Below are 144,179 nucleotides of genomic sequence, written 5' to 3' on the forward strand. Positions count from 1 at the left end.
TTTAGGGGGTTTAGGGTAACTTTACATTGCAACTTACAATTAGCAAGATGCAAAAAGTATGAACCTTGGAAATTCATCAAACACCATTACATTCTCCATTGAAATCAAAGCACTATACTACTTCTACTCTAAGTGAGGAAGGTGAAACCATGCAAGTTTTGAAAAATAACTTAAGTGGACACCATCAGAGAACAATGTTTCACTATTATTATTTCAAAAAACTTATAGCAACAATTTCATACAAATCTACCTCCTTTTTACAAATGAGGGGGGTCACCCCTTTAAATAGGCCTCGGGCCATGATTACATGCAAAACCCTAATTAGGGTTTCACCTTAGAAGATTCCCCACTCAAGATGCAACAAGGTGGGAATGAGCAATAAATAACCCATCATGCCCATATACAATTAATTACAATCCTGCCAAAAATGGCACCCATAAAGCATTAATTAACCATTACATTCAAAAGTGCTCACTATGCAATGAATGTACCCTCATGCAAAAATCGCCCATGATGCCATAAATGCACCATCATCTCCTGAACGTGACGACTGCATGCAAAGAGATGCTTCATTAATTAAACGTGCGTTGACTTAGCTACCACTTGAAGAGAAAACCTTGGAGAGAGAAAACTTCAGGAGAGAAGAATTTGATCCATGAAGAATTTTCTTGAAGTTTCTCGAACTTTCCTTGCCCTGGAGGAGATTTTTAATGATTTTCCACCATCTCCTTTTTTTTAGGAGTTTTCCAAAAATTAGGGCTTCAAGTCCAGGAGGGAGAGAATTCTCCTACGATCCAAATCTATGAAAATTTTGAAATTTGGATGTGATTTGATGCCCGAGAATGGATTTTTAAAAACTTTTCCTGGGGTAAATTTCTTGTTCAATTCATCCCTGATTCCTTCCTTGCCAAGAAATTGTTTTTCCACCTTCAATTCATCCCGACGTGCAACTCATGTTGTGAAGGAATTCTCCTTTGAAAAGAAATTTGTTCCTCACCCCTGAGGAAGGAAATTCTTCATACCTTAGCTAATTTTCATGATATCCAATAACTATGTCATGAAGGAAGGAATTTCCATCACCTAGGCAAAAAAAAATTTCAGAATTTCTTCTCCTTGGACACAATTCTTTCTCGAGGAAGGAATTTTTTTGTGCTCTTTCAATTCATCACATTTGTAGGGAGCTTTTTGACCGATTTGCCACATCTCCCATTTTTTAGGAATTTTCCTAAAATTTAGGACCCGGGTCCAGGAGATAGAGAATTATCTCACGAGTCCAAATCTATAAAATTTTCCACATTCTGACAAGATTCGGTGTCTAAAAATAAAAATTTCAAAAATTTGCCTGAGGAAATTTCTTGCATTTCCATTCCTCCTTGACCCTCGAAATTCTCCTTTGCCTTGGAAATTTCCATCCCAGACTTTCACACTTAGGCGTGGAACGTGGAAATCAGCTTGGTGAAGGAATTTCATTATTTCCATGCCTTTGAAAATTTCCAACTTCCTAACTGGGCCTGGAATTTTGACTTTGACTTTGATAGAGGAAGAGGTTGCTTTGCATCGACCTCTAGAGGAAACATCATTGATAATCATTTTTTGCAAATAACACTAAATCAAATAAAAATAAATGTTTAATGCAATTTTTAAAAATAGAGCTCGTTCAATGCTTTCATTCACTGACGACAAAGTTGTTTGACCCACATCATCTCTCGCCATCGGAATTCCGATGACAACTAGTGAAACATCAAACAAGGATGTTGTATATCTGACGTCACTTCCATGTCGCACGGTCGTTGAGGAGCAATCATAGCATCCGTCGAAAATCCGATGGAAATCCGCTGAAATTTGTGGCCAGGGGTGCAAATATAGCCATCGTCAGAGGAGTTCATAACATCGTCAGACAATCGAAGCAAATGGCATCGCCAGGAAGCCCGACGACGAGTTTTCGACGGTAAAGTTGGTCAAAAGTCCGACATTTGGTCGTTGCAAATCCGACAATTAACCGTTGGAAATTAGGCCCAAATGTACTAGTGGCACACCCCCGTTATTTGGTGTTGTGTTCCATGCTTTCTTATGGAACCCTTGGTTATTATTGTTATTTTGAAAACCATGATTGTTATTTTGATGTCCGGTACCATGTCCTTGATAGTTTTCATGATGATTTGAAGGGTTATTCTGATACCCTCTATTGCCTCCTTGGTATGACTGATAATTTCTCTACATGCTTTGCATCTGGTTATTCTGAGTTCTAAGGTAAGTCACCTCAGTAGACAACATTTTCACTTGTTCTATTAGTTCCTTCATCTCGTCCCTTTCTTCTTGAGTTCTGGATGGAGTGGTTGTGTTTTGTAGATAGATTGGCTGCGATGGCGGAGCTTGTGTCATTGGGGCCCTTGGATGAGGCACTAATTGATTCGCTGGAGTAGGAACTGGATTGATAGCAGGGAGATAACTCGTTACGTCACCTTGTGGATTATAAGGCATTGTTCCTTCAACAGTCACAGGTGATCGTAGGCCAATCTTGAAAGTTTCATCATAGGCTGCCTTTAGATCATTTGGGTTGGTTTGTTGGACAAACATAGAAGTGAAACAGTCTAGGGCTGTATAGTATATATTTCTAGCTGCTTCATCATTCACATTGTATGGCGAGCGCAGCCTGGAATAAGCTCTCTGGAATCTGTTGTTAAAGGTGCCAATTGCCTCCCGCTATTATCTTCTCACTTCAATGAATTGTCGATACACTTCTGTTGGGGAAACAGGCAACCTGAATTTTGCCAAGAATGTGTCTTTCATCTGTTGCCAAGTTCCAATGGAGTCCACAAGCAGATTAATGTACCAATAGAATGCCTCTTCGCCCAATGAATACGGAAATAGCCGACAGGCGACATCCTCATGTTGGATATCTCTATTTTGGAGAGTATCCTCAAATACTTTAATATGCTCCTCAGTAGTACGATTGACATCATTAACGTAGAACTTGGTGCAGAAATGCTCCGGATTCTTTGGCATGTCATGATACATAGTAAAATATGCGAGCGGTGAAGCATTTACAGGACGCCAAACCACTCCCAAGGCTTGTCGTTGTTGTTGTTGTTGTTGCTGTTGTTGCTGGTGTGCCATTGCAGGTGCCGGTTGTTGCTGAACGACTGGTGGTGTTGGTACTTGAACGAGTCCTTGCTGAATACTCGCACCAGCTACTCTTGGTATCGGCCACTGTGGTGGAGTCTGAAACAAACGAGTAAGATCTTCAACACTTGGTGAACCTTGACTTGTGGAGGCGGTTTCCTTCTTCCCACATTTTGGCTTGAATGCAAACTCTTGGAATTCCTTTGCTCCTGGAGTAGATCGTAGAATCCTTTGATGTCTTTCTGGTGAGAATGAATTAATATGCTCTAGCTTCTTGGATCACCAGACGCACGGAGCACGTGGAGCAAGTGGAAACCTCTAGTTGAGCAAAATCTTTCAATTTCAACAACAATCTCAACGGCCTTCTCTCGTTCTCCTCATAATACTAGTTGAATTTCGTTGTACTGTTCTTCGCTTGTGCTTATTTTCTTAGCAAAATCAGCTATATCAACAATGATATCCTCCCGATGATCACGGAATCCCAAACCACGCTGCAAAACAAGAGGTGAACTTCTAGTGCCAGACAACACCATCTTGAGTCATAACTTCTTCCTTGAGCAATAAAATTTCTCCTTCAATGAAATTATGCCCTCCTCCTAGCGCCAATTTTGTTGGCTGCGGAGGAGGGTAAAAAAATGGCTTGAGATAACCTCCGCAAATTTGAAATGAGAGAATTTGGAGCTCACGTATTCAACCCTCCTTCTAGCGCCAATTCTGTTGACGTGTTTTTTATGACTACGTCGAACACAGAATGAAGTTGCCTAACGGTCACTTCACTCTCTTTTGATCAAAGTGCGATTGCATGCTAAGATTGCAAGAAGTTCAAATAATCGACTCCAAGATTCCTTTATGCTACGGGCGTGACTCAGTTCGTTGATGTGATTGTTGATAATCCAAGGGGCCTTATGTTTGCATCGTTCTTTCACTTCTTTGTTGTGGCTGGAACTCCATCATCAGATATGGCAATTCTACGATGTTGTTGCGTCAAACGGACTAAAATGAACAAAAAATAAAGGGGAAAAGGGGTTTAGAAGGATCTAAATCTACTCCTAAGGGCAGTGATATCAACAGTTAATGCTCTGGTGGACAAATTCCAAATAAACCAAGCTCTGCTTCACCAAGATCAACTACAACTCCGCAAGAACCAGTGCAATCTTCTGGGGATGCTAGAGGATTTTCAAATCGAGAAAGTACATTTGAATACCCAAAAATGATGCAATCCAAATGACCATCCACAATCGAACTTAGCACAAATTTAGGGGGTTCAGGCTAACTTTACACTGCAACTTACAATCAACAAGATGCAAAAAAGTATGAACCTTGGAAATTCATCAAACACCATTACATTCTTCATTGAAATCAAATCACTATACTACTTCTACTCTAAGTGAGGAAGGTGAAACCATGCAAGTTTTGAAAAATAACTTAAGTGGACACCATCAGAGAACAATGTTTCACTGTTATTATTTCAAAAAACTTATCACAACGATTTCATACAAATCTCCCTCTTTTTACAAATTAGGGGGGGTCACCCCTTTAAATAGGCCTCAGGCCGCAATTACATGCAAAACCCTAATTAGGGTTTCACCCTAGAAGATTCTCCACTCAAGATGCAACAAGGTGGGAGTCAACAATAAATAACCCATCATGCCCATATACAATTAATTACAATCCTGCCAAAAATGACACCCATAAAGCATTAATTAACCATTACATTCAAAAGTGCCCACTATGCAATGAATGTACCCTCATGCAAAAATCGCCCATGATGCCATAAATGCACCATCATCTCCTGAATGTGACGACTGCATGCAAAGAGATGCTTCATTAATTCAGCATGCGTTGACTCGACTGCCACTTGGCGAGAAAACCTTGGAGAGAGAAAACTTTAGGAGAGAAGAATTTGATCCATGAAGAATTTTCTTGAAGTTTCTCGAACTTTCCTTGCCCTGGAGGAGATTTTTAATGATTTTCCACCATCTCCCTTTTTTTAGGAATTTTCCACAAATTAGGGTTTCAAGTCCAAGAGGGAGAGAATTCTCCTACGAATCCAAATCTATGAAAATTTTGAAATTTGGATGTGATTTGATGCCTGAGAATGGATTTTTAAAAACTTTTCCTAGGGGAAATTTCTTGTTCAGTTCATTCCTGATTTCTTCCTTGCCAAGAAATTGTTTTTCCACCTTCAATACGTGCAACTCATGTTGTGAAGGAATTCTCCTTTGAAAAGAAATTTGTTCCTTACCCTTGAGGAAGGAAATTCTTCATGCCTTAGCCAATTTTCATGATATCCAATAACTATGTTGTGAAGGAAGGAATTTCCATCACCTAGTCAATTTTTTTTTTTCAGAATTTCTTCTCCTTGGATGCAATTCTTTGTCGAGGAAGGAATTTTTTTGTGCTCTTTCAATTTATCACATTCGCAGGGAGCTTTTTGACCGATTTGCCACATCTCCTATTTTTTAGGAATTTTCCTAAAATTTAGGACCCAGGTCCAAGAGATAGAGAATTATCTCACGAGTCCGAATCTATAAAATTTTCCACATTTTGACAAGATTCGGTGTCTAAATATAGAAATTTCAAAAATTTGCCCGAGGGAATTTCTTGCATTTCCATTCCTCTTTGACCCTCGAAATTTTCCTTTGCCTTGGAAATTTCCATCCCAGACTTTCAAACTTAGGCATGGAACGTGGAAATCAGCTTGGTGAAGGAATTTCATTATTTCCATGCCTTTGAAAATTTTCAACTTCCTAACTGGGCCTTGAATTTTGACTTTGATAGAGGAAATTTATCCTTCCCATGTCCTTCCTTGATACCTGGATTTTCGCATGCCTCAGACAAATTTTTCAGTTTTCCAACTTAGGCGTGGAATTCACTCTTCATGGTGGAATTCATCATTTCATCCTTGATTTATTTTTTTCTTGACTTAGCCATTTCAACATCCTTTCCTTGGCCAAGGCGTTGATCCCTCCATTCCCTGGAATCTTGAATTTTCTCCATCTTCCACGCCTTGTGTGTTTTGGCGCCTATCCTTCATCTTGGACAGAATTTTGCAGTGGCGGATGATTCAATGAAATTTGTGAATCCTCCATGCCTCCTTGATTTTGGCGCATGTCCTTCATTTTGGGCGGAATTTTGCACTGACGGAGGATTCAATGAAATTTGTGAATCCTCCATGCCTCCTTGATTTTAGTGCCTGTCCTTCATCTTGGGCAGAATTTTGCACCGGCGGAGGATTCAATGAAATTTGTGAATCCTCCATGCCTCCTTGATTTTGGAGCCTGTCTTTCATCTTGGGCGGAATTTTGCACTGGCGGAGGATTCAATGAAATTTGTGAATCCTCCATGCCTCCTTGATTTTGGCGCCTGTCCTTCATCTTGGGCAGAATTTTGCATTGGCGGAGGATTCAATGAAATTTGTGAATCCTACCTCCTTGATTTTGGCGCCCAGCTAGAGAGTACGGCGGAATTTTGACTTGGTGGAGGATTCAATGAATTTTGTGAATCCTCCATGCCTCCTTGGTTTTGGTGCCTATCCTTCATCTTGGGGGGAATTTTGACTTGGTGGAGGATTCAGTGAATTTTGTGAATCCTCCATGCCTTCTTGGTTTTGGCACATGTCCTTCATCTTGGGCTGAATTTTGACTTGGTGGAGGATTCAGTGAATTTTGTGAATCCTCCATGGCTCCTTGGTTTTGGCGCATGTCCTTCATCTTGGGCGGAATTTTGACTTGGTGGAGGATTCAGTGAATTTTGTGAATCCTCCATGGCTCCTTGGTTTTGGCGCATGTCCTTCATCTTGGGCGGAATTTTGACTTGGTGGAGGATTCAATGAATTTTGTGAATCCTCCATGCCTCCTTGGTTTTGGCGCCATGTAAGAATTTGGAATGATTTTTCTAGATAGAGAGAATTTTCCCGAGCTTTCCATTTCAGGAGTGGGCTTCCAGCACTCAACCATCTTCTAGATTTCTCTGTCTTCTTTCTGACTTTTCGGAATTAAAAATAGTTGTAAATGTCTGATCTTTGTCACCTTGCCTGAATGGCACTGTCAGAACAAACTTTCCAAAAATAGAAACCTTTGAAGTGTCAATGTTAGACCCCTAGATAGGACACATGAATGACTTACTATAAAAAGAAACTTACTAAAAATAGTAAGTTTGATTTTTGGCAAGATGACGACATTCCGGGACTAAGTAAAATCCCTAAAAAATAGAAAGTTGCTCCGTTTTGGCTCAAATTTTACTGGGAGTTTCCTTGAAGGGTCTTGATTCCAATTGTATGTTCAAATTTTCCAAAACACTAACAAAAACTCCCTAAAATCTAGGACAAAAGCAGAAACCCTAAAAAAGGACAAAACAGGCCCTAGACTTCACCAAACTCGCTCAAACAAAAAGCAGATTAACTCCAAATGACCCTAGAACACCTGCAAAGCGGAGAGACTGACAAGACTGCCACCAGAACCCACAAAAACCAAGACCAAACGGCCAAAAAGGCCTAAAAGTTAGGGGGTCCCTATCTGGGATGGGGTGATGTGTGATTAGGTCACAACACATCCAACATAGAAACCCAATCTTGAATTAAATTAATCAACAAAACCCAATCACACAATATATCGGCAAAACCCAATGACTTCTTTCCTTCAGATTTACCTATTTCCGTAGCCATAGTGAAGCAATGGATGGATCCAAAATCCAATTCTCAAACCTAGAATCCTTACATAATAATCTACTATCAAATTTTGCAATACAACATTATTTCTTGTTGAGCTACAACTCATTTCGACCAGCTAGGACTTGAACCTAGGACCTTCCATTTGCTGCTGGAGTGCTCTGCCAACTGAGCTGCTAGCCCTCTTGGCCAGCCATCGTTGGTCCAAGTGTGGCTTATTTCCAACACCCCCACCCCCTTAAGCCACACTGTAGGTGCTTGGGGCACCTAGCCTAGCTTTGATACCACATGTTGAGCTACAGCTCATTTGGACCAGCTAGGACTCGAACCTAGGACCTTCCATTTGCTGCTGGAGTGCTCTACCAATTGAGCTATTCACCCTCTTGGCCAGCCCATCATCGGTCTGGGTGTGGCTTATTTCCAACATTTCCATTTTTCTATAATTATAAAATATTGCAGCATCAAATTGGTATGTTACATTCGCTGGCTAGATTTTACATTTACACCCCAAAAATGTATGCATATGAAACAATTAATTTCTCAACTTAACAGTTTTGTTGAAATGCATCATGAACAGAGCATTCCCTATTCTAATATTTTTTCTCGCTAAACAAATTAAGAGAATGGTAATGACTGATTAAATCTGCACTCCATCAGGATGCTATTCATTGTTAATGTATATTACATAAGTCAACAAAATTTTTATGTATTCTTAGCATCCACCGTACTTAGGTTAAGGAAATTGCATATTGTGGCAGTAAAAATACATTTACGTCAAAAATAACACAAAAATCAAAAGATGAGCTCTTTAATTGCCACTGACATTAACTCACAATTATGTACAAACAACTTGAGAATGCTTAGATTTACAAGTCTTAAACCTTGGAAATAAACTAAGGTCCTGTTCTTCTGTATAATTAAATGTAGAGAATATTGTTTACATGACATAACAATTGGATCAATTCATTCAAAAATTTGAATAGATCTACATGATGGAGAATTGACAAGCTTAAAAGGGGCATCCAAAACTACCTAAGCTTTTCAAATACTCCGAACTATATGGTGCTCAAATAGATCTACATTAATACTCTTTCACAAGTAAACAAATTCAATTGTCATTGCATTACATTTCAACCAAGTAGGGTTACATCATCCCAAATAAAGATAAATGGATTAAACCTCCTCATAATAAAATTACACAAAAAGAAATAGATTGTATATCTGTTGTATTGTCTCTGGGTTACATGATGTCCGACTGTTAGATACATCTGAAAGTACTCAAAATGTGTCCATCTCCTAATAAAGTAGAATGGTAAGATACAATGTGTCATGGCATCTGTTCAGAATCATAGCCGCACTAACCATCAACAATAGAAATTTACACTTAGAACTACATTTGTTACCAGTTTAAACCTTAATTTTAGTATCTACAAAATGTCTACATCCATGTCATAAGCCTGTATACACATTACAACAGTAAAATGGCAAACCTTGTGACAAGGGAAAAGGTGGTTTACCACATATTCATTCTCACATTGAAAATTGTTGCATATAACATTTAACAGTGATATTCTTGGCGTAATATGATAATAAGGTTCCCTCTAAGAATATCATGAACATTTAGACATGTCTTGGTTTTTGGTTGTGGGCATATAAGGCAGAGTGGGGGACGGACTTACCATGAAAAAAAACTAAGTTTATTTACCATATGTTACATGTTATACTCTGATTGGTATCAGTGTATTAAGCCCTGAACTTAAAGACCCATTTTATCAAATCTTTGGGATTAACCGGCTTGGTTCACTTATGTCCATGGTGGAAACAAACCAGCTTGGGAAGATGGAACATTATGGTGTCCATCACGGCCATCCAATGCACTTGAAAATTCACCTTGAGATGCACTAGACAGATTCGATGCATGCAAACAAGTTGGAATTTGAATATGAGATTGAGAAGACACAAATCCCATGGAAGCAGATGCATTTGTCTCCAAGAATTGTTTAAAAAAGTCGTGGGCATGAGGAATTTGGTCTACATCATCTCTCGATAAGTTCTCTGACAATTCTTGCACAGGCAAGTCTGCAGTATGCTGGGATGGTGTAGGAGACTCAACCTGCCTTGTCAAACTTACAACCCTGCTTTGGTAGTTTGAACCAGGTGATTTTTCAACTCTAAAATGTGAGGACTGGCTAGAGAATGACACTGGCATCAGTCGCTGTTCATTATATGGCTGACTTGCCAAGTTCTCAACATCATTGTTGAATCTGCTTCTTTTCAAAGGTGGTCCAAACTCAGGACTAGCTGAATCTGCAATACCATCACTGCCCATGTATGAATAGGAGGAAGCTTGATGTTGCTCTTCCTCTCTATGGTGAATAACACCTACATCTTGATGCTTTTGAGTAATATCAACCAGAGGCATGGTAATGTTCCCATCTTTTGTTTGGATCTCATCCAATTTGCCACTCTTTCGTTGACCATCAGAATTCGGAAAAGCATTGTCTATACCTTCATCAGGTTCTTCAGAACGAGCGGAGAGTTCAGGGGAAGAGGATGATTGATTTTTGGCTCTCTCCTGCTCTTCAATGATCTTCTGTAAATATTTACCCTGAGCCTCAATTCGTAATTGTAAATGCCTTTGTACCTGCCAAAGAATGTTCATAATATGTAAGATACCTAGCCATTTGATTAGAGTTTCATATAACAGAAATCATGTAACTTGTAACTTGTAAAATATAACTTCCACAAAATAAGCACATGCTGTTCATCTTGTTGATCCAAGTGAGTTAAACTGTTCTCTTTCCATCCCCCCAACCCAATCTACATCTGAATCATTGCTGGGCTTTCATTACAAAAGCCAAAACATATAACCTCCATTAATAAAATTCTTGTTTTATTCTTTCTTCGCTTATAGTTAACAGAGAAATAGATTTATCTCTATACGACAAACTCAAGAAGTGACTTTATTGACCATATTCATGATACCATCAGGAGGATAGTTGTTTAAGGTGTCTTCCTCACCTACTTGGCTTTCATTTTTCAGTCATTTACTTCTGCAATCTATAAATTTTTCAGAACTACCGGAACTAGTATGATAGGATTTCAATCCAATAAATAGCTGGTGTAGGCTTATACATGTGGCCAAATGTATACTACTTTGTAAGAGAACTTCTCGGTCAAAGTATTTGTTTAACTTTTCAAGATTCTATTTATCATTTCTGTTCATGGCTAATTAGAAGAGGATTATCATTACTAGAATTTATCTGGTAATATTGAAAATTATGCTTAATGGGACTTCTTTTGAAATATTCTTTAGTAATTCGTTGCTTGAAAATATTTAAGGATGGGAGCTAGTTTTGAGGCCACAGAATAAATTTAGCGAATGTCAATATTTCCACTGCTACCATAACTTGATCATTATTCATCCATAATTTCCACCAAAAACAGTTAGAAACCAGGAATCAAACATGTAAACTACACTTCTACTTGAATATCGAATGGCAGTGATAATTGGTTGGAATTAAAGAGCTGCTATCAAAAAAATGAAGTTCTGAAATGTGAAGATGCAGCACAAACACAAAGATTTATCCTGGGGAAACCCGGTGGGAGTTGAAAACCTAGTTGGTAGAGGCAGTTGTTCTCTACCAGAGTGTATTTCTTGAAATAGACAAGTACAAAGTGTGTTACAACCTCTATCAAGCCTATTAGAACTTCAATTTTCTATATGATACAACAATTCAATTATCCTCCTCCAATGATGAACATCATGCTCTACACCTCTTTATACTATATAGTTGTTGGGAAACTTCCCCTCATGTTCTATAAAGATTCAAATGGAATTGGAAGTGGAAAAGTTGATTGTCCATTTCAAATTTCTTTGTTTTTACAATCACCTTTTGCAGGTGATCGTTACAAAACCACCCCCTTGAAGAACTGGTGACTTTGAAATTGGCCCTAAACAAAACCAGCAATTTTGTAAAATGGGTTTTGTGGATGGTTTCGTAACCTGAACATTTTGCTAAAGCATTTTCCTTTGAGGATGAGCTTTACTCCTAGGTCCAATACAGATAAATTGTGGTTAGGAGTTATAAGTATTTTCTTTTTTCGTTAGGTTACAAGTGAAGGCATAACATTATTTCCGAAGGTATTGTCTTTGCTTCATTTAGTGGACACTGATCAGAAGTTAAACATTTGTATATCTTAATAGCACATAATTAATAATAACTCTTCGTTGAAAATGAATCATCCTATGCTCAAAATGTTACCTTTTTCCACCTTAACAAGATATTGCTTGAGTGATTTAGTAGATTGATCTTATTTGCAACTGCTTGCATTTGCATGATATGAAGGTTTTATTGTATCCATAATAGCAAATATAAGAGTTAAAAGACTTGAAATTCTCAATCCATGAATTTCAGTAAACAATCTTATGGAAACAACTATGTGGAAGATTTTTAATCATTGTTTTAGATAACCTCCTTTTTCATTGTGATAATAGACCATAGAGTGTATTCCAAAATGTTGATTCAAACTCTTCTACTCATTTTTTTCACAACAGCTTGTTTTTTCATCAATATAGGAGTTTTAATAGACCTTTTCTCAAGGGCGTAGAACAATTGTTTCTGTAAAAGATTTTTCCAATCAAATCCCTTAGTTTTTTTAAGTACTGGCTTCTTCTAGAAAATTTAGATAAGAATCTACTCTAGAACCACTCTAGACCTAAAAGATTGGATTTCATGAACATGAGTTGGCTTTATCCAATCTTAAATGACTTTAATTTTCTTAGTTTCAATAAATATTTCCTATCTATATGACACATTGTATCCTCAATATTTAGTTTCCTTTTCGACAAAGGCGTACATATACACAAATTATGATTATCATGCCCTGTACGAATTTTTAGGAATATTTCTAGATACTCCTTGTATTTCTATATTTCTTACTAAAAATTAGTTGTCGAGGAACATTATATTTTTTTTTAGGCAGGGACAGAACATATCATTCATCATTCTACACCTTGCGTTCCAATCTCACATCCTTGGCGAAATTGGAAAAGATGTTGTAGTACCTTGTAAAACTTTGAAATTTCTATTAAAAAGTAATTAGGCATAACATCCTTCAAATACAGGATCTCAAGTGACATCAAAGCGTATCAAATATGCAGCATAGAAACACAAAACTTGAGTCCAAAAATTAACAAAGAAGAATAAAAGAGTTGATTCAGTTCCTTTCAGTGAGAGGCACTTGGATCTTGATAGGAATCAAATCATTTGATAGATGTTTGACTGTCTTTGAAAATACCAAGAACCTTGATGAATAAGAAGCTATTCAGAGGAAACATAACCAAGTATTCCAAAGTCTCCATTAATCTCCCCAATATAGGGATCAGAGGCCATCACCACATGTGATACTGATGCATTTGAATGTGCTCGTCTTTTAAAAGGCACAATCCCAACTTAAAAAGAGAAGGAATTTAATTATGCACCATTTTACCAAGGTATCAAGGAAATTGTGAAGCGGTATGGTACCATACTATGTGTCACATTAGACACTAAAAGCTCAAAATACAAGGTAAATGTAGGTGTTTGTAAAATCCATGAATTAAATAATACACTTGTATATAGTTCAACTACTCGCCAACTTGCAAAAATTTCAGCTGGCTGAGGTTTTGCAGTTTCAACACACCCGTTTTTGCAGCTGAGTATTCATTAGTTTCAGCGCAGAACTCATCTTGGGTACTCATAAGTACTTGGCAAGTCTGATGCTAAGACTTAGCAGACACAATCCATGTATAGTAACATGGATTTTACACTAAAAGAGCAAAAGTTTTTCCTTTTTAAGCTTAAACATTCACACATCTTCTTCTCATAGCGTTTGAGCATCTCCTGAGCAGATTGGAGTGATTTTATAGCAGATACGAAGAGTAGATTTAGGAATTTTGGGTTTCCATATTAGCTGTTTTTTTCTCTTTTCTTTTTTTTCCAAGCATGTGAATTCTTCCTATAGTGTTCATATTAGGTTTCTAGACATTAGTTACAGTCATACATGCATTGAATTCAATTTTTGTAACTTTTATTGTTGATTTATTCTATTTTTTATGAATGAAATTGCTGGGTTTTGCCATTGTAGGGTTTATGATTTAGGGACAAAAAACCCTTTTTTTGGTTAATTTAATTAATGCCCTTCAATTATGTTTGAAATGCATTTTATGTGAATTTTATTTCACAACTTGCTAGAAACTATGACATTGCTTGTGACTATGCTATAATTGGACCAGTCTAGGGGAGTGTGATTTGCCTCTCCCACAAGAAGAATCTTAATGGAGGCGTCAATCACAAATACCGTATTGCAAGCATTCCTTCTTGTGACAGCAAGCTATGTAAAAATAACTGCGGAAAAAGCAAAATAAGAGATGTGGGGAGCCCTCGTATTGCTAGAATGAGAAGAAACAAAAGAGGGAAAGAACACAAACACCCACAGTAGAAGCCATTAGTCCTAACTCGGTAATAGAAACAGAGATAGATATGGCAGACACTATAAGCTTTAGTCATCATCCATGCATATGAGGCATATCCCTTCCATTCAATTTGGTCAAAGCTCGATTACAAAACTTTTGTGTGTTAAGAAAGGAGTCTTGACTTTTCTCCTATTGTTAAGAATATAAAAATGCAATTTTAGAGCAATAAAACAAAATCAAAATCATCTTTTGGGCTATAGAGGTCATTTTTGGCCAAAATAAATATTCTTGACTGTTCTACATTAGTTTTGAGATGACTAGCACATGATATTTTCAAGCTCTACAATTTTAAAAAGAGAGGTCCAATCAACCTCCCAAATCAAACGTTGGGCCTCCCACATTGAGAATATAAGAACATTTATGACTTATAATTGTTGGCCAACTTATGGCACATGTTGTGAGATGTCATAAGTCCTCATTGAATGGAGATAATGGAGCCAAAATGAAGTGCCCAAGTTGGTGAGTGCATTTTGGCAAACTTATGGCAAGTGGAAGGATTTTGTTATGTTTAGCCTATGGACTCATCTTGGGATTTAGGTCTTGGACTTCTAACTAGGGGTATGGGTGCCACAATTTGGGTGGTTTTACCTCATGGTGCTGTAATTACTATTTGATGATTTCATGTACTTCTTCTCCTATCTAGAGGGTGCTTGAGATGGAGGTTTTGATAATGAGGTTTGCAGGTATTGTTGGGCTACCATAATTGGTCCAAATCTTTGGTTAGTAATACTCTTGTAAAAGTTTAGACTTTAGAACTTAGAAGTGCATAGTAACCTTTGATTACTAAATAATACATTAAGTTGCAAGAATATGATCCTAGGTAGACCTATAACTGTGACTAAATTCATTGTAATATTCAATTGCTTGAAATAACTATATTTTATAAATAAAGTGCAACCAATATTTTATTATAAAACTTAAAAAGCTTCTCAAGGTGATATTTAATACTGACTCTGAGTTCAAAGTGGCAACTAAAGTGCGAAAAGAAACAGTAAAATAAAGGAAAAAGGGAAATTATTTTAGTTGCCCTAAAAGTGTCTTAAAAAGGAGTTTTGGGGAAGAGAGGGAACTCTGAACAATTTATCAAACTCTATTTTTTGGGAGATTGAGTGGTTCAGTCAAAGGACAAAAAACCTTTTGGCAGTCAGTTTTGTGGATGAAAACTGACCTAGGTGATCGAGTGATTTCACTCAAAAATCACCATTTATGCTATATTTCATTTGTGTGAAGTTTTCAAGATTTTTGTGTTGGGAGATTGGTATTGAAAAGTGAAAATAACTTTAAGTTCATCATTTTGATTTGCAAAAGATTCCAAGATTGGGTTTTAGGGATAAATCATTTACAAGCAAATAATATAAATTTTTGGTATGTGTTGAAAAGACAGATGATTCTATTACTTCCAGATTTCCATTAATATTATTATAAGGATTCTTGAAATCAACAAAAACTTGATTTGGTCTCGAATATGAGAAAATTATATTTCAGAGGTTTGTGGATCCCAAATACCCAGCTGCATATCTGAAATTACTATCATAAGATGAAGGAAGCACTAGAATAATGTTATTTCTGCCCTTTATGTCAGTAAAGAGGCTTATGAATAATAAAGGAGCATTTGTGGAGTCTTAAGAACTGTGGACTTTTAATGTCAATTAGTCGCCTCCATCCAAGTCTTCCATTTCACAATAGAAGGAATCCCCTCATTTTTGAATGGTTTACAAAGGCATTATGCTAGCCGCAATTAATCTGCTGCCAATCATGAAAGATTGTTTTTTATTAAGGGAAAAACAGGTTTTGAGGGGACCTGAAACCCCTTACAACAGGTTTTGAGGGGACTTGAAACCCCTTACAACAGGTTTTGAAGGGACCCGAAACCCTCGGATTTTACAAGGATCCGGAACCCACAAAACAACACTACCAAATGATACAACATAGAAAGCCAGCAGCCCAACCTCAGCCTAATCATCATGGATAAAACATTGAAGAGTCAGCTGAAAAGAAAAGTAGGCCAAAGCCCTACTTAGACAAAATTTCGAAGGGTTTTATCAAGGCTCCCTTAACCTTTAACAAATACTAGGGGTTTTTCCACGCACCCATAACCTGAAGCTTAGCAAACAAGGATCCCAATCCCATAACAGCCAGATCAAAGAAGAGAAGCATTACAGAATAATCTCGAACTAAAGGGTTTTGAAAGGCTCCCCAAACTTTTAGGCTGGGTTTTGAAATGGCTCCCAAAACCATCAAATTGAAACCAGCAAAGATAATCCATCTAAAAGTCAGCAACCTTCCAGCATCGCTCCTCTCCACCTCAATAGGACAAGGATCCACCTCAATAGAAACTGAAAAGACACAGACCACCATCTGAAAAATCCAAGCACCGTTCAACAACACAAAATCCATCGGCAAAGGAACAAGACCACACCAATAAGCAGGACTAATGGGTTTTAGAAAGGTTCCCAAAACCTTAAACAAGAGGAGGCAAAAACTATTCAAGCTCCAAACAAGAAGGCTCCACCAAAGTCTCCACCTCCATAGGAGACAAGTGACAGGGACCCAACAACCTAGAGATGATAGCATTCAGACGACTAGCCTCAACAAGCTGGGTATGTAATATCCCCACGATTTTATTTTTATTTTTAACACAACAAGATCCCGTTAAGGTTAGAATAATCAAACTTACGCAGAAAAGAAATGCTGAAAGTAACCCTTTCACTTTCTAATCACCGAGAGCCCAATATGGGAGGGTGAGAGCATAGGGTGTCAAGGGGATCGTTAACTCAAATAACTGCAGGAAAAGAACTCTCAAATACAATACTAGGCGGCAAGCCAACCCCTTCCACTTTCCAGCGGGATAATGAGAATACTGAAAGATCACTTGGCAGTAAACCAGTCAAGGACAAGCCAAGAAACTGAAGAAGCAATCACTCAACTACTTATCCAACAGGAGGACTTGAAATGAAATTACAATCAACTCTACCGCTTATGCAGCAGGAGGATAGTATTACAATATTCAAAATAGGCAGCAAAGCCAGCCTCTTCCACTTATGCAGTGGGACTAAGAGCAATAATCCAATTAGATAGCTGTTAGTACTACTAACTAGCTTTACAATACACAATATGGATTACAATTTTAGGGAAATCACTTCTCCAAAGATAGGCGGCAAGGCCAGCCTCTTCCACTTATGCAGTGGGACAAGAAAGAACAATAGAAACTACTATTAGTACTACTATCAGCATTACAATATGAATCATAGCATATAAGAGTGATGAACCAAGTGCAATAACATGACCAACAGCTGCAAATGAAACCAAATCCTTTCTCTTCACACCAATGAACTCACACACCCCAAAACCAACTCCAAACACCAAAAACTCTAATTCTGATATACTCCTAGCACGCTGAAAACACACAGACCAGCAACACCAAATCCCACTAAAACACTCACAACTCACCCAATTCTTAACCAAATGACACGAAACTGAAAGCAAATGATCACTAGGAGGTAGGTGATCATTCTTAGGACAACAAAACATGGAAAAACGACCCCAATAATTTATGCACGCATTCCAAAGTGCTCAGCCACATGGTACAGCCAGCTAAGGTACAATTTTGCAAAAATAAAATCCAAAACACCATTTTAAGCTCTATAAACTTGCAAAATGAATTGCCTAAACCATAAAGAAAGATAGATGAAATACCCAGAATGAGGAAAATGACACACTGAGACCTGCGACCAAAAATCCACTTAAGCACACACTGCAACCAGCAACATGAACACTCAAGAAAACACACCAAAACATCTGAAACTGACACAAATTCTGCAACATTGTTCTTCAATCCAGTCCTCTGAATCATAGTTTTAAAACTCGTGGACTCGCCACGGACTCGCGAGTCCATGGGAGCCACGAGTCGACTCGCCAGGACTCGCCGAGGCGAGTCCTAGCGAGTCCATCTGAAAGACTCGCGAGTCTTTTGCAAGGACTCGCGCGAGTCTTTTGCATGGACTCGCGAGTCTTTCAGATGGACTCGTGCGACCCAGAGAAAATGTCATGCAAGCTTTAAAATTGAGTTTAACATGTGAAAAAATTAGGTCTCTCCGTCAGGATTCACTTATACTTTAAGTTATATTCCATATATACTGTCAGGATGTTTGAGAGTGGTTTCGGACCTCCAGGAGTTATAATGCAAAATCTAGTTTTTGGAGGATTCTTCAATTTCCAGACTTAGTCAGATTTCAGGATCAGGAAGACATTCCAGACTTAGCCAAATTTCAGGGCATTTGAAGATCAAGATGACATTCCAGACTTTAAGTTATATTCCATATATATTGTCAGGATGTTTGAGAGTGGTTTCGAACCTCCAGGAGTTATAATACAAAATCTAGTTTTTGGAGGATTCTTCAATTTTCCAGACTTAGTCAAATTTTAGGATCTTTCGGCGATGCCCCTTGACCCCAACTTGGGGGCATTGCTCCAAAACCCCCGTCGAAAAATATGGGGGGAAATTGTGCCGATGGAAGTAGGGAAAATTTAACCTCCGAGTCTGATTAGGCTCCATATAAAAGCATAATTAGCATTGAAGAAATCTTGGTATTATACATTTTAGAGTTGAAAGTTTGAAACTATGAGTATGTGACATGTGTAATGTTTCAATTATGGCTCTTATGTTCTCTAAATGCATTAATTTCTTTATGTTTTTTTGTAAAACTACGGTTTTTTTTTTTGCCGAGTCCTTGCCGAGTCTTTCACGAGTCTTTCACGAGTCCGAGTCCGAGTCCAAATTTTTGGTTTGCCGAGTCCGTGGCGAGTCCGAGTTTTTCAACTATGCTCTGAATGAAGAGCAATCTCTAGCTCGACTAGTTGTTGTATTGCAAGCAAGAAATCAAGCTATGGCTAGGAGGTAAGCGTTCCCCGAAGCTTTCACTCTGCATTTCGATAACATTTCATTATAAAAAATTCTTGGATACCAAAAACAAGAGCCCAACACTCTTATTTATAGACTTTGTGTCTCCAAATTCAAATTCACATTCCCTCCAAATGAACACGAAACCCAAATGCACATTCACTTCACATTATTTTGAAATTACATTTCATTTCTCCTTTCTCCAAATCGACCTTCTCATAGGAGAAAATATACTTTATAAAAATGACAATAAAATCATAATGTGGCATCCAAGGTAGATAAGTGAAATATATTATAAAATTAACTTATTTCTCCATAAGGCATCCATCTTGCCTTATTAATATTTCACTTTATAAAGTATTTTTCCTTAACAATAAATCGCCCAATATATAATTAAGGAAATGACTTAGATATCAATATAACTTAAGCAATCCCTTTAAAATAAATCGTCCAACCTTTGCCTTAAGTTATAATTTAATTTAAAACACCATTTTTCATCAAATAGGGATGCCAGAAAACCATCAATTATTGTTGGACCATAACAAGTAGTAACTAGAGCAATTATTTTCGAAGCATCATTTATCAAAAAGACGGGGGTCTGAACTTGCCAAAACAAGCTCCAAGGATATGGGGAAACAAGCTGAGAGAATTGCCCTACCAGAAATAGTCAATGAATTGAGCTGAGTGGAAGAACCCTTGCCAAGAATAGCACCAAAAAATGCTTGGAAGACCAATTGCTCAAACTGACCTGTCGGAAATAGCCATCTGAATAGGCCTGCTAACATCCTACTAAAATAGAACTACTAAAAATAGTACTTACTAAAAATAGTAAGTGTTTCCAAAGTGATTTTAACCACATTCTGAGCAGTTGTCGCACTTACTAAAAATAGTAAGTCCGGAAAAAGTCACCCGATGCAGATGCATGTCGAACCATCTTGAAGCTCTCTGAAAACCCAAAAGGAATCCAGAATCCAAACTGTCAAACTCCCACATACACCCCCTAAAAACACCAAAGAATCCTCCTAATGAATAGGAAACCCTAATTTCTGCTCCCGACTAGCCTACAAGCCTCCGAAACGGCCAACTAAACTAATCACTGTGGAGAAGGGGACATTACAGGGTAATAGAGATACGCAAAAAATTCCATCCAACTTCATCCAACCAACCACTCTTCCCCTCAATAGAAGAGTTATTCACCTCTATAGAACAGGCTGAGAATAAAAGATAGATGGAAGCCATAGCCACGACATTGATCCTCTTGAGAAAAGTAGGAATAGTGAAGCACCCAGTCCACACCCCTTCAGAAAAGAAGCAGGAACAACAACCCTCAAGAGGATACCCAAAAACACAAACAAAAAGGGCCAAGCAAGCCCCCACCACAAAAACCAGAGGCCTCCGAAAGCAAAGATCTTGAGTAAAACCTCCTGCAACACCAAAGCCATTTCCTTGAGTAGAGGATCCCCAACCAAAACGCATCCTAAGGGGAGAGAAAAGCCCAAAAGCTCAAGGGAAAGCCAGAAGACAGAAACACCCTCTGGAACTTCAAGGATATCTGCATCTTTATCTCCATCCGAATCCCAAACTCCCCCAACACACGCGCACAAGATTAGTGCAAAACCACAGTCAGGAGAGTAACATTGGATCAGAAACCCATCTCAGACCACACCCAACTGGACAAACAGAATAGAGAGAAATCCGAGGAAACCCGCAGTACCATCGCAGCTCCATCTTAGCGCTCTTGAATAGCCACGAGTCAAACCAAAACACACTGAGACAGCCAAAGAGACGACACCCAAACAAAGTGTATGGGCTAGCTGTAAAGAGTAGACCCCTCCCACGAACCATTGAACTAAGGGGGTACAAACCACTCCCACCTCAGTCTTCAATCCGCCATCTTCCGTCTCCTCTACATCTTCTTCCCCTATAGAAACCCTAACCTTTGAACCACGCCTGCTCTCGCTCTCGCTCCGGCTCCCACTCATTTCAAATTTACTAATGCCAATCATGAAAGATTGTTATTAAATATCGTTTGAAAGCAATATAGGTCATTGCAATTACTTTTAAAGGGAAATCGTGAGCTTGTGTAGTCAGAGTTGTCATACATCTCCAAGAAAGGGATTGTGACTTAATTTAGAGAGTGAGGCACTTCCTCTTCCAATACTTTAAGACTCTTATTCTTCCAGCCAAAACATCAAGGTACAAGTTCTAATAGTCTGGAGGAGCGCCATTGCTGTTTGAGGGGTTGTAAGGAGGTATTTGCACCTGCAGCAGTAGTATTACTTCTCAGAAATATACAAAAGATTATACTGTCCAATAAGAATACTTTGATCTATCCAGTTATTTAGTCTGCAGCAGTGTCCCTATAATTTATGTTTTGCATTTCTTTAGTCATTAATGCAATACTTGGAATACTTGCCAATTACTTGATGAAATGTCCCTATATTCTCAACGAAAGCAAGGTGTTTGTAAAACTGTTAATGTAACTGGAAGTCAGTACAGCTGTTAAAACATTTGATACTAAGAAAAATTGAAAGGTCTCTTAGTAACGAACAGTTTGATGAAATGTCTATGAGCCAAAAAAATGAAATTGCAAGTTTATTTAAAAGTCCTTGGTGGAGACATTATACTGGTATCGGAGCCAATTCCTGCCAGCCTGTGGGTAGTCAATGTTGATTGCATGTCAACATTCAACAGTTGTATATTGGTGTTTAGTTGGGTCAGTGGCTAAAGAAAGATGAAGACGTTTCCAGAATCTATGATTGAACTATTGCAAGTATTTGGAAAAATCAGAAGGATCTAACAACAATGATATGGGAAAATGGGACTATGAACATGAGCTCGCCAAATTTCTTAATCAGTATCAAGAATTACTTGAGGAGTTCAAAGACCATGTTTCCTTTGAAAATTACTTGAAGTTACTCGGAGTGGAGCATCCAAGCAAAAGGGGCCTTATGACTACATACTATGACTACATACAAAGATCAAGAATAAATAATGGTGTTGACAAATATAACAAAAAAAAGAAGATAAGAACTCTAGTAACTTCAGATCAGATTATGAAAAGTATGAATCAATGCAAAAAGTACATATGAGTAGAATTTCATGATGCAAAACAGAAAAATATCTTAACAAAAAATGATGATGAAGTTGAAATTTCAAGAGCATCCACAAAAGAAGTGTAACACATTTTGTTTAGAGTGATGAGACAGAAATAGATGGGTGCACAAACTTCTTTCACGATAGGCAGGTTGACTTTATAGAAAATTCAGTAGAAGGCTATGTTGATTTGGAGCCTGCTAAAATTATCAATTCAGCAATAGTTGATTCATAGCTTGAGCAGAGTGCTATCATGTCATCTACTCAAAGATTTTGCAAGGAAACAATCAGAGGTAGTTGATTTTGAAAGTCATGCTGCTCCTATAAATAAAGACAATTCAAAAAACTTGTGTGGAGAGCAAATTTACTTTGTAGAAAAAAAACCAAAGCCTAAAGAAGTGCATGAATTGAAGAATCGGCTCTTGTTCGCTGAAGAGAAAGAGGTACAGATTTTAAAAAGAGTTGAAAGTACAAATAGGTATATTGAAGACCTCATTTGGAAGGCTCAAGTTGAAGAGAGCATTCAAGCATTGAGGGGGATCCCAGTCTTGCAAATGTAATGTCCCTTTTCTGATTATATCTTAGCCTAAATTCACAAATCCGAAATGAAACAGAGAGTATAATATAGTTAGAGATATACTCTTCCCTCAAGAATAAGATGAGATAAGTCTGTTTTGGAAACATGCAACCAAGTTAGATAACAATGAAGATGCAATTCATGAGACGCATCCATTTCTAGGGTTGAGAGAAAATATGTTTATAACATATAACAAATCTAAACTATTATGTGGGGGTTCAACCATAATGGGGTTTGAGATAGGAGACATGATAAAGTGCCCTAAATATCCCCTACCCTAGGCCCAAGAGCAGAAACTCTGTCCCCCTTGGCCTCATGTGGCCTTTTGCCATCTTCATGAGGTGATGTAGCTAGTGAGGCGTGCACGTCGTTCCCCTCCATCATGCCATCCTTCTTACCCTCTCATGATTGAGGATCCCCTCTAGTTCACCTCAACAATTGATCAATATAGGGTTCGTAGGGGAAACTACAATAGGGTGCCCTTAAAATGACCCTCTACTCTAGGCCCAAGAGTGGAAACTCTGTCCTTCTTGGCCCCATGTGGCCTTTCTGCCATCAAGATGGAGTGGTGTGCCTAGTGAGGGATCCGTAGCTGTTCCCCCTCCTTGCATTCCTTTCCTTACCCTATCATGACTGATTACTGCAAGTAGGAAATCATATAGTTGTTCATAGTATTATAGGTATATATCATGCAGAGTATCAAAACTCGCCGCGAGTCAGACGAGTTTCCTAGTTGGCGAGTCGAGTGAAGCTCAGCGAGTTTTGGTAGCTTGTGACTCAAACTCGGCGAGTTTTTCACATAACTCACATGACTCGCGAGTCAAGCGAGTTATGGACAAACTCGTTGAGTCCAAGCTCCAGGACTCGCGTCGCGGCAGGTCACGTTTTGACTTGCAAAAAACAAAAAAAAAAAGTTTTTTGACATGTTTTTTTTTGTATTTCTTTTTCATTTAACCCTAAAAGGTCTTCTAATTGCTAGTTGTGAGAAGAAGAGAGGAAAAGTGAGAGAGAGGAAGGAAAACAAGAGGCCATAGGTTTGCAACCAGCAGGGAAGAAAAGCATCAAGGAGACCACATATCACATTGGGGAGGCCATAGGCTTGCATTGAGAGCATGAAGGAGTCCATAGCAAGACTTCTCAACTCATTTGAAAGAGGTAAGTGTTAAACTTTGTAGAATTTGTTGGTATGTTAATGGATTTTTTCATTTGTTTGTTAAATTTTTTACTTTAACAGTTAACTTTACAAATCTTGAATGTTTTTATTTTTTTAGTTTAACTTCAATGAGAGAAGTAGAATAATAGCAAAGTGCAAACCCTACATTTTTTTAGAAAAAAAGTGTAAACATGTATTTACAATTTTTTCTTTAAAAAAATTAGGGTTTGCTGATTTTTTCTATTAGTTTATAACTTTATAAAATTTTCTTATTGCAGCAGCCTTCACATTTTAAAAACATTCATTTTTTCACAATGCCTAAAAAGGATGAAGCTTGGAAATATACTGAAAAGTTTCCTAGCAGACAAAAAATAAAACAAATTGCCATCCGTATTTTGAGTCAGCCATGTAGCGCTTCTGGATGTGAGCGCAATTGGTCCATGTTCGAGCACATCCACTCGAAGAGGCATAATAGATTGTCTGTGCAGAGGTTGAATGATCTTGTTTTTGTTCATGACAACCTCCGTCTTAGGACTAGACAGTTTTTGGACACTAACTCCTCTCCGATCACTCTAGCGGAGATCGATCCAGAGTCTGAGTGGATCGTTGAGTCTATTGATCCCGTCTTCACTGAGGAGGACCATGAGTGGGTTGACCAGGCAGACAAAGAGGTTGAGGTTGTGGCTATGTGTTGATGTGTATTTTGTACACGACCAAACACAGAATAAAATACTTAAAGGTACCTTATCCTCTCTTGATTAAAATCTCTGAATGCTGAAGATGTCGCAAAAAGGATCAATCGGGATGACTTCAAGGTTCTTTGCTGTAGGATCCCTACGTGTGGATAAGCTCTCTGTGGTATGATGTGATTTTGCTGGAATCACAAGGGTACTTACACTTGACGACCTAAACGTCTGATTTGCTGGAATCACAGGATTTCACTAGCCTAGATTTTTTGAAAAAAAGGAAAAAAGGATGAGGGCGAGGGAAGGATCTAATTCTGACACTAAGAATGTAGGAGCAATGAATGATCTTTGATGAAATTCTAACTAAGTCTTGTTTTGACATCCCAGGACCATCTCCACAAGATTAGTGCGATCTTCGAAGGAAAACTTTATGATGTTCAGATCATCGCTACAGGCATACACACCATCAGGCTGATGCATATCAATGAAGAAGCGACAATTGAAGTTAAGCTTAAGCTGAATGATTCCAGTTGACTACACAAGGCAAGTCTACAATCAACAAACTACTTGTAGTATGGATATACGAATTTCGCCATCAATCAAACACATTTCTTCCACTCATCTAATAACATGAAATCAAAACTAAGAAGTATAGAGACCATGCAAATTGTTGAATCGACCCATAGATTTCACCATTTCTTCAATGAAGTTTACAAGCCTTTTACAACAACATCTTGGCAACAATCTTTGCCTTCTCTTTCTATTCTACTTTAATTGCTATTCTATTAACTGCCTATTCACTATGTCTAACTATTCACCTTCTAACTACCAACTATTGACTAACTATCCCCCTTTACAAATGAGGAGCCAGGGCTTATATAGTGCCCTGTAAGAACCCACACCTAGTGGACTCTAACCAACCACAATTTTCAGTGTTTGGGTTTTGCTTGAGTTTTCAATGATGTTTCACCAAGGAATAAAGAAAGTGCAAATAACATATGCTGCAAACTAGAGTATGGAAATGAGAGCTACAGCCATAAGCATTTTATCGAACATTTGCCATGCAATTCCTATTATGAAATGTTGACTTTCAACTAGGGACATTAAGACAAACAGTTATCTTGCAAACTGAAATAAATACTACAAATATATCATATGCAACTCCTTTTTATTGATGTCCCAATTACCACAGATATGAAAGGGCCAAGACTCTTGGCTGACAGCTGAATATGATATGAAACAAAATACCCAGGTCTAAGTACAATGGCAGCATACAACCAACTTCGAATGTCTATTAAATACTGAAATTAAATGCAAGAGAACCTGATCCAATGAAGCGCCTACGTTGTGGGTAATGTAGCAACTCAAATACCATGTAAATTGTGAAGCAACATGTGTGGCTGCTGCTGCTATAGTACAGCCTCCAACAATTATAAATTCTGCCCAAATTCCAATGTCATGACAGCAGCAACTAATCTGGAAATGAGCAGCAATTAAAACCCTTGAAGAACCCTTGAGTAGACTCAACTAAGATGCAATAGACTGTAGCGATTTTACTATTCACGTATCACTGTAGCATTTCACTATTCACGAGTTACTGTTCATGCGCACTGTTCATGGCACTGTAGCGCACTGTTCACGGCACTGTAGCAGTGGATGAAATAACTTGCAATTTGCTCTTAAAACCTTGAATAACTTGTTGATAATCTCTCCCAACAAGAATGATATAACTCCATGTGCCAAAGAAGGATGATTCACAACCAACTATAAATGTTCTTCAACAATAAACTTCAAACCCTTGTAGAAAACTTCACCAATTTGCACAAATGAAAGAACTGAAGTATTCTTTCCCACAACTGCAATAATTCAGATGTTATTTCACACCTTCAAAATTGCTATCAATAGGAAGTTTTCGTTTCCTATGATCAAAGAAGAAAATTGCGAAAGCCCTAGGCTCCACAATAAAAATCAATCAAAATACTATTCATCAACTGGATGTCGAGAATGAACTCTTGCCTTTCCTTTTATTCTTTCCTTAAGAGAGCTCAAACACCTTCCTGGCCAATGTGGGATAAAAGATTTATTCCCACATTAAATTATTCACTTAACGCACTTTATTATATTAAAGTGACTTTATTATTATAAAGTTACTTTAGAACTTTATAATAATATTAAAATATTAAATAAATCACTTAAGTCACTTAAACTTTAATATCTCTTGATGTACTTGTCTGATTGCTAAACCGTCTGAGCCAGGAGTCGACTCTCCCCGTTCTCCATGTGATTGGATGCCTGTCTAAAAATAGAAACCCTGAATAGTGACTTACTATAAATAGTAAGTATGTGGAACTGAGTCTAGAAATAGCTGCAAAGGCCCAATCAAGGTTGACATTGCCAATAAGCTCTGCTCAGGTGTCTTTCTATTAATAGGAACCCTGACCCTCCCAAAATAGTAACTTACTATAAATAGTAAGTGTGCCAATCTGAGTCAAAAAACCTGTGCAAAGGCCAAAACCTGAATCCAGCTGAAGAGTAATGTCTCTAATCACCAAGTAACTGCCACACGAGGCCCTCTATCAATAATTGTTAGCCTACGAGGGTCAAATGATAGGCTAATTCTTACAAACTCTGATGCTCGCAAAATGGGGACATTACAGTCCGCCCTCCCTGAAATTGCTTGTCCCCAAGCAATCTCCACTGCAAAGAAACTCCAATTCTCGGGAGGCCCAAAAGGAGAATTGTGAAATGTCCCACACATCCTTAACCGACTCCTGTAGCACCAACATAAACATAGTTGCGCACAATATCCCTGGATCCCAAACCCGGAATGGAAGTCTGCCAAGCCTAATACCCTCTGACTTCCTTTGCGCTACTCTGATCTCAACTTCACCATGCCAGAAGTGGTGAAGCAAACCAATGGGACCCATCCAATACACTGTGCCAAACCTGTCGCCTCCTGGATCCCAAAACAACTGAACCCCACATCCATTCGCCATATAGAGATAAAAATATCTGGAAGCGTCTATAACACAATATCTCTCTACAGCTCTCGGTAAACTCCCATGGATGTGATAACTAACCAAACCATCATGCCCACTGACACCATAGTCATCCTGTAACCATGTACCCATAAGAAAACTTTGTGACATAGAAGTAGCAAACCCTGTTGGATACATATCAGCATGATGTATAACTGACAGCTGTCCCTGCAAGTAATCCCCCATAAACTGCTGAGTCGGGCGCTCGCAACTGCTAATCCCATCTTCTGAAGATGATGAATACCCGTCCCACAAAGGATGGCATCTCGGAGCCAATCCACATGGATGCATCATCAAGTCCTCTGTGTGTGGATCAAAAGAAAAATGATGAGCACTCCTCACTGTGTAGTCGCGGTAAAATGCTCCAACCTCTGTCAATGGCTCATCACTAACAACACTTGAATCGAGCAGCTGATCCCTTTGATTTTGAAAAACAACAAGCTGGCATCCAAAATCAGCTGCATGGGATGAAGTGACAGATTTGCTTCCAGGAGATGGAAACAAATCAACATGGCAGCCATACTCCCAACTAGATGACACTCTGCAAATGCCCTGTGAGGACGGAGTAGCGTTGTGTACTACCACACAACTCTCAAGAGAATCCACCATTGTGACACAAGAGCTACCAGTAAACTGTCCTGCATCAACTGTCACAGTACTGACCTCAGGAGAACTTGATGCAACTAGTGGTTCTCTACTGCTCTCAACCAAGGTACTCATCCCAGCTGAAACTTTCGTACCTATATCTGTGATAGATGTAACCACATCCTCACTACAACCAGTGGATATAAAATCCTCATCAACTGCCTCTGTATATAACTGTACTATATCTGCAGTTGGTGGAGACTGTGCCAAACTCAACTCCTCGGTAAGCTTCTCAACCTGTAACTGTGACTCTTGAAGAGCCAACTCGGCACTCTGCAATGAGTCCATAGTCACCTCAAGCTCATGAGTGAGCTCATCGACCTGCTCCTCCTTTCCCTTCAATGCATCATAACAAATGCAATCCCACTCGAGAAGAAAATCCCTGTCCACAAGTAGTTTTAGGTAATTTTGTTTCATCATTCCAATTGCTTCTCGAAGTGCATGTATCTCTACAAGGGAAAAACCACTATCACCATGCTCATCTGTCAAAGGAGTACTCCAACCATAGGTAGCCAACATCTGATGAGCAACATCAAAATGCTCAATGATTGTGGCAATCATATTGTCATTCACTTTTAGTTGCCCAACCAAATGATTAGGATTCTGTAGCTTATGACCCCCATACAAGTTTTCCGGTTCACAATATGCACTATGATATGAGGCTGATTCGTCATCACTCACTACATGATAAGCAGCATCATGTGTGCTTTCATCCATGCACACCTCAACATCTAAGGTACTGCTGCTTTGTACCTCAAAGGATGGCTCAACTGATAAGGTAGAAGTTGCTGGTATGACAGTATCTTCACACACCTCCACTCTCAAGGTAACTGCATGCCCATCCAAAGCACGATCTTGGGATTCCGTATCAACATATGAATCTTCTAGCTTGTTTTCAAAGGTCTGATCTGGAAAATCAGACTCACCATGACATGAATCCTCCACATACAATGCATCATTAGTACCCAATTTCTGAGTACTTTCATGTGACAATTCAATAGGATCATTTTGCACATGTGAAAAAACTGCTGTCTCATGCTCATGCAAAGTTTCATCATTGCTGTCATGAAAATCAGAAGTAGCCTCTATATTAGAGACTTCTTGAGTCACCTCTTGCAAGGATGATGTAGATAAATCATTAACCAAAGCTGTGCTAGTGTCTTCTTGAATCAAATCAGCATGTCTATCAAATTCATCATATAAATTTCTGCATACTTCATAGGAATTTGAAGATACCAAATCATTTTGATGAAGAGTTGTATCATCCTTATGTGTAGATTCTCTATCCATTTCATGTGTAAACAATTCATTAGCTATAGTGTGATATTTATTCCTTGCAAACTCTGTCTTATGGCAAAGACTCGGGTGCAAATCCATGTAACTCATGAAAGGAAGTTCCTTCTTAATTTTTTGAGGAAGAGTGCTATACTCCTTAAACATGCTAATCACTTCTTCTTCTTTGTTTTGTGGTGTTCGACCTTTGCTGGTAGGAAGTGAATTGAATCTTTTAGGCAACCCAAACTTTGAAAACGTTTGCTCTAAACGCAACAACTCTCGGTTGAGCTTGTATTGTGATTGTTCAAGTTCTTTCAATGCCTGTTTATCGCTGAACAATGTTGTCATGTAGCCCATTTTCACTACCCAACTGAAAACCAAATCAAAACTGATTTGTACACAGATGATTTTCCCACCAATTGAATGCAACCATCACCCAACAGGTTTGCAGGAAACCTGGCTCTGATACCACTGTAAGAACCCACACCTGGTGGACTCTAACCAACCACAATTTTCTGCCTTTGTTTGATTTTTCAATGTTTTCAGTGTTTGGGTTTTGCTTGAGTTTTCAATGATGTTTCACCAAGGAATAAAGAAAGTGCAAATAACATATGCTGCAAACTAGAGTATGGAAATGAGAGCTACAGCCATAAGCATTTTATCGAACATTTGCCATGCAATTCCTATTATGAAATGTTGACTTTCAGCTAGGGACATTAAGACAAACAGTTATCTTGCAAACTGAAATAAATACTACAAATATATCATATGCAACTCCTTTTTATTGATGTCCCAATTACCACAGATATGAAAGGGCCAAGACTCTTGGCTGACAGCTGAATATGATATGAAACAAAATACCCAGGTCTGAGTACAATGGCAGCATACAACCAACTTCGAATGTCTATTAAATACTGAAATTAAATGCAAGAGAACCTGATCCAATGAAGCGCCTACATTGTGGGTAATGTAGCAACTCAAATACCATGTAAATTGTGAAGCAACATGTGTGGCTGCTGCTGCTATAGTACGGCCTCCAACAATTATAAATTCTGCCCAAATTCCAATGTCATGACAGCAGCAACTAATCTGGAAATGAGCAGCAATTAAAACCCTTGAAGAACCCTTGAGTAGACTCAACTAAGATGCAATAGACTGTAGCGATTTTACTATTCACGTATCACTGTAGCATTTCACTATTCACGAGTTACTGTTCATGCGCACTGTTCACGGCACTGTAGCAGTGGATGAAATAACTTGCAATCTGCTCTTAAAACCTTGAATAACTTGTTGATAATCTCTCCCAACAAGAATGATATAACTCCATGTGCCAAAGAAGGATGATTCACAACCAACTATAAATGTTCTTCAACAATAAACTTCAAACCCTTGTAGAAAACTTCACCAATTTGCACAAATGAAAGAACTGAAGTATTCTTTCCCACAACTGCAATAATTCAGATGTTATTTCACACCTTCAAAATTGCTATCAATAGGAAGTTTTCGTTTCCTATGATCAAAGAAGAAAATTGCGAAAGCCCTAGGCTCCACAATAAAAATCAATCAAAATACTATTCATCAACTGGATGTCGAGAATGAACTCTTGCCTTTCCTTTTATTCTTTCCTTAAGAGAGCTCAAACACCTTCCTGGCCAATGTGGGATAAAAGATTTATTCCCACATTAAATTATTCACTTAACGCACTTTATTATATTAAAGTGACTTTATTATTATAAAGTTACTTTAGAACTTTATAATAATATTAAAATATTAAATAAATCACTTAAGTCACTTAAACTTTAATATCTCTTGATGTACTTGTCTGATTGCTAAACCGTCTGAGCCAGGAGTCAAAAAACATGTGAAAAGGCCAAAACCTGAATCCAGCTGAAGAGTAATGTCTCTAATCACCAAGTAACTGCCACACGAGGCTCTCTATCAATAATTGTTAGCCTACGAGGGTCAAATGATAGGCTAATTCTTACAAACTCTGATGCTCGCAAAATGGGGACATTACATGCCCTCAATACAATTCAATGGCTTAGATCAATTTGAGATCAATGGCCAAGATTTTACAATGAAACCCTAATTAGGGTTTGTTACAACAAACTCAATTCTGGCCAATGAAATAATTGCATTATTTGGACACGTCTTCTCTGGAATATTTGACCAATGGATAACGAGGGTAGGTGCCTTGGAGTTTGTGCCATCACTGGTGAGTCAGGTACATTGTATCTAAACATGCTAATGTGGAACCCTCAAATTGGTGAAGTAGTGACTAGGATGCCACCTCAATCTTGCGCTTTGTAGACTTGAGTTGATTCATCATCATGAAGGGATGTTGAGAGATATCTCTTGATACTCAACATTATTCAGTTGCTTAATGTGATGATGATGATGAGAATTATTGATATAGCTGGGCCCTTCTTCCATCCTTGCTTGCTTGCCTTAGGGTGATTGCATGATCTCTTCCTTTAGATCCTTACTCCAATCTTCCTCTAACCTGGTCCATTTGATTTCTTTCCTTGCTTCCTGCAAAACAAACAAATGGGTATCAATTTCACATGACATATAACCTTTATACACTCCCACTTTGACTTAATTTCTTATTCTACATTTGCAGGTCTGACATGTGTTTCTATAGGGGAGATTTCTCCTTTTGATAAGTGAATTCACTGTCCAGGAAGTATCCTTATTGTCTAAGGGAGGATTTGAGCTGTCTTATGATGAGATCTGTCTTCCTTGATCATCAGGTCTGCACCTTCAAAGTCTGATTTCGCCTTTGTGAGAATGATATTATCGCTTCTTTGGTAAATTCGCCTTGCTAATGATTGAATTCCTTTCGCTGACTGTTGGAGCTGTGTACAAAATTCGCTGATAGAAAAGATGCTGTTTTGTTTTGATGTTAGAATGATCTAATGAACTCCTTTATATATGTGGCCTTGGGTAGAGACATGTCTTTGGGATGCAAGGCCGACTTGATCTAGTGTAAACAAAATTGTAAATTATCCATCCTAGTGCTGGCCGACTTCTATTTAAAAATTAGAATTTGCTTTTACCGCCAAAGTGAGATTGGTTTATTAATGCATCAAATGTTTCTCGATTGACTTGCACTTAGTCTTCTCTTGATCTTTTCGGTTTATCACAAAGCACTTTACTCTCAACAAACTTCGTTCTTGTACCTTAGAGAGGGACATGGGCGAGCTAGGATATAAGTCAAATTTTCATCAATATTAGATGAAGGCAAGCTTAGTTCTCACAATTTGCATGAAGTTTAGGATGCTCGAACATTTGAAACCACCATGAAGAAGACTTGCAACACACCATCATTAGCATATTACTCATCCTCAATGCTTTTCGCTCCTGTACCTTTGGAAGGTACATGAGCGAACTAAGGGTTGATCTTAATTTTCTCATTCACATACTCAATTTTCATTATCATTAGAAGGCTCATGCTGCAACAAAGGCTTAAAGAAGGCTTGTCTTGATATTTTGATTAACAAAACACTCTTCTTCAAGAGATTTCGCTCCTGTACCTTTGGAAGGGTCAGGAGCGAATTTTATGCTTGTGCTCAAATTCTTGACTTCTCCAAATTTCTAAGTTCAAGCTTGTTTAAATTCGTCCCCAAAGGTAAGTTCAATTTGATTCCTCTCCAATCAACACTCTAAAGTGAGATTTCCATCCAAATTAGAAGCACAAAGAGAGCCTAAGAAGAATTCGCTCCTGTACCTTTGGAAGGGTCAGGAGCGAATTTGATGCTTTAGCTCAAATTCTCATCTCTTTCTTCAAATCTTCATGTCTAAACCTCATGACCTTGCTCCTCAAAGGGAAATGAATGGAATTTGTATCAAACAAAGCCTTAAAGTGAAGTCTCCGATCCAAATAGAGGGGCAAAGGGAGCCTAAAGAGAATTCGCTCTTGTACCCTTGGAAGGGGCATGAGCGAAATTTGATAATCTAGCCCAGGGTCTCCAATTTTCTCCAATATACTACGCTCAAGTCTCAGGAAAACCGGTGATTTTGTCCTCATTTACACAAGCAATTGTGCTTAATGAAATTATCTTAGATTGTGTTGAATTCACTTCTTCCTTGTAAAATTCAGGTTTCCTTTTCCCATAAATCTGTCACTTTCAGATTGATGAAATCCAACCTGAATCTAATATGGACCAGGTCTGTAGAAATAGCCCCAATCTGCTCTTCGTTATTCAAATTAAGATCCTTCTGCCTCAACCTTGAATTAAGCACAGAACTAGGCTTCAAACAAGTTGCTTTTGCTTCATCTCAAGCAGAAATTGACCTCAAATCAGGTCTGATTGTAAATTTAGTGTTGGATGATTATGATGGCTTGCATCTAATTAGGTCTGCTCCTTTTGAATCCTGCTTCCTGAATTGATTTAGGTCTGATCTGCTCTGATTTTCCTGAGTCTTTTATTTTTTCACTTGAAAGTCAAAAAAAAAAAAAAGACAATTTCAATTAAGAAGAATCAAACAAAAGTTAACAACATTATTAGCTTTATCAATCTGGAAATGAATTCTCTCTCGGTACTACTGTCTTGAAATCTAATATTCTTCACCTTCCATCAGATTGGACTCTGAAAGATGACACTTGGTGAAATTCACATCAACATGATTGAGATTACCTTCAAAATAAGTCTGATTCACCTTTCCCCCATGCTGGAAGTTAACTACCTTTATCTCTGCCTTGTTCAAATTGAGAGTTTTATGCTCTTCTGCTGTAGATCATATTCGGGCCTGCCCTGCTCTTCTTATGATTTGATTTTGAATTTAAATCCCCCCCCCAATGTTTTGTTTATGTGACACATCTTCCACTTCAGAGGCCAGCTTGTTTATTTCCTAAGTGCCACACCTTACATTGTGTTTCATCGTGGCATGTGTTGGGAATATTAGGAGCCAAATAAAATGATGAGGTGGCTGCTTTCCTTTTAAACAAATAAAAATAAAAAATATCTCAAAAACTTTTTCCTTTACCTTAGAGTTTGGTGGGGCCCAATCCAGGCTACGGTGGTAAAGGAAGTCAAAGGAAATACTATGCCTTAAAACAAGCTTTTAAAATCTCCATTTAAGATTTGTGGGGCCCAAGCAATATGTGGCATGGTAATTAAAAACACTTAAAATCCCCAGGCTAAAGTTCGGTGGGTACCAACAAGAGTCTTTAATAAAAAGTTAATTCAATTCTCCATTTTGAGTTTAAAGTGGGGCCCAAAAAGGTGATGAGAGGAATGTGAGGGAAGTGGTAAGGGAAGCTGCTACGTGGAGAAAGAGGGGAAATGAGATGTTGGAGGAAAGGGGGACATAAGGGATATAAATGATGGAAGTAGGAGAGGCGTCGGGTTAGGAGGTATAAGAGGTAGTGGATGGAGTTAGGGAAGGTTAGGGAGTAAAATGTAACGGGAGGTATGAGGGGGTAATGAAAGGGTAGAGGGGTGTAGGTTATAATGGGATGAGGTTTAGACTAGGGGAAGGAAGGTGGAATAGATGGGTAAGAAGGTTAGGGGTAGGGGTAAGGTAAGCTTAGGGAAATAAAGGAAGTGAGACTTATGGGATGTGGGTTAGAATAAGTGATTTTAGGGGAATAAAGGGGTAAAGGGGTAGGTAGTGTGGATGGTAGGCTAAAGGGAGTGTGAGATAGAAGGTATGAGGGGAAGGGAGATGTTAGAATAGAATAAGGGTAGGGGTAAAGTGGAAAGGAAGTTAGTGAAGGGAGGTGAGGGTGTAAGATGGAGGTTAAGAGGTGTAGTGGTAGGGCTAAATGTAGGTGAAGGGTAGTAGATGAATATGTTAGGTGAAGGTGATAAAAGATAAAAAGAGATAGAAGGTAAGGGATATGGAAGTGGAAAGGGTAGGGTGAAATGGTGATGGTAGGAAAGGGGAAGTGGAAAGCCGTCAAGATGGAGGGTTATGGAATGAAGAGAGAGACGAAAGGATGGAAGGGTGGAATGGTGATGGCGAAGGCAAGGAATGGAAATGAGAGTGATCGGGCTTGGGCACCCATGGGTAGTGTTGGGAGAAGTGGAAGTGATAAAATCTTGGTTGGGTAAAGTAAGTGTCGAACCTCGGTTCATCTTAAAGAGACAAACTTGATCAACTTCTGACCTCTTGACTCACTATACCTCTTCAATGCAAAGGTTCATAGCGAAAGACTCAACACTAACCTAGAACTAAGCTAAGAGGACTAATCCTAGAAAGCGAAAAGTAGGGGTCCCCATTTGCAATGGGGCGATGTGTGAAAACGTCACAACACTATGGCAGAGGAGGAGGATAGAGCACGATCCGGCACAGGCACAGCTGATGTTGATCATTGTGGCACCTCACAGGTGGAGACTATGGCTACTCAGTCATCCAAGACCTACCTTAGACGCCTTTGTAGGAGGCAAACAAACTACTCTAAGGCTGAGGATGAGCTAGAGCCTGAGCCATAGAGTTGTTTTTGTTTACAGTTACATATATGTTTGGGAATATTTGATGTCATGGATTTTATATACATTTGACAACATTTATAACTCTATATATCTATGTTTTCTATTTCCTTCAACTACAATTTACATTTCTACGCATGTGATGGATGTATGTTTATGTATGTGATCAAATTAGCTTCTATTTGATGATGTTATAGTGTCTTTAAGCTTTATTCAATAATGGGTGCATGAAACAAGTTTTAAATCGTTAAAAATCTCTAAATTTCAAGGGTTTTTTTTAATTTTGCCAAGTCATTGCCGAATCATGAGTCGAGTCGGCCTTACCCGGTCCGAGCCGAGTTGTAATGTCCCCTTCTCTGCAGTGATTAGTTTAGTTGGCCGTTAGCTTATTTCAAAGGCTCGTAGGCTAGTCGAGAGCAAAAATTAGGGTTTCCTATTTTCTACGAGGTCCTTTGGTGTTTTCAGGGGGTAAATGTGGGAGTTTGATAGTTTGGATTCTGGATTCCTTCTGGGTTTTCAGACAACTTCAAGATGGTTCGACATGCATCTACATCGGGTGACTTTTTCTGGACTTATTATTTTTAGTAAGTGCGACGACTGCTCAGAATGTGGTTAAAATCACTTTGGAAACACTTACTATTTTTAGCAGTTCTATTTTTAGCAAGATGTCAGCAGGCATGTTCAGATGGCAATTTTCGGTAGGTTAGTTTGAGCAGTTGGTCTTCCAAGCATTTTTTGGTGCTATTCTTGGCAAGGGTTCTTCAGCTCAGTTCAGTGACTATTTCTAGCAAGGCAATTCTCTTAGCTTGTTTCCCCATATCCTTGGAGCTTCTTTTGGCAGGTTCAGTATTTGATGAAAAATGGTGTTTTAAATTAAATTATAACTTAAGGCAAAGGTTGGACGATTTATTTAAAAGGGATTACTTAAGTTATATTGATATCTAAGTCATTTGCTTAATTATATGTGAGCATTTTTTGGTTTAGGAAAATATCTTATAAGTGAATTATTGTTAAGACACCTTAGGAGGAAAAATAAGACAATTTTGTGATATAATTCACTTTATTCTTTAAACGCCATAATAAACTTTATCAATGTATTTTTTTATAAAGTGTATTTGCCACCAAGTAATGGGCGATTTTGGAGAAATGAAATGAAATGCAAATTAAGGAAATTGCAATGTGGTTGTTTAATCCCATATTGGAAGGAAAAGACGTTCGACTTGAGGAGGAAGTTATAAATGTGCCTTGGCCTTCATTTGGGGGTATCCAAGAATTTTTATAATGAAATGTTGCCGAAATGCAGAGTGAAAGCTTCGGAGAACGCTTACCTCCCAGCCAGGAGGAAAAATAAGACAATTTGTGATATAATTCACTTTATTCTTTAAACGCCATAATACACTTTATCAATGTATTTTTTTATAAAGTGTATTTGCCACCAAGTAATGGGCGATTTTGGAGAAATGAAATGAAATGCAAATTAAGGAAATTGGAATGTGGTTGTTTAATCCCATATTGGAAAGAAAAGAAGTTCGACTTGGGGAGGAAGTTATAAATGTGCCTTGGCCTTCATTTGGGGGTATCCAAGAATTTTTATAATGAAATGTTGCCGAAATGCAGAGTGAAAGCTTCGGGGAACGCTTACCTCCTAGCCATAGCTTGATTTCTTGCTTGCAATACAGCAACTAGTCAAGCCAGATACTACTCTTCATTCAGAGGAGTGGATTGAAGAACAATGTTGTAGTATTTGTGTCAATTTCAGATGTTTTGGTGTGTTTTCTTGAGTGTTCATGTTGCTGGTCGTAGTGTGTGCTGAAGGTGGTTTTGCTCATGGCTCCCTGTGTGCTTGACGTGTGGTTCTGGGTATCGGCTCCATCTCTTTCTATGCCTTGGGCTATAAAGTTCACCATTTTGCGGATCTTGAAAAGCTGATTTGGATTTTATGTAGCAAGTCAAACTTCCCAGCAAAGTCGTCCCCTTTCCTTTGCTGCCTCAGGTTGCGTGCTGAATGTTTGTGGTGTTCGCGGTGCAGGTTTGAGGTTCTATTTGTGTTGTCTATGTTATATCTTTTATTTTCTTTTGGTTTGGTGCAATTCGGAGTTGATTTGGGGAAGTTGTGAGCATTTTAGTGTGTCCGTAGCTTGCTGGTCTGCGTATTTTCAGTGTGTTATTGTTAATTTCAGAATTTAAAGTTGGTTGTGTGAAGAGCTTTCTTGGTGTGCCTTGAGCTTTTAGTGTTGGGAATTGATTTTGGGGTGTGCAAGTTCATTGGTGTGGAAAGAAGGAACTTGGTTATCATTTGCAGCTGTTGGTTCTCAATTCTTATTTCTATGATCCATATTGCAATGTTGGTAGTAGTACTAACAGCAGTTCCTATTGTTCTTTCTTGTCCCACTGCATAAGTGGAAGAGGTTGGCCATGCCGCCTATCCTGGAATAGTGATTTCTCTTAGTTTGTAATCCGTATTATGCATTGTAAGCTGGTTAGTAGTACTAACAACCATCTTATTGGATTATTGCTTTAAGTCCCACTATATAAGTGGAAGAGGCTAGCTTTGCTGCCTATTTTGGATATTGTAATACTGTCCTCCTGCTACATAAGTGGTAGAGTTGATTTTAATTTCATTTCTAGTCCTCCCGCTGAACAAGCGGTTGAGTGATTGCATTCTTCAATTCTTTAGCTTGTCCTTGGCTGGTTTACTGCCAAGTGATTGCATTGTTTTCATTATCCCATTGTATGAGCGGAAGGGGTTGGCTTGCCGCTCGAAGATTGTAATCATTTTCAATTATTGGCATCTAACGATCCCCTCGACACTGTATGCTCTCACCCTCTCAGATTGGGCTCTCGGTGATAAAAAAGTGGAGGGTTACTTTCAGCAACATTTGGTTTTCATTTCCTAACCATAACAAGTGTTTGTGTTGAATGTAACTTTGTGATAAAATCGGAAAAAATTGTGGGGATATTACACGAGTCCGAGTCTGGGAACTTTGATATGATGTATTAGCACATAATAATTTATACATTCATATCTACATCTAACTGATATAGACATATACATATACAACTGATACAGATATATATACATAAACTAAATAACTATTTCTGCATACCACAAGAATAAACTGTCACTACTCAGATCGGGCCTGCTGCATATGAGAATCTCTGCTGATGTTCGATGCCTTACTGAATGGTTAGTTTGCTGCTTATATCAGGCATGTATACATTAAATCATTATTCATTGCATATCACAAAGGACAAGGATGTTACTGTCTGTAACTCTGAATTATTATGATCTGATATCCATAAATGAATTGCACTCCTCCTTATACCTACGAATGAGAGGTTGTCATACCTCTCCATTTCACAAGGGACACCTCTCTTCATAAGGTGCTGCTTGGAAATGCTTAACTAGTTTTGGTCGACGCCTTATCAAATAAGTCGCTGAAAACTAATCTTTTTTTTTATCTTGGTCGGCTTTAACACAACAAGATTTAAATTTGTTTTTAAATGCCAAACAGGTCGGTCCTTATGTAAATCCATTTGTTAAAGCTGTGATTTGTCTTGGGTCGGCCCTATTATGTGGCAATATATATTGTATTTATACTTTACTTCATTCATTCTATATTGTCTTCTCCTCCCTAGGATTGGCCCATGCATTCATTTATTCGCCTATACTTGATTATATAAAGCAGAGACTAGGGTTTTTTAAAGCTGCAACTAGGATTTTAGGATGGGGCATGACAGCAAACTTGCAAGTTGTCAAAGATACATTGGAGATAATGAAATTAGAATACCTTAAATTGAACGTAGGCAGAGCTGTTGCCATCAAATTCACAAAAAAGGAGAAAAAGGTTGATGAGCTCAACCTAGAGCTAAGTTTAGCCCACTTCTCACTGTATAAAGCCGTAAGTAATCTGTTGCAGCCATACCCAAGGAAGAAGAATTTGACACAAGAACTATGGAGTTCAAGCAGATAATTGAAGGAATTGATGAGATCCAAAAGTATTATAATTTGGAGCCAAGCTACTCTTGGTAGTCTTGGAGACGCAAAGAAGAAATCAAGGAGAATGAAACAGTGCATAATGATATCAGCATTCTTCATACCATAGAGAGTCATCATATTGATAGAATTTGGGAAGAACACCAAGAATACAATCTCATAGGGATAGAGTAGCAAATTTTTCATGATTCTTGTGACAATCACAGAATATTGGATTTACATGGAATTTCTAGACATGAAATAGTGCGTTGTGATATGGTTGAGTAACAAATCAAAGATTGCTATTAATAATAATAAGCAAATGGAAAGGGTTTTCCACCACAATCAGTTTATTTTTTCACTAGAGGTTTTTCCTTTTAAGGACAAGGGATCATATCATATAATAGGATATACAAAGCCTTGTGGTCAAGTGTGACAAGATTCTTGTTGACAATCCTCTAGGTAGGCCACCTAACAAAGAATGCATAATTAAGGTTGAAGATGAAGTTTCCACATGGAATGTGATGATACATGGAGGCTTTGTCATTCCTGAGCTTGTGAAGACACAACCATTGGATGACTCATTGAATGAGATTGAGGTATGCAATATTTTGAATCTAGGTAAGGTATATTTTCATGAGGGAGCTTGCTATATGTTGCACCAAGTTTGCATGGTGTTTAATATTCCATGTTTGACTTTTCCAAGAAGTAGGAAGCAACATTACAATTGCAAGTTAAGGAGTTGTGTTGTGTATCCTCCTACCTATGGAGTCATCATGTATATCAGAATGACAAAGTATAAGCATGGTTATGCCAATTAAATAATCAGTTTTTCATGCAAGAGGGTATCAACTAATAAGGATAGAGGTTGGCAGTGACAAGAAGAAGATTTGTGAGTAGATCTACAAAACAAAAGAAACTTCATCAATGTTGCTGCTTTCATACAAAGCAGTCACCATGAAATTTCATATGTATACTTACAAGTGACTTGACACACTTTCAAATAAGGGGTGTAGCAATTTTCAAATGGTGGTTGAATGGGATATTTTTCCAACCTCTACAGAAGCATTAATTATTGTTTTATTGCTCACATCTCCCATTCATATAGAACTAAATTTATTATTGCAGCTGCTGTCCCACTTTCAACTTGCTGATTTCAATAAAATCAGCCAATGAGTTGTTGATTCCAGACGTGAAACAATGCAAAAATAATTATTGTAAGGTCACTAAATCATGGAATCATTTTGGTGAACATTCTCAACTGAAGAAATCAAAGTTTCCAAATATGGGTCGGCTAAGTGTAATATAATAATTTATATATTGCAAAGATGGTCGGCCAGCATAGATGTACATTTAAATCTGTTTTGGGTGCCAATATTCACAGCTTTCTTCCTTTTGACAATCAACTTCTTGTGCCTTCTCTTTGTGAAGCCTTCCCTCATCTACTCGGTCATTTGCACCAAAAATAATTTGTGCAATCTCTTATCGTAACATGTGTAGGCTTTGCTCCTTGAAGAGTAACCAAGAAAAATACCTTCATTGGACCTAGAGTCAAATTTTCCCAAATCTTCCTCATTTCTTCTTATATAACATTTGCTCCCAAAGACTTTTAAGTATTTTACAGTTGCAGGCCTTCCCTTCCATAGTTCATATGGTGTTTTATTAAGATTGACTCTAATTTGTGTTAAGTTCAGAACATAGACTATTGTATTAACCGCTTTCTTTCCACAACTCCATTTTGTTGTAGAATCCTAGCAGCAGAAAGGTGTCTTCTTATGCCATGTTGTTCACAAAATTCTTCAAATTCATTGGAAGTGAACTCACATCCTCTATCCAATCACCAATGTTAGGCATTTGATTTTTAGTCCAATTTTATTCTCAACTAAGGCTTTGAATGCCTTCAACTTCTCAAAAGCTTCAGATATTTCCTTTAAAAACATGACCCAAGTTATCTTGGAATAGTCATCAATCAACGACATAAAGTAGCTCTCACCTTGCATGCTTTTTGTTTTGGCAAGCCCACATAGATCAGTATGAATAAGTTGTAAGGGTTTAGATGTAGAATATTCCTTGGTCTTGAAGCTCACCCTTGTTTGCTTCCCATATTGGCATTGCTCAAAAATGGTATTTGAAGGCTTTGAAATCCTTGGCCTGTCTCTCACAGCCTACTTATTGCTGATTTTTACAAGATTGTCAAAGTTTAAATGCCCCATCCTTTTGTGCCATAACCAACTCTCCTCTTCTTGTCCCATATAGCACTTTTCACCTTTGATTTCACTAAGAATGTAAAGGTTTTTGGCTTTTCTATTCGTATCTACAATCAATTTTCCTTCCTTCTTGATTTCACATCTCTTAGCATGAAGTTTGAGAGTGTCCTTGGTCACACATTTGACTCACACTTAGGAGATTATGCTTCAACCCTTAACCATATAGAACACTCCCAGTTTTCATTTTTCCATCATCCAAACTAAGAGTACCTTCTCATTTAATATTCTTTGTAGCATTGTCCCCAAATTTCATTGTCCCTTCATTCACTTTCTTGAAGGTGAGGAATTGGTTTTGTCACCAGTCATGTGGCTTGAGAAACCACTATCAATATAATATCGGTCTCTCACATTTTGAGCATGTATGGCAATTTGCACAAACATGGGTCTCTCCTTTTCTTGCCATACTTTTGTACTTTGCTCCTTTTGCATAGCCATAGCATCCTTCTTGTTTTGCTTGGGAGGTTCTACAAAATCACTTCTACAAAAAAGTGTAGTGTGCCCGAAATCATTGCACTTATGGCATATAACATTGTAGTCTACTAGAGGGGCAAAAGAGTTACAGTTCCTATTTGTGAACCCATAAGGACTTTTATTCTTATTCCAGCCAAAATTTCTTGCATGAGTCCTACAATCTATTTCTTTATGACAAATTGATTACATAAAAAGCAATAACCAAAGAAAGAGTGTTTGAACCTAGTCATGTGCACTTGCCTCAAAGGAAAGGACTTTCTGAATTTGTCCTTGTTAGCTTTTGAAAGAGTGCCTGATTTTTGTGGAACTTGACTCTCTTTCTTCTTGTTGCTTCCACTTTCAATGGGACTTTTGAGGACATCAACTTGGCCTTTGATTTTTCTTCATTCACCTTCTTTGGTGACTAAGTGGCTTTAAAATTCAAAGCTTATTCTTCATACCCAATACCTGTCTTAATAAATGGTCACCTTTGCTCATTTATGATATCAGTCAAGATTTTAGTACTCTTTTTAAAATTGAAACTCATATTTAACTTAGCCATTGTTTTCTCTAATTCTTTCCTCAAGGAGAAAATTTTGGATTCAAGCTTTTCACAATTTTCTTCTTTTGCCTTCGATTTTATTCTCGCCTCTTCCTCAATTTGAATTGTCACATTGACGATCATTTCTCCGACTCTTCAAGACTTTGTGACATTTTCACCTTAAATTTGGAGTCCTCTTGAAGCTGTAATTTTTGCTTCAAATTCTTATTCTTAAGTTTATTTCATTTAAAGCACAAATAAGTTCCTCTTCCAAATCTACTTCTCCATCAATTTCATCATTCTCTTCCCCTTCTATCTCCTTCTCTACTTTTTCTTTATCATCTTTTGTTTCTATTGCCATGAAAAGGACCTCCTCTATCAGAGCAACTTTCTTCAGAAGAGCTACATTCTTCCTTGGAATAGAAGCTTTTCTTGTTCTTGTAAGAGCTATTCCGTTTCTAAAATTGCCATGTTTGTGGCTTTTCTATTATGTTTGCCACATCTCTTTACATTATGCTCTTCTTCTTCTTCACTACTTTTTATTTTTGCATATGGGCATTTGGCTGCAAATTGTCCTACTTTTCCACAATTAAAGCAATTCAAAAGCTAACTTACCTTTATACCATTGTTCCACGATCGTTGGGGATGGGGAGACAGGGGGACGAGGGGACGGGGGGACGGGGGGACAAAGGGAAAAAGTTTCGAGGACGGGTTTTAGGAACGGGGGGACTTGGGCCTAGAGGGGGGAAACGCATTTCCGTGGAATACTTTCTGGATCCTTTCTTCAGCTTCCTCGCGAATTAGCTTCTTCTTTGTTAGATTCATCATTAGAACTATCACTTGGCTCGGGCTCCTTATTCTTCATTTTCTTTTGGGGCTTTAAAGGCTGTCTCTTTCTTAGATGGTTTCTCCTTTTCAGTCCTCATTTCGTAAGTTGTGGGAATCCCATGCAACTCATCCATTTTGAGTGTATAAGATCTTTCATTTATTTGTTAGTGGATACTTTGGCATCAAACCTCAAGGGATGAAACCTTAATACTTTTGCACAATTATTTCATCCTCAACCTTTTCTCCAAAGCCTTTGATAGTATTAATGATTTCATCTACACAAAGTAGATAGGCTACAATATTTTCATCATCCTTCACTTTTACGCTTCCAAATTGCCTTCTATTTGTTTGAAGCTTGGCTTTCTTTACCTTATCATCTCCTTCATAAGTCTCTTGAAGTTTGTCCCACGCTTCTTTTGTTGCCACACAATGCATCACTTTGACGAACTCTAATTCTGATAGTCTGTATAAAATTTCATTCATAGGTTTGACATTATTTTTGCTAGCCCTCTCTCTAGCTTGATCCATTGGTGGAGAATTCGGAGCAACATCCACTTACAAACGATTGCCAAATACCAAATCCAAGAGCCATTAAGTAGGTGCTCATCCTTATGCTCCAGAAAGCATAGTTGGTTCCATCAAGCAAAGGAACCTTGTTGGAGGAGAATCCTTCTTGGTAGGCCATGTGTTCTCTTAAGATCTTCCTTCTAGCGATTAAGCTATACCATGAAGGAACCCACTTTGATACCAATTGATGAGCACAAGCTTATACTAAGGGTAGGGAGGGAGGTTGGTGAATCGATATAAGACAATCCTTTTTAACTTTTTCAAATCAATAACCACAATAATAGCTTCAAAATATCAACAATTAGGAACACAAGAAGAACATATGATTTATGAGGAAACCTTTCTAGGAGAAAACCATGGTAAAAAGATTTTCTTATATATAAAAACATCTCTTACAACTTTGTAGGCACCAACCCACTAGGAGGCTCCAATCTCTTTCAACGTGATATACATATATATATATATATATTAGTACAATCTTTCAATTGCGAATCTACTTCTTTATCGTTAACTATGGATGCACTGAAAATCCACCAGTATTTTGAATCCAAAAAGCAAGTTGATCAATTCTTTTTATGTTTTTTCATGCAATCCTCTTGGACATGCTTACCCCAATTGTTATTTCTAGCCTTCTAACCATATGCCCATGCCAAAACTGTGGCCTACAAATGAAATGTTTATTCAAAATGTTCTCTCTTATGCAATCTTATATAAACTCTCTATTTTCTCCATCAATACAGTAAATGATGTTGCCATTGTGTCATATTCCTAGAATGAAACTCATGTGCCATCCTACCACGAAATTCAGACAATTGTGTATATGTAGCAACCAAATCACTAAATGACTCAACAAAACACACAAATTTGTGTTTCTTTTGCATTGCTAGTTATGTATAGATTTACTCTACAAGACCTGATGACCTACCTTAGTTGAATTCATGGGCTTAGTTGAATTCATGGGCTCCAAAAGGGAAACATTAGGCTGCACTTATCACTATAGGGATGGTTAAAATAAAGTATTTATTATTTATCTCAAATTAGTGATTGTGTTGCTCCCAAGTATGGCTAATGGTGAATAGGAAAAACGGTTGCAAAGATAAATGGATAGCATCGAAGAATGGGATAAAGTTAAACTTTGATAGGGCCTCTAAACAGAATCCAATTTAGTAGGTGCAAATTTTGTGATTAGAGATTCTCAGGGCTCTTTTTCTCGGGAGTTCTAAATTATTAGGCACAAAATTGAACAATGGACTAGAGATGGAGGCCCCCCTCGTAGGTCTTCAAGCGACATATATGAAAGGGTATTTTTCTACTGAGGTGGGCAGCAATTCACAAATATAAATGCAGTGGATAAGGAATCATGCTCCAATTGGAAAAACTAAGGGAAATGTTGGAAGAAGAGAAGAAACAAGTTTTCTTCAATTAAAGTGAGTCATTGTTAAAGAGAACAGAATGGAGTTGTGGATTACTTGGCAAATAAAGGGGTCTTTCTTAAGGATATTTCTTATTGGAAGAGCAAGATGGAGACTAATTGCCATAATCTTGCTATATTGCTAGACTTTTTTGCATTGTGCAAAAAGAAATTAAGTATGATTCAGTTCATATGGTGGCAGAGAAGAATTGAAACAGTTAAAACAAAGATCTTGATTACCTTGCATATTTGAAGTTACATAACATAAAACTTCAGATTTATATCTGTGTGATATATGTATTCTCATGGCATAAGACTTTTCAGATTGATATCTGTATGAAATATCGTATTTTTCAGATCATGGGCTATAAAATCTTCCTCGCACTATCAGGATACCAAGGCATTTGAATCAAATAGAAAAAAGTAATGATTGCGGTTGGTATTTATAAACTTTGACATACAAATTATCATTAGCTTAAAATAATATTAAGTAATTGTTAGTTGGCGGTTGTAACTGTACACAAACTACTTGGTAACCACCAACCAACTCAGTTATGAGTGGTAGGAAAACCTTTGTTATTTATGTGTGTCCATTTTCGAAGCAGAAAAAAAAGAGTGAATGCCTCAAATTGAAGAAGTAAACCTTGCATATTATTATTGTTTGAATAAGGCATTATATAAGTGAGTGATGGGGGCGTATGGGCAATACTGAAAGGGTAAAGGCCGATTGCTATATTATATTCTTAAGAAGCGAAATCACTAGTGAAAGCAACAAAATCTTTTTGAAGAAACAGTTGACTGTTGAAAACTTCTGCAACACTGGTTGCAAATCATTATTGTACAAGTAAAGGTGAAAAATTGGTTCTCTTTTGTTCAGTCTCAGACTGTCAAGTATAACTGTTAGAGACTTATAGATTTCCGTTTTTGATAGAAATTTTGAAGAGGTCAGTTGCTTATCAATGGGCTATAACAGCGACAAATTGAGAATTGGATTTTCAGATTAGTGACAAGTGACAATTGACAATGTTTTGAGAAACTATCTGTCATTGCTCACATGTACAGAAACACATTAATCATCAGCACTTCATATGGTTGTTATCAGAATTTGACAAATATACTGAGATGTTCTTCTAATCTGGTTAATCTATACTATAAGTTTCAGTTTTGATCTGCTTGTATAATCTCAGTAACAGTTGCAAAAGAATGTATTGATTTTTCCAGTTGAAGTTCCTATTCAAGTTTTTGTAACTTGGAATTGAAGAGTTGGTGCTCTTGTTGAAAGGGTTGATGCCCTTAATAGTTTGTATTCAAGAAAGAGCTTGTACTCTTAGATAGGGGTTTGGTGACTCCTTAGGGTTAGTGCCCTTAAACATTGATCGTGAGGCTGGATTAGGACAGTAGATCCTAGCAGCATTCTCACCGTGGTTTTCCCATCCTAGGTTTCCATGTAAATCTTGTGCATTGTCTTTATTGCGCATCTCTTTTCATTCCTTTCAGTTTTCAGATTGAAGCTTATTAAAAGTTTAAGTTGTTTAAGAATTAATTTGATAAGGATTGAAATTTTATTTACTACTGATTTACCCACACCCCCCCACCCTCTCAGTAGTAAACCTGTGTTCTACAGCTAGTGACCAACTCATTTATAGAGTAGAAATCTCGAGTAGTGGATAGAGTTATCGTAGGCAACAACATCTATTATAAATGCCCTATCATTCTCATAGGCTATCAATAAATATACCTACAACTTGGAGTGTGCTAAAATAATGATGCGTAGTCAAGGTTATAAGTTGGCATTGTCATGTATAGTTTTATGGGCATTGGTTGAGCTATTAACATTCTAAGATGATTTGATTAGTCTTGGGGTGGGCATGATGTTAATTTCTAGTAGGAGTGGCTCAAGAAACCTGCATCATCATGGGAGGGTGATGGATCATGGCTTGAAAAAGATATTGAATTGCAGTATAGTATAGGGAAGCCAAATGTAATAAAAGTTAACCTTGATAGTGTTGAGGAAAATATGGGGTCCACTCACATGGTTCTATCATGGATGATTTTTCAAGGAAATTAAAGGTGATGTTTATGTTTAATGCAGTGCATGAAAGTTTGTTCAATCTTTTAGTGAAATCAGTAGTGGAGATGGATACTTAGGAGGATGGGAATAGAAGTTTTGGGTTAGTCCTTTGAAGCTTGTGGATAAGCGTAAATAGATGTTGGAGGATCCGGATGTAGATATTAGAGTCATAGATGCCAAAGTCTAATTATTGGTGAACACCTAGAGCTTGGAAAAGTTTTTTCAAGATACTCATTTGGTGATAAAGCATATGGTTGTCTCACAACATATAGGGGTCATGGAGCTTACAAGTCAATTTACAATGCCACTCTTGGAGAATGATTGTTTGGTGCAAGCAATGTGGTGAGCAGAGCTGATTCTTTGGAAGCAACAATAGGTTCAATTATTCCCATTGTTGTGTTGGTCATGGTGTCACACAATGATGTTTATAGCAAGGTTATGATTGCTAGTTGGCATCTCCACCTAGGACTAGAATGGCATGGTGGGCTACATCTCAAATGTACTAGGGTGTGATGTTTGGGTTGTGTGGGTTTTCTCAAATGTTAATGATTTCCTTTTGGTTTAGGATGGTGCACTAACATCTATATGTATGCTTTTGTAGGTAGTCTGTAGTATTATTGTATGCTCGTGTCCTACTACACCTTGTAGTGTGATTAATGCAATTTTTAAGTTATGTTATGAAACGATGATAATTGTATATGGAAAAGACCCCATATATAATCTTAATAAACCTAGTGATTTAGTCAGGCTTACATTGTTGAATTTTCTACGGACCAGCTATGACTTGAACCTAGAACTTGCTATCCACATAATGGGTTCTCTTCCATTAAGCTTTTTATATGGTTTAGAAGTTGGATTGTAACAACACCCTTATCAAACCACTTTTGTGCTTGGAGCTCGTCTTGCTCTAAATGCTATGTTGATTTTGCCATGAACCAACAAAGGGAGTCATGGCAATGCCAAGTGTGAATGACATACCACAATTTCAAATATGCAAACTTAGGATACAACACAACAACATAAAAAATGGAGGTCTGTGTTGAGACATGGACCAGTTAGGACTCGAACCTAGGACCTTCCATATGCTACTGGAGTGCTCTACCACTGAGCTATTGGCCCCTCTTGGACTAGTCCATTGTCGGTCCGAGTGTGGCTTATTTCAAAAACCAACACCCCCCCTTAAGCCACACCTCTCGTGTGCTTGGGGCTCCTAGCCTGGACCTGGCTCTGATACCATGTTGAGACATGGACTAGCTAGGACTCAAACCTAGGACCTTCCATACGCTGCTGGAGTGCTCTACCACTGAGCTACTGGCCCCTCTTGGACCAGTCCATCGTCGGTCTGGGTGTGACTTATTTCCAACACCAACACCCCCCCTTAAGCCACACCTCTCGTGTGCTTGGGGCTCCTAGCCTGGACCTAGCTCTGATACCATGTTGAGACATGGGCCAGCTAGGACTCAAACCTAGGACCTTCCATACGCTGCTGGAGTGCTCTACCACTGAGCTACTGGCCCCTCTTGGACCAGTCCATCGTCGGTCCAGGTGTGGCTTATTTCCAACACCAACAATCTGAACTATAAATCAAAATAGGTAAGGATTAATAGCTAATCTACATAGTACCTCAAATTGACTTGGAATCTCAATTCCTATTGAGGGTTTTATTTTATTTCAAATAAGTTGTATACTGCTTAACCCGATGAATAGGACTAAGGTGAAAATAAGAAAAGCTAATAAAAAACCAAAATAACTAATTATAGTAAGCATGGAAGAAATCAATGAAAAAAAGCAATGATTGATACGTATTTTTGTTAGGCAATTACCTCAATTTTATCTAGGAGCAGAAAAAAGAGTTTAAATAAATACATACAAATTTAGAATGGAATATCTCACAATTATACACCAAAACAAAACTACTCTGAGAATGAACATATTATTGACATTAACTGTCACATCATAAAAACAAAAAAGAATGTCCTCATTGATGATATGGCCATAACCTTGTATGGCTTTTGATATAAAAACCTGAATCCCACTAGCATGGGAATATATGTTTTTTAGGATAGCATGTATCAACTCAATACAACACATACATATAAAAAAAGGTAAGGTGCAACAAAAGGCCACAATGCTCGAGACATTGGCTATCCTAACAACTCAAATTTTGTATAGCCTTTATATTAACCATTCTTTTATTCATGCACTTGTCTTATTATGATACATAGAATGATTAGTCAAAATTAAATCCACATATGGCTCCTCTATGTTGAGCATTTAATTCATATCATTAATGGCACCATTATTTGTCCTTGCTATCTTTAGCATAATTTTGTTGCATCGCATTATAATCTTCTTGACCAAATTGAGGGCATGCTTTCATCAATTACAAGTTGATATAGATCACCATATGCTCAAAACAATAAGTTTTATTTTCTTTGCTCTCTCCAAATGGGAGACAAATTAGCACTATATTTTAAGTACCTTATGACTTATCTAAAACAGAATCCAAGTGTGAGATTATTATTTATAAAAACTATGGAGGGTCCCTAGCTATTGGTTTTGTCTATCCCAAACCTTGGTCTTGGCCCTTTACTTAAGCTGTCAATTTTAGAGACTTCTGTCTTTAGAAGGCCCTCGATTTCAGATACTTCAATCTTTAGAAGGCCCTCCTGGGACCATTAGATCGATTAAATCCTAACATATTCAAGCCATTGGAGGTTTCAAGTGTGAACTAAATTAAGCTGGTAAAACAGAATTCAAGTGTGAGATTATTATTTATAAAAACTATGGAGGGTCCTGTTGATGTGTTTTTTATAAACATGAGAACACAGAATAAAATACCCAAAAGTATCTTATCCTCTCTTGAACAAAGCTTCTCAAATGTTGAAGATTGGCTTAAGGTTCACTTGAGATAACTCCAAGGTTCTGGTATGTCGGATCACGACGTGTGGATAAGAACAGTTGGTTGATGTGATTGTTGGTATCACAAGGGGACTTACATTGAATTGTCGAATGCTTGAATCGCTGGAACTTAGATCATCTGATGTTGCGATCTTGTGATGCTTTGTTTTATCCTAAACTAGCTTGAGTTTGAAAAAATGGCAAAAGGTGAAAGGTTGAGAGAGTTCTATTCTAAGGCCTAGAATGTAAGAAGATGAATGAATGATTAGATGGACCCCTACCGAGCGAGGTCTCACCATCAAACTGAACAATTTGACACAAGCTCAGTGCAACCTTCTAAGGACGTTTCAAAGATGTTCAAATCATTACCATCAAACATTGCTCACCATTCCAATTAACACATAAACAATGGACGCCTAACAATTTGGATTTAAGCTCATATCACTCTAGTTGACTACACAAGGCACACTTACAATCAGTAAGAGGATGGTGGTATTGACTAAACGGATTCCACACAAATGCATTCAAAAAAATTCCTCCATTCAATCTAATCAACATGAAAATAAATTGAGAAGTAAAGACCATGCAAGTTGTTGAAGTAACAAATCAGATTCACCATAACTTCAATGAAATCAATTGCTCTTTACAACAAGGCTTTGACAACAATCTTTTTCTTCTCCTAATCTAGCTTCTATTCTAATTCACTATTCTATTCACTAACTATTCACCTATTTCTCTATTGCTATTACTATTAACCTTTACAAAATGAGGAGCTTGAGCTTTTTATAACGCTCTCAATACAATTCAATGGCTCAGATCAATTTGAGATCAATGGTCGAGATTTTACAAAGGAACCCTAATTAGGGTTTGTTACAACAAACTCAATTCTGGCCAATGAAATACTTACAACACTTTGGCATGACCAATAGATAATAAGGGTAGGTGCCTTGAAGTTTGTGCCATCACGAGTGAGTCGGGTACATTGAACCAAGACATGATGTGGAATTCTTTTGATTGATAGAGATAGTGATTGGGATGATGACTAGGATTCCACCTTTAACTTGCACTTGGTAGGCTTGATAGATCATCATGAAGGAATATTTCTTGATACTCAACATTATCTAGCTTCAGCAATGATGATGATGATGATCTTCAAATCTTTGATTAACTCTTCTGAAACTATCCTCTTGAGGGCTTCAATCATGTTAGTGTAAGGTATAGATCTTGGTTTTGAAGTATCGATGTGCCTTATAATGAACTCTTGATGTCACCACTGCTTCTCTTCTTTGGAATTCTTTCTCTGTGACTCCCTAGTGTTGTGAAAGTTGAGATTCCTCTTAGGCATTTTGTGCTTGTAAATGAAGCTTTCCTCCTTGCATGGCGATGTAGATCTTACAATATTTCTCCTTTCGCTTTGCAATCAACATCCTCTCTCATCTGCAAAACAAAACAAACATGATATCAACTATATAATATATAATTTTGATATTTTTTTTAACTTGATATATCCCTTGATTTTATGTGTTTTGCAAGCTTGATAAGAGGATTTAGAGAGAATTTGCCTTCGTGAAGGAGCACTTGAAGTTGCTTTTCGCTCCTAGAGAGGAGCTCTTGAAGTTCGCTCCACCCTTGATGTTCATTAAGTTGCCCTTGTCTTTTGAGCTTGCTCTCCTTCATTTTCTTTCATCTTTAAAGTTTTTAGTCATTACTTGATGACAACATGAAGAACTACCTTTAGGAGAGGTCTCTTATAGGAATTTTTCTCTGAGAGTGCTGCTCATGAAGTTCGCCTTGACTTTGCTTCACATGAAGTGATCTTTGAGCTTCTATCTTCATCTTCTTAACTCAAAATGACTCTTTCCAAACTTCAAATCAGTTTAAGGTAGTAGTCATGTAACCAATCTTGGAACTTAGCCTTCAACTAGGAACACGTGGAGTAGAGTTCACTCACTTAAAATTCGCTCACGTGTCTTCATTTTTGAAATTCGCTCATCCCGCTTGATTCTTGAAGTTAACTTCTTACTCATCTTGCCTCATCTTATATTCTAAATTGTTCCCTCTCAAGGAAACTAAGGCATCAAATCAGCTTAAGAAAATGACTTATTAGCTGCCTTGCATCTTGTTGTGAGTAAAGGAGACAAATTCGCTCATGTATGCTGATCTTTGAAATTCACTGATTTGTGCTGATTTATGAAGTTCGCTCATGGGTATCCATTTTTTAAATTCATTCATCCTCAAAATGCAAAATTCGCTCATGTAGCTTCATTTTTTAAGTTCGCTCATCCTTTTCAATCCTTGAAGTTCGCTCTTGTAGGTCAAGTTGTGAAGTTCATTCATAACATTCAATCTTAGGTGCTTGGACATTGAATTCGCTCATCTCCCTTTAATCATGAAATTCTCTCATATACCCCAATTCTTGAAGTTCGCTGATGTGTATTAATTGTTTTGAAGTTCAATGATGTAGGTCAAGTTGTGAACTTCGCTGATGTAGGTCAAGTTGTGAAATTCGATGATGTAGGTTGATCTTTGAAGTTCACTCATCCCCCTTGATTCTCGAAGTCGCTCATCTACCTTGATTCTTGAAGTCGCTCATCTACCTTGAAATGTGAAGTCGCTCATATGCCTTGAAATGTGAAGTCACTCATCTACCTTGAAATGTGAAGTCGCTCATATGTCTTGATTCTTGAAGCTGCTCATCTACCTTGAAATGTGAAGTTGCTCATCTACCTTGAAATGTGAAGTCGCTCATATGCCTTGACATGTGAAGTCGCTCATATGCCTTGACAATGAAGTCGCTCATCTACCTTGAAATGTGAAGTCGCTCATCTGTCTTGATTCTTGAAGTTGCTCATATGCATCAAATCTTGAAGTTCACTTATCTACCTCCATTCTTGAAGTTTGCTCATGGGGTTCAATCCTTGAAGTTCGCTCGTATAGATCAAATCATGAAGTTCAACATGAAATTCGCTCATGTGGTGGAGTTGAAGAAGTTTGCTCATGTGTATCAAATCTTGAAGTTCGTTCATGTACTCCATTTTGTGAAGTTCGCTCTTATACCCCAATTTGTGAAGTTCGCTGATGTAGCTTGATCTTTGAAGTTCGCCCATATAGCTTGATTTGAGAAGTTCGTTCATCTACCTTGAAACATGAAGTTTGCTCATATATCTTGATTCTTGAAGTCGCTCATCTACCTTGAAATGTGAAGTCGCTCATCTACCTTGATTCTTAAAGTCGCTCATATTCTTGAAGTCGCTCATATGCATCAAATCTTGAAGTTCGCTCAGGGGGTCCAATTTGTGAAGTTCGCTCACTTAGGCTCAAACATGAAGTAAACCTCATGAGGACTTGGAGATGAAGTAGATTTGCAAAATGAGCTTATCTCCAATCATTATGTTGCATATTGAAACACTCAAACTCATACTCAAACATACACTCAATCAAGGCACTCAAGGGAAATTCGCCCTCCTATCTCTCAACATGAAGTTCGCTCATACAGCCTAATTCTTGAAGTTCGCCTCCTTATAGATAAACCTGAAGTGTGCTCTCTTAGGCTTGAACATGAAGTTAAGGTTTTGGGGCTTGGAGAATGAAGTGAATTTGAAATCAAATATTGCCTATTTGCTCATCACCTTGCTTCATTTTCTCCATTCAAACTTACAAGATACGGTTCCTTGAAACAACTTCGGTTGAGCTCACGATTGACCCACATGACATTTAGACCTTATGAACTTACTCACTTCACACTCAGACAAGGCTTTTAGGGGGATTTGCTCCAAGGGTGATGGTCATGAAGTACGTTCCTAAGGGTATGCACATGAAGCAAAGGTTCTAACTCACTCATTTCACACCTCACACAAGGTTATCCACCTAACTCCTGACTTTTGACCACCTATACCCCTCTGATGCAAAGGCTAATAGCCAAGGACTCAAAACGCTATCCTAGAAAGCAGGAAAAAAGTGGGGGTCCCCATTTGCAATAGGGCGATGTGTGAATACCTCACAACAGGTCCCTAGCTATTGGTTTTGTCTATCCCAAACATTGGTCTTGGCCCTTTACTTAAGCTGTCAATTTCAGAGACTTCTGTCTTTAGAAGGCCCTCAATTTCAGATACTTCAGTCTTTAGAAGGCCCTCCTAGGACCATTAGATCAATTAAATCCTAACACATTCAAGCCATTGGAGGTTTCAAGTTTGAACTAAATTAAGCTGGTAATCCAGGGAACAATACATTAGTTAAGTAACTTAATGCATTATAAGCAGCAATTGAACAAAACTCAAACAAAATAAGATTGAAAATCACTGACTAGCTGAACTAAGTAGATTTTTATTTCAGTTGAAATCTTATTAAAAAAAAAACAGGCAAACACTCTAGGACAGATATATGCCTTTACTCTACTTGCATGTTTCTTAGCTAGTCATTGTATTGCTTTTCAGACAAGAATTAAAGGAAGGGAAAGAGCTTGACTCTTCATAATCTGTATTCTCCTAGAATACACTTAGCAAATATGAAGTGAATGAACTTTCACCTTCCATCTCATGTGCACACCAAAAACAAATAAAAATTGTTTTATGCACAAAACAGACCTCTTATAAACTAAAAAATGAGGTAAATTGACTTTTCACCTCCCACCTCATAAGCACACAAGACGAACAAAAATTTATTATATGTGAATAAACCTGTTATACTTTTCATCAATAAATACTAACATACCACTTCTGTATTCCAAGTCTATATGTTGTTTCTTCTTCACTTTTGCTTCACTCCAAAACTGCTCTGCATTTCTAGACTTGATCCAAAGGCATTGTGAACATGTCTTTTATTAGTTCACTTGTGGAAGCGATATATAGGATTAACTATCTTCTGTTTACTTAACACACTCAAAAAGTGATATGTCATATCTGTGTGTTTTGTCTTCATATGAAGGACAAAATTCTTTGCAATTTTGATGGGACTCTGATTATCAATATTCAATGCTGTAGGACCATTTTTACCATTCTACTACTCTCCAAGAATCCTACAAAGATGTAATAAATCTCTTGAACATAACATACTGCAATGTATTCTGATTAAGTTGCCATGTTAGCCCCTGTATCCTATTTCTTGCAACACCAACCTACTAAACCTATCCCTAAGATGTCTTCTGAACCTAAAACTTCCCATACAGATGGTGATAAATATATGAGACATCACAATCCTTGGTGAAGTCGATCAAGAACACTCAATCATCTTACCCTTACACTAAGTTGGGATTAACTACTTTCAAGATGAAGGTTCAGTGACTCACCCTATTTTACCACCCAAACTACAGGGTAGATGCACATTGCCCTTTTTCTCTCTGCTTCTGTTGAGTTATTAAAGGTGAATGTTAGCTAATTAAGGTTCTCTTGCTTCCTCTCTTATGGTTCATTCAAACAATGAACCATCTTACCCCAAGACAGTCCCCTTAGGGCATCATCAAGCTCTATATTGGCCCTCTCACTTTCATTGTTGAGGATGTTGCTCCTTCGCCTATTGCAGATTATGATGTAGATGTGGACTAGAGCTTTTATCTCCATTACACCTACTCCATGTTTACTGAGGGCCATCTTTCCATAGAATTGTTTGTCCCATGTGCTTTGTTTACATGATTTATTTACTTTTACCCACTTTAGGTTTAATCCTTTCTTATATGGTTCTTTTGATGTTTTAATTTTCAATACATTTTTGTTTATTAGAGTTTGTTTTCACACTCGTAATTGCTACTATGGTTTGCACCATTTTTTATTACCATTGATTTTTAAGGCCATTTGTGGGCATCAATATAATATGTTTTGCATTTTCACAAGATAATACTCTATAGTTTTCAATGTAGACCAGTATTTCAAGCTGACAATTGATCTTGATCTTTTATATTTGGAGGTTCATTTCATGAACACTCTTCCATTTTGTACAAAGGAATAAATATGTCAAAATCTTTATTTCATACAAATTTGCAAATCAATACTTGTCTCAAAACCTAAACCAAATCAACAGGCTCAAAAAAACTCACCTCAAGTTGTTCATGCAATCGTTTTTGAACCTCCATCTGCATCTGAAGAGCTTCTGTGATTTGAGTTCCCCTATGGACAAAAAAAGGGCATAACAGTAAGGGATAGCAGTAGATCTCTAAAAAATCGCATTTGAAAGTTATACTAAAAAATTTGCATATAATAAGTCAGGTTTTAGGAATTTCACAAAGTGACTTTGAGATTGTAGATGCTTAGATTTATAAATTTTATATCTTCAATTCATATGTTTTATGTGAATTTCTATTTCCAGAGTTAGTGTGTTTTTGCTAGTTTCACAAAAGCATTTACACCCATATGATTGGAGAAAGTGGATTTTCAAAGACATACTGCACCATAACGTTTCATTGGATCGTTCAAGTTTAGTGGTTAGGTTTTAAAAAGTATAACTTTTAGTTTCTTGTCCTTGCATTATGAACCAAGGATGATTGGCAAGATGGCAATAACTTGTGGTCTAAATGTCATTAAAATTCATCAGCATTGTTGTTGACATCGTCATAATCTTGAAAACACTATTTAATCTATTTCTGTTGTATAAGTTTTGATTGTATTAGCATTCCCAATTTCACCAGCACTCTTTAATTTAACTTTATACATTCCAAATAACTATAATCTATAACCTTTTCATTATTCATAAACTATTGCAGGGGGGCATCCACTGGGAGCTCATTTGTGTCGTCCTTTTTCAGCTAGAGGAATGTCGTCGTACATCAACGATCAAACTATGGATGGTGTTTCACAATATCCCTAAGCATTTCTTTCATATATTTGCTCCAATGCTATGTTACTCAACTTTCTATTAAATCAAAGGATTTAAACAACTTACAACACTGTTTAACTAATTGGTGGTCTATATCCACTACTTATGTGAAGTCACATAAATTATGTTGTTCGCTCTCCCAACTATCATTGAAGAGCGTAAATGTTGTTGAAAGGTTTGTAAATTTTGGAAAATTATTATTAAAAAGTCAATCATGTATGTTTTCAGTGTCTTGGCTCCTTACGTTTTTTATTTTATAGTTTGTACAATATACTACATTCCTAGGTTATACTTGTACATGAGTGTCATACTAGGAAGATCATTTTCCTCATTTCCAAAAAATGTTTCACATTATCTTTAGCATGTTTTAAATTTAAAAGACATTTATATATTTAGCAGGTGGTCAGACGACTTGTGAAGGTTCATGAGGCACATGGTAATCTGTAATATCCCACTAATTTTTTTTTTGTTTTTTCAGGCCAATAGCAATTCATCCACAACAATTACCCGTTAAGGTTAGAGTAATAAGCAAAACAACTAAAAGGGAACCCTTCCACCTTTTGTTCACCGAGAGCCCAGACTGGGAGGGTGAGAGCATACGGTGTTCCGGGGATCGTCAGCATCAATAAACAAACTGAACATTACAACTGCATGGGCGGCAAGCCATCCCCTTCTGCTTATCCAGCAGGATAGAAACTAAACTTCTTGGCGGTGAACCGACCAAGGGAAAGATTACAAGAAATAGAAGTTCAATCACTCTACCACGTATTTCAGCGGGAGGACATTACATTAACAATCACTCTACCGCATATTTCAACGGGAGGACCAAAACATTGAACTTATCACTCGACCACTTATTCAGCGGGAGGACATTACATTAAAACATCACTCTACCGCATATTTCAGCGGGAGGACTATTTATCAAAGAAAACTAAATTACAAAACTGAGAAGGCGGCAAGCCAGCCTCTTCCACTTATGCAGTGGGAATTACAAATAAAAGCAGATAGAATGGGATGCTCAGTACTACTGAAACAATCCTTACAATATGGAGATGAGATGAGAAGATTAACTGCAGATTTCTACACAATACTGTAATTTTCTGTTACACTGCTCTGCAGGCTGAAAGTACAGTTCCAGCAGCCCATGAAAACATGAAAATACTCATAACTCACTCAATTTTTACCCGAATTGATTCAAATCAAGCCCAATCCCACCGTACATCCAATACAATGACAACCAATCACAGCCACACCCCAAACAACCCTTTTTTTATTTTGCACGCATCCCAATGCAACCCAAAAAACCCACGCCTAGACTAGGAATTTCGATTTTGCATAATTAAATCAATACTCAAACAAATGTGCTAAAAACTTACAAACTTATTTGCCAGTGCTGGGAAGGAAGATAGGAATAATACCCATAACTATCAGACGCTCTAGCAGAGAGATGTGAGCAAAAATGTGTTTCAGCCACAGGCAAAACCAGCAAGTCCAGAATCGTTGCAACACCAAGATGACTATGGCAAAGCTCTAAAAACGATAGAAGAATACAAGGCACAGCTAGGTACTGTATTTCAAGTACGAAACCGGGTAGCACTAGGGAGACGCACTCCGAAGCCTCAAGTTCTGTCGCCAATCCGGCAGCATAACATTACAGATTTTCAAGATGATACAAATGGGAACCCAAGCCTCATATTTATAACTTCATTCATCAAACTCAAATGACATCCCTCCAAATTTCACGCTTGCATTTGAATTTCATTTCCACTCACATGTGGACCCAAGTGTAGCGCCCATTCTCCTAAGTCAAAACTCACGCCCAAGAAGGGGGAGGAACCACGTTGGACACTTAGGCACAAAATGGCGATGTAAAGTGAAATAATATCCCTTTTAAAAATATTTCACATCCCATAAAACAATTGAATTTCGCTCAAATTTAGGATTAAACAGGCATTAATCCCAAATTTAATAAACCAGTAGCCAATAAATAGATTAATTAAATATTAACCTTAGGAAAGGAAATAATATTTAATTATGTTGCAAATGTCTCCCGTACTGATCATTATCACCTCCAAGATGAAACTGAGCCCAGACGACCACAAACTGTTGCAGAATTCAGACCCCTGTCTACTGCCAAAAATAGAAATGTGCCACCCAGCCACTTACTAAAAATAGTAAGTCAAGAATTAATGCTCAGAAAAATATGATCATCGCGTCCAGAGGCAAAGCAAGGAGTGCTCGGTCGGACAATGGCACCAGAATGGTCATCCCCTGACTTACTAAAAATAGTAAGTCCTCGTTTCATCGATGCTAGACCCTGATTACTCATTCCACCTAGCCTACGGGTCTCAGGAATAGGCTAATGGACCTCTGAAAGAACATCAGTGAGAAGGGGACATTACAGTCCGCCCTCCCCAAAATTGCTTGTCCTCAAGCAACTGTAAGGCTGGATGCAATAGAATCTCCTCATTCTCCCACGTAGCATCCTCTGCTGGTAGATTCTTCCATTTGATCAAGTATTCCCTGATCACTCTTCTCCTCAAAGTTCGCTCCCTGAATTCAAGGACAGTTTCTGGAACCAAAACCAACTCTCCCTCCTCGTCAAGTGGAGGTAGCTCAACTGAAGCAACTACATTATGTCCCAAAGCCTTCTTAAGGCGAGACACATGAAACACATTATGGATCCTGCTGCTTGCCGGTAATTCCAACTCATAAGCCACTTCTCCAACCTTTCTACTGACTCTGAAAGGCCCATAGAATCGAGGTTTCAATTTCTCAACCCCACTCTTCTTGAGAGTAGACTGCCTGTAAGGCTGGAGCCTCAAATAAACCATGTCGCCCACCTCAAAGGTGCGCTCAATACGCTGCCGATCAGCATACAACTTCTGCTGATTCTGTGCATGTTGTAGATTGTCCCTCAAGATTCTCAAAATATCTTGACTTTGCTGCATCATATCTTTCGCCTGAGGGGTTCTGCTATCACCAAATACCAAGTCTGCGAAGCTAGGAGCTTCATAACCATATAGTGCCATGAATGGTGACATCCGGATGGACATGTGATAGGAAGAATTGTAACAATACTCCCCTAGGTGAAGCCACCTCACCCAAGTATTCTGCTATTCCGAGACATAGTTTCTGAGATAACCTTCCACCCACTTATTTACTATCTCGGTCTGTCCATCAGTTTGGGGGTGATAACTGGTGCTTGGAGTGAGCACAGTACCACACAATCTGAAAATTTCCTGCCAAAAGGCACTTAGGAACTTGCTGTCCCTATCACTCACAACGTTCTTCGGTAAACCATGCAGTCTGAATACCTCTCGGAAGAACACTTCAGCAACTTGTGCTGCTGTAAAAGAGCTGGTAATGGCGAAGAAATGAGCAAACTTTGTAAGTCTGTCCACCACTACATAAATACTATCTTTTCCTTGAGCCCGAGGCAACCCCGTGATGAAATCCATGGAAATACTTTCCCATTTTTGACCAGGAATAGGCAAGGGTTGTAACAAACCAGCAGGTAGAGTGTGCTCATCCTTGTTCTTCTGACATGTATGACACTCTTTAATGTACTTCAAAACATCATTTTTAAGCCCCTTCCAAGAGAATGTCTCCCGGATCTGCCTGTATGTCTTGAAATAACCTTGGTGACTAGCAAGGGGAATGTCATGGAAGGTCTGCAAAATCTTCTCTTTTAACTTAGATTCAGGTACTATGAAGATTCTTCCCTTGTACAGTATCAATCCTTCAACCAATTTGTACCTTTCATCATGAAAAGTACCCTCTACAAGACTGATTGCAAACTGATTTTTGGCATAATCAGCAAGCAATAACTCTTTCCAACCAGCAGTAAGCTCGCAGAGTGAGCTCAAATGGGGCCTCCGTGATAGGGCATCTACTACCACATTGTTTTTCCCTTTTACATACTCAATATCGAAGTCGTAAGCTTGTAGCTTACTCACCCATTTCTATTGTCTCTCATTCAGATCCTTCTGGTGCATGAAGTGCTTAAGACTGTTGTGATCAGTCTTGACAATGAACTTACTTCCCACCAAATATTGTTTGAATTTTGCAAGTGCATGCATTATGGCAAGCATTTCCTTGTCATAAATGGAGTATAGTCTCTCAAGACCTCTCAACTTTCTGCTCTCAAAAACTATAGGGTGCTTATCCTGCATGAGGACCGCACCAACACCTTCTCCAGACGCATCACATTGTAGTTCAAATGGCCTGGTAAAATCGGGTAGTGCTAACACTGGGCAGGAGCTCATGATCCTCTTAAACTGCTCAAATGTTGTCTGTGCCTTCTCGGACCACTCAAAGGCCCCTTTCTTGGTAAGATCTGTAAGGGGGGCAGCCAACTGAGAATATCCCTTTACAAATCTCCGATAGAATCCACACAATCCCCAAAATCCTCTCAGATGTGTTATGTTTTCTGGAGTAGGCCAATCGATGATAGCCCTAATCTTTTCAGGGTCTACCTTCACACCACCTGCACTGATGATGTGACCCAGGTAGAGCAACTCTTCCATCCCAAATTCACACTTGGATTCCTTGGCGAATAGGGATTCAGATTCTAGTATGCCCAACACTTCATCCAACTGCTGAAGATGCTCTTTCCATGATCTGCTGAAAATCAGGATGTCATCAAAAAATATCAACACAAACTTCCTCAATTGTTCGTGGAAGATCCTATTCATGCATGACTGGAATGTAGCAGGAGCAGTCGTCAAACCAAAGGGCATGACTAAGAACTCAAAGTGCCCAAAGTGGCACCTGAGAGCAGTCTTCTCCACATCTGAAGCTCTCATCCTAATCTGATGGTACCCCGATCTGAGGTCAATTTTGGAAAAGAACACGGCCCCATGCAGCTCATCAATGAGCTCATCAATCCTCGGAATAGGATACCGATTCTTGATGGTCTTCTGATTCAGCGATCTATAATCCACAGACATGCGCATGGTCCCATCCTTCTTTCTCACCAGAACAACGGCCGAAGCAAAGGGACTTTTGCTAAGCCGAATGTAACCCATGTCAAGCAATTCCTGAATTGCTTTCTCGATCTCATCTTTCTGCTTCTTGGGGTATCGGTAAGGAGTAGTCATGACTGGCTTAGCTCCTTCCTCAAGCTCAATAATGTGTTCAGCACCTCTTTCAGGAGGTCTGCCAGGAGGTGGCTTTTCGAACACCTTGCTTCTCTTGGTTATCAAAGCTTGAATGTCTTCAGGATACTTTCTGTGCTCTTGTTGTGGTTCTGAAGGTATCACCACAATATTGCTCTTATCTTTGACCATTGCTGAAATGTCTGAGGACTAATTGCCCTTATCCACCAATGGATTGGAAGGCATTATCAAACACTCCGCTGCCCACTCCACCTGATTATGGCGGATCAGCCTTTCCATTCTTTTCAAGGATACAACCTTAAGTCCCCCATGCGACATTCCTCTCAAAACTACCTTTTTCCCTTCAAACATGAATTTCAGCTCTATGGTTTGTAGGTTTAGTGTGATCTCACCAAGAGATCTCAACCATTGAATCCCGAGGACTGCATCATCAGTCCCTCCAATGCTTACCACAAAGAAATCATCTCTGATTTCATGATTTCCCAACTTCAGAGACATGTTGGAAATCATTCTATTACAGGATATAGTGGAGCCATCGGCTACCATGACTTTGAAGCCCTCAACTTCCTCTGCCACTAGTCCCTTTTTTGCAACAATTCTTTCATCAATGAAGTTGTGTGTTGCACCTGTGTCAATGAGAGCTATGACACGATGCTCTCCAATCACACCCCGAACTCTGAAAGACTCATTCTTGTGAATGCTCGAGAGTTGAGCAACCACTCCTCTATCTTCTGACCCAAATTCGGGCCCTTCAGGAGCCTCTTCATACTCGCTGTCCTCAACTTCAGTCTGCTGTTCTGAAATTTCAGAATCTGATCCATCTCCAGAATAGCCTTCCATTTGATGTAAATTCCCCTTTCCATGGCACCTATGCCCGGGAACCCAAGGTTCTCTGCAAGAATAGCATAGATTCTTTCTCCGGAGCTCTTGACGGAGCCCATCATCCATTCGCGGAGGGAACCTCTTGGTCTGATTAGTGAACTTCTTCTTATCCTTTCTGAAAGGGAAAGGCTTGGACTGAATTTTACTCTTAGGGGCAGCCAACTCCATACTTCTGGATTTTTTTATAGCTTCTGCCAATGTGGGCGGATCAAAAGCTTTGACCCATCCTCTCAATGGTTCTTCAAGTCCTTCAGTGAAAAGGACAACCAATCGCTTCTCTGAGATGCTACTCACCATGACTGACAGGTTTTGGAATTCAGTCACGTAAGTGTCCAAGGAACCTTGCTGCCTCAGTTGTGCAAGTTCTCTAAACTTCACCTCTGGATCCCTGGTGTCAAATCTCTCAATTAGCTTGTTGGTGAAATCAGCGTATGTGGTGACTAAGTTGTGACCAAGGGTGACCAACCCATGGTACCACCATTCGTGGGCCACTCCATCCAAGTGCAAGGTAGCAAACTTGATGGCATCCTCCTCCGGCATCGGTCTCAAGGACAAGTAATTGTCCAACTTCTGTACCCATGCTCTAGCAGTACCCTTAGCGCTCCCATCAAAGTGTGCTAAGGTCACTCTTCCAAGAGCTTGCTGGAAATCTCTTGGGGCAGCAAACTTGTAGTCATTCCTCCATCCTCTTTTCATTTTCTGATTCATGAATTGATCCAGAGTTGGATATCTCGGATCTCACCAGGAAGGGAAGCATACTCCATGTAGCTATTTCTTATCTCATTAGCTGTGGGTATCTCTGTTTCAGCTTGTTGTACTTCTTTGGGCAAAAAGACAGGTTGTAAAGGCCTTGGGGCTGAACCTCCATTGTTACTCCCGTTATTGCTCCCATTTCCATTGCTTACAGGAATGTTAGAAGTGTTGGCTTCCGGTCCATTGTTGGGCTGATTAGGGATCCCAACAACGTTCTGGTTGAGCTTTGACAGCAGTAAAGACATCATGTCCATCATGGCATTGAATTGCCTCTCTGCCTTCTTGTCGAGTGCCTCATTTGTTTCTGTAGTCTTATCTGCCATTGCATCCACTGAATCTGAGGTATCTAAATTCTTCCCTCGGTTTCTCAGTACTTCTGAAAATGTGTCCTCTTCGGGCACATTAGGAATCTGAAACTGTTGTCTCTTCTGTTCTCTGTTGTAGTGTCTGACGTCTCTGTCACTCATGGAGACTTCTGAAACCCACTGACTCTCACAGGCTGGCAGGAAAACCAGCTCTGATACCACTGTAATATCCCACTAATTTTTTTTTTCTTTTTTCAGGCCAATAGCAATTCATCCACAACAATTACCCGTTAAGGTTAGAGTAATAAGCAAAACAACTAAAAGGGAACCCTTCCACCTTTTGTTCACCGAGAGCCCAGACTAGGAGGGTGAGAGCATACGGTGTTCTGGGGATCGTCAGCATCAATAAACAAACTGAACATTACAACTGCATGGGCGGCAAGCCATCCCCTTCTGCTTATCCAGCAGGATAGAAACTAAACTTCTTGGCGGTGAACCGACCAAGGGAAAGATTACAAGAAATAGAAGTTCAATCACTCTACCGCGTATTTCAGCGGGAGGACATTACATTAACAATCACTCTACCGCATATTTCAACGGGAGGACCAAAACATTGAACTTATCACTCGACCACTTATTCAGCGGGAGGACATTACATTAAAACATCACTCTACCGCATATTTCAGCGGGAGGACTATTTATCAAAGAAAACTGAATTACAAAACTGAGAAGGCGGCAAGCCAGCCTCTTCCACTTATGCAGTGGGAATTACAAATAAAAGCAGATAGAATGGGATGCTCAGTACTACTGAAACAATCCTTACAATATGGAGATGAGATGAGAAGATTAACTGCAGATTTCTACACAATACTGTAATTTTCTGTTACACTGCTCTGCAGGCTGAAAGCACAGTTCTAGCAGCCCATGAAAACATGAAAATACTCATAACTCACTCAATTTTTACTCGAATTGATTCAAATCAAGCCCAATCCCACCGTACATCCAATACAATGACAACCAATCACAGCCACACCCCAAACAACCCTTTTTTTATTTTGCACGCATCCCAATGCAACCCAAAAAACCCACGCCTAGATTAGAATTTCGATTTTGCATAATTAAATCAATACTCAAACAAATGTGCTAAAAACTTACAAACTTATTTGCCAGTGCTGGGAAGGAAGATAGGAATAATACCCATAACTATCAGACGCTCCAGCAGAGAGATGTGAGCAAAAATGTGTTTCAGCCATAGGCAAAACCAGCAAGTCCAGAATTGTTGCAACACCAAGATGACTATGGCAAAGCTCTAAAAACGATAGAAGAATACAAGGCACAACTAGGTACTGTATTTCAAGTACGAAACCGGGTAGCACTAGGGAGACGCACTCCGAAGCCTCAAGTTCTGTCGCCAATCCGGCAGCATAACATTACAGATTTTCAAGATGATACAAATGGGAACCCAAGCCTCATATTTATAACTTCATTCATCAAACTCAAATGACATCCCTCCAAATTTCATGCTTGCATTTGAATTTCATTTCCACTCACATGTGGACCCAAGTGTAGCGCCCATTCTCCTAAGTCAAAACTCACACCCAAGAAGGGGGAGGAACCACGTTGGACACTTAGGCACAAAATGGCGATGTAAAGTGAAATAATATCCCTTTTAAAAATATTTCACATCCCATAAAACAATTGAATTTCGCTCAAATTTAGGATTAAACAGGCATTAATCCCAAATTTAATAAACCAGTAGCCAATAAATAGATTAATTAAATATTAACCTTAGGAAAGGAAATAATATTTAATTATGTTGCAAATGTCTCCCGTACTGATCATTATCACCTCCAAGATGAAACTGAGCCCAGACGACCACAAACTGCTGCAGAATTCAAACCCCTGTCTACTGCCAAAAATAGAAATGTGCCACCCAGCCACTTACTAAAAATAGTAAGTCAAGAATTAATGCTCAGAAAAATATGATCATCGTGTCCAGAGGCAAAGCAAGGAGTGCTCGGTCGGACAATGGCACCAGAATGGTCATCCCCTGACTTACTAAAAATAGTAAGTCCTCGTTTCATCGATGCTAGACCCTGATTACTCATTCCACCTAGCCTACGGGTCTCAGGAATAGGCTAATGGACCTCTGAATGAACATCAGTGAGAAGGGGACATTACATAATCAGTCCAAATTGGTCCATATGGAGACAATCTAGTAAAACAAGGGCAGCAAAGGTTAAGCAAATGATCCTAGATGACATATGGTGGGAAATTGTCGATTATCTCCTTAGTTTCATTGAGCCCATATTGAGCATGTTACGTTATACCAACAGATATGCCTTGTTTGGTTGAGGTATATGATAGCATCTACTAGATGATTGCAAAGATGAAAGTCATCATAAATGCAAAAGAGCAAGATCCTGAAGAAAAATTCTTCAAAGTGTTGATTGTAATTAGGGATGGCGGATTCCAATTGCCTTGGGCAACATTGGAATCTGCCTAAGGGGCCAGCCCCTTCTCCAACGTATAGGACTGGGCCCTATACCTCACGACACATCCTTAAGAACCCCCACGCTACTCCACGCCACATGCAAAGGTCCAACCCTATAATCATTATATTTCGGATTAAAGGAAAACAATGTAAATTAAAGGATAAGCCGACATATTTGAACAATGCACCATATAAATAAAGATGCTTCTCACCTCAATCATATACATTTTCATCCTTCATTTATTCCATGCAAAACATATGTCTACCATTGCGAGTTAAAGGAGGAATATTATATCTGCCATTACAGCGAAATACCTTAGTTATATCAGCGAACTACTTCTGCCAGTAAAAGTGTGAAATTCATTCATGTGAAGAGCGAACTGATGTTGGAGGAGAGCAAACTAAAGTTGCAGTCCATCAAAGAGCAGATTTCATACATTACTAACCTAGGGTTTGGACCTGATTGCTGTTGGAAGGGTTAAAGGTGCAGATGTGACTACTTGATGCTTGTGAAAGTGCAGTCTTGTGGAAGACACTATCAGTCTTGAGTACAAACACCTTCAAGTACTTGAGATAAGTGTTGTAACCCTCATATGAACATAATTCATAATCTGATCTGAGAATCTTTTCTGGCTGGGTTTTTCTTCCTAGGAGGTTTTCCCAGGGTAACCGTGTCTTGTTCTTATTTTGTTCATTTCTTGGTTATGCTTAATTCTGAAAAACTATAAATCTTTCATCTAATCAATTTAATTAGTAATTAAATTCTGATTTTCTGAGTTTACAGTAATCTAAAAGTGTTAAAATCGATATGGTATCAGAGCCAAGTTGTAATCAGATCTAGCATCCTGTAGCCTAGATCTTGCACCTTCTTGTTGTCGTATAATTGATGACAGGTTCCAGGATTGAGGAAAGATTGAAAAGGTTTTGTGATCAAAGGTTTAGCATGGTCACATCTTGGTCCAGCATGCTTGAAGATCTTACTCTTCAGCGTCATTCAAGCTGAGTATTTTTGAGTCATTGCATTCTTGATTGCAAGATATTATACTCAGCTTATCCAAAGGACTGAAGTATTATTGTTTGGCTGACCGAGTTCTAGGTCGTATTGATTTTATGATTCTAATTGCCTTAGTTGGTAGACTATCTAATATAGAACATTATTTAGATATCATCATGATTTGCATATTTTTTTTTAGAACTTAGAAGGTATTCTAAATTTCTATTTGAGTATTGCAAGGTATTATAGATCGATTCTTCGTTAAACTTTGATTGGAATTAGGAATGTCTTGGACTCATCATCCATAGTTGTCATCTATATAACTATGATCTAAATACTTGTTATGTTCTCTGCACATGTAATTTAGATATTGTTATTATGTTAAATAACATGGACTGGTTCTATTATTGACTTTTGATCTAAAAGTTCTAAGTAGTCTTGTGATGAATACTTATATGCATTCTAAGTGAGTAGCTATGCTTGGTTGAGTTATGATCTTCACTCATAACATTTTTATTGACTTGAATTCTACTTATAGAGATGTGTACAGTCATGAGGAGCCAATGACTCTTCGGCTTGGCATCATTGATATAAGTATACTGATTGAGATGTAGGAATTTTATGTTCTATTAATTATGGAGATGAACTCTTAATGGACAGATCGAGATCACCTTGACTTAATATTTTGGCCTATGTGTAAATTTACTAATAGGTGTTCCTGATAGAAAAGTTTAGTTGAAAGATGATCTGCAATCATGTTCGTAGTATGCAAGGGTTAATGCTAGACGAAGAAACTTATTTCTCCTATCTATTACACAGCCTTGTAGTTCGTATAATATAGATCTTCTTCATGTGCTTCTTCTACTATCATAAACTACCTTGAGATCTGTTTGATTTTGATCAAGTATAAAATTGTGCTTGGTGGTTAACAAAGAGTATAACTAATGAGTATTTTATTAATATCATTTTGCAGAATGATGTTGCTATTAGATGAATTTTATCAATGCTTGCTCGTCTTGATTTACTTCTAATTACTTCCTCTGGACTGAACTGCAGATAGATGAACTAATGGATATTATGGCTGGATTCAGTCTTTGGTCCTTTCCATGTTCTTTCTTCTGATTTGAGTGAACTATTACTTTCGTTTATTGTTACACCAATAAGTTGTTCCAGTATTCTTTGAGATGTTCTCAACCTTCAAATCTGACCATTGATGTGAAGAATGAGATCTACTATAAATGTTTTATGAAGAGGTTATGTTCTGTAATACCAAAGATAATGATCAACTGTGAACCTTAATGGAATCTTGAGTTTTGATAATTGTAGATTCATCACTTCTCCTATAAGAGGTTGATGGGGCGCGGTTGGATGATTTGTGAGGTTTTCTTTATTGTGCTTACTCCATCGTCTGTTCCAAGAGATTGAATTTATATCTTGTCTTACTAACATTGCATAATGTTGCTATTCATTGGCTGAAACTATTTTCTGCAAATCTGTGATTCTATTTGTGATTCCTCCTTGAAAGACTTCGCAATTGATCTCTTAGGATTTTTGTTTTCTTTGATTGGCAATCTTGTTGTGTAATCTCTTGATGGAATTTATCCTCATCTTATCTCAACAATTGTGCTATGGGTCCACCTTATTGAAAGATAGATGGACAGGATCCTTGAGATTAACATAAAAGATTGATTGTGCAGAAGTTAAGGGGGAGCGCCTCCTTCTGAGTTTGGTATACTCTAACCTATGTTGGTTTATTACTTTTTATTATGAGTACTAGCATGTAATTCTTTTCTTGGGTCAAGCATTTTTAATTTCATTATGATTGAACTGACTTGATGCTTAAGTGTATGATTTCCGATCCTGGAGTACAGGAAATTGATTGGATCTTTCAGTGGCTTGGAATGCTTCTGAAACAGGGCATACTAATACTTCAAGGGAAATTATTGGGATGGGCATACACTCGAAGGAAGTTCAAGTGCTTTGGAAGCTGTGATTGGACACAGCTGCTGCTGAGAGGGAGTTCCAGCTATTTTGGTATATCTTAAAGGGTTATGAGATTCAGGTGTGCAGATTGAAGAAAGCTATGTATGGTGTCAAACAAGCCTCTCGTGCTTGGTATGAAATAATTGATAAATACTTGTTAAGTTTAGGATTTTGTAAAATGATGCTGACTCTAACATCTACTTTAAGTCATCCAATGAGGAAATGCTAATTATAGTTCGATATGTGGATGATTTATTTCTACTGGTAAAGATGAACTTATCATTAGATGTAAGAAAGAACTAGCTTCAAAATTTGAAATGAAGGACTTAGTTAATGCATTATTTCCTAGGTCTAGAAGTATGGCAAAGGTCTAACGAAATTTTTTCTAAGTCAAGGAAAGTATACCATTGATATTTTGAAAAGATTTAGAATGATGGATTGTAAACCTATGTCTACTCCTATGGAATCTAACTTAAAGAAGTTAAGTGTTTCTGCAGCTAATTCTGATTTTGCAGATCCATCAGAGTACAGGCAGTTGATTGGATCACTGATGTATCTAGTTAACACTAGACCAGTCATATGCTTTGCAGTGAATACTCTCAGCCAGTTCATAAGCTTGCCCAAACATGTTCATCTTGTTGCAGCCAAGCACATCCTCAGATACTTGCGAGGCACAGTTGATTATGGGTTGAAGCTGCTTAGGTTCAGATTGGTCAAGAAGTGTTATGGACAAGGAAGACACTTCAAGCATTCACCCGTTGTGATCTCTTGGACATACAAGGAGAGTCCTTAGTTGCATTAAGTATTACTGTAGCTAAATACACTGTTGCAAGTGTTGCATCAAGAGAAGCAGTGTGGTTTCTCAAAATTCTTGTTATGTTGTTTTGATTTATTATCAGGATTGTATAGTGATACCTGACAATTCAATGTTTTATGGCAGGACAATCCCGTGTTGCAGATGTTCTCACCAAGTCTCTTGAAGCTTGAGATAGACTTCGTGCTGTGGAGAACATTGCCTTGGTTGAGAGGGAGTCTCAACCTCTGTGATACATTGTGTTGTATCAACCACCCTCTGCGGGCAATGTAAAGTGGTAGTGTAATCTTCTCAGGGAGAAGTGTAATTGTCAACCATCCTTTGCGGGCAATGTAAGATGGTATTGTAATCTTCTCAGGGGGAGAAGTGTAATTGTTAACCATCCTCTGCGGGCAATGTAAGATGGTATTGTAATCTTCTCAGAGAGAAGTGTAATTGTTAACCATCCTCTGCGGGCAATGTAAGATGGTAGAAAAGATCTTCTCCACCCTCTGCAGGCAATGTAAGGTGGATCCAGTCTATGCTTGTGTGTGAGATGGAAGACTATGTTATGTAGTTCTATTCTATGCTTGTGTGCAAGATGGAAGACTACAATATTCTAATCACGTCTATTCCATTTCTTGCTTGTGTGCAAGATGGAGGATTATGTTTATAGATTCCATTCTATGCTTGTGTGCAAGATGGAGGACTATGTTTTCATTCAATGCTTATGGAGAGCAATGATTATGTATCTCCACTCTATGCTTGGGTGCAAGATGGAAGATTATGATGTTACATTCTTCTTTGGGAGAAGACTGAGATAAAGACAATGTATGATGGATATACGTGATCGATAGCATGGAAAGACTCCATGATGTGCATGAATAATTGTGTATGTATTCATGACTTGCAAGTGTGCATGTTAAAGTTTGAAGTCATCCTCCACAGGCAGTACAAGATGGATACTATGGGATACTTGTTGTGATACTCTCTCAGGAGTATTTGAAGTTGACAGCTAAGATCGGATTACAATTTAAACATTGTATGTATTACTTAGGGCTGTGCCCTAATCTTGTAACCTGGTTGTAAGATTATCTTTCTCCCTAATTAAGAGGGAGTGTTGATTGTAATTAGGGATGGCGGATTCCAATTGCCTTGGGCAACATTGGAATCCGCCTAAGGGGCCAGCCCCTTCTCCAACATATAGGGCTGGGCCCTATACCTCATGACACATCCTTAAGAACCCCCACGCTACTCCATGCCACATGCAAAGGTACAACCCTATAATCAATACATTTCGGATTAAAGGAAAACAATGTAAATTAAAGGATAAGCCGACATATATGAACAATGCACCATATAAATAAAGATGCTTCTCACCTCAATCATATACATTTTCATCCTTCATTTATTCCATGCGAAACATATGTCTGCCATTGCGAGTTAAAGGAGGAATATTATATCTGCCATTACAACGAAATACCTCAGTTATATCAGCGAACTACTTCTGCCAGTAAAAGTGTGAAATTCATTCATGTGAAGAGCGAACTGATGTTGAGGAGAGCAAACTAAAGTTGCAGTCCATCAAAGAGCAGACTTCATACATTACTAACCTAGGGTTTGGACCTGATTGTTGTTGGAAGGGTTAAAGGTGCAGATGTGACTACTTGATACTTGTGAAAGTGCAGTCTTGTGGAAGACACTATCAGTCCTAAGTACAAACACCTTCAAGTACTTGAGATAAGTGTTGTAACCCTCATATGAACATAATTCATAGTCTGATCTGAGGATCTTTTCTAGCTGGGTTTTTCCTCCTAGGAGGTTTTCCTAGGGTAACCATGTCTTGTTCTTATTTTGTTCATTTCTTGGTTATGCTTAATTCTGAAAAACTATAAATCTTTCATCTAATCAATTTAGTTAGTAATTAAATTCTGATTTTCTGAGTTTACAGTAATCTGAAAGTGTTAAAATCAACGCAAAGAACTACACCAAATCATTGTTGAGAGATGGAACAAAATGACCACTCTGTGGCATCTTCTTGTCTTTGCATTGAGTCCCAAATATTATAGTTCTCAGCTCTTTTCTACTGCCACAAAAGTTGCCCCATATAGAGATCCTAATGTTGCTTAAGGGTACATAGCAGCACTTTGCAGACTCTTCGCTCATTGTGACATGCAAGATGTAGTGAGGGTTGCATTTGTGGGTTTTGCAAGCTCCAATGACTATGGTCTTGATGCTCTTCAAGACAAGTATATGGTCGATGCTCGTAGTTGGTGGTACTTCCATGGCGAAACATACACGCACCTACAACCTCTTGCAATCAAAATTTTGTACAAAGTTTTATTAAAAAAGTTCTTTTAGCTTTTGAGTTTTATTTATATTTTTAGTTTTTTAATTTTCTAACTCTTAACACTCTAAGTTTGTCTTAATATGTTGCTAGTCCATCTGCACCTGAGAGGATTGGAGCACATGCTCAATACACTCAATAAAGCACAATAGACTACACTCAAAAAAGGCAAAGGACTTGGTGTATGTGTATTCAAACTTGCGGCTCTTTACATACAAACAAAGTGGCTACAAAGAAGGGGAGACAAAGAAGTGGGATATCAAGCCAGAGAGTAAAGACTTGGATGCTTCCACAAACCACTTTGCTGCTCTTGATGTTGATGATGACTATAAGCCACCTAGTGAGCTTGAGATTGCCAGTGTCAATGCTAGTGCTGGTGCCAGTGCCAGTGACACTATTTGTGGTTCTTCTAATTTACCACAACATAAATCATCTAATATGGATGATGATAACGATATTTTTGATGACCCATATGATATTTGATCAATGATAGCTGATTGTAGACACTTGACATTATTATTTTTTAACTTTAAAGTTCAATATATATCACAACATTCGAGTTTGACTAATATTTGACTATTAATATGGTGGTGTATTTGGAAATTAATTACTGCTGCAAATATGTATATATTTCTGATTTTTATATATTTTTGTATGGACGAACCCAACCCCAAAGAAATTTTGACCGAACCTTTAAACCCAATCTCAAACCGGTGACTTAGAATGAAATCACCATTTTTAGAGGTTTGGCTGCTTTGTGTGGGTGGTAGGAGGGGTGCTATCTTATTAATATGGTCTGCCTACTACCGCCTATTAATATGACCAGCAAAAATTGATGGATACAATATTTTAAATTTGGGATATCTTAGGCAAAGGCATTAAATAGTGCACTGGTGCTTGTTAGTATAGGTTTTTATTTTTACTTATGTTAGTAGGGAATACTTATTTTTCCTACACATTATTAAGCTTGCTTAGGTTATATTAGAATGGTTAGAATGAGGACAAGTAGCATAATCCTTCAATCACGTGTTATTTACACCCATATTTGGGTAGTTGAATGTCACACTCTCTTTTGGATTTATTAGCCACCTCCCCATAACCATTTGTTTGTCTTTACCTAAGTTGGCATAACCATGTATTTGGCATTTACCAAGTAGGTAAAACTCCCATCTATTTTGGGCTGTTGGGAGTTATTATTCCTCTTGGAATTATATGCCCATATTTTCTTATATAATCAGCCTCACCTCTCCCTGTAATGGGGAGAACACTAGCTCAGTTGATTATGAGTTTAGTTCGCTGCTAGGAGAGTGCTGAGTTTTGTTCATCTCTAGGTTCTTGTTTTTCTTTCCTGCAGTCACATTAATCTTGGGTGGCTGCACAACTAAATCCACAGTGCTATCCTATTAATATGGTCTGCCTGCTACTGCCTAAAATATGACCAGCAAAAAATGATGGATACAATATTTTAAATTTGAGATATCTTAGGTAGAGGCATTAAATACCGCACTTAACCAAGTTTGTTTTCTTCTATTAGAGCATATTCTCAGATATTCTAATGTTCTTTTGAAGTATTTTTAAATTCCACTATTAAAATGCAATAAGGAATTAAACTAAGATTGCAATAAGAAGAGACATCTGAAGGATTACTGTTCCTACAACCAAGGCTCACTTTTGTTCCTAGTGTAGATTATTTTCCTGATTTTCCTTGACATATGCAATCTTGTTCCAATTTATCACGAGTTGTAATCCTACGGACACAGCCGCAAAAATCTTTCGCAGGAATAAATTAGCAAACTAGAAGATAAAGACCTTTTTTAATTGATTGATATTAAATTGGGAAAAAATCAAGAACCCAAAATATGCAGAAAAATTTTAAAAATAAATGAAATAACTGATATTTTTATATATAAATCCAAACCAAAAGCGCATGTGTGTGCACACACAGAGTAAATGAAATTGTATACCATGAATATTAAAGTATTATTGTAATATTTAGTATATAATGGTAAATTTAGTCTTTAGGATAGACTTTAGTTATATTCTTTATTCTTTCACTTTATTAGTTTGGTCTTATCCTATTAGTTGCCACTCTAATCCTATTTGGATAAAGCGTTTTGAATCCTTATTTAAGAAGACTTTCGCTCCAAGTTTAATATCAAATATCTTGATAATCATTCTGTGTTATATTTTTTTCATGATAATGAATTTTGAAAGATGGATTTATTTTATTAATTTTGAATTTATGAGATCGCTGGTTACAATGCATACCACATAGTGCATTACTTCATAGTTTGACTTCAAGTTTGAACTTAAAAATTAATTACAAACTATAAAATACTCACAAAAAAATTCTGTTGAACTTGCAATTTTCTGGATCAGACTCTACTATAACAAAAATATAAAATACACGCACCCAAATTTATTTTTGGGTTCATTTTTTAATTGTTTTCAACTAGCAAAGTTGTAGATTCACAAAACGACCTAAGAGAAGAAGGGTTTGGAATGCTGAGAGGAGTGTTTGGAAAACATATTTGAAGATTCACTCGAGTTTAGAGTGGATATGAAAAAGGCATGTGTCCTTTCTTTTTTGAAATGACACATGCTAAAAACCAAGGTGTTATGCTACTCAATTTTTTCCTTTTTTCTCAGTTCATAACCCTCAATATAGTGTTTCATTTTATTTAATCCTATAAATGTTTACCTTTTCATTTTTTTTCTATAACCCTAATTGACTTTTCCTATTTTAAAATCAGCAATGGCAGGTTCAACATATGGTAGCAACAGGAAACTACCACAGTGTTTGGCTGCCTATACGTGATGTGCAGTTGTGTCCTAATCAGTGTTCCACGAGCATTGGGGATGAGGGGACGGGTTTCCGGGACGGGGGTACCAAGTGTTAAATTTAATGATCAGATTAAGAGACAGTAAGTTAAAAAACAAATTCTCAGAATTTACCCTGGGAAAACCTTCCTCTTGAAGGTGAAAAACCCAGCAACGAAGTTCTTTTATATATATTGATAGACAAGATGTTGTTACAATGAATCTGCTTTACTCTTTGAAGCTATATGATGATATAGATTCTCCTAGACTGCTGTATACAAATCACAGTGCAGTATTAATGCCAATAGATGATCTATCTAGATCAATCTGATTTCAATATCAATTTAAATGTCTTAAGGATGAGAGCACACTGCAGCACAAGGAGTCGATCTGAAGGAGAAGAACACGAACTGCTGAAGAATTATATCGAAACTGCTGAAGGATGATAATCCGATCTGATGAAAAATATCTATCTTTCAAATCACCTTAGAAGTCAGAAGTGAACCGAACCTTATACCCGTATTAAGTGATCATCCAAGCAACGCAATTATTCCAATAGTCCTCTTCTTGTAAACCATCACGTCTCTTTGTCTATATTAGAAATCGGATATAATATAATGGGAACATCTTCTAAGGTGGCGGAATATATATATATATATATATATATATATATATATATATATATATATATATATATATATATATATATATATATATATATATATATTAGTTATCTTTAAACAAACCATTTCATTAAATAAGAAAATCGGAAATGTATAAAAGTCAAACATTAAATGTGTAAGGCCAAAAGGCCCTTCACACATTTGATGGCAAAGTCGGGTTTTGTAGGATCCGACTGACGCTATCCATCAACGCCAAGGGCCTAAGTTTGGGGACGGCGGGGTGGTGGTGCTGATATAGTTATACATATACATATAGTACTTGAAAAACTAGTTTTGAAAAGATGTATGACAGTATAATGGTATAAGAATTACATTTCAAATGAAATTATAGGAAATTTGACATACTAAATCTAAATACCAAGATTTCTTCAATGCTAATTGCTAATTGCTAAATAAAATTTGACAAATGAAATTGTCAAATTGGAGATTTCTATTATATCAAAAACCATTGCAAAGTCTATAATAATAAAGATGATTACATGATTCATCATTACAATGAGTAGCCAAATACAAATACTAATAGCAATAGCATTACAAAAGAGACTAGAGTCAAAGACAAAATGACAAAACTCAAAATGTAGCTAATGGAGGCCTCTGATCATCTGCGAATTCCTCCTCAGTGGAACTATTGGACTTGTGAAGATCAAGATCCCTCAAGCTCACACCAACTAGCCCTGCATCTAAAGTGGTAGGATCATCCTCATCAATCTGTGAAGGCTCCTCTGGCTCTACATCCCATTGTGCCGCTGGACTCTCCTTGTACACAAGTGTCTTGCGGTCCATGAGACACAAAGCACTGTGTATAGCCACAAGATTCTCTGCTCTCTTAGAGGTAAGTTTGTTCCTCTTAAGAGAGTGGATGAAGCTATACGCAGACAGATGGCTAGAGTGGTGGTCAAAGATTTTGGGCCATGACAATTCCACCACAAAAGTGGGTCCTTTGTGCCATAGTTTCTATATCCATCTTTGCCGCATGTAAATAACCTCTAAGAGTGGCAAATCTTCCCCACTCAGTGCGAATTGTGTCGGCATCTCTGGAATCAAACATCTTCTCTACGCACCTAAAGAAACCCGCCTTCACCTCATCATCCTGAATCGATGTCACTCTACCCGGTCTAGCCTTGCACCACTTAGGATTCAAGGCAAAGGCAGCCATATGCAAGGGAGTGTTCAACTTGTCCCATCTACATTGAATGATAGGCCAGATTTGCTCATTGTAGAATGCTAGAGAGGGGTCCTTCACTCGCACAACAACCCTCATCTGGTCAAGCATAGAGTCAATGCACTCATACACCTCTCCAAGGTTAGGTGCATCCCCATCCCCATATTTGATCACCTGGAATACTAGAGAAATGATGGAGACAATGTATTTCGTATTAGTCCAAAACACATCACTCTTCACTATCTCCTTCACCCTTCTCCCCTACTCTGTCTTGGCCTCAACCCACCTATTCCACTCATTAGTCATAACCATGAGTTGCAATGCCTCTTGCAACTCAATCATTCTCTCCAAGAGAACGAAATAGGATACATATCTGGTCTCAACTGGTTTCAAGAACTCCTTCGCGAAGGTCCTGAAGAGTGCATGTAAAGTGTGGTGATTGCAAATAAACATCTGCACATCTCTCTCACATCGGTGACCACTCCTCTAATCCAATCAATCTTCCCCATGTCCTTGAGTGCATTGTTCATGGCATACACACAACATGGGGTTCACCAAATGTGTCTATAGGCTGCCTCAATGAGTCTCCCTACTGCTCTACACACATGGGCTGCATTTGTCACTACTTGGACCACATTTTGTGGCCCAACCTCCTCAATAGCCTCCCTGAAGAACTGAAACTGGAAATCAGCATCTTTACGATGCCATGTACAATCAACTGCTCTAAGGAAGTATGGGCCCTCTGCACATGTGACCATGATGTTGATGAGTGGACGATGGCTAATATCCGTCCACCCATCCATAACTATGTTGCACCCCGCAGCCACCCAACATGCCTTCATCTTCTCCATCAAAATATTGATCTTGGAATAGCATTTATCCAAGATCGAGGTCCTCATTTTCGTCTCCTCTGGTGGCACATAAGATGGTCCTCCCTTCGCCACCTTAGCCATCATCTCCCTATAATAAGGAGACCGTGTAACATGAAATGGAATGCCAATGGCAAAGAAGAACTTGCCAATGGATTCATCTATCTCATCTCTTAGCTGCACATTAAACATATCAACAATGGGGTTACTTTGTGGTGTCTACAACCTACGTTTCCCTGCCCTAGCGGCACTAGAAGTGTAAGTGGATGCAGATCCAAACATCATTCCTCCCATCTGCGAAGCATGAGAAGCATGTGGCAGATTCTAGCTATGTTGAAGGGCTGCCCTAGCAGACAAAGTAGTAGGCATCAAAATATTTGCGTCATCTGGAACCCCCCAAAGCCTGTTAAACTCAATTTTGTACTGTATATTTTTAGCTTCCTCCAAAAACTTACAATGTCTCACACCTTTTCCTCTCCAAAAAAGAAAGTGTGCATTCACCCTACTAATGCTACCAGACCATTCAGCGTCACAAATGTTGCACTTCCACTTCTTTGTTCCCCCACTTGAATGTGATGTGCCTTGTATTGATATACTTGAAGCAAACTGTTTGAGAGGAGACTTAGGATCAAAAGGACCCCTAGCATACGGTGCCAACAACTCTGAAGGGCAACCTGTACTAGCTGGTGCACTCGCCATAGAACTAGATTGGGCTCCAGGATCAGCCCCATGGTCACCCCCCTCATTTTCAGGTTCAAATTTTGAATCATTCTCACTATGAGAATGGATTTCCATCTCATCCTCACTCATGCCTTGGGAGCTCATTGTGAAATTGACACTGCATTTCTCAAAATAAAAATAAAAATAAAAAAATTTGATGTTGAATCTTGAGGGCAAAATGATGAATGATTCATTCATCATTTTTCCCTCAAGATTCAACATCAAATCTCATTTTGAGATGAATAGGAAAAAAAAAATTTAAAGCTAAACAAGCAAAGAACCAAAAATGACATTGAAAATCAGAAAATAAAACCAAAAAAACAAGAAAAACCCTACCTTGTGCTTGAAAAATCTCTCCATAATGCAATAGAATCTTCTTCCTCCTCTTCTTCTTGCTTCTTCTCGCTTCTATCACACTTGCAATCACTTTTCTCACCCCTTCAATCAATCTTCTACAAGTTTTTCCTCCTCTTCAGCTTGCTGGAAAAAAAATCAGTCTTTCAAAATAAGAGTGAAATCAACCAAAAACATGGTTTTGTGTTGTTTTGGGGAAAAGGGTGGGGCCCACGTCCAATTAGGTTACCCCTTAACCCCCATAAAAGTCACTTTTTAAAAAAAATTTAATTTTAAACACTGCATTTATGTGGGGGTGACGGGAGATGTCTGGGCGTCTCCCCATCCCTCAAGAGATGTCTGCACGTCTCTCAAGAGACGGGGAGACACCCAGACGTCTCCCCGTCTCCGACGGCGTTTGGGTGGCGGTGGCTGGATGTCGCGTCCCTGTCTTCAAGACACGGCCAAAAGGGGGGGGGGGGGGGGGGACGTGTCCCCGTGGAACACTGGTCCTAATGTGTCCAATGAGATCAAGATAAAAATGGATGCCCTACTTACCAGTTTTGATGAGGAAAACGAAAAGAGGACAAGATAAGAAATGGCAGCAGCAATGAATCCCAATCCTAATCCATCTAATGATTATTTTATTGGCCCATGCATTTATCATCCGCTTTCTTCTACTACTTGAAATGATACTTTGTTGTATATTAATTACAAAGGAGATGAAGGCTCCTTATATAGAGATTACAAGAAGGTTTTTCCATAACAGAAACAATCAAGAATAGAAACACGAACCACATAAAGAAAACTTTCTAAAACTAACTAAAAACGAAAGACATAAAAGGAAGTTTCTAAATGACCAAGATGACCATTATAGAAAATATTGCAATATTATTTTAATACCCTCCCTTAACGATCATTCTACTAACTACCCTATAGAAGATGTGACATAATTTGTAGGTCATTGGCCACGTATGCATAGAAGGGTGCCCCTTCTCAGAACGCTTTGCAACATGAGCCCGCTACTGAGACCCTCCCTAGTTCTACAAAAATTTTGGATATGACCAGGTTTACCACAATCCTTCCAACATGATTTTGGGTAGCAAAGCCATCCCTCCCTTTATCCAGAGACACTGAGATTAGCTGCTCAAATACTTCACAGGTTTGAAAGAACATGATTTTGCCAAAAATCGTCAAAAGAAGCAACACTCACGATTTTGTAAAAAACCCATCAAACCCTAGGTACAACCCAAAAACAAGATGCAAGAAACCACAATTTTGTGGAAAAAATTGTCAAACCCTTGATGTAATGTTGAAATCACATACGATTTTGTGAAAATATCGGCAAAAAACTTTCATTTTGTAAAAAAATGATAAAACCCCATGACCACAAATTTTTTTTTAAAAATCATGCAAAACCCCTCCATGATTTTTTTTGGAAAAGCAGAAATTAGAAAACCTAGAAAATGATTTTTTGTGGAAAAAAATCAGAAAACCCTCTGGCAGAGAAAAAGAACACACGAACAGAAAGACAGCCAAAAACCCTTCAGGAAATGCCTTCAAAATCTTCAATAAAACTATCAAATTTTTTTCAAAAATCCCTTCTGAAAATTTCTTACAAAAAATTTAGGAAAAAACCACACTTTTATTTAAAAATTCATCAAAACTTCTGAAAAACAATTTAGGTAACAACACCACCACAATTTTTCATAAAAAAATTGTAAAAACTTCTGAAAATAAATTCCAGGTAACCACATTTTTAAAAAAATAACATCAAGAGATCTTTCCCCACTCTGATAACATGAAATGATAATTCGTTGTATATTAATTACAAAGGAGACAAAGGCTCCTTAGGTAGATATTACAAGAGATCTTTCCATAACAGAAACAATCAAGAATAGAAACATGAAAGACAGAAAGGAAACTTCCTAAAACTAACTAAAGACGAGATATAAAAGCAAGTTTCTAAAAACTAACTAAATGACCAAGATGACAATTATAGAATTATTACAATATTATTTTAATACTAATAATACTCATGAGAGTCTAGCTGTCTTCCTTCACCAGATTTATTTATTCCTTGCAGTATTCCAAGGGCACAACATTCACTTTAAGGTACTACTAAGACTCGTGAGAGTTTTTGTAGATGAGAATCGGTATAAAAAGATCTTGGTTAATGATCAGAATAATGCTCCTTTAAGGTCATAATTATTGATGCATCTTAAGTCCCAAATTTCAACAGTAAAACAATGATTTTCTTGATATTCTGCAGGCTGTATACTCTTTCAGGAGGAAAAAACATGTTTACATGTGCAATGCAATGCACCATCAAAGAAGGGATTTATAGCTTGCTACAATGTCCAATATAATTGGTGCCATCAAGCCTCTATATAGCCTTCAACAGGTCAAAGTCAGAAACAAGGACCACCAAAGTGTATGCTTGATAAAATATCACAGAGAAAATATAAAATATTTGAACTGTATTCTATTGAACAAGTTGTTTAATTACACCCAAATTGTACAGAATTAAGCAGAAAATTTTTACTACTCAGGATTGCTTCATGATGTGTCCTGGAGAAACCAAGCAAGAATAATGTAATTGTTAGGAATTAATCTTTACTTGGTAAAGTTAATTTCCTTTAATTTGTCAATAACTTAATTGTAGGAATATTCCTAAAGGATCTCTACAAGTTTTTTGTCTTATTTGAGTTCTCACAACTCATTTAATTTATTCCAAATATGTGGAATATTAGTTTTCCCTCCTTATGAGGATTGTGACACTTTGCATGCACATAGGATGATAGATGGCATCCTTAGACTTGGGAGTTACATTTGCAACTCCTCTCTCACCTCTATATATTTGAGGTGCCTCTCTCTTTTCTTCAATGGAAGCATTTCTATGCTAAGCTCATTCTCTCTCTCTCATTGTATTTTCTTAGGCTTTATGCCATCTTCATAATCATGGGGGGTTTTTCTTTGCTATTTCCCCCTTACAAATCTCGTGTCTCCTCCTTGGATTATGGTGTGCTTGCTCTTGATTTTAGCTTCTTATTTTTATGGTAATATTCTACCCTCAAACAATTGCTCATTGATTAGTTCTTTCTTGGTACTTCATGTTATTTTCCTTTCATGGTATCAGAGCAGTTTTCTACTAATCATTTATTGAGCTTGTATTGTTGAAGGATTACCATCATCTATTGGAGCACTCTCTTAGAGGAAAGAGGAGAAGAGTTTTAGCTTAGATTTTCTTTCATCAATTTTTTTTCTTACTTGTGCAAGTTTTGATTTCAGTTTTAATTTTTTTTCAAACTTGCAGTTTTATCCTCTTTTTTAATTTTAGTTTAAAGTTTATTTTCGTTTTGGAAGGCTTGCTTGCCACCAAAGCTCTGTTTCTAACCTCTTAACCTATATTCTTTAGTTTATTTTTCGTTAACAAAAGGCTTGCCACCAAAACTGTTTCATCATTAAATTGAATCTCGACTTTGTTTGCAGGATCTAACTTTTTTCTCGCTTACAGCTATTCTAGTTTTCTTTTTTGTATTCATATTTGGTAAAGTTGAAGTTTTTGTTATCTCTATGCATGTTTATTGTCATCTAGCATTAATCTCTTCTAATCTCTGTGTTTATATTTGGTGTAGTTTGCGTGGGTTTTCATTCTTAATCTGTTTTGCGTATAGGCTTTGTCTCTCCTTATCATATTCAATATAACAAGTTTGTATTCAGATCATTGAGTTTCTCTGAAGTCATAACTTATTTGTAGTTTATAATGCATTTGCACTAAGCATAACGCCTCTGTGGATTCTGCATTTTGTTTACCTTGCATGGTCTTTCTAGCATCTCTGTGCCTTCTTTGTTCCATTCTCTATAATTATTCCTGCAGTTTTTTTAAGACTGTTTTGTTTGCCTTACGTGGTCTTTGTCTCTGTAACACTCCCTGACCATTCCTGTATAACGTCTCTGCAAGCATTATTCTCCCCAAATTTTATCACTTTATTCTCTCCCTGCCCTCACATCTTTGTCTTGTCATATTGTCTTGTCATTCTATAACGACTTCTTTAACATAACGTTTATGTCTGTATCTTTACAATTTACATCTTTGTTTCTACTTGTAACGCATTTATTTATTTCTCTGTAACGCATTCATATTTAGTTCCCAGCTCTATCTTTTTGTTACGTTTTTCCACAGTTTTCTAAAAAAAAAATTAATACATTGGATACAAGTTACATACATTAGAATAAAGTTTTATAAGTGGATTACTATTTGTAACGTATCTTCTCAAATTGAGGCATCTTCATGTTGTTTGTAGCGTACTTCAAGTGTTTTTTCAAACCTCTTCTTTCTACAGTTGTGATATCCTTCAGTTCATCTCATACGTTTCTTACAATTCATTCAAGTTTACAAAGGTTAAATCCTTCACGGATAAAGTTTAATAGGTTTATATTTAAAAAGGTTTTAAATCCTCCACGTATTATGCTTGTACTAAGTCAATTTTCCATGAAGTTACAATTTATAAGCTTATTAATAAAGTTCTAATATATATAAAAACACTAAAAAGTTTAAAAGTTTAAAAAAAGTTTATGATTTTTTTTAATACTAAAGTTTTTTAATATATACAGTGTTTTAATAAAGTTTTTTTAATGTAAATAGTTTTATGTTATTATTATTAAAGATTTAAATTTTATTTTTTTAAGTTTATTTGAATAAAATTAAAGTTTTTAAAAATGTTCATTTTAAAAACAAATAATAATTTGTTATTTTTAAAAGTTATTATTGCATTTTTAATCAAAGCCATTTTTTACCCCTCTTTTAATCAAAGGAGGTATTTTTCTTCCAATGCAAATAAAATTGAATTGGTAAGCTTTGTCAAGATTATAAAATTGATTTGTATAAACATTTTGTTACATGTTTGATCCAAAGCATATAAAATCATTGCTAATGGTCAATTATAATTTGTTCAAGTATTATGAGTTTACTCACAATTTTGCCTAATTAGTTTTATTATTGATTTCAAGGATTAGCATGTAGTGCTATCAATTTTGCCTTGTTGCAAAATTTCTAATATGGTATTATACCATCTATTTGTATGCACTTAGATGCATGTTTGGTAAGATGTGTAGGTAGCCCTTTCTATAAAGTTAACCATGGAGGGCACTTTAGTTGCACCTCTTTCATTGTAACCTTTTTGGGACTCGTGGAGAATATCTCCATCCAAATTATGGTATGCACTTACATTTATTGATGATTTTGAACTTGGATCTCTTGGATCATGTTCTTGAAATTACTATGCTGAATTTTTTATATTTGTTGAAAGGCAATATGTAATGTACCCTACCTAATCTATTTAAATATACTAAAATTGATAGATATTCTTCAATAAGTTATTAAAAAGTGCTTATCTATTTTCACTCATTAGCTGATTAATTTCATTATTCATAGTTCTTAATATAGATATCAAACCTTGCTACGAAGGGTTTACATATGTTACCAAAGCGCTTAGAGACCAACTACAATAGGTTCCCTCAAAGTTTACAAATCCAAGCCCTTACCTATCTTGGGTCTATACCCTCAAGGCTTATGGGTCGCTGATCCCCACCCTATCTTGGGACTTAACCTATTGCTTGGATTTAGACTGCCCCCTCTTTGGAACATCTCATTCCCATCTTCTTAAATACAAAAAGCAATAACATGATTTAGATTATAAGTATATATATTTCTTATGTATTATGAATATATATATGAAATTAAGTGACTGTCATACATATTGCAGTCCATATGAGTATCTCTTAAATCTGTATAAGAACATTATTGGGCTTCATATATTAAGCATACTTATTAAAAACGTCCCCATGCATACCACTAAGAACAAGGATGTTACTGCCTGTAAATTAATAACAGTTTTGATCTGATCTGATCCATGATGATCTTACTAGATGTTTTTGATTCCTTTCCTTTATATCTCTCAATGAAAGGGAGAGGTCACACCTCTTCATCATGTATGCCCTTTGGCAAGAGACACACCCTTTCACCATTAGCACCCTTTGAAAGAGTGCAACTCTTCATCATTTCTGCCCTTTGAAAGGGACACAACCTCTCATAATCAAATCTGCACTTATTATTTAAATCAGATCTATCTGCACTTCTCATTTCCAAATTATCCCCCCTCTCAAATGAGGTTCTCTTCTCCCTTTTATATCTCATAAGAGGTTCTCTTCTCCCTTTTATATCTCATTGTTGAGGGAGTCGCAACTTTTCCTTTCATTTCTTTTGACTTTTCATTAACTTAATTAATTTTTCATTAATTGTATTTAATTATATTATTTTATATTTTAATTTAATTTTCAATATTTTAATTTTATTATTATCATTTATTATTTTATTTTATTTCAAAGTGGGGACATTACACAATATGATTTTAAACTCATAATTCTTAGAATTAATTATAATAAGGCATATCTCAATAATGCTTTCAATGGTTGTTTAAAATAATTTTGGTGTTGATCATGAGCTATCCATTCCCTATAAACCTCATCACATTGGTGTAATGGAAAGGAAGCATTTGGTTTAGTTTATCGATTCATCTCTAAACCTCTTCAATCCCATTTTGAGTGACAAAGAGAATTCTAAATTTTGTTAAATGGTACTCTTCATGTTGGTTTATTTTATTATGCAAATTGTGAATTTATTTTAAAATGACATTTTAATTAAAATCTAGAGGGAGATCTACTTGTGGATATTGTTTTCTTGTTGTATTAGGTGCTATCTCATAGTATAGTGAACATCATCAATCTACTTCTCTTGGTTCTACAAAAGTTGGAATAAAGGTTGTAACAATATTCAAAGAAGCTTGATGGCTAACAAGATTACCTCAAGACTTGGGGCTACCTCATTACTCTTTGACAATATTCCATTACAGATCAAATTGAAGACAAGCAAATTTCTATTTTGTATTGTAAAGATGAAGATAAAAGATACAGATATTTATTTCAGATCACTTTGTAAATAGAAGTTCCAATTTCATTGTAAAATTCTTGGTTTGCAACCCATTGAAGGTTTTGATGTAAACTCCCCAAGCAAAGCTTAAGGGGGGGTGTTAGGAATTAATCTTTACTTGGTAAAGTTAGTTTCCTTTTAGTTGTTACTTGTAGGAATATTCCTAAGGGATCTCTACAAGCCTTTTGTCTTATTTGAGTTCTCACAACTCATTTAATTTATTCCAAATATGTGGAATATTAGTTTTTCCTCCTTATGAGGATTGTAACACTTTGCACACACATAGGATGATAGATGGCATCCTTAGACTTGGGAGTTACATTTGCAACTCCTCTCTCACCTCTATATATTTGAGGTGCCTCTCTCTTTTCTTCAATGGAAGCATTTCTACGCTAAGCTCATTCTCTCTCTCTCATTGTATTTTCTTAGGCTTTATGCCATCTTCATAATCATGGGGTTTTTTTCTTTGCTTTTTCCCCTTACAAATCTTGTGTCTCCTTCTTGGATTAAGTTGTGCTTGCTCTTGATTTTGCTTCTCATTTTTATGGTAATATTCTACCTTCAAACAATTGCTCATTGATTAGTTCTTTCTTGGTACTTCATGTTATTTTCCTTTCAAATTCTTTAAAGCTTATAAAAGTATGGATTAACTTACGATGTAGCTTCCAGTTTTGAAACTAGCTCACTGCCCTTTTTCTTATCAGATTTTCCACCTGTAATGTGAAGTCAAGAAAAATATAAGGATCACTAAAACAGTCAACAAAAACAGTTTATTTGACCTACAGATTTTAAATTTTAGAGCATGAACACTGTTTACCTTCTACTGACTCTGGAATGTACTTTGCTAGTCGATATTTCTGAAGATCACATATATCGTCAGATAAACAAAAATTTCTAAACATGCAAATATATACACAGAGACATAAAGCCATTGTACACTATGAAAGACATCAAAAAATGAATTGCATGAACCTGTAAATGGCTTTTCACGTGATAGATAGTAAGCCCTTGGACACCCATAACCTTAAGAACTCCCTTAGGCGTAGCCCCTACAAAAAGCAATACCTGAATATCAGAGGTGAGATTACACATTGATAAAAGCTCGCTAAAAAATAAATCTCCTGATGAAGTCCACAAAAATGTGCAAGTTATTAGTGTGGTTTGTCTACCAGATATTCATTCCAAAGATAATTTGTGTTTGAACAATCAAGCAGTCAGTACTGACAAGAGAAAACAAATCATAAACATAATAAACATAAGCTTGTTAACTGAATATATTGTTATATCTTGAAATGGCAGACAAAACAACAAGATTTAATGTACAAAACAAGAGATACAGGTTTCCACAAGATTGGTAAGATGTAAATGATTTCCTGATCTTTACAATGTTGGAATAAAATCCTATTTATTATTCCTTATAATGTTGGGAATAAAATGCTATATTCACAAGTATACTTAAATCCAAAATGAAAAACCTAATCAATTGAGATAAACTGTCCCACCTACAGAACTCAGAAGAGTGGGAAAGCATGAGAACTCACTTCTTCATCTTCTCCCAAAATCCCTTTACTTTCTAAAAAGAATGCAGTAAGACAAGTAAATATCAACAAGTTCTTAACACCATATTTACCAAACAAAACCAGATCTCATCCAGATCCTATTCGATCTGTAACTTTTATACATACCAGAACAGTCTGACCCTATCCGGATGTTTATTATTATCTTTTCTTTTCTATAGTTCAAAATTCTATTTCTCTGCAAGCTTACATTCAAGCCAACCTCATCCATTTAACCCAGAAATTAAAGTTACAAATATATTTGATTTATAAGCTATTTCACTCTCTGAACTGAAATTTTCTTAAATATTTGTGAATTTTCCATTTCAGAGTTGTCTCCACCTATACAGATGATAGTTCCTGAACTTGGTATATAAGCTCAAAACTTTGTTGCTCACCAAGCTAAAGATGATAACATAGGGAAAATGCCTCCTTCGGTCAAGCTGTCACTGATGTGTGTCCACATTTCTATGGAACATGCAGACTACCTCCTTTGGAACCATCTAATCAACTTTGATTTGGTTCCAAGTTATTCATTCTTAATGTGCAATCCTACTATCTCAATTAAGAGTGCAAAGATGGAGAAGCAGTTACATAAGATTCTTGAACAAAATTAGATTTGTCCAGGAAATTCTCTATATGATCACAACAACTTTAATTGCATGTAAAAAAGAACAAAATGAATGGAGATTGTCGAGACTTGCATATTATAGAGCATTTAAATAGAAAACGATAATAAATAGCTACCCACTTCTTGGATTGATAATCTCATACAGAAGTATTAAGATGTCAAATATTTCTGTAAAACTGATCCATCTTCAAGATACCATCAGGTCCGTGTACAACATTAAAATGTTTGCAAATAAAACATTGTCCTTATGAGTTGCTAGTTATGCCTTTTATTCTTAACAATGCTCCAACAACAACCATGAGAATACTAAATGATATGTTTGCAAAAGTTTATGGTAGCATATACCTCAATGACATATTATCTAATATTGGCAAGTATGAGGACCATGTCAAACATCCTTTCACCCACAAACTAATGGTCAAACTGAGGTAGTTAACTTGTTGGTTCATGCTCATTGGATCTTTCACAACCAAAATAAGCAATGGAACACTTATCTTAATGTATTATGCCATAGTCACGATAGCGCTATCCATGTTTCTATAGTATACCTTTCATTTGAGGTTTTTAAATGGGTCTTTTGCTCCCTAGAAGAATCCAACAGCTGTTGTCACTACTTCAATCATCTCATCCCCAAAAGGAGCCAGATAAGACTTATTTCTTTTGTCTAAAATTTATCTAAAGCCCATGCACAGGTTCACGATACATTGTTGAAGACTCAATCTAATTACAAAATGCTCCACATTTTCAGATTTGCAACAAGTTCAGCTCTACTTAGAAATACACTAGCAGTATTTTTCCTTTGAAAAATATCACAAACTCAAACCCATTTGGCAAGGACCTTACATCTTTTTGCTACAGCATGGAGAAAATACTTTAAAAATAGATCTTCTTTCTTGGCTTGGTATACAAAGTTGTCATTGCACATCAACTTCAGCGTATAAGCCACTACATATTGAAGAAGAAACTGTCAGATAGAATTCTAGATTTCAATCTACTTTGGATGATTGCATTCTTCTTGATGTCTATGACTCTATACCAACATATTAGGGAAAACTCCACTAAGTTGTTCACAAAGGCTCATTGGCAATTGCCAAATCAAATTAAGTGGATGTCCTGATCAGGAATTATGCAACATTTTCTACATCTATTGATTCTTGATAGATCATGAAAGTCAATTATATTCAGCTAACTAAGCTAAATATCTCAGTTCGCTAGTTAAATTGATTGAATATGCAACTTGAAGACTCTCTTAGTACCCATCTAGCATAGTTCAGCAGAGGCATATTTAGCAGAAGGCACAGCATATGAATCCAATGTAGGAATTTCAGGAGCAATCTTGTAACATCCCTATTATGATTTTAAGTACTCATTTGATATCTCTGGATGTTGTCCAAAGAAATAATAGAACTATTGATAGCTACAACACTTTAAACAACAGGAAATAAGACCCCAATTTATTTGCTCATCCATACAAGTGAAAATAAAATTAAACTTCTGAATATTAAAGGATAACACCAATGTTATATGAAACACAGCTACAACATGTGCAAGATTCCCTTATATAATATTCAAGTTAGATATTTTACACATTATTCACAGTATCAGTAGTTTAGTTTTATGCTGTGGTACCAGTCCGCTTGGTGGAGGTCCCAGGTTTGGGTCCATTCCAGCTTGGGTCTGGGTTTGCATCTGGTCTTCCTGCAGGGCCGTCCAAGGTACCTTTATGGCCTGCAGCTCCATCCTGAGTGAACCTAGGGCAACTTTGGAGGGTACCCACACCCAACCAGCAAATTTTACAGGAAATATAGTCAAGTGCCAGTTAGGGAATATAGCAGGTAATATATGATGTTACAGGATAAAATCAATGCTGAGGAAGGCGACAAATTTATAAAGTATTGCAGTGTTGGGATGGTCTTTTTTTGGATGTGAAAGGAATGGTAGATGGACTCGGTATTCTATGGAACCCTAATTCCATAAAGGCATGTCTTGTTGACATAAACAAAAGGTGGATGATTTGTAATATGAAATGTAAGATCACAAACCTTGAATTCCCTTTAATCAATGTATATAGACCCATCCAAACAAAGGAAAAAGCTAAGCTATGGGAAGAACTAAGAATCAAATATGCAAATTTGAGATGGAAAAATATATAATTGGAGGTGACTTCAATGTGATCCTAGATCTAATAGAGAAAAGTGGAGGCCTAAATAGAATTAATAGAACCATTTTAGACTTCCAGAGGTTCGTGAATGAAATCGAATGGATAGACAATGTCCCCAAGAATGGTTGCTACACTTGGACCAATAGAAGGATTAGTTTTACAAACATATCGGAAAGGTTGGATCGGTTTTTGGTGGGACTGTTGTCATTTTATGACACCCTTGGTCCATCAGTGAGAACCGATCAGAGATATGTTCTATGGACCACCGCTGCCTCAGTTGATCAAGGAGAAAACAATGGAATCATAAAGTATGAAGTGTTGTCTTGCCGGACCCTCCAGGTTCCCAAGTCTTCCCAACTTCGGTGACCCAGGTCCCCAAAGTTTTCCAAGCTTCTTTCCGGCTGGCAACACTTCCGGATGGCGTGATCGACACTCAAGGCTTTAAATGCTTCTTTCCGTCTGGCAACACTTCCGGATGGCGTGATCGACACTCAAGGCTTTCAATGCTCCAACAGCTTTTGTGACTTATGCACCTTATTTTGTGGAGCCACAGGGGTGCATTTAATGTTTTTGGCAGGATTTCCATCAAGAGAGGTACAGGGCCATGCTTGTTGTGATGAGTTATGTCATGTCTACATGCTCTGACTTTGGAAGGTCAGTCAATCCACCCTTCTCAGGGTTGCCTTTTCAGGGTATGGCTAGGTTGCTTGCATGTACAGAAGTCAAGTGCATGCACTTCCCTACACTCCCAGACTGACATACGGGGGTCATGATCACTATTGTAACCAATTTTCTATATAAAGGTTGTTAAGCCTCATTGTAAAGGGTTCTCTCCTTGCTGGCTTGAGCTATTCTATGCTCTCTCACTTCTCTTGTATTATTCTGTATTTTGCAACTGTAAGTTGGCCATTGGCCTTATAATTAATTGAAATCACCATTCTTGCCTTCTTTCAACTTATGTGTGTTGTGTATGTTTTCTTACCTTCATCATAGGTGTATGTTTTGTGGCTCTTCTCTCATTTATGTTGTGTTAACTTATTTCTGAGTGTGACTTGTGGGAAACCTTCTCCCCTCTTGGCATTCAGCGAATTCTAACCTCCATACATGCATTGGGGTCACTCATATAGCTGAAGTTTGTGCATCTCCTAGGTTTTTCAATTGATTTTTCGTGTCATTTCGAGTAGGGAGAGGAACAATCTCTTCTTGGTGCATCACCTCCTTTTATTTCAAGCAATTCTCTCTTCCCTTTACCTCTGCAAGTTGTTAGGATAGGCTTAGGAGTAAGTTTTGAAGTGCTGAGTTGGTTCAACACCTGCACCTGGATTGAGAAGGAAGTCAGCCTTCTTCGGGGATTCGACCCCTTGCGCAAGGTCCCACACTTTGGGGTTGTTTCCATGTTTCACAAGGTTGCTAAGTTGATAGCTCAGCAAGGGTCCGAGCTTTTGTGATAACAAGGACCATATTAGATAACAGAAGATCATCTATTTTCTTCCTTGATACTCCCAATTTCCTTATCTAATCACTTGCCTGTGCAACTTGACCTTGGAAAGATCTCAAAGGAAGGGCATGACAACCTGACATCTCTAGAAGTATCAATAAGAAGGTTGAATTTATTAGCAAATGCGACAAGGATATACAATTGGTATGGCCCACTCTTAATCCACCTACAACTTGTAATATCACAAAATCAAATGTTAAAGCGGATGCCAAATGGATGCCACTGAAGAAAGGTAGATACAAACTTAATTTTGATAATGCCACCAGAGGGAATCCTGGAACGGCCGGAATCAGGTGTATCATTAGGGATTTCGTGAGCAACTATGATGGATATTGTATGGGTCCATTGGGGTGGCCACAAACAATGAGGCCGAATTAGAGGCTCTGGCCAAAGGCCTCCAATTATGTAAAGATAAAGGATACACAGAGGTGGATTTTGAAGGTGATTCGATGCTTACTATAAACAGAGTCATGGAAGGCAATATGGCTAATTGGAAGTTGATGCAGACAGTGACTAGGATAAAAGAAATCATGAGTGATTTCCACGACCATAGTTTTGCACATATCTTCAAAGAAGCAAATCAAGCGATGGATCACATCACCAACATGGGTATTGACTCAAACTGTAGGGAAAGCATCTCCAATGAGATCTGTACATGGCCTGATCTCGAGGGAATCATCACAATAGACAAAGAGATGCTAGAGAACCAAAAGCGGATGGGAGTGGGATACTCGATATCCTAAGATATGATCCCATCTTGGTCTAGTGCCATATCTTCAGGACTAAGATTGGATCCAAAAAATGCAGGAAGGTATGCTCTACGTACCTACAAACACACAAGAATAGTGTATGAAATGTGTTCATCCCTTCATGGAGGAACTTTTGAGGGAGATGGAATCTGCCAACCTTCCCCATGTGAACAACTGAATTAACAAAGGATGGGATTGACTAATCAGTGTGACCCATCGAACCAGAGAGTGAATGACACGATGGATTCCTTGAAAGAGGTTCCTTATAGTACAGATTTGGAAGATCTATCCTCAAAATGCTAAAAAGTAAAGGCATGCGAACACATTTATATAGAGTGAATGACACGATGGATTCCTTGAAAGAGGTTCCTTATAATACAGATTTGGAAAATCTATCCTCAAAATGCTAAAAAGTAAAGGCATGTGAACACATTTATATATGGGAACACATAGCCTAGAAACTCAGACTAGATTGGAGAAGTATGGCAAGCCAATTTGATGTGGGATGTCTCTGCAGAACGAAGACTTTGGACCAACAAATGTGGGAGGCTATTCAAATGCAGCAATGTAGGCATAAAAAATGCAGACAAGTCAATGATTGAAACCAGTCTTGGAGGTGAAAATCATTTTCACGATGGGCATTTATACAACTACTTCTTCACACCGATTGTTCAGACCTTGGGTCGCAGGTGGAAGGATTCCAAATCAGAAACAAAATTGTTGTTGAATATAATTGGCCAAAGGTTGCAGACGCTATCTTCAACGTTGACGAGAGCAACATTTCTGGATGCCTGGCAGCATTTTTCATATGGAGGGCGGATGAATCTAAGGAAGAGGCAATGCAAGTCACTAACACAGCATGGCATGCTTTCCAGAACAACATCCAAAAGGAGGATTTTGCAAGACTTATCAGTATAATGGGACATAAATGTTTCCAGAAAATACCAGAAAAAGGGTCATGAACCTAGGAATAGGGATGGCTTTCTTCATCTCCCATAAAATCATGGTACATATCCTTAAGGGATAGGTCTGGGTTTCTTAGTTTTACAGATGTAGGCAAGAAGTTAGGATTTTACCTCAATGATGAGGTCTCAAAGATGTAATATTTTCTTTCAAGCTTAATACAGGGAGCTACCCCAACTTGGTAATGCTTAATACAGGGAGCTACCCCAACTTGGTAATGCTTACTTAAAAAAATAAAAATAAATGACCATTAAATATAACATTAATTACTTTAATATTTATTATTTATGCACTATAAAGTATGCTTTGTGCAATACAATGTACTTAGAGATATAAATATAAACCAAACAATCCTATTTTCTACAATTCATGGGTTTAACTCCCTATTTTATTTGCTCTATATATCTCTATGTGATGGAAATGCCATTAAAAAATTTTAAATATTGTTTTTTTGTTTTATTTCCTTTTTTACTTTTTTTTTTATCCTATTTTTTCCCATTTTCTTAAATTTTTTCAAAAAATATAATACTTTTGGTTTGCCGATTACTTCCCCAAACGATTTTTGCTGCTTGTGCCAATGGCACTATTTGTGGTATTCATTTACTAGCACCTACATCATCTAATATGTATAGAGATGATGGAATTTTTGAAGAGCAATATGATGAATTTTTATCAAAGATGGCTGATTGTTGACACTTGACATTATTATTTTTTTAACTTTAATTATATCATGATATTTGAGTTTGACAAATATTCGACTATTCATATGGGTGTTTTTAATTATATAAAATAAGATGCTCTATGGTGTAGTTTTGAATTTGATTACAATTGCAAATATGTATATATTTCTGGTTTTTATATGCTTCTGTATGGATGGGCCCAAATTGGACCCAACCCCGTAAAAATAATTGACCAAACTCTCAAACTCAAAACCAAACCCAAATCAGTACTAGGACTAATAACTTAGGTTTTATGTGAGAGAATTGCAACAATAGGTTCCACACTTACAATTAACCTAAAACACTGGGTCTTAACTGACAATTCTTAGACAATGGATAATATAGTTCCCTAAGGATGGCAACACCCTACAAATGGACATAATTACAGCTGCAACTTCAATGTATGGTGCAATCAGCGCCCTAGTAATTCAACAACAAGCTTACAATCAACTATTCGTGCAATCTATCTACTAGGGTTTGTCGGTGAACTGTATCTCTAGTATTACAACCCTCCTTGTTGCCTCCATGATGTTGTGGATTTTGCTAGTATTTGCTCTCAGAGGCCCTAAACATTGTTGTGACTCTTTCTACCCAAAATGAAGAGTAATAGGTTGTATAAAACAATCAATCTTAAGTGAACAGCAAGCAGAAATTCAGCAATAAATCTCTTCTAAACTGTGCCAAATGACGGTCAACCACATATTATGTTCCCAGCTTGATGCTATGATCAGATTTAAGGCATCTCCTCAATGGTGCAATCTGCCCCAAATATCCTGTAATCAGCTCTTAATCACCCTTCATAGATGGTAACCTTCCTTGTATGGTAGTGCTCAAATCTAGCTTCTATGTTGGTATTCTAATTCAGCCTCTAAAAATCAGAAAATACTAGAAATCTCTAGCGGCTAGGGATTTTGGACTTGATATTGAAATTTGGCAGTGAACTTCTTCCTTAAGATGGCCCCTCAGATCTATCCCAAGTAATTGATGAGCTAGTAAGATCACTCTCCCAAACCACTGGTAAATATTTGTTTGCATAAATTTTGCCAAAAATCCTGAAACTCAATATATAAACCTCCCAATATGCCTTGGTGATGAAAAGATGATTTAACTTGCAAAAAACATTGTAGCGACACTATAGCAATTGAAAAATGTCTTTGAATCCTTCACAAATCAGCACAAATTGTGATTCTCAGATGGAATCACCCTACATTGGAAGCAAGGGTTTCATCCTTGATTCCAAATGTGGAATCTACAAGGGTTTTTGTCCTCTCAAACCCCGAACAAACCAAGGGTTTTCATCTTTGGATGCCCTAGATTGAACAAAACTGCTCAAATCCAAAAATTGGATGCAAAAAAAAACTCCCATAATAATCAAAATGAGGACAGGCACCTCCTTGATAAACTTTTTGAATTGGCCCTTCGGTCCTAAATTTCCCTAAAAGTATTTTAAAATACTGTTAATATTCTTGTTTTATTTTATATTTATTTCAAATATTTAAAAATACATCTATTTAATGCTAGTGTTTAAAAAACACTTTTTATTTAAATATTATAATATTACTAAGTTGCCCTTAAATTAGAGATTATCAAGCCCAACTTAAATAATATTATTAATATATCTTAACCCAAAAAAAGGGGCCATGACAGATCTATACACCCATGAACTAGAAGAGCAACAGGAAAAGTGCACAACTGGATTGTTCTGTTGCAGCCAAAAATGTCTTTGTTAACAGATTTCCTATAGCTGAAACCATGATGCGTAGAACCTAGCTTCATGAAAAGTTCATCCAAGGCCAAAACCATCGAAATGCAAGCAAGGGAAATGGAACATTTTGATGTCTCTCTTTTCCAAGTCCTATGTCATTTGGGACATCCATACAAAGGATGTTGTGATTTTGTGTATGTGTACACCCCTTGTCAATCTTCCAATTTTTGGATGAATGATTATATAAATGTAGAATATGAATGTTCAGTAGAGAAGCCCTAAGAGCACCACTGATATGATGTTGGTGTTCTTGGACACCTTAAGAAGGCAAATTGGATTGTAAAGTTGCAAGAGATGGTACCAAGAGAAAGCATAGCCTTACTCTGTTAGAATTTTCCCACAGTAGCTTTCTCCATCATATCCCTTGTCCTATGCAGTTATCATTGTGTGTTTCAGTTCACGTTTGTTTCCCTTCATGTTTACAACAACCTACACTTAATTTCAGCATTTCAGTAAGCACATTTCTAAGGGAACTTACTGTTTTCAAAAGAAAACACTAAGAGGACAACAGACATAGTGCATTTAAATGAATTCATATACGATAAGCTTCGTGTTGGTGAATAAGCTATGGAATATTTATGCTAACTATGGATCATCTATAGCACAAATTTGGGAAAATTAAGGATTAGGTGAGCACATAAATTTGGCGTAGAAGTTGGTCAAAACAAGTGAAATAGAAGGTAAGTTTTATTAAGGCTATATACATGGAAGAAGGCTTACGACTAATCCACCAAAGACATGTTATCTTCTTCAACTGTGAGTGTAAGTTCTGTTTATGTTTCCAATGGTGTCAGTGTTTTTCTCAATATGCTGACAGTAAAACAATTTCTAAAATAGTTTTACAACAATTTTTTCCTCTCCTAATCTATTGGACCGTTCAGTCCATGAAATCTTCCCAAGAAGGCAAAGGGGAATGAACTCTTTAGTCTCAAGATAGTTATTATATTTCTTAAAAAGGGATGTATACATGTTTAGCTTCGGGATTGGTACCTCAAGCATTCCTATGCTTAGCCCACTGTCAATCATAGCCAAGATTGTAGTGGCAATGCTACCTTAACAAAGTCAATTAATCTCCTCATTTAGAACCAATGTTGAGTTGGAACCAATCCCCACCTTACAAGAAGCGAAAACAAATTATTCTTCAGAGATTGCTTCAGTCTGTATGACAGATTTTATGACTTTGATATACAGACTGAATTGCAGCTCAAGCATGCTTCTACCATGGATATTCCTCCTATTGCATCTATTATCTTTGAATTAATAATTAAGTGGGAAGGTCAGGTCAACTTTGGGGGAAGCTAGGTAGCATTGTTGATACTTTATTGTCATTGTGTTTAACCCACATACTTAAAGTGAGAATCATTCTATGTTAGATTACAAATTTAGAAATAGAAACATTGGGTATTGTTGATGTGTTTTTTATGCACATGCAAACACAGAATAAAATACCTAAAGGTAACTTATCCTCTCTTGAATAAAGCCTCCGAATGCTGAAGATGTCGCGAAAAGGTTCAATCGGGATGACTTCAAGGTTCTTGTATGTAGGGTCTCTACGTGTGGATAAGCTCTCTGTTGTATGATGTGATTTTGCTGGAATCACAAGGGGACTTACACTTGATGATTGAACGTCTGATTTGCTTTGAATGCTGCTGGAACACAGGATTTTACTAGCTTTGATTTGAAAAAAGGAAAAAAGATGAGGGTGAGGAAAGAATCTAATCCTAATACTAAGGAATGTAGGAGAAATGATTGATCTTTGATGAAATTCTAACTAGGTCTTGTTTCGACATCCCAGGACCATCTCCACAAGGTTAGTGCGATCTTCGAAGGAAAGCTTTATGATGTTCAAATCATCACTGCAGGCATAGACACCATCAGGCTGATGCATTTCAATGAAGAAGCGACAATTGAAGTTAAGCTTAAGCTGAATGATTCCAGTTGACTACACAAGGCAAGTCTGCAATCAACAAACTGCTAGTAGTATGGATATACAAATTCCACCATCAATCAAGCACATTTCTTCCACTCATCTAATAACATGAAATCAAATATGAGAAGTATAGAGACCATGCAAATTGTCGAATCGACCTATAAATTTCACCATTTCTTCAATGAAGTTACAAGTCTTTTACAACAACATCTTGGCAACAATCTTTGCCTTCTCTCTCTACTCTAATCTAATTGCTATTCTATCAACTGACTAATTCACTATTCTAACTATTCTCTAATTGCTTCCAACTGCCTTAACAAATGAAGAGTCGGGGCTTATATAGTGCCCACAATACAATTCGATGGCTAAGATCAATTTGAGATCAATGGCCAAGATTCAATAATGAAAACCCTAATTAGGGTTTGTTACAACCATTACATAACATTTAATGCTTGACCAATGATAAAATTACATCCCTAGGACTCATGTCTTCTCTGGAAAATTCAACCAATGGATAGCTGGGGTAGGTACATCGAAGTTTGTGCCACCTTCCATGAGTTAGGTACATTGAATCTGGACATGCTGAGGTGGACCACACTGACTGGAGAAGTGATGACTAGGATGCCACCTCGTCTAACACTTGTAACTTGGTAGATATTCAACTTGATGTTGTTGAGAAGCTAGCTTTAATTAATTCATCTGGAACTATCTGCTTCTTCAACGAACCCTTGCTCTAACTTCTTTGTCTTTGACGTGTAGGATGATGATGTACCTCGCCTTGGAATGCTGGATTGGAAGAGGTTATTCCTGATGAGGCGTAACCAAAGAAGGTCGTCCTTGTCGATGCTAGACTGGAGGAGGTCGCCCTTATCCTTGCTTGATCTTCTTTGATGATACTGAGCTGGAGGAGATCATCTTTGTCCTGGACTGGATCTTCTTTGATGAGAGCCTGCCGACTTATAGATCCTCTGGGCTTGGGAGTCGCCATTTGATACCTACACAACATTTCAAAAGTAGTAATATATCTTGAAGTCTAGAAATTAAACTTAGAAGGAAGATTTAAGATTTTAATTAGGAAACTTCATGATAAATCTTGAGTTATCATTTCCTAATTAACCCTGCAATACTTAGATTTTCCAAAACAAATGTGCAAAAATCAAACCTTGAACAAGAGTGTTAAGATGATTTTGCCATACCTCCTCTTGAGTATTAAACTCTAAGAAATGATGTAAAAATAGATGAATTTTGCTAGGCAAAGTGTAGATCAAAGCTCTCCCTTGGATAAAATGCGCCTCCTTTAGCTTGGAAAAGAACTCCACCTTCCACTAGCTTCTTCAAGATCTGGAAATTCGCCTTCAAATGTCTTCAAAAAATCTGGAAATTATCCTCCAAACTAGCAAGAAATACGCCTCTCCAATAGCCTTCAAGATGAATTTCGCCCTCCTTAGTCTCCACACTTAGTAGAAATTCGCTCCACTCCAGCTAGATTTCACACCTTCAATTAGCTCTCCAAATTCGCACTTGAAAGGATGATTGAATGATTTGAATTGTGAAAAAACACCTCCAATATATAGAGCGCTCACCCCTTTGCTCCCTCTAGGCCGACTTGGCAAAAAGAGGTTAAAAATAAATAATTTCCCAAAAAAAGGGGGGCCGACTTGGCAAAATAAGTGAAAATAAGGCCTTGTGCGCTCCACATTTAATTTTAATTTAATAAAAATTAATTTTAAATGCCTTCACAATAAAAGTTCGATTTTTTAAGGCCTAAAATCAATTTATTAAAAGCCAAAATGTCTTTATTTAATGCCAATTTAATTTTAATTTTTTCAAATGCCCCAAAGTTAGCAAATTTTGGTGAATTTCAAGGAATGTCAACGTTCAATTAATGCAAAAAATGAAGGATATCATCAATTTCGCCCTGGACCCTTGGTGAAGGCCAGGAGCGATTTTTCAATCTAGACCTTGCATATCTCCTTTTTTTTTCGTCCAAAACTTCATCTAGGCATTTAAATGGCATTTTTAACCGGAGTTTTGAGTTTATTTTCACTTGATCTCTAGGAGGAAAGTGCTATTAGGACCTTTTCACCCTGGACCCTCAGAGAGGGTCAGGAGCGATTTTTCAATTTTGCTCTTAATCCTTCATCTTTTGGATTCCAAATTGCTTCCAAGACATTCCAACTAGGTCTTCTCACTGACTCGCAAACTTGGTTTTATCAAATTTTGAGGAAAAAGTATGATTTTGAAGTTTCTCGCCCTGGACCCTTAGCAAAGGTCAGGAGCGATTTTTTATTTTGTGACTAAAATCCTCAATTTTCAAAGGCAATATAATATTCATCAAGTTTCTTGGGGTCCTTTTGCCTTATCTCATCCTTGCCTTAGCACAATTTTGAAGAAAAGTTGTAGTTTTTTGCAAAAATCGCTATGGGCCTTCAGTGAGGGTCAGGAGCGATTTTGCAAGTCCAAGCTTGTCTATGCCTTGTTGTTTCTCCAAATTATCTTCAACGGGTAGAACACACCCTCTTTCATTTATTTCAATCACAAAACTTATTTTGTCCTTGCAAGAAAATTGTATTTTTGAGAATCTAGCTCCGGACCTTCAGTGAGGGTCAGGAGCGCTTTTGCAAATTTAAACAATTTTCTCTCACCTTTCCCTTTGAACTCACCTTGATAGGGAAGAACTTTCCTTGTTTCACGCTATGAATATATCTTCATGTCCAACAAGTGATAAAATAATGTGCTTTTAAGAAAATCGCCTTGGGCATTTAGTGAGGGTCCGGAGCGATTTTCGCTGTGGGCCTTCAATGAGGGTCAGGAGCGATTTTTTTGTTTTTGGGTTGATTTCCTCTTTTGATGATCATCCAAATTATATTCAATGGGTAGAACACGCTTTCCTTGATCCCTTCCAATCATAAAATCACTTTGATCTTGCAAGAATAATGCAAATTTGAAAATCTAGCTTCGGACCTTCAATGAGGGTCAAGAGCGATTTTTGCTACCTTGATCAAACTGCTTCATTTTTCATCTCGAAATTTCTTTGCTAAGGAAGATGTTATCTTGCTTCATGCTATGAATAAATTCTCATGTCCAAGAAAGGTCACAAGATGGTGCATATAAAGAAAATCGCTCTGGTCCTTCAGTGAGGGTCCGGAGCGATTTTTGTCTTTGTTGCCCAAAATTCACCATTTTTCAAACTTTCAAACTTTCAAATGCATCCAGTAACGTCCAATCTTCTCTCCGGAAAACCCTGCACAAAACAAGTTAGCCAAAATTAGCGAGAAATAAATTTGAACAACATTTTCGCCCTGGACCTTCAGCAAGGGTCAGGAGCGAAATTTACAATCTAGGCTAAATTGCTCAATCTTTTAGTTTCAAACCACTTCACAGGGCAAGGTAAGATCATTTTCAAGGCCAGGAACAAGGTTTCAAATTCAAGCGTGTTGGCATATGATGTCTACAATGAATTTCGCTCTGGACCCTCAGCAAGGGTCAGGAGCGAAATTGACTTCCTTGGCCAAAATTCATAATTTTCTTCAAGGTGTTCAATCAATTCCAAAGTCCAAACAAAATGCTTTGCAAATCAAAATTTGGTCGAATAAGACCAGGAATGAGTCCTAGGTTGATTTTCGCCTTGGACCCTCTGGAAGGGTCAGGGGCGAGATTCGCTTTGGACCTCCTGAGAGGGTCAGGAACGAAATCCGACTTTTTTGAACTCTCCGACAGGATAATTTTATGGAATATAACATTGAATTATAAGTGACATTCTTATACTTTAAGTTATATTCCATATATACTTTCAGGATGTTTGAGAGTGGTTTCAGACCTCCAGGAGCCATATTGCAAAATCTAGTTTTTGGAGGTTTTTCAGTTTTCAGACTTGGTCAAATTTCAGGATCAGGACTTTCAGACTTAGCCAAATTTCAGGATCAGGACTTTCTCAAGCCGGACTTGCTATCCATGTGATCCCCTTGGCGACACTCAAAAATGCAAAGGCTAACGGACAAAACCCTAAAAGACCTAGAAAACAAACCCTAAAAAGAAAAAAGCAAGGGTCCCCATTTGCAATGGGGCGATGTGTGAAAACCTCACAACAGGTATACAGCCAATGCATGAAAATTGTGCTAACAGTTAGAAGCATTGTACAAAACAGCCTGACTAGTCACTATAATATGCAAATCCACCAACCCAGCAAGGTTCATCCTCGAGCATTATAGAATACTTCCCAACATCTGATTTGGTTATGCTACATTCTAGCTTTATTCTCTTACAATGGATTAATTCATTCTACATAACGTCATTACACTTCAAAAAATTGTGATTCTAGCATAAACACACAGTAAGGTATGTGTTTTTCCTTTTATTTCAGTTTTTATTTATTAGATAAACAGTTTATGTTTATTGTTGTGGGCTTGCAACTTTATATATATTGCTGTTCTTGTCGGTTCCAATGACTTTGAATTTGACACGCAACAACAGTAGAATGGCATTGTTGGTGGGTGTGATTCATTGTCAGTCCAGTGTATTCTTTCTTCCCATCATTCAAAACATTCAAATGCAAAAACAATTCTAATGACTCTTGTTCGGTAGATATTTTCACTATATACTAAACTGGCATTGGGTACTGCCAACAGAAGCTAGTTGAAGCAGACTGTGTTGCATAGAGCTTTTGTGATGACTGGGATTAATACAACTAGGGATTATACGTTCAGCTTCTTTTGAATTGACTAATACATAGTGACATCCCTTTCAGCTGAGGTAACATAAACATCAACAGTTCAACCTGTTTAGAAGTATGGCATCTGAATGTGAGGTTGGGGGATCAATTCAATGGCTCCCATATTACTGCTTGGGTTAAAGATTTAGGCATCTAAAATAGATCTGTCCAAAACTACAGAAAATGAATTAACCTCTAAAAAAAAGAAGTTGATTTTCCACTATTTTTCTACTCAATGTTGCAAGTTTGCCACAACTGACAATTCAATTTTCATTCCAAAGAGTGGCAGGAGATTAAGGAAGAAGATCATAGCATTATATATATGGTGATTGTAAGAAAAACAAATCAACCCATGTGCTTCTCAGTTATTATGATTTCTTTTATAAGCTGCACCTTTCCTTATTAATCGATAGGTAAACCTTCATACTGATCACTTGCATGCCAATTTGAAAAACACAAAACTCTTACTTTTGTTAAAGATTAGTGTTCATACATATACATACTTTATTTGGATCATATGACCATATAACTAACAGAAGATCAACAAGTAGCTTACTATCTGCACCACCAAGCTGAGCAATTGCCTCCACAAATCGGTCATGTAATTCAGGTGTCCAGCGTAATCGTTGTTTTGCTGATGCACTACCTCCAGACGTAGCTGGACTACCAGTTGAACTAGAAGGAACCACTAGTGGGCCTGCACTCCGTTGTTCAGGTGTATGGAGCCTTTGAGGAACAAGGCTAGACATAAACTTCTTCGCTTGAAACATGATGTGAGAGATTTAGTGAGATCACCTGTAAACAGACATAATTTACCTGCATGTTTGACAAAGAAATCCTATTATATGACCGCAAAATAAATAACATTATATTTTGAACAAGAAAGATATTTAATATATTGAAACTCAAATCTCCAATAGTGGAAAGTGGCCTATGGCTAGAAATTTGCACGTATCTTATGGATTCAAAATTGTACTTGAGTAATTTAGTACATGGAGAACCAATGTAGGCTCACAGGCAGACATGCAAATCCTAGGATGCTGCATTCTAATTGTTATAACAAAAGCAAAATTTTGTCAATTTTTTTTATAAAGGTATTTTAGCGATACAAAAACATAAGCACATAATTGTAGATTCATCTATTTTTCCACAAAACCTTCTCATGGTCACACATAACAAGGTCTGGCAGATTCAACAATTGAACTCCAGGAATTATCATCCTGATTTTTGGCATTCAATATAATATTTGAAAAGTTCACAAAGAAATAAAAGCATTATAAAGAATCACTTGCTCTTTCTCTATTTGACATCAGGCTTTATAATTTATTGTATTGCTCAGCCAAATGTGAATCTGTACATTCGGCACACAAAAGAAGGATGCCAAACAACATTAGATTTCTACATAATGCCAATTCAAAAAAAGAAACAGCAACAAATGAGAATTCAGTGTAAAAGGCCACAAGAAGTTAAAGAATACTATAAGATAATAATTGGCAAGTTTTTTGAATTTTCCAGTAAAACATGGCAAAATTGTAGGCCATGGTTATCCTTCCATTCTCTCACTCTTTATGATCCTTTTCACCAAAATGCAAATGACTCATATACATTGTACTATAAAGGATTAGAAACCCCACAAAAGCCAATCCAACCAAAACTCAATAGCTAAGAATGCAACAACTCAATTCGAAAATTCGGGATTATACAGATTGTCTCAATCCATTTAAGGGAGCACGTGTTGGTCCTTGTTCACAAATACCTGCTTGTCAATTTTCTTCCTGTTGCAAAGTCATTTCTACAACATGCAGAAGAACTGCTATGCTTATTGAATTATCTAGGAAAGAAATCGTCCAGCTCACATGATTTTTCTAATTCAATGCCTCAAACATTTAAGTTTTAACAGATTAGATGGTAATTATCACTGTAATATAGTTATATATACATTTAAGATAAGAGAAGTAACTATATGGCCAATTTAGTAATGGCCATAAACAACTTTGTCAAAGATACTGTTAAACTTATTCCAATATTTTGACAAACTAATATGTTTTGCTATTGTAATCTATCTGAGAAGATCTCTCAAGGTCCATGACTATAGTGTAAGCCAGTTCCCCCGATGTGTCTAGCTAATTTAATAACCATACAGTAAGAAATTTATTACTTTTCTCCTAGAGTGGTTCAATTTTCAAAAGCTAGACCTTGACAAAAAAAAATAACATTCTTATGGCCTTATAGCTGATTCTAGAAGCCCCTCATGATAAGAGTGCATTGATTTATCATTGCTAAATTAAATTTACAGAGATGACTACCTAACTAAAATTAAATTTAGCTATAAACCATAGCATTTGTTATAAAGACATTCTGTAGAGGGGGATATTGCTTGGGTTTCACTTACACTAGTGGCCCCATAAAACGTTTAAGGGCCAAAACCCAATAAATTGGATAACCAGGATATCCAAATTAAAATGTGGACCAGTTATTTTTTTAACAGGAAATTATGAGCAGCGGAGTTAAGAAGCTTATAGCACCTGCTCAGATCTTTAGGGAGCATTTTCACAATTTTTTCCAGATAAATTTGCTAATGGTAGTTTTACTTTGAAGAGAAAGATCTAAAAAAGAAGTTTTCAGCAATAGAGATTTATACCTATCAAAATACGACCCACTTCACAGGGCCAATTGATTGACATAGGTACTGCAAAGACATCTCATAGTATTCTGTTGAACATTAAGCCATACAAATACAATAACAGTTTAGATATAGAGGAATGAAATCCTCAGTAGGTGGGATATGCTACTTACATTGCTTGTAATTGAATTATATGTACTCTAAAATAATTTCCAGAATTACCTAAAACCATATGTAAGTGCTGCTAAAAAAACAATTTGAACTAAACAATCTTCCAAAACAGAGCTGAAAAGTAATCCATGGTTGAAACAAAATCATTAACAGATTCATCTTGTGAAGCTCTGCCAAATATGAATTCCATTTCTTTAATAGGTATCATTGCAAAGAGGCCATTGTAGGTGTCTATCAGTCTTAAATGGTTTATATTACTATATTAGTAAAAGATCAAGGCAAATATCATTTTTTATGTCACAGCCAAGGCAAAGCACAAGTTGGTTTAAAAGACCCCCTCCCCTTGGAAGCCCACAGGAGGATGCTTTTCATTTAGCTTATATATCATTAAAATTTTGCATCCGAGTTTTGATCTTGCAAGCAACTCGAGGATACACCAGGCCTTGTCAATCAACCTACACTTGGAGTACATCTTAGTCAAAATAGGATTAACCCTGACACAAGTCATGCACTGTCATGGCAGATTTCATTTCAAGCATGCCTCAGCATATACATGGACATTGATGTACTGAATCTAATGTTGAATTTGTCATTTTAATCTGAGTATAAGTTTAATTTCGAGTTAAAACAACATAGCAGTCACCTGGAGGGACCATTCCAATGACATCTCCACAGGTGCTGCAGAGAAAACTCAGGAACAATTGCAGTTATAATTTCTCACATAAAATAACATGTATCACTCTGCTGCAAGTATTTGGAATTTTAATTATTATTGAATCATGTAAAAAAATCCTGAAACTAATATTACAACAAATAAGCCAGAATTCATTGCTATGCATCCTATCACTTAAAAATCTATGCAACCACTACAAATTTGACCCCCATAGCTAGCCCCAGCAATGCCTCATTACTAAAAAGTAGCCACTTCAACATTTTAGGAAAAGATTCTAAATTTTGCCACTGCTACAAATTTTGTATTTCATTGGCTGCCTGCACCATATCAATAGGAGCAGCAGTCTCATCCATGGGACCCTGCACCATAGCTCCAAATTTCAGAACTAGTGACAGGTTAAAATTTTAAAAGGAATATGAATAGCAAAGTAAAATTTTATCAGACTCCCCAAATCGGAAGACGTAAGATAACTGCTTATAATTCAAGCTACAATACATGGGAGCATTATGTTTAATACAGCCAGGCATCCTAAATGTATTCTCCAAGGTCCAAGGTTCACATCCCCTCTCAAATAATATCTTAACCAAAATATTGAGGCGTGCTAAATCAAATCTCAAAGATCCAGGACTCAATTCAACTACCAAACAGAATCTTAACTAGATTTTTGAGGTATTCTTTGCAGTGTTGCATGTGTTTGACAGCCAAACTGCATAAACAATTTTTTCCTTTAATCAAATTTTTTCCTTTAATTACCAATGTTTCAAATCAAACACAGGGCTTATAGACTTATATAGTCGGTGAAATAAAACAAAAAAATTTAACCCCCTTACATGCTGAACAACAGATGGAACCATTTCAGCTAGTTTAAGGCATCCTGAATGTCTTCTCAAAGGTCAAGGGTTTGATTCGCCTATCAAGCAAAATCGTTACTCAAAGGTACAGGGTTTATTTCCTCCCCTCTCAAACAAAATATTAACTAGATTTTTTATGTTTTCTTTGCAGTGTAGTATGTTTATGAGATCTTTTGGAGAAACTGCATAGAAAAAAGAAAATTTAACTAATGATATTTTGACTAACACACAGGACTCATTATCAAAGGTTTCAAATCACATGCGGAACTAACCATCAGAAAAATGAAGACCTATATTTTAACTACCATACATTATAAGGTTGATATAACATGGCTCATTTTGTATAAAAAAAATACGCAATCTGGCACTGATATTCAAGATGATTATTCACTTTATTTTTTATTCTATATACAAATTTTATCTTTCAGTTCTAGAGCCAGATTTAGGCGATACTTGAACAGCAAAAGTTAAAAAATGTAAATTCCCCCCTACTGCTGAGATTTAAGCTTAATAACTTAGTATTCAAGCTGCAACTTGCAGGATCGTTTTTGACAATTCAGTGCACCCTTGATTGTGCCCCCAAACGTCTGGTGTTCAATTCCCTTGTCACACAAAATCTTAACTAGAATTTAAAGGTTTACTTACTTATAATCACTAAAATGAAACCAAATCTATAAACTTCCTCACTTTCTGAGGGTGAAGTAAGGAACACTTTACGTCATACACAGTACGATTACTTTGTGAGGTCAATACTAAAGAAAACTTCAAGTCGCATATAGGACTAATCATCAGTAAAACGAAGCCAAACTTTAAATATTTCACAATAACAGGTAAATATAACAGGGCATTAAAAATTATCCAATCTGCTGCTAAGATTCAACATGAAGTTTTATTTTCATTCTATACATAAGATTTATCTTTCATGGTTACACTTGTGTCATACGAATGGAAGGCCACTCCATAGAAACCCACCTTAGAACATTAAATTACAGAAGTAGTGACAGGTTTTAGATAAGACTTGAACAACTAAGGCAAAAGTTTAATAGCTTCCTCCTCATACGGAGACTTAAACTAAATAGCTTACAATTCAAGCAGAAAGAGGCTGGATCTTTCAGCAAGAATTCATTAAAACTGCTCTCAGAGCCCTGGGGTTCAAATCCCTCGTCAAAAAATACCACAGGTTTTCTTCGCAGTATTCCGAGCTTGTGAGAGTATTTTAGTGAAACTCGTCAAACATTTTTCTCTTGTAAATTACGGACGTTTCAAGTCACATACTAGACTCATCATCAGAGACAGAAGCCATATCTAACTACTTTACTTTACGAGGTTAATACAACAAGGGACATCTTGTATAAAATATATACTATCTGCTGGTGACACTCAACATGAGGTTTTGTTTTTACTTTTCCTGAAATGACACAGAACAATAACGGTAAAAAAAATGTGTTAAGAGGCCAAAATCTTATCTCCCTTACATTACGAGGTCAATATAACAGGGCACATTTTGTATAAAAAATATATACAATCTGTTGCCGACATCCTACATGAGGTTTTATAATCAATTTTCCTGAAACAGAACAGAACTAAAACAGAGGACGAAAAATTAACTTGAGAAAAAACTAAGCTACCTTACGTTACTAACCAAATATAATAGGGCACATTTTGTAACTATAAAAACCATAACCTCTGCTGCTTTCATTCAACACGAGTTTTTTATTGTTCATTTTCCATGACGCTTAGCAGAAGCAAACAGAACCAAATAAGCTAGAAGCGTAGACGACATATAGAGACGCATACCAGAGTTAATTTGCAGTCAGTCTATTCTGTCAAATGCTGACGCCACAAGCGCGCAAAATATCCACCGCTCAACGCTTTTTCCTCCAATCTTCAACTCCAAATTTCCGTCAAACAGAACAGAAAAACTACGAACATGTCTGCAACTCTGCCTTACCAAAAATATAAACTCTCTGCCACTCAGATCGGGACGAAAGCATTTCAATTCTCCGTCAAAGATGCAGCCGACGGGAATCTCATTAAATTCGAGTGTACTGAAACTTAATAAAATAAATAAATAAAAGCATCTTCTTATCTATTTGCATTAATAGCTATCAAACTACTGCTGGCAGGTTAAGTGTTCGAATCTCACGCAACAAAAAATTGGTATAAATATCTGCACTGTGATAATTTACAGTGGAATTTCCAGCTGAAGACAAAGCAAATGAAGAATTCTTTGCTTTGCCTTTCAGCCAATTCAGGGTTTTCATCGCCCATATACTGTTGTATTTCACAGGAAAAATATAGACCGTAGCTATTATCGGATTTAATATTGTATCGTTTATTTTTAATTTGTTTTTATTGCGTCATTAGTCGGCGGACCGGATCTCTGTCAACCTGTACTGGCTGTAGCCCGTGTTGCCATTGACATTTAACGAAATCTCATTTTTTATCAACACGATTCCGGGAGCATCCGGTGGTCTCCTTTACGATTGCCGGTAGAGGGAAATTGGGGAAGGTTCATACGCTTATAAACGTTGGGGACCAGCTTAAGCTCATTATGTAAATGAGAAAGATCTCATTTTTAACAAGGACTTCAGCGAGAAGGTTGTCTCTTTGCTCTTAGCATGGGAGTGGGGTTTGGTTTATAAGGGTGGTTAGGAAATGTGTGTCGATAAATGTTGGTAATGTTATAATTTATAGTTTATTTTTTAAAATGACAGGTAGAATTAAATTGAAAAATGTATTAGGTATGTGAGGCACAAAACTATTGAGGAAATAAAAATAAGTTGTATAAAATGTAATTATAATATTATATAAAAGTTAAGTAGTTAAAGTAATAAATGTTTTTCAGGAATGGAACAAGGAAGCAGATTGTTGGCGAAATGGGCTTCTATGTAGTTGGAGACTATCTGGCAGAATCAAGGATTGGGGACACTTGTCTCCAGAGTATTCTTAGATCTTAGAATAGTTTATTAAGGAAGACATGAGAGACTACTTGGGCACCTTGAGAAATTCTTGATTGTTTGTTTTCTTTCTTGTTGCTTGGCCTCGTGTTGGTCCGGTTGGCTTGTGGTGTTTTGTACAATCAAAAAAAATTTACCCTTTTTTATGGGAAAAAAAACGAGTAAAAGTAATAAATTTTGTAATAGGTGGAGAATCATCACCATCATGTTTGGATTTCTAACCATCATTTGTAAGGTTTTGGCTATCTTGAAGTGGCTCCCAACCAATCTTATGTTCAATACATTGAGTATACACCTTAATGATTATTTATATTTTTACTTTAAAATGAACTAATTATGTTAAGAATTTCTCCATTTACTTGCATATTATATTTAATTATCAATATTTTAGGTCTCCTTATTAAACTCCACCATGAGAGATGGTGAAACACTAATAAGATAATATATATTGAAATTTCTAAAAGATTATAGACAATATATAATTGTTCAATAAGATCTCATCCTTTTACAATAGAAATGTTTTTCCATCATGAATGTAATGATAGTTAGATAATCATTAGAAAAATATTTATTTAGCTTATATAAGTCTATTGTCAAAGTTAATCACTAGATAGATCTTTTATTAAGGGGGTGTATATTTCATCCTCATGTTTTACGCAAGCTTATCATATGAAGTATTTATTAAAAAATGACTTTAGAGGGATTGTCTATTGATTATTGCAATTTTTTGCATGTTAAATTTGTTTCTTTACTTTTTTTTAATATATAGGTCAAAAGTTTAATCAAATCATTTAGACCTTATACTTGTTAAAGAGACATGATCATTCGAATTTTATTATAAAATGTTGTTATTTGATTTATAAATTAATTTGTACCTTAACCCTATTCATTTTATTTAAATATGGATTAGTAGCCACCTAATTAGGTATTAAACATTAACTAGCACTCACCTAATAAAGAGTCATAGCCACCAAAAAAATCTAGAACATGTTCTCCAATATTTCATCTATTTTCCTACGGTACCTCCAAAAGTCATCTATAATTGTTTTCCTTTCTAACTAGAATTGTTGTACTTATTTGTTTTATGTGAAAACATTGGATGGATTTGTCACTTCCACGTAATAATCTAAGACTAGAATTATTGTTCATCTCTTATTGGATGTCAATTCAAAAAAAAACAATGATGTCTAGCTTCTTTGTCTTCTCCTATTGAAACCCTCAAACACACATAGCTTTAGAATCTTGAAATATTTGTCGTTGTGCTACAATACTAAAAACCACAAACAAACACTTTCTAAAAAGTATGTATATTGATAACAACACTAATAACATTTTAAAAAAACTTACTCTTAAATAGAAATCCACAACCAACTAAATAAACTTAATTTAAAAATAATTTTAATACAAACATAAATTTTCAAAGACAACATCCCCTAGTCAAAACATAACCTTAAATAAATAAAACATGTTAAAGAACAATGTTACAATATGAACTTAATGATGTTCACTAATGAACAATATGAAATATATAGATTCATTTAAAAAATAAAGAGGATTCCTATTTAACGTGTGGTACCTAAGAGCAAACCTCCTTTCCCTTTCGACACATCTAAACATAAAACTTTCCCTTTCAAATTTAACCAACTACGGTTAACCGCCCGGATACCTTAAGATGCTTCCCATTTAGTTATGACATTTGTAAGTTACCTTAATATTTTTCAGTCTTTTGACCGTGCGAGGTAGGTTTTGGATTTCCCGTTTGTTTAGAGACGACGTCATTTTCTTCGAGGTAAGGAGAGCGCACGAGTTGACCACGCACAGTAAATAGTAATTTAAGATACCGTACGTGTACCAGACTTTTACCAACTATGGTTTCAAACTTACAACCGTATTAATTCCATGAGAACTGACACGAAAGTTTTGTTGGCAAATGGGGAATTTATTAGTTTTTTATTTAGGATAATTTAGGAATATTGAATACGTGTTAAAGTGTGAATGCGGTTCAAAGATAACATAATTGCGGAAAGGAATTTGTACCGAGTGATAAGTAAGGTATGTGGTACCGGCTAGGCTCTGTCCAGAATTTTTTTACCCACATGTGTCAGTATGGGCATGCGAGCTATATTATAATATTTATTTTATCATCTCAATCAAATTCACGACATGACTGCTACTAAATGTTTAATGTTGTGCTCTTCCCGGGGGAGATTTGTTCGTCTTGCACCTTTTTTAATTAGTTTGATATTTTTATTATATTATAATAACCTTACAAGTTTCTTCACCCTAAAATTGCATAACTTGGAAAAAAAATTTGGAATAAGTGTTTATTAAATTATTTGAGAAGAGATATATTATTATATAATTTTAAAAATGAGTTAAGATTAAGATTTAAATTTTGATAATTGTGGGAAGTTGAAAGGGAAAAATAATTTGAATACTAATTATGAATAGATAATTATTAAAAAAATAGTTTAATTTATAGAAGTGACAATCAAAAATTGATATGAAAGGATTTTGATTATGATTGAGTTTTTAATTTATATATCAAAAGTTATTTATTATTTATTAATTATAATATTTTATATTTATATAACATTAATTAATTATCAAATTTTATAATATTTTTAAACATATTTCATTTTTTATTATGATTTTACATAAAAATAATTTGAATTAAATTTAATATAGTATAAAAATTATATTAATATTTAAAAAGTTATCTTGCATAACATATAATTATGTTTCTCTCTATCTCAAGGTAAGTATAATTATATTTATATTAATATTTTGTAATCTTTTAAAATTATTTTTATAATTGTATATGTTAACATTTCGTTATCCTTTATATGTTAACGTTTCATGCCACATTTCATTATCTTTTGGTAATAATTAATTTGAGAGCTTTTAAAAGGTTCATCTTGTTCGAATCTATGCCTCTGGTTATTGCATGTGTCCCTCCTGTTCATGCCTTAGTCAAATGTCCAAGTTGAAAAGACCAAAATTAATTATATATTTGTCTTACCAAAGTTTTAGAGTTTTGTGGTAGCCAATGTGAACATGCCTTTCCTATCAACCCTAACTCCCCACCTTGAAACTTGTAAAAAAGTTGGTCAAGTGTAAGTTTTTGAACCTTCGAGCTATCGACATCTCCCTTAGTTCTTTATCATTCCTTAAGCCTTCAATCCTCAAAGTCTAAAGTGTATTCTTTGTTAAATGTTGCATTTGTTATTATTAGGTTATTAGTGGTTCCTTTTTTCCCCCCACTCTTTAAGCATCCTTTTCATTGTCTTCTTGATTTTGAAGCCCAAAACACTCTATCAAACTTTCAAACTTCTCCATCCTTATGTCCCTCATCAGACTTGTCCCTTTAGCACAACCATCTCTAAAGTCTTGACATCCCTTTTACCTAAATTTGATTGGGATTTGTTGTCGTTTTGATATGTCTTGAAAACTTTGTTGGTTCTCGATAAGATTTTTAGAATCTCACCAACCACCAACATGATTCTCCTAACTCCCTTCACACCTAACACTGGTTTAATAACTTTTAAAAGGGGAAATGTAGGTGTTCACTAATGATTTCATAAGGTTTACAAACCTCCCCAAATTAGCAAAATTGTTTCAAGTGCCAATAGCAAAGAAGAAACTAGAAGAAAAGATTTCAAGGTTATTTCAAAAAGTTTTGTAGGTTCTAAAACCTTTTTTGGGCCTTGACAAGATTATCAAAACCATCCAAAAGTTTTACAAGTTTGAAGAAAGGGGCAAGAAAAGTGGTCAATTAAGTAGAAAAGTTATTAAATTTGAAAACTTTTAGAGTTTTCAAAACCTATATTAAAGGTTAACAAGGTTCTCAACACCTCATCATATGTTTGTAAGGTTCTTGAACCAATTCATATACTAACAAAATTTTCAATGTGTGTCTTGTTGGCATGATTGGCATAACTGATGCAGATGAAGAATGATGACTAGACCGGTAAAGGATTGTTTGTGATGGCATTGTGATGAAGAGATTGAGATTGCATGATTGGATGACTCTGATCAGTTATTTGTATTGTCATTGATGGCAACTGATGTTTACTATGTTGTATTTTGTCATCTAAGTCTTTTTTGGTCTACTGGAAAGAGCTTATCGGTAAAGAAACAAGAAACTGGGAATTAGGACCTTGACCAGTAAACGAGGAAATGTTTTGATTAGATCTGGTGATTAATGATGATTGAAGTGTTACGGTTTGGAATGTGAGTTTGTATCATTGTAATATGTATCTGACCGGAACCGCATCATGTTTTGGTTACTGGAAGTCATGTTTATGATTTCTGTTGTATTTTTGCTAGGGTTTAAGAAGAGTTTAAGGACCGGTATAGAATTCTCTTAACCGGTAATGATTTTTGGTTTGGTGGTGATCTACATCAAGTTCAAATGTTGGAGGTGACGTGGCACAACCCGCGTAGATGGATGAATTGTTGTTTTGGTGCATTTGAAGATGGAATTTCTTGGGAAACAGCGAAGCACTTAGAAGAGTGTTCTAAGGTTTTGACTTTGTATCAGATCGAGTTATTGTGATGAGTTACGATCACTCAACGGTTGATATTGTCTTGTAAAATCTTGTAATGATCTATATGATGATCTGATATGGTTTAAGATGATTTGTATTGTAAATTCTTGATGTATCTAGGGTTTAGTAACTGGCCTAGTTGTAAAGGTTATTTATGTCAGTTTAGTTGATGTTTGTTGTGTCGGTGGTTTTGAGAAGAGTGTGAAGCCGAACAGGAGTGTGAGAGATCTACCAAAGTGTAGTAGATTTGGAGCAAAATTGGATCTGATCAAGAAAGCAGTTAAGTGTTATACCCAGATCATTCATTGTTGTTCCCTAATAGTTGCAACAGTCAAAATCCCTTAACCGGGTAGGTCCTAATAGACCTTACATTGTAAATCCCCTAAAAGGGTGGGTCAACATTTGAGTTCTAAATCCTCTTGCGAGGTTGATCCTAACAGGTCAAAGCTCCTAACAAGGCTCATCATCTAAATCCCTTAATCATGTGACTCCTAATAGAGCTTCTCCTAACAAGGCATCTTTGTAAGCTCCTAACCGGGCTAGGCTCCTAACAAGGTGCATTCCGAAAGAGTGCACAATTTTTGTGGGAACCAATTCCCACCGTGGTTTTTCCCTATTTGTGTTTCCACGTGAAAAACATGGTGTTCATATGGTGAATGTTTTTATGTGTTGTTATGTTTTATTTTCAGTTAATGCATGGTTAATGAACACTTAATGTGCAGAGCTGATAAATCAGATTAGCAAATGATTATCAACAGATATCAGTATTGGTAATTGGTTTTGTTGTTGGTTATTGTTTGATTTGGTGAAAGTTTTATAAGGTTGAGTTTCATATTTGAATTTTTTGTTGATACTAATTCACCCCCCCCACCCTCAGTATTAACCGAATCCTCTAAGATTAACATGTCCAAGGTGCAAATTTTGGTTAAGGGTTAGTCTTCAAAAAAATAGAGCAAAAAAAATTAAATTGTGCATGATTTTAAAGTGGTTTTAGAATTGTGTCACGTGGAAACAAGGTTCTCAGAACCTACCTTTTTTTCAACAAATAAGTGCCAACTAAATAGAGAACCAAAAGAAGATAAAGATAGACATAGAAAATACAAAGACAAAAAAAATTAATAAAGGGAAGAAAAATAGTAAGGTTGAGTTTTTTATAGATTCTATAGGTTTTGAAACCTTTTTTTTTAGCAATGACAAGGTTTTTCAGAACCTCGTTGAACACTAATAAGGTTCTTGAAACCCATTTCATAGCCAACGCCGGTTGTTGAAGCTCAAAAGGAGAAAGAAACAAAAAGAAGAAAAATAAAATATTGAATTATCAAAAGTTTTTAAGAGGTTTTGAAACTTTTTTCAAAAGCTAACAAGGTTCTCAAAACCTCCTTGTCCATCGGTAAGTTTCTCAAAACTATGTTGTTTACCAATACCAGACGCTAACAAATGAAAAGGTATATCTAGGTGACATATGTTCTTCCACCTACAACTTTGCAACAACATTTTTCTCCCATGTGGTTATTTCACCAACAACGATTTGGCAAAAATAATTGAGTAAAATTGACAAATTCTCATTCATTTCTAAAGTCCCTTTTCTATGATGCCTTCCTATGGATAGTTGTTGTAGAAAACTTTGTGGGTGACCTACTCTGACATTTGCACTTTCCCCCTATAAATTATCAATGTATTGGCATGGACAAAGTACCAAAAAAATGTTATTTTATTCATCACACATATCCTAATTAGATTTCCTAAAAGCTTATCTATAAGACATCGACTAGGGATGATGGCTAGAACATAGACACTTCTTGCAATGCCCCTAAGGATCTAGTGTAATTTATTGTTGTTGAAATCTCTCCCTTTGGGGTGTTAAATAAATAAGACTCTCATTTGTAAGGGATTTCTTTCTTAACTTAGACCAAAGATATGTAAATTATTCAATTTTATCTAAATTGAAGAAGAACTTAGAAATGTAAGTAGGAATTTGGTAATAGGCATCAAAGCACAATAGTTAGTACTATATCATACTATGCAAATTTATGCCTTTGAATAAATGAAAATTAAATTTTATCTCTTCTCACCTATATCATACTATGTAAATTTTTTTTCATTTATGTTTGTATGATTGTTTGTATGCTTTATGTACATGTGTTCTATGTAAAATCTATTTGCAAGGATTATCTATGAATCTCTTCTTCCCTCTTAGTACTCTTAAAATTCCTTATCTTTACATCTGTTGGTATCAATGAACACTGAGAGGGGGGGTGAATCATTTTTCTGTTGTTTACAAACTTATTAAACTGATTCTTTAACCACCGAATAAAAATAAATGAAAGCAAAGTGCAGAAACAAAAACTAATCAACCACAAAACTATAACACTGGAATTTTTACTTGGAAACCTGGAAAGGGAAAAACCACGATGGCATTGAGCACCCACAATATTATTATACTTTGATCAAGAGTATGATAATATTACAAAATGGAATGTACTTGCATTCAGGCACACTGCCTAGAGCTCACTGCTCAATTACATAAGAGGGAAACAACCCCGAAGGACTCAATGTCCTACAGATGAGTTACAAGAGTAATTGCAATGTCTGAACTAGATTATAACATCTACAAATTCTAAAAATCAATTTTGGTTAAGCACAATTTGACTATCTATAGTTGCTCTGCCTTTCTGCCCTGTTCTACTGCACAGTCATCTACCAGAGCACCAATTTTATGTTCTGATGCTCATTCGCATATCACACATCAATATTCAAATATGATCATCCAGGGATTGGAATTATATATCTGCACCAACAAAATAGATCTCGACCAAGTTGGCTTCACAACACTGCAAAATATGAAACGTGTAATAACTTGTCAACTCAATCTGTCCACAAATGCATATTGCTAACTGAAATAGAATGATATCAAACTTCATATGATTTGGCCCAATCACCTCGAACATGAAACCAATCACCGAAATCATCCCATGTATTCTGAATCACATGTTACACCATCAAACCAAGGAATAACTCTATTCTTCTGGGATCACCTGATACCGAACCTTTAATCTCACTCATGAATCAACACCAAAGGTCAAGAATATGAAGTAAGATTCCTGAAATATCCAATAATCTACCTTAATCACAACCACCAAAATTACAACACCAAAATCAAGATACGCACAATGATCTCATGATCTACCGATTACTGAGTTCCACATTCTAGACATATGCCTTATGAACAATATGAATTTTGGTTAGTCAAGTCTATATACACCAGTAGGATTTATTGACTGAGTTTCCATCAATGACAACCCCTAAGCAATCTCCATGCATGAATCTTCACCGGTACAGTGTCTCTTGCCAACAATCTCCCCCTTTGACATTGATGGCAACACTATGAAAAATGAACTGTACACTCAAGACTGCAAAACACCAAAAATTCAAACTCTCCAAGATCTACAAGCTCCCCCTAAGAATATGCATCATTTTTCACCGCACTCTCTCCCCCTTTGACATCAATGGAAAAGGTAGGAATCTGCCAAAACTTATGAAGGATATGTACAATGACTTATAGAAATTTGAAAATGTCTGCATAAGTTATCTTCAGGGACTTTAGATACTCATTCCATCCTTTTAGAAAACAAACCAAAACATTTATCAAAGCACTGAACATATAGGCATGTATTTCTATGCCTTTGAGATTTAAGGGTACAACCTTACCCAGAGCACTCATTGCATCATGTTGGTTACCAAGTAAAGTGTCTAACCGAGGAGTGATAAGACTCCTTAAATCACCTACTCTCCCTATAATTTGGTCCCTTTCCTTATGCAAGCTCTTGATTTTGTATGTTAGACCCATAACTTGAGCTTCAAGACTAGTGGCAAAAACTGAATGAGGAGAAAAAGACTGTGAAATTGCAGCTAACTACCCTTCATATACCTTAATCTTCTTGTCAGTGTCTAAAGTAAATTTTGGCAAAATAAGACATGACATATATCTTACCACCTTCATCTAAAGAATCCTCAATACTCTTCACAACAAATTGCAAAACTACCCTATCATCAACCGCTTTCAAAAAGGATTGCAATCTCATTTCATTAAATTTATTCAAAACTTTTGCATCTGTCGCTTTCTTCAGGGACACAAAATGAAAATAAACTGCATGTAGCATATTCCTAGGCTTACCAAAGGATGTATCAGTTGTATCCTTCTTGAATGTAGGCAAAATCTTCTCCAACACACCAGTAGCAAGAGTTATCAGCTCATTGTCTTCTAAGTGGGACTTGAGCAAGTCCTCACTTGCCTTAGCTTGAGCAAGGGTGGATAACTTTAGTACTTGTATGGGAGATAGAGAGCTTAAATCAATCAGCACATGAGAGAATTCATCATCTGTAGCAATCTACTTCCCCTTATCGGATACAGTGGCTCTTGCCATAGTTACTAGTGCCTCATCAACCTTCTCTTGTCCTTTCTCCTTCTTCGCACTAGAATCTCCAAATTCCTCAACTACATGCTCTAAATGAACTTCCATGACCGGAGGATCTTGCACAACTTCACCGGAATCTCCAACTACCTGGTTGGCACTGGTATTATCAGTAACTACTTGCTCATGAGTTCCCACCGAATCATCCTGCTCAATTGTATGATCTTTCTGCTCATGAGGAGCCTATGTCCAAACTTGAGCTACCAGAACAAAAGTGTCCTTTCTTGATTTCTCTTCCAGTTGGGGATTCTCCTTCTCCAGATTGATCTGAAAATTATTTTCCTTCAAAAATTTCTTCAGTATACCCTATGTCTCCTTAACAACTTCATCAACTAAGTTTCTTAACATTATTTTATTCACTCTATGTTTACTTCAAAAGTTTTCCTTTGCAAGTCCCAAAATGATTTTATTTCATCCTTTGATGCAACAGGACACAGATTTACTAAGGTATATTATTTTTAATTTTTCATCCTCTAGAATGGTTGTATGTCTCTGAGCATCCAAAATGTCATATAATTCCTTTGGAATCATAGATGACAACTCTATCAATGCTTTGCTAAAAATGTTCATATACTGTACAATAGCCCTTTGATCTTTATCATCAAAAATTTCATAATATACAGGGATATTCTTGAGATTTACTTCCTTTATAACTTCATCAATTATCTCATCCAATGATTTTGGGGGCACAATAGTATAGGTACCTTCTAGCTTACTCGATTTTAGAGCTTCATCAAGTTCTGATCTTTTCTTCCTACTATAGTTTGGTTTATCGGATGGCTCACTTTGTGTTTTAGGCTTCTTGGCAAGTTGAGATTCACCACATGGGGGCTTTCTTACTACCCTAGCATAGGTAGAAGTATTTTTCATCTCACTCACTGCCTCATCAGATTCAGTTTCCTCCTCTGCGATGGCTGCAACATATTCCCTTTGGGGCTTCTGCTTCTGCCTCTTCTCTGCTCCACCGATTGATGATGATTGTGGCTTAGGTGGAGGGACAGGTTTCTGCACACCAGAGGTAGGGGCTGACTTTCTCAGTCTAGGCTTGGTCTGCTTGGGAGTAGTGGAGACCAGTTTAGTCTTAGGCTTCACCATGTCTTCCTCCTTCAATATGTTCTGCTCCCTAGCCCTCTGCATAGCTTCTTTGGTTATACCCATATGCTCTGCAAGTTGTTCAACCTCCTTTCTAACATGCAGGTCCAAGTCTATTTCCTTGTAAGTGCCAAATATTTCCTCCTTGTCATCCACCGGTTTACTGAGAAGGTGTTGAGAATAAGCATCAAGTGTATTTGCATCTACCTCATACCCCATGGGAATGATCCAAACTGTCTTGGGTTGAACTGCTTCCATATGGGATTAATCCTTGTCAACCATGAAGCATACATTGTTTTCATACTCTTCCAACATTTCTTTTGGGATCCTTTCTCTGCTTTGCATCATAGCTTGAAATGACTTGATGTATCCCCATGAAGCAATTTTTTCTGCAACTGTGTCACCCAATCCTTGTAACCCCTCCTTGATCTGGACCACCACCAGTTTTTCATAAGCCCATTGAACTTTGCCAATACTGAGTATCTCATTCAGGAAGTAAAGTTCCAAACAGATGATCAGAGAGCCAAATTTGAACACATGCTTCTTATCCTGTTTTATTTTCTTTAAGTTGGTCATCAACTCACTAAGAAGCACTTCACACAAGTCATACTTATTATCTTCTTTAAGTATCCGATAAGTTGCATAAATAGCAGTACTGGATATTGAATTCTGCCTGTTGGACTGGTAGACTTTGTATCCTATGACCATTGAAGCAAATCTCACGTCATGCTCAACAATGTCACTAATAGTCATTGACCGGTTATCATGTTTGGATCCAATTACCTCCATTACAGTTGTGTTCTTTACATGTCGGAGTCGAGGGACCTCATCAGTTTCATTCAAACAGGTGACTGCTTGAATGGCTTGCTTCATAATCTTATGAGGACTATCCAACCATATAAATTCATCGTGAATTCAGTTCAACACATATCTCACCCATTCGGGCTTAGCAAATACTGGGAAATGAACGAACTGATTAAAACCCTTATCTTCCAATGCCTTGAAGCCAGATTTCAAATTCCCAAAACCATCCATCATGTGTTTAGTGTAAAGAGACAACATATCCGCATTACCTAATTCCTTAGTGTTGCAATGTATGTATGCCCCAACATCTTCATTATGCAATACACCATAGGGAACAAAAGAAAACGCTTTGTTCGGATCGTCTTCAACCGACTTAAACGGGTGTTTCTTAAACACGGACCTTTCTCTCTCAGTGATTTCAATGACAAGTGGAGTTGCAATACTAGAAGATGATGCCATTTTGAAAAGTAGGGTATGAACAAATAGCTCAAGAATGGGTAAATACCTTTTCAATCTCAACCAGATGCAAGAAATCACTATCGGATCACTCTTAAGCTTTGATTTCTCTACAAGATCTTAGTCTCTTCACTACTCTTCTCTCTCTCTTCACTTGCATTATGAATAATGAATGGAAAAATGACTTTTTATCTTCTGAAAACCTAACTTTTAGTCACAATAAATGCATAACCCTAAAAGCTTCCAGATACCTTATTTTTCATGAATTCACTCATCAAAATCTCAAATCGTCATGAATTCTTCTGGATATCATCTGCATAACTAATCTTGATCTTCTGCAGCCTTCCACAACTGGCTACAGATCTTCGAGAGGGGGTTTAAAGGATTTACATGATTAGCTTCCCCCTAAGGCCAAAATGGCTTAGTTACTGGATGAGGTTCCAACATCGGATTCAAGTGTGGAGCCATTCTACACATTTGAATCTTCCTTCTTAACCCACATCTTCTTATGCTAATCTATGATCTCTTCCACCTTAGCTTTTCCCTTTTCATCTGACTTGATATTATTCATCGGACCATTTTTGCTCATGTTCTTACTCCTGTAGAATTTTGCTATGTGATCAGATTTGTTGCATGCATAGCAGACAACATTCATTTGCATACGCCTAAAGTTCATATGATTTGGTCTCATCCTGCATTGGTTAGTGATATGTCCAAACATTCCACATGTATAACATCTCTTATTATGAAAATTGTTCATCACTGTTTTGTACATGTTTGACTTATGACCAAAGTTGTTGCATATGAAACATTGACCGGTAAAAGTAGGATCATTTTTTATCACATTATTCATCATCCCATTGTTCATCTTATTTCTGCATTGACTTGCCATATGACTGAATTTACCAGAAACAAAAAATTTACCATTGAATTTATAGGCATTACACTATCTTACTAGAGGTCTCTTGTTCTTTTGCTAATGATTGCTTTGTCCAGAATTGGAGGATTCTCCCTTTTGATTTCCAAGTCCTCGCATGTCTTTTCCACTTCTTTGACTATCTAGCATCTCATCAAGTCTTGTTGAGTTGGCTTTGAATTTCTCCTTGTGCTCATTAGCAGTAGAAAGTTCATCTCTCAGAATTATAATCTGCCTTTGAAGTTCTTGTCCATCATTCTTTGTTTGCACCAATTCAAGCTTCAACTGATCATTCTCATAGTTCAATCTGTAGCATTCATTTGATCTCTCCTTCAGTGAACGAGTCAGGGTTTCTTCATTCTTCTTTCAGTCTTCAATCTTCTTTGTCAGCTTCATCACAATGGATTGCATCTCATTCTTCAGGACTACATTCTCTCTCGCAAGCTTCTCACATTCATATATCTTGTCTTGTAGGGCTTGATTGTTAATGCTTTGTTCTTATTTCTCCTTGATTTTGTCCATTAGTTCCTTTCTCTTCTCTCTTGATGTGTTGACTTGTTCCTTCAAAGATTCAATGAAATTTTCAGCTGCTTCCAGATTTCTCCTCAGGCTACTCTTTTCTTTCATAGCTGCATCAAGATCTTCAAGTGCCATAGTAAGCTTCTTTTGCAAACCGGAGTCCATTGATTCAATCTTCTGGATCTTCCTCAAGTTGTTAGGCTTCTTCCGAGGAACTAGTCTCTGATACCAATTGTTGGAATCAATGAACACTGAGAGGGGGGTGAATCAATGTTCTTCTATTTACAAACTTATTAAATTGATTCTTCAACCATCGAATAAAAATAAATGAAAGCAAAGTGCAAAAACAAAAACTAATCAACCACAAAACCATAACATCGGAATTTGTTACGTGGAAACCCGGAAAGGGAAAAACCACGGTGGGATTGAGTACCCACAATATTATTATACTTTGATTAGGAGTATGATAATATTACAAAATGGAATGCACCCACATTCAGGCACACTGCCTAGAGATAACTGCTCAATTACATAAGAGAGAAACAACCCTAGAGGACTCGTTGTCCTACAAATGAGTTACAGGAGTAATTACAATGTCTAAACTAGAGTATAGCATCTACAAATGCCAAAAATTAGTTCTGATTAAGCACAATTTGACTGTCTAAAGCTGCTCTAATGCCTTTCTGCCCTATTTTGTTGCACAGTCATCTACCAGAGCACCAATTTTGCATTTTGATGCTCATTCGCATATCACACATCAATATTTGTATATCGCACACCATGTATATATCCAAAAATGATCATCTGGATTGGCATTATATATCCGCACCAACAAAATAGATCTTGACCAAGTCGGCTTCACAACACTGCAAAATATGAAATGTGTAGTAACTTGTCAACTCAATCCGTCCACAAATGCATATGCTAACCTAAACATAATGATATCAAGCTTCATATGAGTGGGCCCAATCAACTCGAACATGAAACCAATCACCGAAATCATCCCACATATTCTGGATCACATGTTACACCATCAAACCAAAGAATAACTCTGTTCTTTTGGGATACGGAACCTTTAATCTCGCTCATGAATCAACACTAGATGTCAAGAATATGAAATAAGCTGCCTCGAATATCCAATCATCTGCCTTATTCACTGCTACCAAAATTACACCACCAAAATCAAGATATGCACAATGATCTCATTCTCTACCGGTTACTAAGTTCCACCTTCCAGACTTATGCCTTATGAACAATATGACTTCTGATTAGTCAGATCTATATACACCAGATAGGATTTATTGACCGAGTTACCACCAATGACAACCCCTAAGCAATCTCCATGCATGAATCTCCACCGATATAGTGTCTCTCGCTAGCAACATCTATCTTCAAGAGTTGTAAAAAGGGACCCTTGTGAGTTACTCTAGCAACTTTCATTAATTCTTTGTGCGATTGTCAATAGAGTGGGAAACTCATTTTAATCTTAGGTGCATCACCACCCTTTCATTTTCATGTATTCCTACTTACCCTTTTCCTTGAGAAAGTAGTACAATAGGTTTAGGATTTTAGTTTGTTTTTTGTTGATTTGGATCAACAATCTACATTTAGATTTAAAAAGGAAGCCAACCTTCTCTATAGATTTGATCTCAATTACAACATTGCACACCTTGACATCAGTATCATTGTGTTGTTGACATACTAGTTAGGCTAGTTCCAGTAGAGTGTCATTTCAAATGATAACAATATCAATATCAAATTATCCATCTTTATAATTCTTAAAACTTAAAATGGACAATAATTTATAATCAATGATTACTAGCAATAACTAATAAAATTAACGAAAAATTACATGAAATTAATTATTTGATAGATATTTTAAAAGTTGACAATTATTTTTTAATTGTGAATTATTTATTTATTTTGAATAAATGTGTATATGAACTGAGATTAACAATTAAATGCCTTGAACAAGGCCTTAATTGCTAAAGTGGCATGGACCCTAGCTAAAGGTGAGGTGGACTGGTGTAACATTATCAGGGCTAAGTATTTGGAAAGGGAACAGTTCTACTTTAATTTGAGTTCTGGTGGCTTACCTCATGGGTCAAAATTATGGAACAACATCCTAAAGCTTAGACCTGTTATCAGAGAGGGACTGAAGTGGCAGATTGGAAATGGTAGGAAGATTAGGTTTTGGGAGGACTCTTGGTTGGATGACAAACCTCTGTGTGAATCTCGATTCTGCCAAATAATGAATTCCCTAAAGGTTCACTTTGGTGATTTTATTGCTGACTACATTGTGTCGGGAAGAGGAAGGTGGAAGAACATCTCCCTGATCTTTACTGATCGACCTAACATGTTGCCTACTGCCCTTGATTTTCAGGATCTTATGTTTGTGTGCAGGGTACCTCTATCTCCACATGAGGACAAATTCATCTGGAAAGGGACCCAGTCGAGGGAGTTCTCAGTCAAGTCTGCTTACAGCTTGCTCTTGAGACCCATTGATGATGTTGATTGCTGGAAAAAGATATGGAACCCACAACTTATTCCAAAAATTATTTCTTCTGGTGGTCCCTTATGCATGAAAAAATCTTGACTTGGGACAATTTGAAAAGGAGGGGATTCCAACTTCCCAATAGATGTGTCTTATGTAAAGCTGGGGAGGAATCTATTGGCCATCTTTTCATCCATTGCCCTTTCGTTGGGCACATGTGGCTCTTCACCCTTGAAAAATGTGGGATACAATGGGTTTTTCATGATAACATTCATAAGTTTGTTAATGGATGGTCACCACCTACCCACCACCCCCTGGCTATTCAGCTATGGAGGCAGACCCCTCCTCATATCCGCTAGAGTGTTTGGAAAGAAAGAAATAACATAATATTCAGAGATGCTGAAACCTCCCCTGATAATGTTTTTTCTAGTTATTTCAAAATGCTTATGGATAATATATCTGTGACTAGGTGGAAAACCCCCTCCAATCCTCCTAACTCGACTGATAGAAGAATTGCAGAACTCTGGAAGCTCCCCTTGGAGTTTAAGCTCTTCAATAACACTTCAAAGATCAACAGAAAAAAAACCAAATGGTTAGCCCCAAATCCCTCTTGGCATAAACTAAATTTTGATGGGTCAGCTCAAAATACCTGGCAAGTGGGAGGTGGTGTTATTCATGATCATCAGGGGTCTACTATTGCCGCCTATGCGGGTAGCCTGAAGAATCATACTGTCACTCAAGCTGAGGGAATGGCTCTCCTATGGGGCTTGACGTTCGCCACTGCTATAGGTATTAGACAACTAGAAATTGAAGGTGATTCTAAAGTAATTGTGGAAGCTATCAGTGATAGATTTGTAGCCGGTTGGAAAGTGGAATCTATTTTGAGGGATGCAAGAATTTTTTTGGCTAACCTTGACTGTTTCACTATTCGCCACATTTTTCAGAGAAGAGAATGCAGTTGTTGACTCTATGGCTGCTATTGGAAGGCTGCAAGATGGCTTACGATGTTGGAGGAACATTGATTTGCTGCCAGTGATCACTAAGGAGATCTTGGAGAAAGAAAAAACTAAGTCTTAATGACGAGTCTTTCTAATTGTTATCGGATGAAGAATATTAATTTTTAAATTTTGAATTTGGAGGGGAAACCCGCCCATCATGGGTTGGGGTTGCCACGTAGTTGCATATGGCCTTGTCATCAGTCTCAAGGGGGTTTAAATAATGATGATACTTATTGGTGAAGTACTGATATCAAGAAAGGCAATTTTCTATTTATCATATGAACGAATGTCATTGGCAGTGATGAAGGCAATAGTTGGGCTCAGTTAAGTCACATTGGGTGGATTAATGGCTCACATGAGTGTAATAGATTTTGTGATGGGGAAATCTGTTTAAACATGACTTGCAATAATCACGATGATTATTGCATGATTTTATTCTAGAACTTGCTGAGTTTTCTTCTGGACTCTGCTTCTTCTCTTGAATAGATTTGTATCCTTGCTGCCCTGTTTTTCATTTGATCTTCTAAGATGGAAGAAATGATCATGGGGGGTGATAGACTGAGACTTAAACCTGATAAAATAGATGAATTCAAAGCTAGGTCGGTGGTTTGGTTTGTGTGCTCGGAAGGAGGCATTGATAAATTCATGGAGAGCATGAAAGGAAACGATGAAAGACTGTCGAAGCAGTTTGTGGCCTCCCGGGAGGACAAAAGGGTCACTATGGGTGGAATCTCATTTGAAGTCAATGAAGATGTGATTGCTCAGTTGACGGGCTTAGCCATGGAGGGTAGGAAATGGAAGAAACAAAGCCGCATATCGGACACCACCAGCCTAAATCAATTTTTCTGCGATGGGGAGAATCCTGTGAAGCGGGCTAGTGACTTCAACCGCGAAGAGATTTCGCTGCCTTGGGATGAGGTTTGCTACATCATCATGAAGTATATCACTCTAGAAGGATGATATGGGGTTTTCTACTACTATCACCTCCCTTTCCTTAATCATCTTAGGAATAAGGATCTTATCTCCATCTCTTTTTTTCTGCTGCATTCTATGGATTCTAATGTGAGAGATATTGCTAAAGCCAAGAAAAAAGGCAAGGACTTTACTATTCTCCACCAAGGCCTTATCCTCTGCCTTTACAATTTCCACTTGGCCCTCTATCCTCCTCGCACGATTTCGGTCCAGAATGTGCCTAAAAGCCAATCTTTGACTATAGCCGCTACCAACCTTGACATAAGCCCTCCTCGGTTGCCCGATCCTGGCTCCTCTAGTAAGAAAAATAAAAAGCACCACTCGGAGGATTTAAAACCCCCAAGAAAGTGAGAATCCAGGAAATCGACTCCGATGTGGAGATTACAGATGAAGCTAACACTCCCTGTCGCTCTGTGAGATTGGTGTCCAAACCCCCTAACAAACCCTTAAGGGACTCCTCCTCATCTCATGATATTGGGAATTCCATCCCCTTTGGTAATGCGGCCCCATTTCATTCCACCTCGACCCCCCATTCTGCTAGCTCCACCCATGTGTCTGAAAGCCCTAAAAATTCCATGAGCCCGGATGTCGGTCACAAATCCTGGGCAAACTCTCCATCCCCTACTCTTTGGCTTGAAAAGATGGTGGTGGTGGAGGAAGCGAGCAACATCAAGGAGGAAGCGGAAGACAAAATGACGGACTTGGAGAAGAAAGTGGATGGCATGATCGAAAACTTGCAGGAAATTACCAACAGATCAGATGCCATTGAGAACAAGCTGCATGATGTCTCCAAGTTTGCTTTGAATGTCATGCACAACTCTGCGACCACTCTTTGTCTCTTGCAAGAAAGCACCCTCAAAGGTAAAGGAAAGGAGGATGAGGACTATAAGGACCTCTTTAAATTCCTCACCAAAGAATGGGCAAGGAAGCTCCTCCCCAAGAGGAGCCATGGCAAAAAGAAGTAGCTGTGTTTTCTATGGGCTGGTTTTTTGTTTTTTTGAATGGCCCTAATTGTCTTTCGGCTTAGAGTTACGGTTACTAGTTAATCCTGGACTTAACTATCTTTTGCCCTACGTTGCATATTTTAATTATGTCTTTTATATACTCGGTTAATATGCATAGTATGTTTAAATTTTTTGATAGAGGAAAGTTTAGGAGGTTGTGATTTTGTTGTTTCTCTGCGGTTATCTTTTATGTACATGGGTCAGCCCCCTAGTTTTGGTTGCTTTTAATATAAAAAACAATTAAATTAATATTTTGTGTAAATATATAATATAAATATATATCATTCTCATTTTGTTATTGGAATGATAGGCTAGTTCCAACAAGAGCAATTTCAAATGATAACAATATCAAAATCAAATAAATTCATCTTTATAATTCTTAAAATTCAAAATAGAGAATAATTTCTAATTAATGATCATAACAATAATTAATAAAATTAACAAAAAATTATATAAAATTTTTACATTTTTATAAATATTTTAAATTTAATATTTTTTTTAAACTACGAAATATTTGTATATCTTACACTAAGATTAGCAAATTAAATTAAAATTATATGAAAATATGTAAAATAAATGTGTACACTCATTGTCCATTAATTGAACAATATCTCAAACATATTGTTATTTTTTATTTAATAATTAATAATAATTAAAAAATTTAAACATCGTCCGCCTGTGAATGTCTTATTAAATAAAGACTTTCACTTACCTTCAAAGCAATTTCACACTCCTTGTCTTTTATTATTAAATTTTATTTAATCTTTAATAAAATTCTAATAATGGAATCCTTTATGATATCCCCTAGAATGTTTGGACTTCAAGCTTTCCATTTTCCTCAATTCTCTTCAAAAACACATTCGGACTTAAATATATAAATTAATATTATCATTTGTCATGATTAATATGATTTTTTAACAACTAAATATATGGATAATGAGGTGCCCGAGCATAAATGCTAGTGAGGGAGCATAAGGTTGATAAGCTTAGAAGTAGGATTATATGTCTTTTCAATACTTTTATTTTCTCCCATTTTATTGATCTTGTTCCACCTACTAAATTTTCAAGGTGAATATGTATAATGATGACTTTATAATATTTAGATTCATGTTATCAATGAGATTTCTCTCAACGATTAACATGATGTACACTTCAACTTATAATTCAGTTTGAATCATTTTGAGTCTTGTTATCTATGGTTTATGGATTTTCCTTTATTTTATTTTTATGTAAAATGTTATTTTATTAAAAACAAATTATATTTATAAAGTAGCATTGAATCTATAGCATGATTTTTATTGGATATTTCTTATGTTTCGACAAGGAGTTTGTTTAATTTGAATATTTTATCATTTTCTATTTATTCTACAAAATTTATACATAGTTTTTATATTTAAAGTATTATTATTTAGAATATTATTTTGTAATTAAGATTATATAGATTATGTATCTAAGTTGTTAGACTAGTTTTAGATATAAATCATTTTCAAATATTAACACAAGATTTTTTTTGTCCTCTTCTTTATATAAAAATATATATTTAATATACACTATATTATAAAAAGTTTCAATTTGAACCATAATGAACATGAAAAATTGGTATTAAGTGGAACTAATTTGCTAGGAAACGAGAAGCGAAGTGGCAAGGAGTGTAGCGTTTGAGGGTTTCCAACAACAATGGTAGATGTGCTTTCCCTCCTCCGCATAGATTTGATATGCCTAATTGTGAGCAGGAGCCCTATCCCTTGGCTATTTTTCTCAGCATCTATCTTGTTGTCTTTAATGCTTGCAAGTTAATGTTTATCATTTCAAATTTTCCTTCTGCCCAATGATATTTGTCAAGGGTGTACTATCACATTTATGAACTTGGGTTTGGTGGTGTACTTACTTTGCATTTAATGGGTGGCAATTTTCACTCAAAACTACATGGTATATATGCAAAACCAAAGTTTCGAGTGAAACTATTTCACTAAAAACTACAAAATTATATTTTTCAAATGAAAATTTTGAATCATGGTTGAATTTGGATGTAAGGTTTCAAACAAAAGAGTTTCACTCAAAATTCTTTTGGGTAAAAGCCAAGTTTTTTAATATATATTCTAATTTGACACAAAAAAAGACAAGTGGGAAGAGGGTAAACAAATTTAAAATGGATACCAATGGGTAGTTTAACATGAAGAACTTTACATGCTAAGATTTGAGACTGAGCATCAACTTTGGACTTCTAGATTTGGAGGCTAATCTTATTCCATTTGGATTAGAGGACTAGGGGGTTAGAAACTAAGGGTCAAAGGAGGAGTAAGGAGAAAGGGGAGTGTAGAAAATAATTCAGTGATACTAAAGAAGAAGAACCAAACTCCCTGCTCATGGAGAGATCTAAATTTTTCAAAACCCCCGAATAAAAATCATCCAAGAGTGAGGAAGAGAAACTTGTAAAGACTAGAGGCCAAAATTTGGCCCATAAAACTTTGACCACATCTAATACCAATAAAATTGAGAAACATTTAAAGGAAAAATAGAGCAAGGGAAAGGAGAAAACTCCTATGAAAATAACAACAAAAATATGTGGAGAAAACCCCCGCTACAACACCTAGCAAAGAAGAAAACATGTTTGCTTTGGAAAGAGGAAGGAACCAAAAGAAAAAACCTACTCCTCTTTCTAAAAGGAAAACAAAATCCTTACCAAGTAAAAAGAGTTAATTAGTCGAGTAGCCTGTAGCTAAACAAAAAGCAATAGAGGAACCATCCACAATTGTAAGGGAAAAAAGGAAACCAAATATCACCTTGCAACAAATGTATTGAGAAGAAAGCTCAATTTTCTATTGTAGAATAACAACCAAGATTACAATAGAAAAAGGCAACTACTAGTGCCCCTATTATAGATAAACTACCATCTATTTCCTTCAAATTCATTGAACAAGAATTTTTTTTTGGCACTAAGGCAAAAAAGAAGAGTAAAAAACAAAAATCGACTACCAAATTTCCAATAAAATCCCATAGAATGAAGTCAAAAGGGAGTGCTAAAATGGGTAAAATTAAAATTGAGACACTATTAGACATTACTTCTTAAACTAGTAGTGAATGTGAGTATTTTTTTAAGAAGAGGCCACTGATGAATACTAAGAGGGGGGGGGGGGGGGTGAATTAGTATGCCAAAAAATATTGTAAGCAAACTCTTAAACAATTTAGCAGATAACCGGTGCAATAGATTCACTAATAAACCGGTTAAGATAAATGCAAACCAAATAGCAAACAAAGCATTCACCCACAAAATCACAATCACCATAACACAAGATATTTGACGTGGAAACACAAATGGGAAAAACCACGGTGAGAAAAAACTCACAAGTAACTATCTGTAGAATAGTAACTAGACCGGTTAAGGTCATATAATGTTCTTCACCAGAACAGATCCTGTTAGGAATCTAGATCTCTGTTAAGAGATAAGTCCTGTTAAAGACTACCCGTTAGAGGATTTAAGATCCACAGTTGTGAACCACCTTGTTAGAGGATTTACAAAGGCTTTGCTGAGCCTACCCAGTTAAGAGCTTCAGACTTGTTGAAGATGTGAGTAATCAACAAGTGAATGATCTAGATAATAGCACAATATGCTTAATTAGATCCTCGACAACTCCTTGTTAATGCATTTCAGCATTACTTCAGTCTTCTATATCTGCACACTCTATCTCTTCACACAAACCTAAACTTCTCTTCAATGATCGCACATAATAACCTTTCCTTCTCTATGTCACATACAAAGCCTAGACATGATGTCCTTATAAAGGAATCTGATTTCATGTCGGTCCAATAAGATTAGACTACAAGTTCCTAGGTACAGTGCATCTAGACACATTTGGTAACATGACACAAAAACACCGCCAAAGTGTCAGTGGATGATAACTCATCACACATTACAATAATACCGGTTGGTAACTCATCACATATATAAATATTGGTTAATACAATATACCGATTACCGGTTGTCAAGAATGAAGACTGGAAGATCATAGTGTTCTGATAAAAAAATGACTACCACTCGGGTCCTTTGTTCCGCTTGAGATCCTTGTACCGCTTGGGGTCTTCAGTCAATCTGTGACTGGTAAAACATCTTCTGCAAAATACCAATAGTCTAAAGACTACACATTTAATGCCATACAATACCGGTTGAGCATAACTCATACATCAAGTAAGTATGTGTCCATCAATGATAATCAAAACATCATCAAAATACCAACAACCACTTATTATAGGAGGGGATGAAGCCTCTTCTAATACCAATCTAGAGTCTTTTGATAAACTCATAGAAGATTGGCTCAAAGGAAACATTGAGACTTTGATTGAGATAACACAACCCCGGGATGTAGAACATGAAGTTAAAATGAAGTTGAGGTACAAGATGTGACTGAACAAGAGGATACCAACTTAGACTAATTGGCAGAGATGGCAACCAAAGAAGTTGAAATGACCTTTGAGAAAATTGTAGAACCTTCTCATAGTATTCAAGTTCCCCATGCCTCTCATATGATGTCTTGGAATACAATTATATTAAGATTGTGGAAGAAATTTCAACAACTACTACTACAAGAGAAAAAGTTGATTGAAGAAAAGACAAAGTTACAACAAAAGTTTGAAGAAGAGATATAAAGTGTTTGTTCAAGAAGCTTTAAAGAAAGCCCACATTTTCACGAGTTTTGAACAATTGAAAACACACCATTCAGTTTATCCTAAGGAAATTGGCTTCATTATTAGTTCTCGGCCCACACTTGGTACCTTGTCAGCTCACACAACCTTGTCACCCCCAAAAGGGCGCCCGTGTTTTTGCCTTTGCGAGAGCTAGTGGAGTCCCGTTATGAGCCTAGCAATAAGGTCTCAAAAGGGGAGTTCACACATATGCTCAAGAGGGACATATGGTGAGTGTCTTTGGGAGAGATTCTTCCCCCTCCCCACACTGAGAAGATAATAATGTTCGGATGTAAACCAGGTAGCTTCTAATTTTAATTAGAAGTAGTAAGGGATCCGTTCGACGCGTCGGGGTATAAACTCAATTAAGAGGTCTCCCAGCCTTGAAAACCAAGGTTTAATATACCCGAAGGTACGAAGGAGAGTTATTCCCAAGCATTGTAGTTGACTTGATTTTCATCAAATCACGTTTATTTTATAGTGGGTTGGAGTTCTTGGCGTTACTTGCTCCCACTTGGTTCGTTCCCCTCTCATCGACCTTATGGGATTCTCGAGAGGGCAGGCTTGCTAAAGATATGCACTATTGAAAAGAAAAGATGAGTCTGGCTTTCTGATCACCTAAGAAAGGTGAGAGCATACTCGCCTATCATCAAATACACTTAAGACATGTTTGTTCATTTTCATTGTAATTAGTCTATGTGCCTGATTTATCAAAAACAAGTGCAAAATTTCACGACTGCAAACAAAGTTAGTAGTTTATTATGCATTCGTTGATGACAAAATGGTTTATAACTCTGGTCTTTGACAACGAAATAGGTGCTTGTGAAAATCAACAAACTGCAAATTAGGTTAAGAAAAATGACAGTCCAGATGTAGAAATGCAAAATGCGAAACATGACATTGAAATTATTTATGAAAAACTAAGAATGCTGTCAAATTTATCAAAAACACCATCAAATTAACCAAAAACGCTGCTCTGTTGACCAAAAACACTGCTCTGCACCCTAGAAACGCTGCCAAAATGACTAGGAATGTTGCCAAAATGACCGGAACACTGCCAAAATGACCAAGAACGTTGCAAAACAAACCAAGAATGCTGCCAAATAGACCAAGAATGCTAAGACAAAGACTAAAAATGCTAAAGTACAGAAAAACACAAAATCAGAGTTGAAAACTCTTCCATGAATGCCATTTTAGGTGTTGGGACGCTAAAATGGAGACCGAGAATGCGAATCTGGAACCCAAAAGAGCTAATATGTGCATTGAAAGAGCTAATCAACCTATCAATGATATTTCCTGCAAGCAAACTTGTTAAAGATTAAAGGGGATATGCCCCACGGTGGGTACCAATTAATGTGTTGCTAAAAATTAGTGTCAATTGCAATAAACAAGCACAATTAACGAGACAACAAAACATAAATGGAAAGCAAATTGAAAACTATATGATGAAACCAAACCATAAGCCTTCCTTGAGATGTCCCATCTTCCTCTATTTTTGAGGACCTTGAAGGTGTTGGATTGTTGGCTCTCAGTAAGAAATAACCTCCAAAGTGGCAACTCAAACGCTGAGTAGCTATATGATCATGATAATGCAAATGCATGAGGCTAGGATGATTTGATGCATGATTATAACTAGGATGATTGATTAGCTAAAATGAGGATTTAAGCTATATGATTTGATAATTGAAACTAGATTAACATGATAAAAGCTATTCTAAACATACTAAAATTTAATCTAAAATGCTAATTATGCTAGATGATTAGAATGCAAAATGCCTATAGTAAGTATGCAAAAACTATGAATGCAAGGATCCTTTATTGCTCCAAAATGAGGTGTATTTATAGGATTTCCAAGGCCAAAGCTGAGGTGCCAGGAATCATCGGTTTGGATTCGATCTGAAGATATAAAAGGCTAGAATAAAAGAAGTTGGAGAAGAGGTTGGAGGGAGGGACACATGTCATCTCTGTGGTGACAAGTGTCAAGGAACCTTTCTCATGAGAGGGCAAGTGTCCAAGGAGAGAGGACATGTGGCCAAAGTGCCATGTGTTTCAAGGAGGGAATATCTAACCCATAGGAGGTTAGAATAAAAGAGGTTAGGATGTGCAAGATAGGATAGGGTTAGTTAAACCCAGGATTAGACATAATGGGTTAGGTTAGGGGGTGGTTAGGCTAGGTGGTTAGAAGTTAGGAGCCATGTGCTCATTTGAATTTAGAAATTCAAATAATTATGAAAATGGATAATTAATTTCAACAAACTTGGATTTTTTAATCTTAATTATGAGATTATAAGAATTGATTAAATGGAGGGAATTAATTAATTTAGAATTGATTAATTAAAGGGGGGATATGAAATGAACTATATAAATAAATCATTTAGATTATTTACAAGTAGATGAATAGGGAAATTATTCAAATTACTTGTGAATTCAATTAATTAGGAAGAGGGATTAATTAAATAATTGCATATTTAATCAATTATCTTCAGACCATTTTTAGGTGTATACATTTTGCCCCTCTTTGAAGCGATATGTGACAACGCATTGGTTCAAAGAAAATTCGATTCAATGATGTTGACGCGATTTGATGCAGATTTGATCTCGATATGATAAATTTTGATTTGATGCAGACATGATTCAATATGATGCCCCATACATTGATTGATAGATTACGATACGAGGATGCCCCCTTGAGAGATGAATTGGATAATTTTTTATTTTTTTGAATTTTCCGCGATTTTTTAATTTTTAATTTTTTTTTTGAAATTTTACGATGTTTTTTATTTTTTGATGATTCTACGATTTTTAGATATTTTCAAAGTGAATCTGACTTATTTCCCGATAATAAATTTGAAAATGCCGCCCTGTCAGACTGATTAGTTGATTAGATGATTAAAAATAAGTGAGATAAAAATCCCACTTAAATGCCCCACTTTGAGTTTAAAAAGTGAAAATCACTTTTACCACTCCTCATTTGTGCATTTGAGTTCATTGAAAAGTTGCTCTGGAGAAGAAAATGGCAATCCCTACCACCAACACAGATTCGAGCGAGTTTGGTGTCATGAGCGTCCCGCAACCTATGGTCCATCGGTATGTACCCCGAGAAAACCCTCCTTTGTTCATTTTTAATTATTATTATTTTTTAAAATAGCTAGTTTAGAAAAATGAATTTTTTTATCATTTCTATTATGTAGGTTCATAAAAAAAATTAGATATTCGATCTGGTTTTCTGCATTACAAAATGGGTTTTTTATGTTTTGAATTTCTTAATTTTTTTGCAATTTTTCAAAAAAAAAATTCAAAATTCTAGGGGGTTTCGGCACTACGGCTGACGACATTGCAAGCGTCGTCGCCGACACTATGGATGACCCTATAAGCGCCACCCCGCAGACCGTGAGCATCATCACAGTGGCCACAGGCGTCGCCCTACAGACCACAAGTGCCTCTATGGTGGTCGCGCTAAGGAAAAGGGGGTGTCGTGGGCGCTGCAGCGGTGGCTACCAGTGCCGAGGCACCTCCATGGGCACCCACCAAGCCAAGAAGGTCGGAGCACATAATTTTTTTTTGATCATGTGCGATTGTGCTCAGAGTAGATAAAATTTTGCGTCTTGTCCCCCAAATTGTCGTGTTTTTGGACAAAAGTGATTTGTTGCCAAGTTGATTTGAATTTTGATTTTGATAGGGTAAAGATAAGCCAAAGTTTATGCTCGATATCAAATTGATGAATTTTTTAAATTTATATCTCCCAATTGATGGTAATTGATGATCAATTTTGATTATCTTAATTTGCATGCCTAATAAGATAGGATTCATAACGACCTCATGATAGATGAGAGTCGATGATAGGGGCTCAACGAGATTTGATAGAAATCTCATTTGAGTAAGATAGATTGATAGATTGATATATAAATCGAATTACTGATATGTTGATATGTTTTAATTGCAGGAGCCCTTTAGTGTCCTCCAGTCTTGGGAGTGCTTTTCGAAGACGTGGATGTCGATACCTCACCTTAGCTAGGTGGAGCGAGACCACATCAATAGGTGTGGCTTATCTTCCCTTCTTGATATTTCCTGACCTTTGATCAACTAAGGATTACTGACAATGTTAGCAGAGCGTTGACATAGTGAGCACAATACCTTCCACCTAATGACCAACGAGATGATAGTTACAGCTAAGGATGTATACTAGATATTGCACATCCCAGTGATGGGAGAGATGGTCTACTATGATCTCAACGAGAAGGGTGGTACTAATGCACTTCACAGAGTATTCGATGATGATGAGGTTGGCGGATATGACATTGCATGGCAGGATATGTTGGATCTAGGTTATGCCACACTACCTACTATGCTTGTCGGGTTTGTTGGGGGTTTCCTTTGTCTTGATCATAGGTCAAAGGGATTATCCATTGGATGGGGTCATCTCCTTGAGCAGTTGGTTACACGGGGAACTTGATTTGCATGGGGATTTTGCATGTTGGCCCACTTGTATTATGATGTGCACCGAGTGGTGTACTAGAGATTAGTCACATTGTCAACAGGGGTGATTGTTCTCTAGATATGGACATGGGAGCATCTGCCCATCACATGACCATTGGAAGACAAAGAGAGACCTATAGGTAGGCCTTATGCACATGGATATCTAGGCATTATCGTCTAGTGAAAGCTAGGCAAATTGGAGTATTGGAGACGAGCGCTAGATGACTTGGATATGATGGTATGGAGGCCTTATAGAGATTGCGAGGTCCGGCCAAATGATGCAGTTGAGATGCCTTATGTATTCTTGACTTGGTACCTTATTGGATCTACACCCTATGTTGTTGAGTGATTCCTCTGCATGAGGGTGTTGAGACAATATGGCAGGGTATAGGGGATTCCACAGGGTACAACTCACTATGCGTATAGGAGACTTGATGTGTCTACTCGGGGCCCACTATTTCAGGCATGTGCAGAGTACCTATCAATGGGGCCGCAAGATTGGGACTACTCTCTAGGTATCATAGATAATGGGATGTAATGTTATGATGAAAGAATAAGTATCCGATAGAATACTGAGAGAGGAGGGGGTGAATCAGTATACTGAAAAAACTGATACAAAGCTCCCAAACTCAAATACAATCACACAAAGTAAACATATCTCAGTCAAGATCAATATTCATAAGAATACTTGACATCAACTGGTTTGACTATTATGACAACTTAACAGTAAACAATGTCAATCTTGTAAACATCAACAATGCTTAATCATAACTCAACATATTCATCTCTTAATGCTTCTAGTTATCATGCCTTATCAGAAGTTAATAAAATCAACAAATAAGATCATAACCACAAAAGCATTCACCACTTGACACAAATGTTTATACGTGGAAAACCCAAATAGGTAAAAACCACGGTGAGATGAGACTCACAAGGATAGCTATTTGAACTCTTCTGAAGTTCGGCCTATTAGGAGCTGAGCTTGTTAAAGCTTTACAATAAGTCTTGTTAAGAACTAATTCCGGTTAGGAATCACTTGGTTAAGGGATTTATAAATATGCCTTCATGAAAAGCACAATACCTGTTAGGAGTAACCTCATTGGAGGATTTAAGAACCCAAGCTAATGGACCGCCTTGTTAGAGGATTTAATGAGTAACCAAGCTTGTTAGAGCTTACCCGGTTAAGGGATTTCACTTCTGATGTAATTGTTAGAAAATAACAAGTTTTCTTGATCTGTCTGAATAGCACTACATTTGCTTGATCAGATCCTTTTAAGCTTCAATTTGCCTTCACTCAAAGTGCAGATCCATTCACTGGTTAGGCAACAACACACTCAACAGGTTTCTGCCAATCTTGCCAATAAATTTTACAAGCAACTTCATTGACCTTAAATACAAATCAATTAGGTTGGTAACATAACAAAAACTTAATTCTCATCATCAAGATTACAAACAAGTTGGTAGAATATTGATCATTTAGAAATCATGACAATCTCTTCACATTCTTCAAGAAAATTCCAACCACTCCATGATCACCGCTGCATCGGACTTTGTAACTCATCATGTGTTGTGCATTAGATGCAATCCACTTTGCTCCTTCCCTAGACAATAAACAAATGCACCAAAACAATTTGAACTTATCCTCATACAATGATCACATGTGTCTCCATCATTAGCGCTCATCAGATAATAAACCAACAAACTTGATCGGTTAGGGTTTAACAACGGATAGGGTTTACCAGTTACATTGTAGAGAAAGGTTTAACCCTTTACACCGATTTACCAGTTCAACTCACAAACTTTACATACCGGTTTACAACATGTTCCACAAATCTCTTCTTACCGGTTACTAGCCAATATAAAAAACAACAATATCAGCAATAACATGAATACCATTACTGGTTCAATTGACATGAATGACAACATATCATTAATGCAATCTATATGCAAAATGCTAAAAATATCCCCCTTTGGCATTGATGGCAATACAAATATCAACGCCTCTGATTGCTGTTGAGATTGGTGAATAGGAATCCTAGTTTACATTACCAAGTATTCACCTTGGTCTGTCTGTCTTCAATCTGTCGTTGGTTCACCTAATCAAACACATAATTCTTCTCCTCAATCACATAATTCTTCTCCCCCTTTGATAGCAATGCCAAAGTGAAAGTAAAAACATATAATTTTGCTCTCACTGTGCATCAACATCATACTGCAACTTGATGCTCACCCTGTGGAAAACATCCACTTCTTCATCAATCCATGTAAAATTCTGCAAGTAATTCAGGGACTGATGCAGTCAAAATCATGCTCAACTAACTTCATGAAGAGGGACAAACCCCAATTGACTTCTAAGATACTCAAAAGTGGTCTTAGGCAGAGATTTGGTAAAGATATCTACAAGCTTCTCCTTGGTAGAAATATGCTCCAAGATAACATCTTTACTTTGAAATTTTTCCCTCAAGAAGTGATACTTCAATTCAATGTGCTTAGTCCTTGCATGCAAAACATGATTTTTAGAAATGTTTATTGCACTTGTATTATCACACAAAATATTTATTGGTTCTAAGCTTTTCATCTTCAAACCTTCCAAAATGTGCCTCATCCACATAACTTGTGTGCAATTCATATAAGCTACTACATACTCAGCTTCAACAGTAGATTGTGAAGTACAACTCTGGTTTTTACTACTCCATGAAACTAGCCTTCCTCCTAGAAAGAATTCTCCACCGGTAGTACTCTTCTGGTCATCAATATTTCCTGCCCAATCAACATCTGTGTATGCCTTCAAATCAAATTTTCCACCATATGGATACCATAACTCATAGTCAACAGTACCTTTCAGATATCTAAAAATTCTCTTGGTTGCCATCACTTATGCTTCCTTTGGATTATTTTGAAATCTAGCAACAATACCAACTGCATGGACAATATCCGGTCGACTATGAACAACATGGTGTAATTTACCAATCATTGCCCTGTATTCCTTTTCATCTACAGACTTAGATGCATCTTCCTTGGACAATTTACAACCTGTAACCATTGGGGTTCCAACTGGTTTACAATCACTCATACCGAAAGTCTTCAAAACCTCTTTCACATACTTGGATTGAGTAATGAAAATACCATTCTTCATCTTCTGTATCTGTAAGCCTATGAATTTTTTTATTTCCCCTACTAATGACATCTCAAATTCATTCTTCATTTCATCTGCAAAACAATTACTCATGTCATCATTACCTCCAAATATAATGTGATCAACAAATACTTCACTGACCAATATTTCATCTCCTTCAGACTTGAGATAAATGTTGTTGTCATCACTGGTTCTAGCAAAGCCTATCTTCATTAGATGAGTATGAAGTCGTTCATACCATGCTTTGGGTGCCTACTTTAATCCATACAAATCTTTATTTAACTTGCATACCATGTCTTCCTATTCTGTCAATGAATAACCATCGGGCTGCTCTATATAGACCTCTTCTTCCAATATCCCATTAAAAAATGCAGACTTAACATCCATCTGATATACCTTGAACTTCTTATGAGCTGCAAATGCAAGTAATGTTCTGACACCTTCCAGTCTTGCTACTAGTGCAAAAGTTTCTCCATAATCTTCTCCTTCTTCTTGCACATAACCTTTGCATACTAAACTTGCCTTGTTGCGAACTACAACACCATCTTCATTTAACTTGTTTCTGAACACCCATTTAGTACCTATAACATGCTTGTTTATTGGTCAGGGTCACAGGGTCCAAGTGTTGTTCTTCTCAATTTGATCCAACTCCTCCTCCATAGCTTTTACCCAATGATCATCACCAAATGTCTCCTTAGCACTTCTAGGTTCAAAGGTGGAGATCATGCAAGAGTTTTCTCTTATTCTCCTTCTAGTTAGTACACTGAAATCCTTATCCCCAATTATCTGTTTAGGATTGTGATTTAGTCTCACATACCTAGGAATAACATTATCATCTTCTTCTGAATTTATTTGTTCCGGTAAAACAAGTACATCAAGATTTGCTTGACTGGTTTCTGATTTAACAGTTTCAAGTTCCAAAAGAAAAATGCAAGGATCTTCATCCTATTAGGAATCCCACAGATACTGAGAGGGGGGGGGGGGGGTGAATCAATATCTAACCGGTAATTAGAATTTCTCAACTTAAAACATGTAGAATATATTATAACGGTGTACCGATATGCAATAAATAATGTAGTAAACATAATTAAAAGCATCCACATGAAAAGCACACCATAACACAAGGATTTAACGAGGAAACCCAGTGTGGGAAAAACCTCGGTGGGATTTGTGACCCACAATATCCACTTACTGGCCAATAAGAGAATATTACTTACAAAAGGGGGCCTGCACATGCAGGAAGGCCAATTGCCTAGAGCTCACTGCTCAATGGGAAGTCTCACTGACTTACAATGTGGATTATACAAATCCAATATTTTGTACTGCTTTACAATAGCATCTATAATGCCTGATCCAGTACCGGTTTCTGCTCTGTTCTTTACATAAAACCTTTAATCTATATTTCGCATAATAGGTCTGCCTAATATCTTCTTTTTCTTCGCTTCCGTTACTTACTAAATGTCTACAATGATCTCTCTTATATATAAGAGTCATCTTACAACTCGCCAAGTTGGCTTACAAAGTTTTTACAATAATAAACAAAATATAATATAACAAAAATCCTGTCGGCCTTTGTGCCGGTATGCTTCCTTTCTCTGTGCCGGTGTGAAGTGTGATCGATTTAATGCCTTGCCGATACCATAGGATTGTAAGGTTGCCATCAATGACAAAACCTTCAATCACATACAATGTCTCATTGGAGTGTGCATATGCCAACACATCCTTCTTCTCCGAATTGGTTCCTTCTGAAACTTCAGGACATTCATCTATACGAACATCAACACTCTCAACAATTCTGTGTGTTTGGTTGCTGAAGCATTTATAGGCCTTACTCTTGGTGGAGTAGCCAAGAAATATGCCTTCATCACTCTTAGCTTTAAACTTGCTTATGTAATCACCTCTTTTAATAAAACATTTGCTTCCAAATATCTTAAAATAGCTAACATCAATTGATCTCCCATACCAGTATTCATATGGGGTCTTGTCCTTACCTCTTTTCACCAGAACTCGATTCATTGTGTAGACAACTATACTTACAGCTTCTTTCCAAAAGATTTTAGCTACACCTCCTTGTATCAACATAGTCCTAGCAGCTTCAACCACTGCCCGATTGTTTCTCTCTACTATACCATTCTATTGTGGTGTCCTTGGTGTAGGAAACTACCGCTTGATACCATTATCATCACAATACTTAGTGAACTCTACAAAAGTGAATTCACCACCTTGATCTGTTCTTAGACATTTTATCTTTTTTCCACTCTCTTTCTCAGCTAAGGCCCTTAATGCCTTGAATTTACCAAAAGCTTCATTCTTATCCTTCAAGAACATGACCCACATCATCCTTGAATAATCATCAATGAAGATAATGAAATATTCGTCACCTTGAATGCTTCTTGTTCTTATTGGTCCACATATATCTATATGAACCAAATCTAACAAGTGCTCTACTGAGAAGGACTTTCTCTTGA

General features: G+C 36.9%; 1 protein-coding gene across 4 annotated transcripts; it reads right to left on the reverse strand.

Annotated features, from left to right (window-relative positions):
* Nucleotides 1–8,986: 8,986 nt before the first annotated feature.
* LOC131053083 (protein PHOSPHATE STARVATION RESPONSE 3) lies at nucleotides 8,987–110,486 on the reverse strand. 4 transcript variants are annotated; one of them, XM_057987686.1, is made up of 8 exons: nucleotides 109,980–110,486; nucleotides 106,506–106,576; nucleotides 104,358–104,680; nucleotides 88,154–88,230; nucleotides 87,999–88,038; nucleotides 87,837–87,894; nucleotides 57,157–57,226; nucleotides 8,987–10,436 (listed from the first exon to the last, which is right to left on the reverse strand). In XM_057987686.1, the coding sequence occupies exons 3-8, from the start codon at nucleotides 104,632–104,634 to the stop codon at nucleotides 9,597–9,599; spliced, it is 1,362 nt and encodes a 453-aa protein (XP_057843669.1). In that variant the 5' UTR covers nucleotides 104,635–104,680; nucleotides 106,506–106,576; nucleotides 109,980–110,486; the 3' UTR covers nucleotides 8,987–9,596. The 4 variants fall into 4 exon arrangements, with proteins under 4 accessions (XP_057843669.1, XP_057843671.1, XP_057843668.1 ...); XM_057987688.2 differs by having other exon boundaries at nucleotides 104,421–104,680; nucleotides 109,980–110,484; XM_057987685.2 differs by lacking the exon at nucleotides 106,506–106,576 and having other exon boundaries at nucleotides 109,980–110,485.
* Nucleotides 110,487–144,179: the final 33,693 nt, after the last annotated feature.

The sequence above is a fragment of the Cryptomeria japonica genome, chromosome 9, assembly GCF_030272615.1.
Source record: "Cryptomeria japonica chromosome 9, Sugi_1.0, whole genome shotgun sequence".
In the NCBI taxonomy this organism is placed as follows: Eukaryota; Viridiplantae; Streptophyta; class Pinopsida; order Cupressales; family Cupressaceae; genus Cryptomeria; species Cryptomeria japonica.

Bases quoted from the DNA above. Each gene is read 5' to 3' on its own strand.
- LOC131053083 (XM_057987686.1), bottom strand. From the start codon at position 104,634: ATGTTTCAAGCGAAGAAGTTTATGTCTAGCCTTGTTCCTCAAAGGCTC. The intron at 88,231-104,357 runs GTATGAACACTA...TGCTTTTTGTAG, and splicing joins TCCAAATAAAGTATGTATAT to GGGCTACGCCTAAGGGAGTT. The intron at 88,039-88,153 runs GTTCATGCAATT...TGTGATCTTCAG, and splicing joins ACGTGAAAAGCCATTTACAG to AAATATCGACTAGCAAAGTA.